This window comes from Panthera pardus, unplaced genomic scaffold (genome assembly GCF_024362965.1).
Source record: "Panthera pardus isolate Hobbes unplaced genomic scaffold, ASM2436296v1 HiC_scaffold_7, whole genome shotgun sequence".
Taxonomy (NCBI): Eukaryota; Metazoa; Chordata; class Mammalia; order Carnivora; family Felidae; genus Panthera; species Panthera pardus.
Genome location: NW_026527002.1, coordinates 40,399,647 through 40,507,648, shown reverse-complemented (window position 1 = coordinate 40,507,648; position 108,002 = coordinate 40,399,647). Strand labels below are relative to the sequence as shown.

At 40.7% G+C, this 108,002-nt stretch overlaps 1 protein-coding gene and 1 pseudogene across 4 annotated transcripts; both read left to right on the top strand.

The window, feature by feature from the left end:
• The first annotated feature begins 22,950 nt into the window (after window positions 1–22,950).
• On the top strand, window positions 22,951–93,042 carry CDH17 (cadherin 17). Of its 4 annotated transcripts, none has more exons than XM_019453477.2 (18): window positions 22,951–23,119; window positions 33,873–33,943; window positions 39,681–39,779; window positions 53,998–54,132; window positions 55,061–55,199; window positions 57,637–57,795; window positions 57,899–58,098; window positions 60,612–60,743; window positions 61,052–61,202; window positions 67,103–67,318; window positions 71,082–71,158; window positions 73,062–73,253; window positions 78,993–79,237; window positions 82,720–82,883; window positions 85,517–85,756; window positions 89,616–89,732; window positions 89,870–89,983; window positions 92,142–93,042. In XM_019453477.2, exons 2-18 carry the CDS (start codon window positions 33,896–33,898, stop codon window positions 92,240–92,242), a joined length of 2,529 nt encoding a protein of 842 aa, XP_019309022.2. In that variant the 5' UTR covers window positions 22,951–23,119; window positions 33,873–33,895; the 3' UTR covers window positions 92,243–93,042. The 4 variants fall into 4 exon arrangements, with proteins under 4 accessions (XP_019309022.2, XP_019309020.2, XP_053752191.1 ...); XM_019453475.2 differs by lacking the exon at window positions 22,951–23,119 and adding an exon at window positions 30,085–30,193; XM_019453476.2 differs by lacking the exon at window positions 22,951–23,119 and adding an exon at window positions 30,091–30,193 and having other exon boundaries at window positions 82,720–82,850.
• Window positions 44,983–45,079, top strand: LOC128775406 (U6 spliceosomal RNA; annotated as a pseudogene).
• Window positions 93,043–108,002: the final 14,960 nt, after the last annotated feature.

Sequence of the window (108,002 nt, the reverse complement as noted above, 5' to 3'; positions counted from 1 at the left end):
GTAATGTAATTATCAGTGTGTTCATTCAGCACCCCAGAGTTTATTAAGCTTAGTTTGCTTTCTTTTGGATCCAGTTTCCAAATCAAATGTGATGACAATGGATAGAGAGAGGTAGCAATAACATAGAGAGCACAGTCGTGTTGGAAGAAGGCAGAAGAGAGATATTTCTATTGCTCGGGGGAACCCTCAGCTCTGGCAGCTCCAGATTATTAACAGCACTAAGAAAATTCTCTGGCAAACTTGGGTATCTTTCTTCTTTTCCAAGTTGACTTTTCTTCAGCCCAAACATTTATTTTAACGGAGGCAGCCTCAAACTTGTGCAATTACTTGAGTAGAGCCTAATTGGCACATTTAGCTCCATTTGGATGTCCTGGAGATAATAGATGTGAGCAGGGATGCAAAGATCTGGCAGGGGCCCGGGCCCTGGGCCAAGTGCCAGCATGGATGTGGCAGTGGACAGACAGCATAATGAGGGGTGTGGGCGGGACAGAGGACACCTTGGAATCACAGAGTCACTGGGACCCTTTGATATCTAGACCCACACGTAAGGAAATAGAATTCTGGAAGAATTAAGCATCTCGAAAGTCACATGAATGGTGACGGGTAGAGCTCAGACCAGGGAGAACCATGGAGATGTTAACTGTCATTGTGTCCCTCCTTGTGCTAGGCTTGTGTTGGGTCTTTATCTTTACTGCTTAGTTATACCTCATAACTCCAAGAAGCGGGGATCATTGGTTCCTTTTTGCAGTTGAGAGAATGAAGGGTTCTAGAAGGTATGATGTCACAGCAACTAACAACCTAGGTCACAGCACAACCCGTGACACCACAAGAACTGTTGAAGGCATTGGAATGACATTAAAAAAACCTCCCATACGAGTTTTATTCGCTTTGAAACAGATTGCTCACCTGTCTCCAGATGCCAAATGAGATTATCTCCATGGTATGGTTTTAGGAAGACCATAAGTGAAAAACAAAAAACAAAAAACACCCCAAATCCTTTCCAAAAAATGAAAATCAGAAAACCCAAATCTCACTTCAGTTTCCTGTCATCGTACTCATGGATATGTGGAAAGAAATTAGAGCTCAGTTTAAGGTTTTAATTTCTGATAAAATAGAATCATTCTTGAAAGAAGCTAAAATTTAATGTGACCCGAAGGAAACCATGAAGTATAGGAGAATGATCTCATATTTTAAATAACGAATTTGGGTTAAAAGTTGGCCCAGCCAGTACAAGTCACATATATAGGAAAGTGCCAGAAGAATGGCATGGACAAAATCTTATTTTGGTGGGAAAAAAGTCCAAATTATGAAATATTTAGGAAATACACAATGTTATTATGGTCTCTTTTATAAACCAATGCATGTGATATTATTGTGAAAAATACGATGTGAGAATTAAAAACTAATAAATCTCAACAGTCCTGATAACCGTCTCATAAGCAGAAAGCAATTACAAAGCTAGAATGTAATTTACCAACTTGGGAGTCAGACCTCCTGGTTTCAAATCCTGATGGGGCCACTTTACCAGTTGTGTTACTTTGTACAAGTTTACTTAACTTTTCTGGGCCCATTTCCTTATCTAGAAGAATAGTCGTAATGCGTATGTAGGTGCCTCATAATGTCATTTTGATATCTGAATGTGTTCATGTGTTATTTTCTTCTCCTTACAGGAATCCTCCCCTATTATTGCCTTGTTACAAGTATATGTCTTTGAATTATGGCAACCACTTTCCTGGCTTCTGGTCATTGTCTTTGCCTAGGACGGTCTGGCAATACTTCTCTTCGACTCTAATTTACTACTTGCACATGGCTGCCCTGGCTTGGACTAACAGCTCTTGCACTGTTTTTCAGATTCGCCGTGATTTTCAGAGCTTTGGCAAATGTGCACGGACTGGCTCACTGCTTGATGCAAGAGTCACCGCGGAAGGGAACGCAGATTCTCCTGGTCGCTCTCACCAGAAGTTGGCCATGGCAGATGTGGCTTGCCCCACACGTGCCTGTTGAGTGGTGCCCCATAGACTGGTGCGTTATTTTCATGTCTGCACCTGGCGGGCATGCCTGTGGCTCTGCTGAGCACTCAGCCTCTTGCCCACTCTCCAGGCCCCTGGTCCTACTTGAGATCAGGCACTGAACTAAAGCGAGAGTAGGGTTATTTGGGGGGGGCGCAGGAAGAAGAAGAGACAGACTGTTTTCCTAGCCCAAATACCAACACAAACTTTAAAAGCAAATAGCACGAAGATTCTACTACAATCTTCTTCTTATGTTTCTCCAACTCAATATTTCCACCCTCGAAACACGAGCCACAAACAAGGGTAGATCTTAGCATAAACTAAAGACATGGTTTCCGGGGGCGGGGGGGGGGGGGGCCCTGGAGCAGGTCACCCGGGGTGCTAGAAGGGTCAGTTAGAGATCAAAGCGCAGCCTTGCCACTGGCTGCCTTCCTTTCAACGGCTCTTTGGAACAGCTTCGCCACAAACTATGAGCCACCGTTAGTCTAAGTTTGGGGTTGGCGGAGATAAGACACCTGGCAGATGGCCTGGTGAGAGCCTTTCCAGGGCCTCCTTAAGAATCTGTGACAAATGATGATTGTCAGGAGGGTGTGACAGATTGGGAGATATGGGCGTGCCCTGCTACCAAGAGCTTCCCTAAATCTCTTTCGAAGAGAGGGTATAGTTTGCAGTCTACTGCCATCTGCATGAGGATTGCTCCCCACAGTTACCCTAATCGCGGTTGAAACAATGATGAAATCATGAAATCATTACATGTTACAGGAAATAGAACATGTAATATTACACACTTACCATCACAAGTTCCTTCTGTTATAGGCATTTTGTCTGGACTTCACATTTTCCTTACTTCTGACACAGCATAAAGAGAAATCACAGGTAATATGGAATTTGAAGACCTGTGTTCATATTTAGATTCTTCCATTAGTTGATCGATGCTAAGGCAAATCACTTAACTGAAAAGAGTTCCTCCATCTGTAAATGAGAATACAACAATATTTAGCTCACGGGTTTTAAAAATAGCATCTTAGATACATAATGCCTATTTTCTCAATCAATGGATTGTTTTTCTCATTAGAGAAGAAGAGATAAAATCATACCTTGGAATCAATGTGGTGATGCTCTCATCAGGCATGTGGCCTCTTGGGAAGGTTCCACAATAACTCCGGTTCCTTCTAGATGCTTCCTTCCTCACTTTGTGATGAAACTTGCTCAAGTGTGTATGTGTATGAGAGAGAAAGAGAGAGAGTGAGGGTTAATTTTATTTGTCAACTTGGCTGGGCATGATGCTCAGATATATGGTTAAACAATATTCTGGATATTTCTGTGGGGATGTTTTTGGGTGAAATGAACATTTAGATTGGTGAACTTAAATAAAGCAGATTGCTTTCCCTAATATGGGTGGGCCTCACTCAATCAGTCAAAGGCCTGGATACAACAAAAGATTGATTCCCTCTTATTCCTCTCTCCCCTTCAGCCAGAGTAAATTCTCTTAGCAGATGGTCTTTGGAACGTCAACGTTGGTTCTTTCTCATTTTCAGCCTGTTGGCCCACCCTGCAGATTTTAGATATGTCAGCCTTCATAATTGCATGAGCCAGTTCTTTAAAATAAACCTCTTTTCTTTTTCCTTTTCTTTTCTTTTCTTTCTTTTCTTCTTTCTTTCTTTCTTTCTTTCTTTCTTTTCTTTCTTTCTTCTTTCTCTTTCATCTGTCTGTCTTTCAATATCTTTCTATATAGATATACATTTTATTGGTTCTGCTTCTCTGGAGAACCCAGACTAACACAGGGGTAGTGAGACAATGAAAGCATCAGTATTCTCTGCTGCTTTGTATCAGCTGAAGGACTTCACTTGAAAACCCAGCTCCTAGCATATTTCACTGAAGATTTTGCATTTTAGGAATAGTCTTTTTGTCTTGTGCCTGCTTTTTATGTATTTGCTTATTTGGGATAAATTAAAAGCAGTACATGAGGAATAGTTTGGTGGTTATTAGATTGCACTATGTTCAAGTGAATCTTAGCTCAAGCTAAGACCAAAGACACACACCCACTCCTCTTCTGAGGACACAAGTCCATTCCTCCCAATGTAGTTCTATTTTTAGGACCTACAAGGCAAGGATTATGATGTTAATAATTATAATATGACAATAATAACAATAGTGGCAACCTAGGATCCCTTACCGATTGTGGGCATATATAGGACTTTACATATATTATTTCCTTAAACATGAGAGCAGATTTGGGAGGTCTCCCCAAATGTACCGAGCAATCATTTTCTACCATATTCTTTCCAACTCGGTTTTAAGGCTCTTTTCTCCAAAATCTTCCAGTGATGGAGTACATATTTTGGCAGAGGTCATATTTATCTAGATCCAATGGCAGAAAACCCAGTGTGGTCAGAGAATGTGCTATTCTGGGTAAGGAAGTATTCTGGTTGTATAGATTTCACATAGCCATATGCAGCTGAACATTTATCAGATAAATTTAATTCAATAAGAGATATTTAGAGCTCTGCCTCTCTGGAGTATAATTGCAGTTTGATGAGTCACAAACCTTTTTAGGATATTTCGCTGCCTCTGGGTATCTTTACGGCCATCAATACTCATTGTATTGTATCACTGCTTTCTAATCAATAGGATGCTAAATAAATGAGCTCTTATTGCATTACTTGCCACAGGGGAAAGGGCCTGGATTTGTCTATAAAAATATCATTCATGATCTATTTAAAAGTGATATAAGGTGATGGGAAAAGGAGATGTGAAATATGCTTCCATTGCCCACCAGCACCTGCCAGGCTTTCTGAAAGCTTTGCTCCTGGATTTGCTGCCAGATAAATGACCAAGGCATGAGTTGTCTTCTGAACTCTCTTGCCTTGTGTAACAAGGTATTCATCCTGTCCATCACAGTGCTGTTGGCCTTCACTTTAAGGATTTGGACTTTCACCCGGGAAATGTTCTGTGAATTACCCCTGCAGTGACAATGACCATCAGTGTCCACAAAGTGCTGCTCTGGGGCCTGCCAGAGTAGACAGTGGAGAAAGGGTTTTGTAGGCAGACTTCCCTAGGTTAGAAGACGAGCTAAGTCACTTACCAGCTCTGTGACCCTGAGAAAATTATTCGACCTCTCTGAACCTCCTCCGATTTCCCTGACCACTGGAAATACAGAACCCCAAGTCATGCTGTGAGAGGCAAAAGACATCCCCACAATGGCTGAAAATTCGTGGGGCTTAGTCACAAGTGGACCATCTGCCCCTTGGCCCCATACATCCTCCTTACTCCCAGGTCACCGGCTCCTGTGTCTGCATGCGCTCTGTTTCACTCTGTGGCCACCTGGCCATGAATCCTAGCTTTACATTTAGATGCTGACACAGGAGAACAGTTTTTGTGTTTCAATACTAATATTTTAGGACTTTGATCTTCAAATTTACTGTCTAATTCAGGAGCTTTCACTTAAATTTTCTGAAAGGCCAGACCGAGAAGGCAAACCAAGAGGATTCAGCACATGGTATTATGGTTGAATAGTCAGGCAGCTTTCCAATTGGAATGTGCTCATGACTGTCTTTAAAAATTTTTTTAAATTTTTTTAATGTTTATTTATTTTTGAGAGACAGAGACAGAGAGAGAGGGAGAGAGGGAGACACACACACACACACACACACACACACACGGAGCATGAGTGGGGGAGGGGCGGAGAGAGAGAGGGAGACACAGAATCTGAAACAGCCTCCAGGCTCTGAGCTGTCAGCACAAAGTCTGACGCGGGCTTGAACTCACAGACAGTGAGATCATGACCTGAGCCGAAGTAGGACTCTTACCCGATTGAGTCACCCAGGCTCATGACTCTTTTTAAAGAAGTAAATGCCCTGATTATTTAAACAAACAAACAAACAAACAACCTCACCACTTAGCCATTATTGACCCAGATCCTTGCTCAAGAACAAGAAGTTAGAGAGAAGATCAGGATGTGTGTGTGTGTGTGTGACCTGATTTTTCTCATCTTAACATTTTCTAATAGAAGAATTCAAATGCAAACAAAAGTAGAGAGAATGACGTAATGAATTCCCATGTACCATCACCCAGCTCCCGCTGTCACCAGCTCACGTCTGATCTTATTTCACCTCTGTTCCCCTGCATCTCACAACCCACCCTCACGGCCCAAATGGGTTCTTCTGAAGCAAGTTCAAGACAGCAAACCACTTAATCCATAACTTTCCATATGTATCTCTACATGGTAAGGACTCTTTAAGAACTGAAACCACATAACTGTTATCACACCTAAAAATGGACAACATTGGAATTTTCCTAGTTGTGTCATTTCCCTACCCCCACACTTTAGAAAGAATTGGTTGTTTCCATCAGGTCCAAAAATTCTCTTAAATTTGTTTTAATCTACAGGTTTCTGCTCCCTCTTCCCTGACCCCTTTCAATTTATATATGGAAGAAACATTTGTCCTGTAGTTTTTCATATTTTGTGTTTTGCAACCTGAGGTGTCATTTCATCCATAACCTGTTCCTCTGACCAGCATTTCCTATAAACTAGCTGTTAGACTCACATTCTAGAATTGGAAATTTGATCTGATGCAGGTACAAATTTTCATCGAGAATTCCTCCTAAGCTGACTTGTATAACATCTCTCAGGAGGCACATAGTGACCAGTTGTCTGTTCTAGTTCATCATCTCTGTGTAGATCCATTATTTCAAGTAGGGGTTGCAAAATGATAATATGCTAATTCTATCATTCCTTCATTTATTAGCTGGAAGACTTTTATAAAGAGAAACTTTTCCTTAAAAATTTATTTTTTATTATTTTATTTTTTATTATTTGATTCCCCTGAAATTCAGCGTGTATAGGAAGGGCAGGTTAAATCCTTGATTCTTGCCCTGGATTTACACCTTTCCAGAATAGTAAATTGGTTCTTTAGCACCCTCCAAAGGTGATCAGCGAGTTCTTGTTGTGCAGTATAATTACTACCACCTGGATCTTACATATTTCATGTGTTTCGTATTGGAGTCATTATTCTTACTGGTTCTCAAAATTTTCCATCTTTTGCCTGTGAGAGCCTCTTTCCTGTTGGCTTCTGAATCTTTGATACAACCCCAGTAGTTTTTGAGAACTTCTTTGCTGTCCAGTATGACAAATGTTCGAGGCACATTCTGTGGATTTCCTACTGCAGACCTGAAATCAGCAATTTCTCCAAGGAGGCTTAGCTCCTTTTGTGAAAAATGATATTTAAAGATCACGAACTGGTTTTAGGCTGCCCATTGCTTACAAGTTGGTCATTGTTTCTAGGTTGTTTTGGCGGACAGAATGACAAAAAAATATTTAGCAGAAAATACATCATGAGTTTCTGCTAATATTTTGAATTTGGATTTAGTAATGCAAGTTTTTTTTTTAATTTAACTTCTTCGATTTTGTATTTGCATATTTTCACTCTTCTGCCTAAAATCCTGGTTCCAAACAATATTAACATAATTACTTTCTGCTTTATGATGTTTCAGAATCATAATATTAATATCATTACTAACAGTATGATATTTGAAAACAGTGTAAGATTCTTTAAAGTTATTTTTGTCCTTAGGATCTATCCCACTAGGGATACACAGTCAAATTACTGTTTTAAAATTACTTGGATTAATTCCTCTCAGTAGACATGTTGCCAACTCCATACATAGTGAAGTTCACTTGTTTTATTTGCTTTCAATTTTTAGGAATTGCTCTCCTTTCATTTTGATTTAAGACTGTTTTATAACTATGTAAAGAATTTATGTGGTTCCAATGTCGAATCTATAACACTAAGTTTTATCAAGAGAAGTTCTAACTTCTCTTCTTCTCTCCACTTTGGTCCCTCTCTTCCCCTACGGTAACAATTAAACAAATGTGGTTTATTCTTCTATTTTCTAAAGTACAGATGGTTCCAGACTTATGGTGGTTCAACTTACTGCTTTTTCAGCTTTACGATGGTGCAAAAGTGATCCACATTCAGTAGACGCCGTATTTCAAAATTTGAATTTGTCTCTTTCCCTGGGCTAACGATACGCCAGACGATCATGTCTCAAGATGCCAGGCAGGGACAGCCACAGCTCCTGGTCAGCCAGGAGTCCATGAGAGTCAATAACTGATATACTCACAACCATTCTGCACCCATACAACCATTCTGGTTTTCATTTTCAGTAAAACATTCAATAAATTACATGAGATATTAACACTGTTATAAAACAGACTTTGTGTGAGATGATTTTGCCCAACTCTAGGCTAATGTAAGCGTTCTGAGCAAGTTTCAGGTCGGCTGGGTTAAGCTCTGATGTTGGGTGGGTTATGTGTATTAAATACATTTTCCACTTACGATGTTTTCAATTTATGATGGGTTTATCATAAATCAAGGACATTCCATAAATCAAGGAATATACGAATAAGCAAACGCCTACAAATGTGTTTTTATATGTGTACATAGTTTTACATACATACAAATATACATATTTGTGTCTTCCCCTTCTTAGATATAACGTAAATGATATACTACATATACTTTTTAAAAATGTTGTTTCTTTCACTTAGTGTATCCTAGAGCTTGCTCCATAATTGTGTATAGAAATTATCCCGATTCCCTTTAACAGCTGAAAAGTGTTTAATAGATATACCACACTGTATTCAACAGAACCTTATTGGTCGACATTTTGATTGCTTTCAGTTTTTACTAGTAACTAATGCTGCAATGAATAACCTTATACATAGATCTTAGGAAATTTTTTCCAGTGTCTCAACGGGATATTTTCCTAGAAATGAGATTTCTAAGACAAAGGGTAAATGTAATTTTGTTAATATTGCCAAATTCCCATCCACAGGGTTGTATCATTATGCATTCCCCATAGCTCTTCAACAGGCCTTGTATTTGGGCTTTTGTTAATATGATAAATAAGTGTTTTTAATTTACATTTTTCTCATTATTAGTGAGGTACAGAATTTTCTTCTTCATATGTTTTAGGGCCATTTGCATTCCTTTCTTATGAACTATTGTTCGTATTGCTTGTCCATTCGTCTACTTTCGTGGGGGATCTTTTTTGCTTCTATTTTTAGCAGCTCTTATACATTCAACATATCAACCCTCTCTCTATTATGCAGTGCATGTATTTTCCATAGTTTATCTTTTCTTTTTACTTTGTTCTTGGTGTTTGTGCCCACGCAGATTGTTTTTAAAAATTAATATGATTGTGTTTATCAATGTTTTCATTGTTTTTTGAGGTTTTGAGTTAGGAAAGTTTTTTCCATTTCCTGGCTGTAGAGGAATTCACCTTCTGGTACTTGTATGGTTTTCTTAACTTTTTTTTTTTTTTTTTAAATTTCTGATCGACTTGAAACATATTCTGGTGTGTGGTGTGAGGAATGGATCCTTCCCACATTCATGCCGGTTTTTGGCCAGAGCTGAGTAGCAGCAGCCAGGCAGACTTAGCTGTTTGGTTAGGGCCTGGAAGGTGGTTGACTGAAAGATAAAGTCTTTTCAACCGCAAAATTCTGTGGTTCAGAGTCAGAACTCATGAACTCCTGTAGTTAAGAGTCAGAACTCACCAATATCTGCAGCTAAGAAAGCAAAAATCCCTCAAAATTGTCTACCACAAACAAAAAAATGTTAAAAGTAATTTGTATGACGTCTCTTCAGAATTGAGCACAAATAGAGTTGGAAAAAGCCTCTAAGAATCCGATCTGTCTGTAAGTAGAAGAGCTTCTGTACTTCAGATACCAGTCAGGCAGAGAGCAAAGCTGACACGATTTTATGAATTGATAAGCCTGGCCTGTATTCCAGGTAAGGGAGGACCATTCTACCCTTATCAGAGTTGACCAGAGGGCTGCTTCCAGAGTAAGATCATCATTTTCTTTTTCTAAGAAGCAATTTGGATGCTCTGGGGTGGGGGATGGTGTGCTTCAAGGGAGGCATAGATGAAACAAGTTTGGACATGAGCTGATAATTGCTGTACATGGGGTTCATTACATTATTCTCTCTACTTCTGTTTATGTTTGAACTTTTCTATCACAAAATGTTAAAATGAGAAAATTCAAGTCACACATACACACACACACACACACACAGCCTGGATGAAACATTTGGTGTGACTATAGACTACAGATACTTCTGTGGGCCTTCTGCCTATCTGTGAATCAAATTAATCACTAGCAGAAAGATTATCCTAGATGGATTTCCTTAATTTAAACCCCTGTAGAAAAGCCTTTATTAAGTTACACTTTAATGATATATCCTTTGCTTTTACCAATGGTGGATGTAAAAAATGTCCTTCTAGAGAATGTTTCTGCATCTTTTATACTCTCAATGCAGAGAGATCTTACACTGTTGGATCTACTCTCTAAAGTTGGAGGTTTGATCTGATTCAGGTACTTTTTTTTTTTTCAACATTAGTCCTGCATACACAGCATTACATGCTTTTATTGGGAGCCATAAGGTGACCGGTTCATCTATTTGTGATGTGGCAGCCATTGCTGGTCTTTGCCTAGACTTATCATTTCAGTAGGGTTTGAAAAATGATAACATTCAAATTCTATCATTCTCACTTCGTTTATTTATTGAAAGACATCTTTAAGAGAAACTTTTCCTTGTGACCCTAGAGTTCTTTTTCATAGAGCATGGCAGACATGACTTCAGCTTGGAAAATGCTAAGGGAAGCAACAACCAATTGCTACCATCTCAGGAAAATCTCAGTGAGCCCAGGAGTCTTCGGAAATGGAGAGCTTGGAATTTGAACACAGCACTCTGGATGAATTTATATAAATATGTCCTGGAGGGAATATAGGAGCACACAAATACATAGGACTGGTTAACATTGCCTACTTAAACATTAGAGAGTTTGCCCAAAGCAGCAATTCTAGTTTTGATATAAATTCTCCAGAGCTGTTTTTGAGATTGTTATAAAACAGAGTTGGCCTTTAAAAACACTTTTTAATTGAGGTATAAACAACATACAACATTGTGTTTGTTTCAGGTGTGCAAAATAAATGATTTGCTGTTTGTGTATATTGCAAAATGATCACCACGATAAATTTTTTTTTTTTAATTTTTTTTTTTTAACACTTATTTATTTTTGAGACAGAGAGAGACAGAGCATGAACGGGGGAGGGGCAGAGAGAGAGAGGGAGACACAGAATCGGAAGCAGGCTCCAGGCTCTGAGCCATCAGCCCAGAGCCCGACGCGGGGCTCGAACTCATGGACCGTGAGATCGTGACCTGAGCTGAAGTCGGACGCTTAACCGACTGAGCCACCCAGGCACTCCAATCACCACGATAAATTTAGTTATCATTTGTCACACACACACACACACACACACACACACACACACACACACACACACAAGTTGGTTATATACTAAGTCCCCTTCTGGTTGGTGGCAGTAAAGCCATGGCAAGGCCAAGTGATAATAGAAAAGGAATGGTCGTGGTGTCCTGAGCAGGAGCTGTAACTAGGACATCCCTATAAACCAGGAGCGGTGTACAGAGTGGCAAAGATCTTGGGTCACTGCATCTGAGTTCAAATCCTCGCTCAGTAATCTACCAGCTAAGTGCCTTTGAGCAAGATAGTTGACTTCCCTGAGCTTCAGTTTCCTCAGTTGTAAATGGGGCTTGGAGGTTGTGATCTGCTTTTCAGACTTGTGCACATTAGAGATAACGTAAGCCAAGCACTTTTCCCAATGCCCAGCACAGAACAAACATTCGCTAAACAGAGAAAATCGAAGTAACTGTTTATTTCTTAGAGTAAACAGTTGAATGAGAATCAGGGCTCATCCTGAAATCCAGTAGACGAACACTTCAGGTGGCAAACTAACTTTTGGAGTAATCAGATGGGTTACATTTGAAAATTGTTCAAAGTTTCTGATGGGGAGTATTGCCGGCTCCACAAAAGATGAACACATTGCTGTAGATGAACACATTGCTGTAGGGCTGTAGAGTCAGGACAACCCCCTAGTCAGCTACCAAGAGAAATCAGAGTCCTCACCATGCTTCCAGAAGCCATTTGGTGAGAAATGCCATGTCCAGATTATGTCCACTACAATGCCTCATGATTCATCTCAAGCTTTCTCACTGATGCTTGCTGTAGTTTGTTTTTTTGTTTGTTTTTTTTAGTTTAGCTTTTAAAATAGAAACTTACATGAGGATTTGAACTTAACTTTCTGTGGCTTCCTTTGTATCTGGTTTGGTGTGGTAAAGACACCAGGTTTTAATTTTAATTTTCTAGCAGCCTTTGTAATATCATGACATAGGGTGACTCTCTTCTTAGTTACTTACTTAGGCTTGTGACAGATAAGGCTGATTGCTGTTGGTTTCTGGTCTGAGTGTGGTTGGGAGGAGCAAATGGGAAAATATGCTTAAGGCAGGTGGAGTAGAGTTGAAAGCTCTTTAGAAAAATAATTAACGGAAAATGTTAGGAATCTCCTCTTTCCACCTTCGATATATATTTAAAATATATTGGTCCCATTTTTAGACGGTGTTCAGAGCTCCCTACAAAAACCCCTAATACACCTTGGGTTTTTACCCCCTTGACTGGGCTATTGAAGTAACGAGCACAGAGTGGAGGGTGCATTATTGAGGGTCTAGTCTAAGATTTCCCAATCCATGCTGGTGATACATATCGAGGTCAAAGAATAGCATTAGAATTGGGATTCAGATCCCAATTTGCTAGTCTCTAAAGTCTGTAGTCTTAAACACTCTGCTTAAAGAATAGTACACTGGAAAAAAAAAAAGAATAGTACACTAATTTGTCATGGAGCTGGATAAAGACAGGGAGAAATAAGTTCCCACTGCCTGTGCCAGGCTCGGGGGAATGTGCCACTGGCACTGTGACCCCCAGACCGGCTCCCTGGTAATTCTCCCCACACTCTTTTGCTTCATGATCAAAAGAAAAGGACCAAAGAATTTTGTATGCCAAAGAGAGAAGAAAATTAATTTTCAAAGTCCAAGGTCCCTGTAGACTAATGTTAAATTCTAGAACAAAGATCCTCAAGTCAGAATTGTTATGTGGGGAGCCACATGATAGCCTAGTAATGGAGAGGATATTCAGTCATTGAGAGCAGGGTACATTTTATTTTATTTGTTATTCTTTATTTAAATTCAAGTTAATTAACATACAGTGTATGTATGTTGAGTGTAGTATTGGTTTCAGAAGTAGAACCAAGTTATTCATCACTTACATACAATCCCCAGGGCTCATCCCAACAAGTGACCTCCTTATTGCCCATCATCTATTTAGCTCATTTCCTGCCCATCTTACTTCCAGCAACCTTCAGTTTGTTTTCTGTATTTAACAGTCCCTTAGGGTGCCTGGGTGGCTCAGTCGTTGAGCGCCGAACTTCGGCTCAGGTCAGGATCTCACAGTTTGTGAGTTCAAGCCCTGCGTCAGGCTCTGTGCTGACAGCTCAGAGCCTGGATCCTGCTTCCAATTCTGTGTCTCCCTCTCTCTGCCCCTTCCCCGCTCATGCTCTGTCTCGCTCTGTCTCGCTCTGTTTCCCTGTCTCTCAAAAATGAATAAACGTTAAAAAAAAAATAAAAAAAGAGTCTCTTATGGTTTGCTCCCTCTCTGTTTTTATCTTTTTTTTTTCTTAATGTTTTTATTTATTTTTGAGAGGGAGAGAGACAGAGTACAAGCAGGGGGAAGGGCAGAGAGAGAGAGGGAGACACAGAATCCACAGAAGGGTTCAGGCTCTGAGCTGTCAACACAGAACCTGACGCGGGGCTCAAACTAGTGAAACTGCGAGATCATGACCTATGCTGAAGTCGGACACTTAACCGACTGAGCCACCCAGGAGCCCCATATCTCTGTTTTTATCTTATTTTTCCTTTCCTTCCTCTATGTTCATCTGTTGTGTTTCTTAAATTCCACATATGAGTGAATGCATATATTTGTCTTTCTCTGACTGACTTATTTTGTTATGGAAACTCGTCTGGATCACCAGGCAGAAGAACCAAGTGGCAATTGAGATCTTGGATGGAAGGAGGTTTATTTTACACCGGTGGGCCCAGAGGAGATCATTCTCCAGAGATCTGAGCCCAGAGCATCAACAGAGGGGACAATTTATAGTCTGTTGCTTCCACATTCCTCATTAGCAGTAATTTGGCGTCTGAGACAAGCAGGGTGGGAACAAGTACCCGGAAGGGAAGTTTTCAGGCAGGAACTGAAATTCCCTTATCAGTCCTGTTGGGCATCATATAACAGATTTTTCCCTAACAATTTCACTTAGCATAACACATTCTAGTTCCATCCATGTTGTTGCAAATGGCAAGATTTCATTCTTTTTGATCAGTGAGTAGCATTCCAGTATATATATATATACACATATATATGTATATATATATTCCAGTATACACACACACACACACACACACACACACATATATATATACCACATCTTCTTTATCCATTCACCAATCAATGGACATTTGGGCTCTTTCCATGATTTGGCTATTGTTGATAGCGCTGCTAAACATTGGGGTGCATATGCCCCTTCAAAACAACATTTTTGTGTCCTTTGGATAAATACCTAGCAGTGTGATTGCTGGATTATAAAGTAGTTCTATTTTTAATTTTTTTGAGGATGCTCCACACAGTTTTCCAGAGTAGCTGTATCAGTTTGCCTTTCTACCAGCCGTGCAAAAGGGTTCCCCTTTCTTTGCATCCTCGCCAACATCTGTTGTTTCCTGAGTTGCTAAGTTTAGCCATTCTGACAGGTGTAAGTTGGTATATCTTTGTGGTTTTGATGTGTATTTTGAGGGGAGGGTACATTTTAGAAAGCCCCCTGAGCCAGGGATAATTCAGTTACTGCTAGGGGCAAGGTGTGCCCAGTGTTTACGTAGAACTCCTTGAGCAATATTGGTCATTAGGCCTGACTTGTCTGAGCTGAGCTACAGCAAAGCTAACCACTTCCTAATTAGCTCTGAGAGAGGGTGACCTTCCTCCAGAGCAATTGAAAGACAGCAACCGAATCTGAAGCGGCCAGGTGATGCTTTTTTGCTCCATGACAAGGGAGGGCAGGAGGAACCCTGGGAGGCTATCAGCAGGAAGAAAATTTGGGTGGGATATGCTCAACGGGATAAAGTGGTTGGTGTTGCTGTTCATGGAGATGGTACCCGGGCAGGTTGCTCAGCTGGGATAGAATTCCCAGGGAAGTAAGTCAGGAAATGTGGCGTGGGAGGGAGAGCTGGTGGGAATGGTATTGGGGTGAAAGTATTGCTCTTTTGGCTGTGGATCTGTGAGCTGATCAAGCTGCTTGGTGAACTGGAGCCACCCTGTTTCCAGGGTGTTCGTGGGTAAGTAGGGCCGGGTGGGAGACAGGGTGGCAGGGTCTGTAGGCTGTAACTTGAGCTCAGCGATGGCAAGCTCTTAAGTGCTTGGATTTTTTTCTCCCCTACTCTTACCTGGATTCAAACCGTGGAGCGTCTATTTTTACCTTTTTTGTCCCTCAAAAAAAATTTTTGTTTTTTTTGTAGAGTAATAATAGTAGCTACCTCACAGGGTTGCTGCAAAGATGAAATGATATCATATAGAGAGCAATTAGAAATGGGCCCGGGCAATTAGAAATGGGCCCAGTTCTTCACCTCAGCTGTGCCTGGGCACCAAGGAGAACTTTAAAAAGGATTGCTGTCAGGTTTCACCAAAGACCAACAGGTCAGAATCCCTGTGATTCAGTGTAGCCATGTTTGAGAACCCCTGCACTAATTATTTGTATTTAGAAAACTCTTTCAGGGGGTTAGAAAAAAGTCGTGGGTTTGGTTAACCTTTTGTCAAGCCCTGTGTTGTTAACTGTTACTGGTTTTCTTTCGTATTAAGTGGTAACTTAGGGAAGGTATTGCCACTTCTGTCTTGTAAATCTGCTTGGAAACAGACCCGGTTTCAGGCAATTCCCTGTGTCTCTTGATTAGGGAGCAGCACTGGGAAGAGGGGCCGCCTCTGTGAGATGCTGGTCAAGCCAATCGGATTTAAACAAGGGGCCGAGGGGCCGGTGGGTAAGCGGGACTCCAGCCATTTAGTTAAGGATGCTCTGCTGGGCCTTCTGCATGCTTTGCTAGAAGGGAGATCTGGTGCCCTGAGCACTTGCTGATGAGGCCAGAGATTCGGTCTCCAGGAGATTCCATCCTCCTCCCTCTGCACTGTGGGCTGCTCCCATGGACTGGGCTTCAGCAGGGGAATTCAGTGAAGATTGATTTCAGTTCCTGTATTTCTCATAGATGTGAGATTTCAGTTCCTGTATTTTCTCATATAGCACCTGGAAAATTCCAGACTTAAGATAACAAGGCTTTTCCAGAAATTCTCCTGGGTTTTTACTGAGGCTAGGCTTAATGTTATCCCGAGCGGGAACACCAAGGAGAAGAAAATTTTCTCCTCTTTATTTCTCAAGTAACTAGGTTTAGGCACCTAGAAAGGCAGGCGGTGAGATCAGAGGTTTATCCAGTGTTGAACTGGCTGAGCTGAAACACTAAGAAACAGACCCAAGGGCTCTGTGGGCACATGGTTGTTTCCTCCTTTCTTCTTTGCTCAGGGCAAAGATAATCTTCAAGTAGGGAAATGCTTTTATTCACATTATAAAAAGGAAAACCTATAAGAAGAGATAAACTAATAAGTAAAACAAATATATTTAAGCAAAAATAAAATGATTAAAACATCCCAAAATACCTGTGATGATAGAACACAAATGATCTGTTTCAAAGGGACTGGATTGAGGTGACTGAAAGTATTTAGCCTAAGTCTTGAATAGGGTGGGATTGGTTGCAGGGAAAACTTCCTTTTTTTGGTAACACATTTATTGAGATAAAATTCATATGCCATAAAATTCAGCATAGAGTTCAACAGTTTTTAGTATATTTATAGAATTGTGAAGCCATCATTGCAATGAATTTTATTTTATTTTATTTTTTTGTTTGTTTATTTATTTATTTTAAATTTCTTTCTTTCTTTTTTTAAAATATAATTTATTGTCAAGTTAGCCAACATACAGTATATACTGTGTGCTCTCGGCTTCGGGAGTAGATTCCCATGATTCATTGCTTACATACAACACGCAGTGCTCATCCCAACAAGTGCCCGCCTCACTTCCCATCACCCATTCCCTGCCCCCCCACCCATCAACCCTCAGTCTGTTCTCTGTATTTAAGAGTCTCTTATGGTTTGCCTCCCTCTCTGTTTGTAACTATTTTTTCCCTTTTCCTTCCCCCATAGTACTCTGTTAAGTTTCTCACATTCCACATATGAGTGAAAGCATATGATTTCTGTCTTTGACTTATTTCACTTAGCATAATACCCTCCAGTTCCATCCACATTGTTGCAAATGGCAAGATTTCATTCTTTCTCATTGCCAAGTAGTATTCCATTGTATATATAAACCACATCTTTATCCATTCATCAGTTAATGGAGATTTGGGCTCTTTCCATAATTTGGCTATTGTCAATAGAGCTTCTATAAACACTGGGATACATGTGCTCCTATGCATCAGCACTCCTGTATCCTTTGGATAAACACCTAGTAGTGCAATTGCTGGGTCATAGGGTAATTTTTAACTATTTTTAACTTCTTAAGGAACTTCCATACTATTTTCCACAGTGGCTGCACCAGTTTGCATTCCCACCAACAGGGCAAGAGGGTTCCTGTTTCTCCACATCCTCGTCAACATCTGCTGTTTCCTGTGTTGTTAATTTTAGCGATTCTGACCGGTGTGGGGTGATATCTTAATGTGGTTTTGATTTGTATTTCCCTCAAGATGAGCAACATTGAGCATGTTTTCGCGTGTCTATTAGCCATCTGGATGTCTTCTTTGGAGAAGCGTCTATTCATGTCTTCTGCCCATTTCTTCACTGGATTATTTGTTTTTCGGGTTTTGAGTTTGGTAAATTCTTTACAGATTTTGGATACTCACCCTTTATCTGATATGTCATTTGCAAATATCTTCTCCCATTCTGTCAGTTGCCTTTTAGTTTTGTTGATTGTTTCCTTTGCTGTGCAGAGCCTTTTATCTCCATGAGGTCTCAATAGTTCATTTTTGCTTTTATTTCCTTTGTCTTTGGAGAGATGTTGAGTAAGAAGTTGCTGCAGCCGAGGTCAGAGAGGTTGTTGCCTATTTTCTCCCCTAGGGTTCTGATGGTTTCCTGTCTCACACTTAGGTCTTTCATGAATTTTGAGTTTATTTTTGTGTATGGTATAAGAAAGTGGTCCAGTTTCATTCTTCTGCATGTTGCTGTCCAGTTCTCCCAGCACCATTTGCTAAAGAGACCATCTTTTTTCCATTGGATACTCTTTCCTGCGTTGTCAAAGATTAATTGGCCATACATTTGTGGGTCAAATTCTGTGTCCTCCATTCTATTCCATTGGTCTATGTGTCTGTTTTTGTGGCAATACCATACTGTCTTGATGATTACAACTTTGTAGTAGAGGGTAAAGTCCAGGATTGTGATGCCTCCAGATTTGGTTTTCTTTTTTAACATTACTTTGGCTATTTGGGATCTTTTGCGGTTCCATACGTATTTTAGGATCGTTTTTTCTAGCTCTGAGAAGAATGCTGGTGCTACATTGCAATGGATTTTAGAACATTTTTATCACCAGTAAAAGAAACCCCGTACCCTTTTGTTATAACTCTCTAGCCTCATGCCCCATGCCCTGGCCCCAGGCAACCATTAATTGTACTTGACCTCAAAGGTCTGGATTCTTTTACATAGCATAATGTTTTCAGTGTTCATCCATGTTATACCACATGTCAGTACTTCATTCCTTTTTAGGGATGAATAATATTCAATTATCTGGATGTACCACACTTTGTTTATCCAGTCATCAGTCAATGGACATTTGGGTTGTTTTCACTTTTGACTATTATGAAAAATACTGCTGTGGACATTCATGTGCTTTTGTCCGCTTTTGTGTGGACATACATTTTCATCTCTCTTGGATAGATACGTAGGAATGAAACTGCTGGGTCGAATGGTAGCTCTATGTTTAACTTTTTGAGAAAATATCCATCATTGTTTTCCAAAGTTGCTGTATCATTTTACATTCCCCCTAGAAGTGGAAGATTCTGACTCCTCTCCCTCCTTTCCAATACTTGTTGCGATCTGCCTTTTTATTGTTTTAAGTTTATTTATTCCAAGAGAGAGAAAGAGAGAGAGAGAGACAAAAGAGAGAGGGAGAGAGAGACTCTCAAGCAGGCTCTTCACTGTCAGCTTGGAGTCTGATGGGGGGCTCAAACTCATGAAACTTGAGGTCATGACCTGAGCCGAAACCAAGAGTCAGATGCTTAACCAACTGAGCCACCTGGGTGCCCCGCCCCTGCCTTTTTTAGTACAGCTGTCCTACTGGGTGCGAAGTAGCATCTTGTGGTTTTGATTTACATTTTGCATATGTGTAATGATGGTGAGCTTCAGTTCATGTTCATGTTGGCTATTTGTGTACCTTCTTTAAAACAATTTCTGTTCAAATCCTTTGTCCACTTTTGATTGAGTTTTGATTGTAAGGTGTTTTTTTTAGTGTATTCTACATACAATTCCCTTCTTAAATATGAGATTTGCAGTATTTTCTCCCATTATGTGAGTTCTTTTCACTTTCTTTTCTTTTTAAAAATTTTGTTTGTTTATTTATTTATTTTTGAGGAAGAGAGACAGAGAGTGAGTGGGGGCAGGGCAGAGAGAGAGTGAGAGAGAGAATCCCAAGCAGGCTCTGCTCTGTGAGCATGAAGCCCAACATGGGGCTCAAACCCACAAAGCATGAGATCATGACCTGAGCCAAAACCGAGTTGGTCATTTAACCGACTGAGCTACCCAGGTGCCCCTCTTTTCACTTTCTTAATACTGTTCTTTGAAGCAAAAATTCTTAATTTTGAAAAAGTCTAATTTGCTTTTTTCTATTGTTACTTGTGTTTTTGATGTCATATCTGAGAAGCCATTGACAAATCCAAGGTCATGAAGATTTACCACTGTTTTCTCCTAAGACTTTTATAATTATAATTTTAGCTCTTACATTTAAATCTTTGATCCAGGGGCGCCTGGGTGGCTCAGTCGGTTGAGCATCCGACTTCGGCTCAGGTCATGATCTTGTAGTCTGTGAGTTCAAGCCCCGCGTCGGGCTCTGTGCTGACAGCTCAGAGCCTGGAGCCTGTTTTGGATTCTGTGTCTCCCTCTCTCTCTGCCCCTCCCCTGCTCATGCTCTATCTCTCTCTGTCTCAGAAATAAATAAAACATTAAAAAAATTAAAAAAAAATCTTTGATCCATTTTGAGTTAATTTTTCTGAGGTAGGGGTCTGACTTCATTCTTCTGCATGTGGGTAACCAGTTGTTTCATTACCATTTGTTGAAAAGACTATTCCTCCCCCCACCACCAGGAAATACTTAAGGACAAAATTTTCAGAGGCAATCCGATGTTTCTAATCTAATCTCATCTAATGAGAGATCCACAAACAGAGAATGGAAACTGATATTTACTGAGCTCCTAGTATCCAGGCTACAGAGTCCTCCTAGGAAAGATTGGTGAATCCCAGGCATATCCATTGCCAGTCTCTTATTTATACCTATGATAGAGATTACTAATCAATCACAGCACTGTCTGGCTGAGACTTGATGACTGCCAGGGCTGACACGAAGGAGTGGTGTCCCAGGAAGATCAGTTTGGGAGGAATTAATATAGTGAGGTTAATTTTGACTGTGTTGAGTTTGTTGTGCATATGGGTGGTAATAGGTGGTTGGATATAAAAGACTGAAGCCCAGGCCAAGGGAGAGGTATGGGCAGAGAGAGACACTTGAGTCTTTGGCATGTAGATGGGAGCAGATCCAATCTCTTAGAGTGAGTGACAAGGCAAGATAAACTGGGAGTCTGATGAGCCTACAAATGGGGTCAGAAGGGACTGGCTTGAGAGGTAGAAGAAAAACCAGGAAAGAGTACTGGCAAGGAAACCATGGAGAAAGGGCGATTTAGGGAAAACATATGATAGCATCAAATGTTGGGAGAAGTTTGGTAAGGTGCAGATTGGAGAGTATCTCTGATTATTATGAAGTTTTTCAATTATTTTTTAAAACTTTATTTGTTTTGAGAGAGAGAGAGAGAGAGAGAGAGAGAGAGAAAGAGAGAATGAATCCCAACCAGGCTCCACACTGTCATCGTGTGGAGCCTGATGTGGGGCTTGAACCCATGAACCATGAGATCATGAACTGAGCCGAAATCAAGAGTTGGACCCTTACCTGACTGAGCCACCCAGGCACCCCTGATTTTTCTGATGGCTGACTTTGGCCTTTTAGAGTTTAGTCAATCTGATTCTCTGACTTGGAAGCTAGAGGCTGGAAGTAGCATAAAATGCACAGGGAAGCCTTGTTTGGGAACTTGGCTATCTTCTATCAGGAATGGTGTCACACAGGGAGCTTTCTTCCTATGGATATTATTATTACTCACATGGAACTAGAAGGAAAATAATTTGACAGATTCTATAGTTGTGGTGAATAGGTTGGGCTTTGAATCAGACCAGGTTTGGAGTCCTAATTCTATAATCAAGCTGTGTGATTTGGCTAAAAGGTAAAACTTTTGTTTTCTACCTATAAAATGGAATCTACTTTGTAGACATGTCGTAAAGATTAAGTGAGAAAACATTTTTTAACTGATAAGCTGATATGCGATGAACATAGTCATATAATATTGCTGAGAAAGAATGACTAAAAGTTATACATATATACTTTTAAAAAAGACTTTATAGATTTAAAAGGACTTTTTACATACATTATTTCAAAATTTCTAAAGAAGCAAACTCCTTTTAGAGCCATGCTGGTGGAATCTTGTCATTGATTTCAGGAAGTAAAACATACAAGCGGGAGCTATTTGATTTTGTAGAACAAGGTCATTTTATTTAACTAATGGGAGGGCAGAGGTGTTAAGAATTTCGCTTAGCCTCACTGACCTCATTGCCTTAAACATAGTTATGTTGGCTGTGAGACAAAGGAGAAGGATTTTTCCTAGACCTGCTGATCCACTGAATATGCTAACCATTGGCATGTGACGAGATGGTTTCACTTTCAAGGTCCTCAAGATAAATAAGGCTTACAGCAACCATGGGCTTCCTAAGGGATCTGAGAAGGAGGAAGTCCATCTAGACAGTGGGTTGTACTGGATGCACACCTAGAGACAAATGGAAAGCATAACACAGCTCAAGAGAAGCCCAGAAATGAATATCAGAAAGTCAACAGAAACCGGATAAAGTGTGACACATTTGACACAAAAGTGACATTGCTTCTCCTCTTCAGTGTGGATTCCCAGAGTGACTGAAGGATGGGAATCAGAAATCAGCCTAAAAGATGACTTGACTTAAGAAATCTGGGGCTATTGGCTTTTATTGTTTAATTGGAAACCTCATTTTGAGTGGAAGAAGTAACCTGATTTTTAGGTAAATCTATTCAATTGTGGAGAAAAAAATAAGGACTTGTTTGTGTTTGGAGGGAAGGCTACTACTGGTTGTTTCATGTCGACTTTGAAGAGGACCCTTGAATTGCAGAAGCAGGTACTGCCAGATTGCATCTTTGGTCACACCTTCTGAGTTATTTCTTAATGTCTCCTGAGGCTGGTTATCCGTGAACTGCGTCATTGCTCAGACGTGGATCCCTGTGGTCTGTCTGTGTTTGCGATGGAATTGACAAAAATTTGTCGATTGAGCCTTCTGTACAGACACTATGCTAGATGTTGGGTGTACAAAATATGGACAAACAGTCTTGATGTCATGGAGCCCACACTCTAGAAGCAGTTGAATACATAGAGTGTTTCCCCTTTTTGGCTTCTGTTTGTCTTCTAATTTACTTCTCTACATTCAAAAGTTCAGATACTTGTTTGGAGATGTATTGAGTATGAATTAACTTCTTTTGGTACAAGCCCACTTCTTTTCTGGAGTGAATACAATGATACCTTTTATGACATCTGATGGCTTCTGCGGTCAATAAAACCTACCTAATAGGATGGTTAATGTTTGACTGAAGTCTGAAGGGAGAGGCTGGGGAAGCAGAACAGTGCGGAGGGAGTGTTCTCCAGGGAGATTCTCAAGCCCCAGCAAGAGTCTCAACAGCTGAATGGAAGAAAATAACTTTTAACGGCCATTTTGTTATTTACTTACAGAAAGGTAAGGGTTGACATGTCTTAACTATGTTGATAATGTACTTCTTCAAGAATGACAAAACAGATGGTGGAGGGAGAGTACTTAAGTTGCTGGACAAATTTATTCCTTGAAGAGTGCTACGTAGCTGGGAAGGGAAGGGAAGCTTATTTCTGGTGTGACAAGTTTTGCTTAGGGAGCATAATTTCTTTCTCAGTTTCTTTTAATTAGTCTCTATTTTATAAATTTAATGAAATATCTTTGGTTGAATCAAGCTTGGCAGTGTAAACAAAGAAAATATGGAGTTTTGGGATGTTTAAATGAGTATTATACCCATTCTTTCTGATTAAAATATAAGAGCGCCTAGACCTAAGATGCTCTGGAGCTCTTGTATTCCAGAAATTAGAATTGGAATCTCATTCTTACAAAGTGTTCTCTCTCAGATGTGGTCTTCAAAAAATGAGCATTCTATCTACTTCTCAGAGACTGAGATTAAACTTAGGATTCTTGGGACTGTCTGGGACACAGTGGGGGAGGGGAAATGCATAGGAGAAAAGAAACGCTTTTCTTAAAAGTATTGGATATAAGAATTGAAAACAACCAAAAAGCAAAACAAAAACAAACAAATAAACAAACAAAGAGTTGGAAACAGACAGACCTGCAAGCAAGTCTTGGGAAAGCAAGACTTATTGTATGTGTTGGTCAGCTTTTGGTGTTTCTTTCCACCTCATTGGTAGATGTACCATCTGCTAACAAGTGATTATTTTGAGATGTCAAGTTGTGTACAGCCTATTGTGTCTTCAAAGGTCCGGTCTCTGCCTCTGTCTTGTTTTTTTCTTTATTATGGGTGACTTCTGCGGGACAGATGCTGTCTCTGATGGGGGATGCTGAACAGGAGATTAGAAGAGCAATACATTCTCTGATATTTTCTTGTTTTTATTTTTCTTCAAAAACTTAGATAGCAAGTGAAAAATCATTTCAAAGAGAAAGAAAGCACATGTTTAGGTGACAAGAAAAATGGATGACATTTAGCTCTCACCAGGAAAAAAAAGAATCACTGAGTAAGGGTTTATCGCAGATTGCAGGGTATATAGTTTATGAGTCTTCAGGGTTGGGCAGATGGGTTAGGCCAGTTTCATCATTTAGCAGCCAGCAGGCATTGAGCAGATTGCTTAAGCTCCCTGGACCTTAATTTTCTCATCTATAAAATGGAGATACTTGCCTAACCAAGCAGTTGTGAGAATAAATTAGATAAGCTTGTAAAGAATTTGGTACATGGCTTGCCATGTGGTAGCTGTTCAATGAGAGTTGGCTCTCCTGTCCATTAAAAAGGTCAAGTAGATGATTCAGGTCAAGCTGAAAAGTTGTTGTTTCATTTCCTAGGGGAAAACAACAGTAATGTTACAGTAATGGCATTTTGGGCAAGAGAGCAACAGATTCTATTCTAAGGACATGAAATCCAAAGATATAACAGAATGATGAAACAATTGGGCTTTGTTTTTTTGTTGGTATGTTTTTATGAGAGGCATTTAAAACCCCCTCTGATGTTTTGTATATAGTTGATGCTTGAACAACATAGGTTTGAACTCTGTGGGTTCTCTTAGGAACAAACATTTTCAATAAATACAGCACAGTCCTATAAATGTATTTTCTCTTCTTTATAATTTTCTTTATATTTTCTTTCCCCAACTTATTTTGCTATAAGAGTACAGTATCTAATAAAACATAGAAAATATGTATTAATTGACTGGTTTTGTTATCATAAGGCTTCCAGTCAACAGTAGGCTATTAGTAGTTAAGGTTTTGGGGAGTCAGAAGTTGTATGCAGATTTTTGACTGCACGGGGGTTTAGTGCCCCTAACCCCTGAGTTGTTTAAGGGTGAACTGTGTAAGTTTTTCAGTGGGTGTGGCATCCTTTGAAACTTGCCTCAGTGACCCCTGGGAAAAGTCATTGTTGTTCAAGATGAAGGTTACCTTTCCTGTGCCTCCTCCCTTCTTTTATGAAAAGCAAAATATATGCTGGCAGGAACTCAACTTAGAAGTCCCTGGAAAGGAGAATGCACCCCCACTTTTCTTCCATGTTAAGAGAGGTGACTCGGAGAAGGAAAGCTGAGCGCGAATCATCCTGCTTCTTTTTCCAAAGGCTCACAAATAAGTTCTTTTATGGATGTTAGTTTACATGGATAAAAATCTATAGATTTAACTGTTGGCATAAAATTGCATTCATTCAGAAATCCTTGGTCTCCAGCCTAGACTGGGGCTCATTCTGTGGTCTACTCAATGATTCAACACGGAAAAAGCACTTCAGTTTGTTACGGGAGTATCTATCTACCTATTTGTTACTTGTGACAATAAATAGCCATGTTTACTGAGGTACAGTAAATATAAATGTCATAAAAACAGATATTTACTTAGTGGTTGAAGTAATAAAAAAAAAAGTTGATTTTTCACTTAAGCTTATACAGCAGCCCAAGCTACGCTCGGTTAGTGTATGTGGCACAAAGAAAACTTAATTTTTCTTAAAAGATTCTCTAAGACTGACATATTGAATTTTCTCATCCATGATATTCTGACTCAATAATTTCTTACCATATTTTAATTATTTTTAAATATTAAGACTTGTGTTCTTGACAAAGAGATAAAGAGAAGTCAAAATGGTAGATTTGTAGTTTTAAAGAATGTTTAAACTAAGGATGAACACCTCTTCTGTTCATCCTAAGGAGGGTTCTGTGCTTGATCTGTGCAGTCAGATTGGTGCCCCTTCCTCAACCTCTCTGAGCTTAGTTTCCTTCCCCATAGGATGACAACAGGACCTACCTTATAGGATTGTTGTGCTATTTATTTTTTAAATTTATTATTACTATTTTTTAATATTTATTTATTTTTGAGAGACAGAGAACAAGTGGGGGAGGGGCAGAGAGAGAGGGAGACCCAGAATCAGAAGCAGTCTCCAGGCTCTGAGCTGTCAGCACAGAGCCTGACGTGGGGCTTGAACCTGTGAACCTGTGAACATCATGAGATCATGACCTGAGCCAAAGTCCAACGCTTAACTGCCCGAGCCACCCAGGTGCCCTGGATTGTTGTGCTATTTAAATGAAATAAGTTATCCAAAGCGTTTGACTTAGTAAATGCTCATAAAATGCTAGCTGATTAGAAAAAAATTTTTTTTCAACTATAAATAAACTAACTCACGAGAGATTTCATAGTGGCATGGTATTCTTTGTTAAGATAGAATTAAATTCATTTTTCTTTTACTCTCTGACTCATCCCAGCCGCCAATTATGATTTAATTCAGGGATTGGAAAGTGAACCTGCTATAGTTGAGCATGTCTGTACATTTTTGTCATGAGAACCCTTGCCTCGGGGCTACTTTATAAATGAGCTAGTATTACAACAAGTGTTTTAGGGATTTTTGTTTTGTTTTTTTTTTTGTTTTAATCTCTGTGTCCAAACCCATTGGGATGAAATCTAATTTAGATTTACCTCACAAGGAATTTCTAAGGCCAGAATGTGTGATTTTATTATACTGGCAAATGCTTGTCTGTGTCCTTTATAATACACAAGTCACTGTTGTATCATGAGAAAGCACTTTGTCAAAAGCAATTCAGCCATCTTTTATGAGAAATAATGATTCCTAGCCTCCTCTTTATGCCAGGGAAGGCCCTTACGATGTTCTGACAGATACAGAGGAAAGCACATCTTTCCCTTGTGGCCTCCCGGGGTTTCTGAGGTGTCAACCTGCACATCGCAGGGAAAGCAACACTGACGTCTTACGGCCAACCTGCCTGACATGTCAGGCAAGCACCATGACTAGGCATCCATCTCTGCCCATTGGGGCCCTCCCTTCCCTTTGACCTCCCCTGACCACCTTCTCATTCAGGGATGGGGCATCCTGTGCGACTCTGAGGAGAGGGCTCCTCACTCCCGCTGCCCTTCCCTTACTCCCTTCCTGGGAGTGTTGGGTGGAATAAAGCTAGGCAGGAATAGGCATAAGCACATGTCTCAAAATGTTTCTTAGAGCTCATTTCTTCTTTAATATGACTGATTCCAGTAGTCATTTGTATTTAAATTGATCACATAAATTGAAAACATTTTAAGTCCTGGGGGAGGCCGTCTATCTTTCGTGAGCTCATTTATCTTAATCCACGAACCCATTGATACAAATAATCACTCTCAGTTTTGCAGACATGTAAATCCAGATTTTCATACACTGAAATATTGGCATATCTACGTTACAAAGCTTAGCGAGAGAACAAAGTGCTTCTATTTGTGTGCCCGGGGGTGGGCGTCCATCCCTCATTTTCTTCTTTCCTTCCTCCTAAATCAGTCTGAAGGATGAGGCAGCGGCCCTGCTTTTATGCCTGCCTGTTTCCTTCTAGCTTATTAATGGCCGCTTTAATTGGGTCCCTAATTTGTCAAGAGTGCAAATTGGTCAGATCTTCCTGTGATTTTTCTAGACCTTTAGAGATGTAATTGGTGCCAGGGATTTGTGAGCAAGACCGACAAGATGGGCATGATTGATCTGAACATCACTTGATGAACAATGGTGTGAGCAGGCTTTTAATCTGATCTTTATTCATATCTGGCCTTGCTTTATAATTTACGGGGCTCTTAGCAATATACAGTGCAGAGATGAAAGAAATGGTACACAGGATATATGGTGCTGTTGGGTTCTGGCAGTATTATGAAGTCCAGTCATATCCTTTCCTGCCCACATCACCTATGAAAACAAATTTTCTAGTCCTTCCCTCCTGCACCTCCTTTGTTCTTTAGAAATGCATAGTTCAACCTTTGAGCAGGGTAAATTATTTGAATTCAAAGCCCTTAATGCTTCTTTTTTTTTTTTTTTTTTTTTTCTGTTAAGGATGAGCGATGACTAACTCTATTTGAGGGTTGCCTTTCTAGCTTTTTGCAAGGGGGAGAAAATCAATGCTTGTGTGTTGAGTTACTTGAAGGTTTGGAGACTTGGGATCTAGAAATTCCACGTCCTTACTCAGATAAAGGGGGAAATGACAAGAGTGTCTAAAAATGCCTCTTGGAGGAATTGGCGCCCAGCAGGAGAATCAATCAAGCTTCGAACGGAGCCCTGAGAGGCCTGCCATGGGCGCTGCATGTATAATAACTGAAGACAGCCCTTTCTGAGGCCACCTCTGTCCTGGAATGGCAGTGCCTTTCTTAGTCAGAATCAGAGTTCCTTGGTATATTAGTTTGGTAGGGCTGCCAAAGCAAAGCACCACGGATGGGGTGGTTAAACAATAGACATTTATTATCTCACAGTTCTGGAGTCTGGACATCCAAAATCAAGGTGTCAGCAGGGGTTGGTTCCTTCAGAGGGCCATGAGGGTCTGTTTTTGGCCCCTCCTTTCTCCTTCTGGATGCTCATCTTCTTCTTATGTCTCTTCACATTGTCTTCCCTCTCTGTGTGTCTGTGTGTCCAAATTTCCCCTTTTTATGAGGACACCAGTCAGATTGGATGAAGGCCTACCCTAATGACCTCATTTTAAGCGCATTACCTCTGTAAAGACCCTATCTCCACATAACATCACATTCTGAGGTCCTTAGGAGATAGGACTCCAACATACGAATTGGGTGTGGGCACTATCCAACACATAACACCTGGCTTGGTTAAAAAATGGGAGACTGCTGGGGCACCGGGTCAGTTAAGTGCCGACTTTGACTCAGGTCATGATCTCGCAGTTTGTGGGTTCAAGCCCGGCGTCAGGGTCTGTGTTGACAGCTCGAAGCCTGCAGCCTGCTTCAGATTGTCTCCCTCTCTCTGCCCCTCCCCTGCTCTTGCTCTGTCTCTCAAAAATAAATGTTAAAAAAATTTTTAAAAAGGAGACTGCTAAGGTGAAGGTCAGCGGGGAAATGAGGAGAGATGGTACCATACATGAATACGTGTTCTGTAGGAACTAGATCTCCTAGGCTAATGTTCCTCTGAGCAGGGGGCATCATATCAGTTTCTGACGAGGAAGAGCAGCAGAGTTTAAAAAAAAAAAAGGAAAAAGAAAAAGTTTTTTGAATTTTTGGGAAGATGTGTAATGGATTAAGTGATACTAGATGTCTCATTATGTTTATGAAAAGAACATGGGTGTAGAATTAGCCAGGCAGTGTGATCTCGGGCACGTCTTTTAACCTCTTTAACCCTCACCTTTAGATTTTTGATCTTTAAGAGGCAGATTTTAACAGTACCTGCTTCAGAGGGTTCTTACGAGAAATCAATAAGGTAACGCATATAGAAGTCTTAGCATGTGCATGGCAAATGGTTTTCAGTAAGTGTTAGCTGCCTTCGTGCTATTCTTCCGGCTGGACACAGATTCAGGACGCAGAGGGATTTGTGTTTTGTGGGCTGTGGTGAATCAAGGCATTGGCCGTAAACAGCAAGGCCAGCAGCCCTGATTCTGTATTTGCCGATGGTCCATGGTTAAAGCAAGTGGTGGTGGCTTTTCAAAATCCCCCTTTCCCACAAAACCTTTGACCTGTGTTGCTAAGGATGTGCTTGGCCTCACAGATAGTTGCCATAGAAACTGTCTGAATTTAGTCTTTGTGCCTGAGGGGAACCCCAACAAATAGCAAAAATTCTAAGCAGATCTTTGGATCAACCATTTCAGGTAGGGCAGCTAAAATGTCACTGAATTATCTAGAAATACACTCCAATCCTTTTCTAAGCAGTGTTTGTGAGGAAATCTATCAAGTGTGTGTGGCGTGGTGGTTTTAGGCAGTTGCGGTTATAAACTATGGTTTCCCTCCAGCAATATTATGATCCAGGATGTGATATTCATTAGTGGAATTACGTCCATGCACAGAGGAAATATAGGCAAGATTTGTTTGAGGGGCTAAAGTCCTCCTCTGGCATAATCCCAGCATTAGTGCCTTTTGCCTTGATGCATTCAGATAAAGGCTTTGTCTCACGGCGTCGCTTGGTTGTGAAGGCTGCTTCTTGAGTATTATGGGGGCCTCCAAACGCCAGGGATGATGAAAGGAGACTTTCTCCAGGACAGTGCTGAAAGCTCTGACTAAGGGAACGAGGTGGCAGAATGAATTTTTATGTGATGAACACTGTTCAAACTATTAACTCATTGAACCCCATAAATCTCAAAGGTAAGTACTATGATCATCCCTGCTTTACAGAGGAATACAGACAGGTTGCTGGAGGAACCAGGATCCACACCAACCTGTCTAAATCTGGGGTCCGTGTTCCCAACAACCGCACTGTGGGGTATATTTGTCTGCAAATAAATCACGGAACCCTAGGCATGGCAGCAGAGAGCAATTACTTCTCTTGCTCACTGGAAACCTTTCTGTGAGGGATAAGACTAGCTGTGACTGACAAAATAAGGGATAAGTGCATTGCTACTTTTACATTTTAGATTCCTTAAAGCATCCCAGATGGTGGCCTGTCTGAGCATCTGACTAAAATAAGGCATTTATTTTATTTTCATTTGCTTTTCTATCATTCAACTTATATGTCTTTGGGAGATTAAAAGCACTAAAGAAATCAGTTCAAGGAAGAGGTGATGTGTATCTGCCAGTCCTTAACCTATTTACTGAGCAGAAATCTGTTAGTGTATTTAAAAGAGAAGCAAACCTTTTCACCAACAATAAAAATGTATTACTTTGCATCAAAACAAATCTTTAAATTCCAAATTAACTTCCTTTAACAATTTATGTTTATTCTGAAAGCTCTTATAGATTGGACAAAATTCATAGGATATCAGTGTTAGACAATTAAAATGTTTTAGAATTTAACAAACATCTGTTGAGGGCTTAATATATGCAAGGCATAGTATGACAAGCTGTGAGAGGTAAAAAAAAAAAAAAAAATTTAATTAGGCCTCATGGCGCCTGGGTGACTCAGTTGGTTGAGTGTCAGACTTCGGCTCAGGTTATGATCTCGCCGCTTGTGGGTTCGAGCCCCGCCTCGGGCTATATGCCAACAGCTCAGAGCCTGGAGCCTGCTTTGGATCTGTGTCTCCCTCTCTCTCTGCCCCTCCCCCGCTTGTGCGCACTTTCTCTCTCTCTCTCTCTCTCAAAATAAATAAACATAATAAAAGAATTTTTTAAATAAAAAAATAAAATTCGGCCTCTGTCTTGAAGGATTGTGCTTCCTAGTAGAGGAAATAACACGGATATATAAATAAATGATTAAAAAACAAAATGCAGGAGGTGTTTCAAGAGGAAGATACATCTGGCTGAAAATCACTGACCATTTCATTAAGGAAGTAGGATTTTGGTTCTAGCTCTGTGAGCTACCCCTTATTTGCATATCCCAGTTCTTAGCATGGTATCTGGCATATGAGAAGCTTTTTATAATAATTCAATGCTTTTGAAATAAATGAACAAGTTGGAACTAGAGGTGAGGTATGACAAGTAGTATGAGTAGAGGTCAGGAAGGACAATCTTAATCCAACTTCCTGATGCAAATATTATCTGTCCCTTTATTGCAGCTGGCCTTGTGCTGGGTGGGGAGGACAGCAATCCCTGAAGCATGGAGACAGGAAATCTCGGGTGCAGAGTCCATCCTGGTAGACAGCTTTACTGAGGGTGGGAAGGGAGTTGGAGATAAGGCTGGAAGAGTAAGTTGGGACCAGTATTTAAAAGCTCTTGAATGCTGTGGAGCTTGAGGTGAATGATCCCCAAGTGTGCCATCATCATGTATATTTTCGCTTCTCTTACAAGTATTTTTTATAATAATTATTATTTTTTGTTACTTTTTTTTGAGAGAGAGAGAGAGAGAGAGAGAGAGCGTGCACGCACAAGTGGGAAAGGAGCAGAGAAAAAGGAAAAGAGAGAGAATCTCAAGCAGGCTCCACACTGTCAGTCTGGAGTGCAACGTGGGGCTTGAACCGACAAACCATGAGATCATGACCTGAGCTGAAACCAAGAGTTGGACACTCAACTGAATGAGTCACCCAGGCACCCCTTCTCTTAAAAACATTGGTGACAGCTGATCATGTGAATTTTTCCAATGTGAAAAAAACAAACCTAGTTAGATTTAATCATTGATTCATTTATATATATATATATTTATATATTTATATATTTAATATTGCAATATACTTCAGCCTGGCATTGTTATTTATTTCCATGTGTTTCCAAACCACATAAGCAGTCTAAAGCAGTAGAAAAATGTCTGTTTGTGTTTAAGATAATGAGCCAATTCTAAAATGATGTTTGAACACAACGACCAAATTAATTCTGTTGCAAAAGCTCATTTCTAAACATTTATAGAATTTATGAATCTGATTTTCCTGAAGGGTTTTGATTCTAGTTCTTCCTTAACATAGCTGTAGAACCTTGGGAATAGTTGCTTCATTGATTTAGCATGTAGAAACAATATATACATTTTGTATATCTCCATACCTCTATTCCTATATCTGTATCTCTGCAGCTCCCACATTATATACAGTACAGTAGAAAGAGTTGAAAGAGGTTTAGGTCTTTGGGATCTGACAGATCTGGCTGAAAGCAATGCAATGTCCCTTTCTAGCTATGTGTTAGGCAAATCACTTAACTTTGAACTTCCATTTCCTCATATATACAACAAGTATAACATTTCCTAACTCATTATGTTTGTGAGAAACTCACAGGCTTTCTGACTCAGAATCCACTGTCTACATCACTGTTACACTGTTTGTAAAGGCTCCTCCCAAATCTACCTCCTAGATGTTGCTTAATAAATGCTTATTTCCATCTTTATCTCCTAAGGCATTTGCGAGGCTAAAATTGTGTAGTACATTTACCTTTTTAAAGTTCAAATATGGGAGCTCCAGTGGCACAATCGGTTAGCGTGTGGTACTTATAAAGTTCAACTATAAGCTATCCAAATGTAAGAAATTTAAAATGTCAGGGACTACATTTTTAGAGTGGTTAGAATTTCAATAACCATATTTTCATGGTGACTATATTAGTGATATAAGTTCATTGGAATTTTGGTGAAATGGGTACATGTTCCATTTTACCAATTTTTTTGGTTTTGTTTTAGCAGTCCAGTATTATGATAGGCAACAACTCTGCTTTATAGTCCATGTGGAAAATTTATATCAGATCTTAAAAATCAGTTCGTCATGATGTGTCTCAGAGTGAAAGTTATAATGTTGAAAAAATGTGAAGCCACAAGAAAGAAAGGAATAATGCTGAACAGAAGAGAGTAAGGACAGAGTTTGGATTCTTATTTGGTTGCTTTTGGAGTATTAAGAAATACACTTAGGCATATTGCCTTAGGCATATATACTTAGGCGTAGGAAATATACTTAGGCATATTCCCTTAGGCATATTGCCTAGTTAGCAACAGTGTTTAGAAGACCGAAGTGTGGCTGGTGAAGTCTTTGAATGAAGGATGATGAACGTTCTTGGGTTCTTTCTGCTCGAGGAAGCTCATGTCTTTGCAACTTTGAATCAGAATCACTAAAATTTTGGTATCTGTTATCCTGGCATTTGCCAAAACATATCTTTCCCATGCATACAATAAAAGTGAAAACTATACTTATTTTCTACCATTTAAGACCCTTAAATGGAGAAGATTATAATAAAGTGAAACAGGTAAAGAAATGGAATAACTATGAGCTTCTTTGGGGATTTTGACTTGTGTGTTGCTATGGATGAGGCATCATAAAGCTTCTGGAAGGCTGGGTGGTTCCAAAACGAGAAGAAGTTGGCCTTTAGAAATCCCATTCTACTAGGTTTATAACTGGATATTGTTCAATGATCCTTTCTGGTTGGAAATATGTGATTTTAACCGACTGGTAACTAATCACTTTTATCTCTGGTTTATTCACAGAAGTTTCAATACAGAAAACCACAATGATGCGAGCCCAACTCCATTGCTTGTGTCTCCTTACACTTTATTTGGTAAGAGAAGAGGATGCTCTTTATTTATTTGCCAGAATATTTTCTGCCATTTTCTACCTCATACCAAGGAAACGATGATTATCATCACCTAAAAAAAAATCTATCAAAATTAAATTGTATACAAAGGAGACGTAGTTTGCCCCACTGTGATATTTTTGATGAAATGGCTACAAGTCAAATGTCTACTCTTCAACCAGGGAGGTGTTTTCTCCTCAGCTCTTAAGAACCAATACCACTTAATGGGCAAGGTTTAAAACAAATCTGTCTATTCATGTTTAGATCTTCATGTATAGCTCAGGGACTCTGGAAAGAAAAGTATACTGTACATATATTAATGTCTATATATACTAAATATATTTATGTGTATGTAGTGTATATATATATACTTTAGTCTATGTCCCTTAATCTTGACTTTTTTTTTTTTACTTTGACCATGAAAAATTACCACGGGAATATTAAGAAAAACATTTTCTCTATTTTCAACCCTGCTCTGTTTTGTACTTTTATCCCCTATATATGGTTTGGAGTTTTCTGGTCAAAGTTGTCTTTAGCCATTTGTTGAGTCAACCCTGTTGACTAACAGGCTTCTAGAAATTAGAGCTGGATGGACTCTGGAGAGACCCAGCCCTCAATCTTGGGTAGATAGTGGGGTGTCATTGTTGTTTTATTCATGAGTCTCATAAAGGTCATACACTTGCCCAACAGTCTGTTGTATTAGGAGGCAAGATTATGGGGAAGCATCTGCTTTCTCTTTAGAAGGAAGTTGCTAGACCCTCACATTTCAAATCTTGTTTTTTTCTTCTGGAACCCAAAAATAGCATCAAATTCTAAGTTCCTGGGAGCCTCCTAGAGTCCTCAAAGTTCAGAATATTGACATAATGAAACAGAGCCAAACTTGTAAACCTACCAGAGCCTTCCTCCTGGGGGAGGGAAGGAAGCTGTGGTTCCAACTTTAGGAGCGATGTGCCTCCTCACAGACTGGGGGCTCAAAGCCAGACACAAGGGCTGCTTGGAGTATGTCAAACATCCCCTCTTAACCTGTCTCCTCTTCTTACCCTATTGAATGCCCTTTGCTATCTGTCTTATCACAGGTGGTAGTGAAGTCAGACCTAGGTACAAAAGTGGCAGTGCCACTTACTAGTGATAGGAGCTTGGGTGAGATAGTTAAGTTCTGAACCTCAGTTTTCTGCCCCATGAAATGGGTCTCAAAAGAGTACTTGCCTTGGGGCGCCTGGGTGGCTCAGTCAGTTAAGCGGTTAAGCGTCGGACTTCGGCTCAGGTCACGATCTCACTGTCCGTGAGTTCGAGCCCCACGTCGGGCTCTGTGCTTACTGCTCAGAACCTGGAGCCTGTTTCAGATTCTGTGTCTCCCTCTCTCTCTGACCCTCCCCCGTTCATGCTCTGTCTCTCCCTGTCTCAAAAATAAATAAAACGTTAAAAAAATTTTTTTTTTTTAAAAAAAAGAGTACTTGCCTTATTGGTTGTTGTGGCCATTAAATGAGCTAGTGCATTTATATAAAGCCCTTTGGTCAGTGACCGGCCCAGTCTAAGTACTAGATAAATATTGCCTATTATTATTACTACAGCATTTTAAATATTCAGTGTCTACATTCATATGGACCTTGACTTCCATGAGGAGAACTATCTTTTAGTCATCTTTGCAGCCTCAGCACGCAGCACTATGCCAGGAACAGGGTAGAAATTAAGTACATAATCATGGACTTCTATTAGGAGACAGCAAGATCTAAGACAAGATTCTATCATGATAATTTGATAATAGTGGGCTTATCTTGTCTGAGAAGGCGATATGCATTTTTTTTTTTTTCCTGGATAAAACGTTGGATATAAGTTTTCCTTCTCTCTACTCTCAGGCCAGTGGGATTTCTACCTAGAGTAAGAAATAGTGCCCAAACCATTGCTGGCAGCAAGAGCCTTGCCCAGGAGATAGCCACATGCACAGCTGTGTCAGGTGAAGGAAGGGAGTTGCTACCATCCACTCCACCACCCCCTGTCATTTAAAAAAATTTTTTTTAATGCTTATTTATTTTATTGAAAGAGAGAGAGAGAGAATGAACAAGTGGGGGAAGAACAGAGAGAGAGAGAAAAAAAAGAGAATCCTAAGCAGGCTTCATGTTCAGCCTGAGGTGGGGCTTGATCTCCCAACTGTGAGATCATGACCTGAGCCAAAATCAAGAATCAGACACTTGACTGACTCAGCCCCCCAGGCGCCCCTCACCCTCAGTCATTTGTTCAGCAAGTGGCTTTCCTGTTCTCTCCTGAGCACTGGTTTCCGTCAGGGGAATGAAACATTGCATGAATATATTGCAAGGGCCCTGAAGAGAAAGCAAGTAAGTGACCAGGGTTTGGGAAGGGGTGCTGAATAGTTAGGTAGGGAAATCAAGGAGAAGCCACCTGTTTTAGAGTTTTGCCTGGGATTGTACTTCTTCTAGAAGTAAGGAGGGTTTGGCATAAATACTATGTAATTACTGCAGAGAACTCTTGATGGGAAGTACAAGGAGGGTGGCTACAAGGTAGGCAGACCTAGCAGTCCCATGTATCCTTTGCTGGTCTGGAAGGGTGTGGCAACGTGGCTCAGAGTTGGGGCTCGGTGGTGCCACAGAGCTGGCTTCATCCCACATTCTCTGTGTCTCCACTGTGGCACTTTTCTGGACATACTTTCCTGATCTTGTTGAGGAGCAGAAGAAATGATACGTGTGGAGGGTCTAGTCCCACAGCTGCTGCACAGGAAACATTTAAAAAATGACAGTTCTATTCTCTTCCCTTCCTTTTACTTCGTGCAGGATGGTAGGTGTTACCTCTCCAACTCCTGCATGAACTCTCTTTTCTTTCTCGTTTCCCCCACACCACCTTTCCCAGTTCGGGCAATGTGGCTTGATGACTCAGAACACGCACACGCATTTTGAAATCTTTATAGCCCAAATAGAAATGTTAATGGGCATGTAGGGAGATTTGCTGCCCTGTTACGAGAATGCAACTTTGAACCTTGCAACTGAGATATACCCTCCTGTCCCGAAAGGTGAGCCAGCTTGTCCTCGCAGGAAGAACACAGCCCTGTTTGTGAGGTTTGCTCGACTAATGGGAGTTTCTTCTGGATGCCATTACTAGTGTGAGCTGCTGAAAGACTGGCCGCTTGCTGATATGAGCAGAAAGTTGATGAAGGCAGTTTGCTGTTAAATCATGATCCCACAGAAACCACTGCTCTTATCTTGTACAAACCATGGTGGTGCCTGGACATCTGCACCCAGTTCTTGTGTCCTGCCCTCCAGAGGATATGTGGAAAAGGAGTGCAGGGGAGAAAGAGCCCCCAGAGGAAGATATTCCTTTAAAGGAATTGATGAGCTAGAAGTCTATAACGTTATTGTGTCAGTTAAGGATGCTTTTAGTGTAGGCAATAGAAAGTTCAACTTTGGAGTGGCTCTAGTAAGTCGAGGTTTATTTCCTCAGATAACGAGAAGCCTGGAGTGGACAGCCCAAGGCAGGTTTTGCATTTCTGTGATATTATCGGAGACTTGGGCATCATCCTCTTCGCTCCACCATTATTTGAGCTGATTTGTTCCCTTGTGGTTTCATGATGGCCACCACAGCCATAGACATGCGGTCCATGGTCTGAGCAAGAACAACGGGGAAGGGGGGTGACAATGCTGGCCACATCTGTCCTTTTTCATTGGAAAATAAAAGCTGGACCAGAAACCCTCCAGTAAGACTTCACCTTTTGTTTCAGGAGCCAGAACTAAGTCACTCAGCTCCCTGCTAGCTGCAGGGGAGTCTGGGAAAGAGACCTCTTGGCTTCCCGAGAGAGAGAGGTTGGTGATGGCTGGGGGCAGCTAGTCCACGGGCCTCCCACAATCTGAGGGAGTGGAGACCAAATTCCAAAACCCTCTGTGTTTTCATCTGACAGACAACCAGTATCAAGTTAATCGAAATTCAGTGAACCAAGGGATATAGTGGAAAGGCCTTCCCCCAAACTCTCATACTGATTGTTCTTGGTTTATTCTCAGCATGTCCATCCCAAGAGTGTACTTGCTCTCCCTGAAGAAGTGGCAAACAGTTCTCTTCCCCCGAGTTCTTCACACTTTCTTTCTTATTTATTTATTTATTTTTTAATTTTTTTTTCCAACGTTTTTTATTTATTTTTGGGACAGAGAGAGACAGAGCATGAACGGGGGAGGGGCAGAGAGAGAGGGAGACACAGAATCAGAAACAGGCTCCAGGCTCCGAGCCATCAGCCCAGAGCCCGACGCGGGGCTCGAACTCACGGACCGCGAGATCGTGACCTGGCTGAAGTCGGACGCTTAACCGACTGCGCCACCCAGGCGCCCCTCTTCACACTTTCTTGACTTTACCTCTCCAGCTCCCTAACCATCAACTCCTCATATTATACTTCTGATCCTAACCTATCCCACCCATGATTTCTACACAAATAGACCTGAAGAACCACAGAAGAAGCATTGGGTACCGGTGCTAAATCCCTCATTCCAGAGGGCGCCCTCTGTGGGTGGGTTGATGGCTGGCTGCCCCCCTGTGTGCCACCTGTCATGCTCTGTCTCACTTTAGAAGGATAGTTGTGGTGGGACATGGAGGGATGGCAGGGGTTGCCGCTGGATGCTCCCCATCCTCCTGGGTTGGGAATGGTGGGAGTCATACCCTCCTGTACATCCTTGATGTCACCTGTTTTCCTGTCAGGTTGTCTTGGTCCTTTTTTGTTCCCTCTGGTAGGTAGTGGGGCATAGCAGCTGAGGGCAGCCATTGCAGAGTTGCAATGGGTTAGAATCCTGCTTCCTGTCAGCACCTGGGCAAACTGCTTACCCTCTCAGCATCTTAGTCTCATTGCCTGTAGAACGGAGCTGGCAGTAATAATTTGTCCCCAGGTGGTTGTCAGGATTAACTGTTTTTAGGACTGAGTTCGGCACATAACTAATTTCTCTTCTTACTGTCCCAGCCACCACATACTGCTATTCCAGCCTGAATTTGGGTGCCTGCAGAGGTTTCTTGCCTGTCAAATTCAAGGTCTTTTGGCTTTAGAAATGTCTTAGTTACTTGAAGTAAACATTTTGTTCTTTTTTTTTTTCCTGTATGAGCATGGATTGCTAATCAAACGTTAAAATAGTAAGCTTTTCTTGAAGTTACAGTTGTACCAAGTAAGCACTGTACTCAACACATCTAAATATTTTTTTCCCTTATAAATTTAGTTGTCCTTGAAGTGACCATGAACTCTAGGGTGCTGGGAATCTTCCATAAACGTCCTTCTAAATGAATAGGAGTGGAGGAAAGGTGTTTTAAGAAGCTGATTTAACACTGTGTTGTATTTAGAAGACAGAGTGGCATTGTGGGCAGATAGAAGCTTTTGTTCAGTTAGATCTTAGTGTGTGTGCCCTGACAACCACTTAAGGCATTTACTCTGGGCAAGTAGCTTCACCTCTGTGAGCCTCATTTGTAACATGGGAGTGTTAATATTCTCTCTACAGGGGGATTGCTTGAATGGTTAAAGGAGAAAAATAGCACAAGACTCATGGCAAGCCATCTTGATATAGTGAAACTCAACAATATCAGATCTCTTTCTATCTGTTTTGACTATACTTTGCATTGTTTTGACTAGGTTAGAATGTTATGTCTTCTATATCAGTCCTAGAAGCCATAATAAAATTAGCAAGTGGCATGTATATATTCATAATGATGGGTATGCTAATTTTCTTTTTTTTATTTCCTTTTTTAACAGACAGCTGGATATGGCCAGGAGAGGAAGTTTAGTGGACCCCTGAAACCCATGACATTTTCTATTTTTGAAGGCCAAGAACCAAGTCAAGTCATATTCCAGGTAATGGCTACTCTTGATCACTGTCACCTTCATTTTACGGGCTCTCACAGTGGACTTTACTCCTTAATCTACTGTACAGCAGGAAATAAAATAGAGGCATGGCAGATCTCGTTATCAAGAATGATTTCAGAAGCTAAGTTAAACAGAGAGATGGGTGGCCTCAGTATTGTAAGGGGTTGTACGTGACATTCTCATTCAGACTTCTTCAACCATGTCTGGGGAAAATGCTCCCATCCCTGGGGGTGCGGAGCTTGGTGCCTATAGGCACTGCCTCTTCCTCAGGGTGGGAAGGGAACAAGTCCCTGGAGTGGGATGGCCATCTGACTATCCATCCAATGAGCATGCTGCTTGAAGCATTTAAAGATGCAGATTCTCTGGAGTAGCACTGGCATGGTGTGCTTTTCCTTACTATCTTCTCTGAACCCATCCCTGGGCCCTGGCCGGTGGGTTGGCCATGCTGGGAGGCGGTCATCTCATGTAGTTAGATAACTGAGAAAAGCATCAGATTGAGGGTGGACTGTAGATGGAAGTAAGAGACTCCAGCTATAAAGGGGACCGAAAAAAGGCAGCAGCATGGACACCTGCCCTGTGCTGCCAGAGGAAAAAGCATGTACCGAGGACTGGCAGTATAGAGTAGGTATTCCGTGAGCATCTATTGAACTTTCTATTGAACAGAATCAGGACCCCAGAGAGGCAATCCCCAACTTACAAACTTCACAGACCTGGAAACTGGCTTGGTAAGATGATTCTAGTCTCTGAGTATCCCAGTCAGTGCAATCATTTCTTGGGTTGCTCCACGTCTTTTTCGGTTCTTTTTCCATTAGCCAGCCACCCTACAAAGCCCATCTCTTCTTGGCCAGAAATGATAGTCCAGTTGTCATGGCTGAATGTTTCTTACTTATGGGTGAGTGTGTTGGAGGAGAGGAGTAGGAGACGAAGGGGATTTCCTTCCTGGGATCTCAGAATCTTTGTGTTAGAAAAGACCTTGGAGACTTTTGGTACCAACCACTTGTTTTACAGATAAGGAAACTGAGGCTTAAATAAGTTATTGGCAGAGTTGAGATTAGAACACAGATCTCCTGATACCTGTTTGGAGATGGAGATACCATACTCTCTCCATCTTTGTATATGGAGAGAATGCAGCAAACCCAGTTATGGTAGGATGTGCTTTGAACTCTTTATTGCAATGGTGCGGAGGTGTTGCACAGATACTTTTATTTGGTACCACTGGAAATATTCTTGCCTGGAGTTTGGGAGACACAAAGCAAGCTCAGTGCCGCACGAGGCTGATCCTTGGGTTGGTAACATATCTTAAAACAAAAAAGAACTAAACAGCCACAGACTTCTTTCACTGAGGATTTTCAACTAGCTCCAGTTCAGTACTCTAGGGGCTTCTAGATCATAAGATAATATAATACAAATCTAAGATAGGTCATTTTTTTCCTTGTAATGAGATTTAGCTTACACACCATAAAGCCTACCATTTAAAATGTGCAAATCATTGATTTTTAATATATCACAGAGATGTGCAACCATCACCACTAATTCCAGAACATTTTCATCAGCCTCAAAATGAACCCTGTACTCATTAGTAGTCCTCATTCTCTTCTCTTCTGAGCTCCTGGCAAACACAAATCTACTTGCAGTCTCTATTTGCCTATGTAGACATTTAATATAAATAGAATCATACATGTGAACTTTTGTGTATGGTTTCTTTTACTTAGCATGTTTTCCAAATTTATCCATACTCTAGCAGATATTAATACTTATTCCCTTTTTATAGCTGATTAATATTCCACTGTATGGATATATACCACGTTTTGAATGTCCATTTTTCAACTGATGGACATTTATGCCTATTATGAATAATGCTATTATGGACAGTCATATACAACTTTTTGTGAGGACATATATTTTCAATTTTCTTGGATATATACCTAGGAGTAGAATTGCTGGATCATAGTTAATTCAATGTTTAACTTCTGAGGAACTGTAAAACTGTTCTCAAACCAACTGAACTATTTTACATTCTTACCAGCATTGCTTATAGGTTCTGATTTCTCCACATCCTTGCCAATGCATGTATTTATCTGTTTTTATTACAGCTATCCTCATGGGGGTGGAATGGTACTTTTTGTGGTGTGGGTTTACATTTCCATAATGACTAATGATGTTGAATATCTTCTCATGTGCTTATTGGCTGTTTGTATATCTTCTTTTTTTTTAAATGTTTTTTTTTTTTTTTTCCTGGGAGAGAGAGAGACAAAGAGAGAGAGAGAGAAACAGAGCACGTGTGGGGGAGGGGCAGAGAGAGAGGGAGACAGAATCCAAAGCAGGCTCTGGGCTCTAAGCTGTCAGCACAGAGCCTGATGCGGGGCTCAAACTTATAAGCCGTGAGATCATGAACTGAGCCAAAGTCGGACGCTTAACTGACTGAGCCACCCAGGCGCCCCTGTATATCTTCCCTGGAGAAATATTTTGCCTATTTTTAAACTGGGTTATCTTGTATTGTTCTAAGAGCTCTTTATATATTCTATATTACAAGTTCCTTATCAGATATATGATTTGCAAATATTTTCTCACATTCTATGGGTTATTGTCTCACTTTTTGATAGTGTCATTTGAAGCACAAAAGCCTTTAATTTGATGGGATGTTTTCCATTTATTCAGATCTTCTTTAATTTCTTTCAACCATGTTTTATAGTTTTCACTTTACCAATATTGTATTTATTTTTTAAATTTATCTTGAAGTATGTTATTCTTTTTGCTCCTATTGTAGATGTAATTATTTTCTTAATATCATTTTCAGACTATGCTTTGCTAGCATGTAGATATACAATTGATTTTTTTATACTGATATTTTATTCGGCAACCTTATTGGACTTGTTTATTAGCTGTATAAGTTTTTCAGATTCCGTATGATTTTTCATATATAAGATCATGCCGTCTTTGATTAGTTTTACTTCTTTCTTTCCAATCTGGATGTTTTTTTATTTCTTTTTCTTGCCTAGACCTTGAATAAAGCCTAAATAGAAGTGGCAAGATTGGGCTTTTTTTTTTTCTTGTTTCTAATCTTTTGGGGAAAGCTTTTAGTCTTTCATCATTAGTTATAAGGTTAGCTGTGGGTTTTTCTTAGATGGCCTTTATCAGGTTGAGGAAATTACCTTCTATTCCTGGTTTGTTGAGTATTTTTTTTTCATGAAAGAATATTGGATTTTGTCAAATGATTTTCTGCCTCTGTTGAGATATTAATTTGGATTTGTCCTTTATTCTATGGACAAATCCATAGAATTTGTCCTTTATTCTATGGGGTATTAAATTAATACCCCCAAATCTATGGGTATGTCCATAGATTTGTCCTTTATTCTATGGGGTGTTAAATTAATTGATTTTCATATATTGAACTAGTCTTATATTCTGGTATAAATTCCACTTGATCATGGTATATAATCATGTCAGGATGATACTATCCTCTTAGAATGAGTTGGGAAGTATTCCTTACTCTACTTTTGGGCTGCATTTGTGAAGATTTGGTTTTATTTTTTCTTTATGGGTTAGGTAGAATTTACCAGTGAAGTCAACTGGTCCTGGGGTTTCCTTTGTGGGAAGTTTTTTGATTACTAATTCAGTCTCTTTACTTGCTATAGTTTTATTCAGATTTCCTGTTTATTTTTTAGTCAGTTTTGATAGTTTTCATCTAAGAATTCATCCATTTCACCAAGGTTGTCTAACTGATGGGTAAATAATTACTTATCATATTCTCATTAATCCTTGTAATCTCTGAAGGTTGGTAGTGATGTCTGCTTTTACATTCCTGATTTCAGTTATTTGAATCTTGTTTTTTTTTTTTTCTTGATAAGCCCAGCTAAAGATTTCCCAATTTTGTTGATCTTTAAAAAAAAACAAATTCCAATTTTGTTGCTTTTTTTTCTCCTTTGCTTTGGTATTCTCCATTTTATTAATTTCCATTCTAAAAAAATTTTTTTTTAATGCTTATTTATTTTTGAGAGAGAGATAGACAGAGGACAAGCAGGGAAGGTGAAGAGAGAGCGGGAGACACAGAATCCAAAGCAGACTCCAGGCTCTGAGCTATCAGCACAGAGCTCAACGCGTGGCTCGAACCCATGAACTGTGAGATCATGACCTGAGCTAAAGTTGGATGCCCAACTGACAGCCACTCAGGTGCCCCTCACTAATTTCCATTCTAATCTTTATTTTCTTCTGCTTGCTTTGGGGTTAGTTTATTTATCTTTTCCTAGTTTCCCTTTATTCATCTGTGTCTAGTTTCTCAAAGTAAAAGATGACTGACTTGAGATCTTTCTTCTTTTATAAACATTTACAGCTAAAGATTTAGCTCGAAGTACTGCTTAATCTGCATCTCATGAGGTTTGGTCTGCTGTGTCTTCATTTTAATTAATCTAAAAGTATTTTATAATTTCCTTAAAAATTTTTTTATGTTTTTATTTTATTTTATTTAGTTTAGTTTATTTTTTAACTTTACATTCAAGTTAGTTATCATATAGTGCAACAATGATTTTAGGAGTAGATTCCTTAATGCCCTTTACCCATTTAACCCATCCCCCCTCCCACAACCCCTCCAGTAACCCTTTGTTTGTTCTCCATATTTAAGAGTCTCTTATGTTTTGTCCCCCTCCCTGTTTTTATATTATTTTTGTTTCCCTTCCCTTATGTTCATCTGTTTTGTATATTAAAGTTCTCATATGAGTGAAGACATATGATATTTGTCTTTCTCTGACTAATTTCGCTTAGCATAATACCCTCTAGTTCCATCCACGTAGTTGCAAATGGCAAGATGTCATTCTCTTTGATTGCCGAGTAATACTCCATTGTATATATATACCACATCTTCTTTATCCATTCATCCATCGATGGACATTTGGGCTCTTTCCATACTTTGGCTATTGTTGATAGTGCTGCTGTAAACATTGGGGGTGCCTCTGTCCCTTCGAAACAGCACACCTGTATCCTTTGGATAAATACGTAGTAGTGCAATGGCTGGGTTGGGGGGTATTTATAATTTCCTTTTTGATTTCCTCTTTGACCTGTTGGTTATAGGGTGTGTTATTTCCACATATTTGTGATTTCCCCAAATTTCCTACTGTTTGGTTTCTAATTTTCTTCTGTTGTGGTCAGAGAATATATTTTGTATGATTTCAGTGTTTAAAAATGTATTGAGATGTGGTTGCTTCAGCAGCACATATACTAAAATTGGAACGATACAGAGAAGATTGGCCCCTGCACAAGATGGCATGCAAATCCACAAAGCGTTCCATACTTAAAAATAAAAAAATAAAAAAATAAAAATGTATTGAGACTTGTTTTATGGCCTAACATATAATCTATCCTGGAGAATTTCCATGTGCATTTGAGAAGAATGTGTATTAGGGTTTTGTTGGATGGAGTGTATTTTGAGTGCATTTTGGGGTCTGTCGGTAGGTGATCTTTGTCTGTAATTGTTATAGTTTCTTGATGGATTGGCCCTTTATAGAATGTCCTCCTTTGTCTCAATTAACAATTTATGTTTTAAAGTCTGTTTTTCTTCTAAAAGCAGTCAGGCTTAATTTCACTCTCATTTTGAAATGTAGTTTTGTTGGATATACAATTTTAATTGGCAGGTTTTTTTCTTTCAGCATAGTCTCCATGAGAAACCAGGTGTTCATTTCATTGAGGATGCCCTTATGTAATGAGTCTTTGCATTTTCAGCATTCTCCCTTTGTCTTTCACATGTTTGATGATGTGTCTAATTTTGAGTCTCTTTGAGTTTGCTATAGTTGGATTTAATCCAACTTCGTGGATGTATCATATTTTTCTTGAACTTGGGAGGCTTTTGGTCATTCTTTCTTCAAATAATCTTTTGGCCTCTTTTGTTCTTTCATTTCCTTTTTTGACTTTCACTACGCATGTGTTTGCTTGATGGTTCTTCATTGGTCTCTAGGATTCTGTTAATATTTCTTCATTCTTTTTTTTCTCTCTGTTCTTCACATTAGATAATCTCAATTGATCGAATATCAAGTTCACTTATTTTTTCTTCTGCTATGTCAGATCTACTGTTGAACTTTCTATGAATTTTTTTATTTTAGTTCTTATACTTGTCAACTCCAGAATTCCTATTTTTAAAAAATAATTTCTATGGGGTGCCTGGGTGGCTCAGTCAGTTAAGCATCTGACTTCAGCTCAGGTCATGATCTCACAGTCCGTGAGTTTGAGTCCCACATTGGGCTCTGTGCTGACAGCTTGGAGCCTGGAGCCTACTTTGGATTCTGTGTCTCCCTCTCTCTGCCCGTCCCCTGCTCATGCTTTGTCTCTCTCTGTCTCAAAAATAAGCAAAACATTAAAAAAAATTTTTAAAAATAATCTCTATATCTTTACTGATATTCTCTCTTTGGTGAGATATCATTTTAATACTTCCCTTCAGTTCTTTAGAAATAGTTTTATTTGGTTTTTGAGCCTATTTAAAATAATTTAAAATCTTTATCTAGTAAATGTAACATCTAGCCTTCCTCAGAGGCTATTTCTACTGACTGCTTCTTTTCCTGTATATGGGCCTTACATTCTTTTTATTAGCATGTCTCATAATCATTTGTTGAAAATTAGACATTTTAAAGAATATGATATGGAAATTCTAGAAATCGTATATCCTCCTCTTTCCAGTGTTTGTTGCTGTTTGTTTGTTTAATGACTTTACTGAATTAATTTTGTAAAGTGAATGTTTTTTGTCATGTGTGGCCATTGATATCACCAAATGATTGAACTGAGATTTCATTTGCCAGGGAGTTCTGTGTGCATGTTGGACACACCTTCAAGAATGTGGTAAACAGTTTACAACTCTGCGTTAGCCTTCACTTTTTGCTTGCACAAAGCCTCAAGGTCAGCCAGAGGTGAGATATTAGGGCCTTCTCTGGTCTTTCTTGAGTAGGTACACAGCCCTACTTGTGAATGTGGCTTTCTACACTCCCAGGAATATATGGAAGATTTTCAATGCCCCCTAGGGTCATCTTATTTCCCAGATTAACCTTTTAAGTATTTTGGTCAGCTTCTTGTTTATATTAACTATTATCACTGCCTCAGGTAGCTGCAAAGTTGAATAATTGCTGATAATTATTTTTGACACATTCCCCAAGAGAAAAATTGTTTGCAGTGAGTGAACTCCCAAATTCCTCACACTATATTTCCAGGAAACTTCCAGATAGGTCAGATAACAGCATTTCTCTGGGAGTGGGGCTTTTGGGAAACTCCAAACCCTTTCTCCCTTCTCCATGGTACTGTGGTTGTGAGGCTGTTGGATTTCAAGACTACTGTATACCTTTTTTTTTAATTTTATTTTTTTAAATTTACATCCAAACTAGTTAGCATATAGTGCAACAATGATTTCAGGAGTAGATTCCTTAGTGCCCCTTACCCATTTAACCCATCCCCCCCCACAACCCCTCCAGTAACCCTCAGTTTGTTCTCCATATTTATGAGTCTCTTCTGTTTTGTCCCCCTCCCTGTTTCTCTTGAATAAGGGACAATGGAATTTGGGCAATTCAATGTAATCACAAAGCTTGGTTCTTATTGACAGTAATTTTCTTAAATAAACGCTCCTTGGATTTTGCAAGTTTTTGGTTAATTTCCAAGGTTCTGATAAAGTTTATATTTATTTATTTGCATTTTATTTCTATATTTATTTACATTTTTTTTTCCAGTTTCTCATTGCTTTCTGGAGGAAAAGTTTTGTTTTTTTTCCAGATCATTACTCTACCTTTCCCATTGACATCTAAGACTTTTCCTTAAAATACAAAATAGTAACACTTTCATTTAGTAGATAAATAACATAATATCAACAAGCAAACACTCACAAAAAAGTATTCACCCACAGTTCTACCCACTTAACACATCAAATATATTTTTTTTCCATTTCTTGCCCACTGACATGAATGCTTTTGGTACTATTACAACCATAGTCTAGATTTACTCTTATATTCTCCTTTTGTTATTTTTCATAAATCCACTTTTTTCTTGTGCTGCTTCATACTTTATAAAATGAACATTTTAATTATTAACATTCTATCAACTTTATTATGTACAGTAGTAATTTTATCATCTTTAGTTTTTGATCATTTAAGAATTTTCAACTTTCCAATATTGTAAATAAGGCTACTTATACTATAAACATGTAGCTTACTGTTTAAAAAATATTTCTTTAGGATAAATTCTGTTTGGTGATGTTTTCTATCAAAGGCTACATTTTATGCCTCAAGTTATTTTCAAAAAGATTGTGCTAACTTAAATTTCCACCAATAATATATATGTTTCTTTACATCCTTTACAACATTGGCCGTTATTAGTTTTTAATGTTAATAAATAATATAAAAATATATTAAAATGATTAATGAGGCTGAGCAAACTTTTATGTTTGCTTCATTTTATGTGAATTTTCTTTTTTTTTAATTTTATTTAAATCCAAGTTAGTTAATATATAGTGTAATAATGGTTTCAGGAGTAGAATTTAGTGATTCATCACTTACATTTAGCACCCTGTGCTCATCCCATCAGGTGCCTTCCTTAATGCCTGTCACCCATTTAGCCCATACCACAACCCAACACCCCTCCAGCAACCCTCAGTTTGTTTTCTGTATTTAAGAGCTCCTTCTCTGTTTTTATCTTATTTTTCCTTTTCTTACACTATGTTCATCTGTTTTGTTTCTTAAATTTTATACAGGAGTGAAATCATAGGATGCATCTTTCTCTGACTTATTTTGCTTAGCGTAAGACATTCTAGTTCGATCCACATTGTTGAAAATGGCAAGATTTCATTCTTTTTGATCCTTGAGTAATATTCCATTGTGTGTGTGTGTGTGTGTGTGTGTGTGTATCTTTATCCATTTATCAGTCAATGGACATTTTGGCTCTTTCCATAATTTGGCTATTGTTGATAGCACTGCTATAAACATTGGGGTGCATGTGCCCCTTTGAATCAGCATTTTTGTATCCTTTGGATAAATACCTAGTAGTGCAATTACTGGGTTGTAGGGTAGCTCTATTTTTAACTTTTCGAGGAACCTCCATACTGTTTTCCAGAGTGGTCGTACCTGTTTGCATTCCCAGCAGCAGTGCAAAAGTGTTCCCTTTTCTCCGCATCCTCACCAATATCTGTTGTTTCCTGTGTTGTTAATTTTAGCCATCTGACAGGTGTGAGGTGGTATCTCAATTGTGGTTTTGATTTGTATTTCCCCGATGATGAATGATGTTGAGCATCTTTTCATGTGTTTGTTGGCCATCTGGATGTCTTCTTTGGAAAACTGTTCATGTCTTCTGCCCATGTTTTCACTGGATTATGTGTTTTTTGGATGTTGAGTTTGATAAGTTCTTTATAGATTTTGGATACTAATCCTTTATCTGATATGTCATTTGCAAATATCTTCTCCCATTCTGTCGGTTGCCTTTTAGTTTTGTTGATTGTTTCCTTCACCTTGCAGAAGCTTTTTATCTTGATGAGGTCTCAGTAGTTCATTTTTGCTTTTGTTTCCCTTGCCTCGGGAGACATGTCTAGTAAGAAGTTGCTGTAAGCAAGGTCAAAGAGCTTGCTGCTGGTTTTCTCCTCCGGGATTTTGATGGCTTCCTATCTTGCATTTAGGTCTTTCATCCATTTTGAGTTTATTTTGTGTATGGTGTAAGAAAGTGGTCCAGGTTCATTTTTCTGTATGTTGCTGTCCAGTTCTCCCAACACCATTTGCTGGAGAGACTGTCTTTATTCCATTGGATATTCTTCCTGCTTTGTCAGAGAAGAGTTGGCTATAGATTTGTGGGTCCTTTTATGGCTTCTGTATTCTATTACTTTGATCTATGTGTCTGTTTTTGTGTCAGTTCCACACTGTCTTGATGATTACAGCTTTGTACTACAGTTTGAAGTCTAGAATTGTGATGCCTCCAGCTTTGGTTTTCTTTTTCAACATTACTTTTGCTATTTGGGGTGTTTTTTGGTTCCATACAAATTTTAGAATGGTTTGTTCTAGCTCTGTTAATAATGTTAGTGTTATTTTGACAGGGATTTCATTGAATGTGTGATTGCTTTGGGTGGTATCAACATTTTAACAATATTTGTTCTTTTGATCCACGAGCATGGAATGTTTTTCTGTTTCTTTGTGTCTTCTTTGTTTCTTTCATAAGCTTTCTATAGTTTTCAGTGTATAGTTCTTTTATCTCTTTGGTTAGGTTTATTCCTGAGTATTTTATGGTTTTAGGTGCAATTGTAAATGGGACGGATTCCTTGATTTCTGTTTCTGCTGCTTCATTATTGGTGTATGGAAATGCAACTGATTTCTGTACATTGATTTTATATCCTGCAGCTTTGCTGAACTCATGGATCAGTTCTAGCAGCTTTGGGCAGAGCCTTTCAGGTTTTCCATGTAGTGTATCATCATATCATCTGTGAAGAGTGAAAGTTTGACTTCTTCCTTGCCAATTTGGATGATGCCTTTTATTTCTCTATGTTGTTTGATTTACTGAGGTACAACGTCCAACACTATGTTGAATAACAGTGGTAATAGTGGACACCCTTTTCATGTTCCTGACCTTAAGGGGAAAGCTCTCAGTTTTCCCCCATTGAGGATAATATTAGCTGTGGGTTTTCATATATGGCCTTTGTGATCATGAGGTGTGTTCCTTCTACCCTGACTTTCTTGAGGGTTTTTATCAAGAAAGGATGCTATATTTTGTCAAATGCTTTTTCTGCATCTATTGAGAGGATCATGTGGTTCTTACCCTTTCTTTTATTAATGTGATGTATCATGTTAATTGATTTGTGGATATTGAACCACCACCACAGCCAAGGAATAAATCCCACTTGATCATGGTGAATAATGCTTTTAATGTGTTGTTGGATTTGGTGGGCTAGTATCACGTTGAGAATTTTTGCATCCATGTTCATCAGGGAAATTGGTCTGTAATTCTTTTTAGTAGGGTCTTTGTCGGGTTTTGGAATACCAAGGTAATGCTGGCCTCATAGAATGAGTTTGGAAGTTTTCCTTCCATTTCTTTTCTTTTTTTTCTTTTTTTTTTTTTTTTTTAGAATAGCTTCAAAAGAATAGGTATTAACTCTTCCTTGAATGTTCGGTAGAATTCCCCTGGGAAGTCATCCAGCCCTGGACTCTTGTTTGTTGGGAGATTTTTAATTACTGATTCAGTTAGTTTACTGATTATGGGTCTGTTCAAATTTTATTTAAAATTTTTTTTAATGTTTATTTATTTTTGAGAGAAAGAGAGATAGAGAGGGAGGCAGAGGATCTGAAGCAGGCTCTGTGCTGACAGCAGACAGCCTGATGCTGGGCTCGAACTCACAAACCATGAGATCATGACATGTGCCAAAGTTAGGTGCTTAACTGACTGAGTCACCTAAGTGCCCCCTCAAATTTTCTACTTCTTCCTGTTTCAGTTTTGGTAGTTTATGTTTCTAAGAATATGTCCATTTCTTCCATATTGACAATTTGTTGGCATATTAATTGCTCATAATGTTCTTTTTTATTGTTTGTATTTCTGCAGTGTTGATTGTAATCTTTCCTCTTTCATTCATTATTTGGGTCCTTTTTCTTTTTGATAAATCTGGCTAGAGGTTTATCAATTCTGTTAATTTTTTCAAGCAAACAGCTCCTAGTTTTGTTGATCTGTTCTATTGTTTTTTCGATTTCCGTATCATTGATTTCTGCTCTAATCTTTATTATTTCCCTTCTTCTGCTGGTTTTGGGCTTCATTTGCTATTGTTTACCCAGATCTTTCAGTTGTGTGGCTAGGTTGTGTTTTTGAGACCTTTCTTCCTTCTTTAGGAAGGCCTGGATTGCTATGTACTTCCTCCTTAGACTGCCTTTGCTGCTTCCAGGGATTTTGGACTATTGTGTTTTCATTTTCATTGGCTTCCATATACTTTTTAATTTCCTTTTTAATTTCTTGGTTAAGTCATTCATTCTTTAGTAGGATGTTCTTTAACCTCCAAGAATTTGTGGTCTTTCCAAATTTTTTCTTGTGATTGATTTCAAGTTTCATAGTTTTGTGGTCTGAAAATATGCATGATATGATATTGGTCTTTCTGTACTTGTTGAGGGCTGATTTGTGACCTAGTATGTGATCTATTCTGATCTATTCTGGAGAGTATTCCATGTGTACTGGGAAGAATGTGAATTCTACTTTAGGATGAAATGTTCTGAATATATCTATTAAGTCCATCAGGTGCAGTGTGTCATTAAAAGCCATTGTTTCCTTGTTGATTTTCTGCTTAGATGATCTGTCCATTGCTATAAGTGGGATGTTAAAGTCCCCTACTGTTATGGTATTATTATCAATGAGTTTCTTTCTGTTTGTGATAATTAATTTATATATTTGGGTGTTCCAAGTTGGGGTCATATATATTTACAATTGTTAGATCTTCTTGGTGGATAGACCCCTTAATTATGACATAATACGCTTCATCTCTTGTTACAGGCTTTGTTTTAATATCTAGTTTGTCTGATGAAATATGGCTACTCTGGCTTTCCTTTGACATCCATTATATTATACGTGAATTTTCAATTTTTTAAAATTTAATTCTGGGGCGCCTGGGTGGCTCAGTCGGTTAAGCGTCCGACTTCAGCTCAGGTCACGATCTCGCCGTCCGTGAGTTCGAGCCCCACGTCGGGCTCTGGGCTGATGGCTCAGAGCCTGGAGCCTGCTTCTGATTCTGTGTCTCCCTCTCTCTCTGCCCCTCCCCCGTTCATGCTCTGTCTCTCTCTGTCTCAAAAATAAATAAAACGTTAAAAAAAATTTATAAAAAAAAATAATAAAATAAAATTTAATTCTTTAAAAAAAATTTATTTATTTATTTTTTTAATGTTTATTTATTTTTGAGACAGAGAGAGACAGAGCATGCGCTGAGCATGGGAGGGGCAGAGAGAGAGGGAGACACAGAATCGGAAGCAGGCTCCGGGCTCTGAGCTGCCAGCACAGTCTGATGTGGGGCTCAAACCCATGAATCATAAGATCATGACCTGAACCAAAGTTGGACTCCTAACTGACTGAGCAACCCAGGGATCCCATGAAATTTCTATTCTTGTGGTCTTAAAAGTGCTATAACTATTCCATGAATAATTACTGATATTTTCTTCACTTCTGAAAAATCAATTAAGATTGTCATATAGAATTTTATCAAGTTGAAGCCACTTTTAAATTGCTTTCTTAACATTAAAATGTCTCTTAACCTTTGTCATAATGTTTAGAAGAACCAAATGACATCTTTTTTTAATCTTAGAAATCACGTTATCCCTTTTAATGTTTCTTTTCTTTTTTTAGTATAATTTATCGCCAAATTGGCTAACATACAGTGTATGCAGTGTGCTCTTGGTTTTGGGGGTAGATTCCCATGGTTCATCGCTTACATACAACACCCAGTGCTCATCCCAACACGTGCTCTCCTCAATGCCCATCACCCGTTTAGAAGCCGATAATGTTAGGGCACCTGGGTGGCTCAGTTGGTTAAGTGTCTGACTTTGGCTCAGGTCATGATCTCACAGTTTGTGGGTTCGAGCCCTGTGTCAGGCTCTGCACTGGTGGTGAAAAGTCTGCTTGGGATTTTCTCTCTCTCCCTCTCTCTGCCCCTTACCCACTTGTGCTCTCTCTCCCTCTCAAAATAAATGAATAAACCTAAAAAAAAAAAAAGAAGCTGGTAATGTTATAGCTTTCAGATATTCTCAGAAAAATCTCATCTAACTACAGCCACAATTTAAAGCATCAATTTACTTTTATCAATGTGTTAAATTATATTATACATTGTTTCTTGAAGAAATGTATTTTAAAAGATAAATAGTTAATATTCAGGCAGATGTTTATTTATTTATTTATTTACTTATTTTAATGTTTGTTTATTTTTGAGAGAGAGAGAGAGAGAAACAGAGTGTAAGCCAGGGAGGCACAGAGAGTGAGGGAGACACAGAATTGGAAGCAGGATCTAGGCTCTGAGCTGTCGGTGCAGAACCTAACACGGGGCTCAAACCCATGAACCACAAGATCATGACCTGATCCCAAGTTTGATGCCTAACCAACTGAGCCACCCAGAGCGAACTTTTCGAATGCACCACATTAAAAGCTCAGGTCTTATTTAGTGATTGTACAAATGAAAACGTCACCTTTTCTACAAATTCTGCAACATTGTTTTTTCCTTACAACCTAATCTGATTTTTGCTTTCTTCCCCAGTTTAAGGCCAGTCCTCCTGCTGTGACTTTCAAACTAACTGGAGAGACAGATGGCATATTTCAGATACAACCGGATGGACTTTTGTATCATAACAAAGCCCTGGATAGAGAAACAAGAGCTGTTCACAAACTCCAGGTGAATTGAAACCAGACACAGGAATCTAACTCCAACCTCTCTGAACATCTTTTATCTTAGAAGAATCACTGGCACCTGCATCTCTTTCACAGAATCCTGTTACGGCTCTCTTGACATTAATGTCATGCTTTGCAAACCTCATTTGACAATTTTTTACCAACTACAAAGGGATACCCCTTTGGGTATGGCAAAGGTACCCCTTTTCTTCAGGCTTTTTAACCAGAGTAACCCAATTTAAATTGCCAAGGCCCTCAGAAAGCATTGCTTGCCCATGCATGGCCATGCTCAAGTACCTGGATCAAAACCAAGCCAACCCTTCTCTGATATTTCGCTGGTATCTTCCTTTGGTTGTTGTGTGGGTTCCGGATCCACAGAGAAGGCAGCATCAGTGCTAGGACAGACCTCCTGTGGGCCTTGCAAGAAGCAGAAGTAACCAGTGGTCAGAGGATCTGACTGAAGATAACTTCTCCCTCTTTGTCCTCCTTAGTTTTTCATGGTTTGTAGCTGAATACATGGGAATGGCAGAGAACTAATTGTAGGAAAAAAAGAACAAGCAAAAGCTTCCTGTCTGGTAACTTCTATTGGCTTTGCAGGTTGACCACTAAAATGCTCTGTAAGAGGACATGGCACTTCCACAGCCTTAAGGGTCAAAGTGTTCTTATCTAACTGACTCCAACTATTTAGAAAAGAAGCACGTCCAGTGTCCAGTATACCCTACTGCTGGAAGAACAAAGTCATGATTAGCCAGATTTAACGGATAGGGTCCCTGTTTTAGTACCTCCCAATATAGGGCTTTTATGGGTGTCTTTCACCCCTATAGTCACAAGGCTATTGGATCTTTGATGTCTAATTTCCTTCAACTGACTTTTGAGTGTGTGATATGAAGTTCAGACTCATCACGGTGGTTTCCTTTTCCTTTCTACATCAGGTCTCCACCCTGGATGCTTATGGAGCCACAGTGGAGGGCCCAGTTCCCATCACCATAGAAGTGAAGGACATCAATGACAATCGACCCACGTTTCTCCAGCCAAACTATGAAGGCTCAGTAAGACAGAATTCTCGTCCAGGTAAAAGGCAGGAGTCTGGAGATATTTATGGAAAGATAGAAGAATAGCAGGCAGGAGGAGCAGATTTGTATGGCTAACAGCTGCGGCTATCACTCATTAAGCACTTCCTGTCATATTTAAATTTCACAACAGTCATCTAGGAGTTAGTTTATTATCTCCATTGCTCTAAGACATGGTTTCTCAGCTTTGGCACTACTGACATCTTGGACCTGATAATTCTCTTTTTGTCAGGGGCTGTTCTGTGCATGTTAGGATGTTTAGCAGCATCCCTGCCATCTACTCACCAGATGCTGTTAGCAACCCCTCTCCCCAAGCTGTGACAATAAAGATGCCTTCAGACATTGCCAAATGTCACCCGGGGGACAAAATCTCTCCAGTTGAGAACTATGATTCTAGAATGAGCTTTAGAACACCTTAGAGCTGGGAGCACCTGGGTGACTCAGTTGGTTGAGCATCTGACTCCTGGTTTTGGCTCGGGTCATGAGTTCATGGTTCGTGGGTTCAAGCCCCATGTTGGGTTCTGCACTGGCAGTGCAGGAGCCTGCTTGGGACTCTCTCTCTGCCCCTTTCTGTCTACCCCTCCTCCACTTGCTTTCTGTCTCTCTCTCTCTCAAAATAAATAAATAAATAAATAAATAAATAAATAAACAAACAAACAAACAAACTATATAAAAAAAGAATACCTTAGAGCTCTAAGACACTCAAGAATACTCTAGGGAAGTGAGCTCAGTCTCTTACATTCTCCCAGAAATCTACACGTTTATGGTCACTGCTGGCTCCCAGTTCTTTTTCTTCTCTTACTTGCAACTCCTGCTTACAGTCCATCCCTTCACTATGCTTCTACCCTTCATTTACATTAAAGCCCCTCATCAAGGCATTATTGAAGATTTGGGGAGATGAAGGAGCATTATATCATAATATGAATATGAAGAAAACAAATGTGAATATTAGACTTCTGAGTTTTCATAAAGACTCTTGGCCATTTCCACCAACTCAATGTCAAGTTTCCCTCTATGTTACTTAATCTTGTATCTCTTTCTTCAGTGCCAATTCTAGTAACTCAGGAAGAACATTTCTTCCACTTTATCATGTGCAGCAATTTCACTTTCTGTCCCTGAGACCACAACCAAAGACTCACTTATGAATTCTGCTAAATAAGAATCTTCTTTTTTTTTAATTAAAAATTTTTTAATGTTTTATTTATTTTTGAGACAGAGAGAGACAGAGCATGAGCAGGGGAGGGACAGAGAGAGAGGGAGACACAGAATCGGAAACAGGCTCCAGGCTCTGAGCTGTCAGCACAGAGCCCGACGCAGGGCTTGAACCCACAAACTGTGAGATCATGACCTGAGCCAAAGCCGGACGCTTAACCAACTGAGCCACCCCGGCACCCCAAGAATCTTCTAAGTCTTACCCTTTCTCTCTTCACCAATAGGGTCTTCTAGATCAGTGGTTCCCAACATTTTTGGTCTCAGGGCTCCTGTGTTCTTTTAAAAATTATTAACAACTCCAAAAATCTTTTGAATATGTGGATTATATCCAGTGATGTGCTGGTAAATGTTTAATAGCTATCTTTCTGAGGGGAGAAGCCCTGATTTGTAACATTTTCCAATTTCTGTGGTATAAATACTCCCAACATGGCTTATTTTAAGCTACCAGTGGTGTTAATGATTGGTTCACAAAGTTTCTGGAAATTCAGCCGTTGGCTTTCAAGAGCTGGCTCTAGGACATCACTGATTATCAATATTTACCATATTAGAAATTTAAAAAATTAACTCATTGTAAGTAATAATAAACATATTTTAATGAAAATAACTATTTTTAAGGACAAAAGGAATTATTAAGAATAGCTTTGTTTTAATCTTTGCACATCTTTTTAATAACTGGATTAATTAACTGAAAGCAGTTGGATTCTTGTGTCCTTTTCTGCCCCCATTCTGTTGCTATAGGCTGTTTTAGTTGAAGCATATGAAGAAAAACTGGCCCCACACAGATATGCAGTTGGAGAAGGGAGGAGTATTGTAATAGCATCCTCAGATAACTGTGGATATTCTTTGATACTACACCAGAACTCAACAAGTGGTGGTTTCTTAAAGGCTGGTGACAATGTGAAATCTGAAACTATACCAAAGCCTTTTTTTTGATACTCCTTTATGCTAAAATCCATCAAATTATCTTGTGCTTGACTGGATCTTTTACATGTGCATGACTCCATCAAACCTAAAATAATCTCAAAGACCCCTACAAGTCCCTGGACCATATTTCAAGAAACCCCATCCTAGGGGAAGGAAGCAGAGTAAAGATTTATTTCCCCACTGGTATAAATTATGGTACCTTCTGCCATCCTATCTCTGCCTCTTAGAAGATAAAAGTGGCTATGGTTGGTTTGGATTTCAATTAACATATTTTTCTTCTCTGGATATGTTTTGTTAAACAGGAAAACCCTTCATGTATGTCAATGCTACAGACCTGGATGACCCAACTACTCCCAATGGTCAGCTTATTTATGAAATTATCATCCAGCTTCCCAAGGTCAATGATGTCATGTACTTTCAGATCAACAACAAAACAGGGGCAATTTCCCTTACCCTAGAAGGTAAGTCAAATGATGCCCTCATAAGACTGAGTCAGGAAGAGGGACATAGATCTGTGTTACCCTTGGAGACATTTCCTTTTCTCTTCTCTCCTACTTCTCATAGGATCTCGGGAATTGGATCCCATTAAGAATCCTTCCTACAGACTGGTGGTCTCAGTGAAGGACATGGGAGGCCAGAATGATCATTCCTTCAGTGACAGCACATCTGTGAACATTATGGTGAAGGAGAATATTTGGAAAGCACCAGAGCCTGTGGAGATTGTAGAAAACTCAACTGATCCTCACCCCATCAAAATCACTCAGGTAGTGCCCAAGGAATGTCTCCAGACTATGAGATAACTTTTTTTTTTTAGTTTATTTATTTATTTTTGAGAGGGAGAGGGAGAGAGGGAGAGAGAGAGAGTGCAAGCAAGGGACACAGACACAGACATGGACACAGAATCTGAAGCAGGCTCCAGGCTCTGAGCTGTCAGCGCAGAGCCTGACACAGGGCTTGAACCCACAAACTGGGAGATCATGACTTGAGCCAAAGTTGGATGCTCAACCACTGAGCCACCCAGGCACCCCTCAAGACAATGAGATAAATGGCCTCACTTTGTAGAGGCCCTCTGTCATGGTCTTCACTGATATATTTATTGGGTACATTTTTACATAGCATAATTATAAAACAAACTAAATAGACAAAGTCTCTGGCCCTGAGTCTCTGGAGTTTATTAGTTTATTATCATGGATAAACCCTGGACTTTACCAACTTGGATTCAGATACACACACATACACACACATACACAAGCTTTAAAAAAGAATTGTACTCACCTTCCCTTCCAAGTAGATACTACTAATATACATGATTTGAATAGGAGTTGCAAATATTTTTGAAAGACTGCTTCTTATTCTTATGAGAAAATCTCTATCCAATAGACTCATCCCATCAGAGACTGAGGGACAGACACAGGACTGGCTAAGAGTAGGAGTCAAGTAGGCAACCTGTACTCTTGGAGACCACCCTCCTGTGACTCCATCTCCTATATGTGCCTCTACTCTTCATTCAAATGTCCCCCTTCTTCCCACTTCTGTGGTTGGTGCTCTTACCCTGGGTCCCTTCCTACCTTAGATCCTGGAAATCCACCTTCAGGTCCACCCAGATCTGATATTTTCTGTAAGATCGGGGGTTCCTTGACGTGAAAACTGTGGGTTAGTGAGAGAGCACTAGATTTTGAAGCAGATAACCAAAACCACATGCCTCCTCCATTATTTTAATGACTGATCATGAATAAGCCATTTAACTCCTCTGAGCCCCAGCTCCTCTTCAATAAAATGGGGATAATAATACCTCTCTTGTTGTTGTGAAGAGTAACTCAGCAACAGTATTTGTGAACATGGATAAAAGGTTTTAATATTATGAGTCTCAGTCTGTAGTTCCCCTAAGATATTTTTCTGAATGATGTTGTTAGGGGTCCTGGATTGGCCCATCCCATCATACCTATTGTCAATCTTAAAAGGATTTTTATTTATTGAAATATTGAATTAATGAACTTCACCTTCGGGGTGAAAAAAAAGAATGAAAGCAAGAGATATTCTGCTTTATCAGCTAAGAAAATGTGTCAGGACTCACAGCCATGCAAATTTCAGACTTGGGGCCTTTACTAAAGTCTTATTTATTATGTAGGTTATCCCCACAAGGACTTAGAAATGCTAAAAAGAGCACACGTGTTTGTTTGTTCTCAGGGCTGTCAATGTAAAGAAATTCGAGGTGCTGCACCTAATACCCAGGCCTGGGGAAAGTGCTTTGGGTGTCTTGAGACCCAGGAAGAAGAGTAGAGGGAACAGTTCAAGAGAAAAGAAGTCAGACTGAATTTTTAGGACACAAGGGAACCAAGAACCAAGAACATGGTCTTTGGCTTGACAGGAGGGTGGTGTTTAAACAGCTAACAAGGGGCAAGGGTGGTTCCTTGATACCCTTCCCAAGCTGGTCTGAGAGAATAGTTTAGTCTGGAAATTTCTCACAGCCATAGAGAAATTTCTGATAGCCATAGACATTGTGCCCTCACTTATAAAATGGGTATAATAGTCTCTACCTCTCCACCTCATGGGGCTCTTTGAAAATTTAATGAAATCGTACATAAGAGTGTTTAGAATTGTGTCTGGCATGTGGCAGATCCTCTGCAGGTGTTATTATAAGTATTAGAATGTCAGAGAGGCCAGGCTGTGTCTCTAGCAAGTTGACTGATCTTACCATTCAGTTTATTTTTTGCCAAGTTGTTTACGAACAACACTAGGAGTTGGCAGTTATTCTTGTCTTTGGAGTCTCTAAGACTAAATATTTAGGGGATGAATGTGCTTTGTTTATGTACTATTTGTCTTACTTAAATAATGGCATGGAGAAGAGTTTAGAGTGTCTCCTACTGCTTTTATCATCGCCATTGTTGAGTTTCAGAAACTTGTCCTATGTCATGGATTTGTTCTCAGATAGTACCAGCTGCAAAGTACATTTTGTTTCTTGAACTAATGTTTCATGGATATGAAGTCTCCATGGTCAGACCTCCAAAGGAGCAACCCACAAATTCTTTAAAGATTCACAAAGACCTGCTTTAGAGAAGAAAAACACCCCTGTGTGCTTTTTTTGAGCAATGTAACTTGGTAAAACAAGAAAACAAAAGGCTTAATTTTGGTTGAGTATCAAGTAGTTCTAGGAAAACACAGACATAAAAACAAGATCGTCAGAAATTTCAAATTGAAAACCGGAAAATTGTTTATTCCTTTCCGGTTCTCTTGGTCCTGATATATCTTTTCTCGCAATTCACTCTGGGCCCTGTAGGTGCAGTGGAATGAGCCAGGTGCACAATACTCCTTAGTTGAAAAGGAGAAGCTGTCAACTTTACCGTTTTCAATTGACCAGGAAGGAAGTATTTATGTGACTCAGCCCTTGGACCGTGAAGAAAAGGATTCGGTGAGTAAGTCTGGGAGGAGTTTCACAGATAGCAAGACGGAGTCCAGTGCCTACGGACAACTAAACGCAGAATCGATTTTACATAAAAACAACAACGACAACCAGAGCCCCAAACCGTGTTCTGGACCCCAGTATATTATTTCTCTCAAAGACATGAGAGCACACCCACAGATCCAACTCATTTCATTTTTTCTCGTCTTCCAGCTCTAAGTAAATTGAAAATAAAGGGGTAAATCCAAGCTGTTTCCTCTGCCTTTTAAAGGGGATGATGGAGGAGTCCTGTCTTAACACTGATCTTCCTGTTGTAGTATGTTTTTTATGCCGTGGCAAAGGATGAGATGGGAAAACCGCTTGCCTTCCCACTGCAAATTCGTGTAAAAGTGAAAGACATTAATGATAATCCACCTACATGTCCCTCTGCGGTGACCGTATTTGAGGTCCAGGAGAATGAAGATATAGGTAAGAAAAGAGAGCTGTTCGAAGCTGTGTAACTCTTCACCATATATTACCTCTGTAAGCCCTTTCTCCTCTCTACCAGGTGGTGGGTGGGCAGGTAAGCCTGGTCGGGGATCGGTTGTCCATGTCTACACAGCGCAGAGTTTGAATACACTTTGGACTCCCATAGGTACAGTATTTTGGCTCAAACGTATGTGGGTGGTGCTCTGAAACTGGAGCTTTTATGACTACGACCACCACTATATTGCTACTACTACTACCCATTTACTACTACCAACTACCCCTATTATCATAACCATTTATGGATGCCAGGATCCTGTATACATATATAAGGTTATCTCATGTACAAGGTTGTCCCATCAATTCTTATTTGCCCTTCTGACAATCCGATAAAATCTCGTCAAACTTGCTAAATGATTTAAATGATCATTTACATCCAATGTCAGATACCTTACAATAAGTAAGCACTACGAATGCAAGTTGGCTTTTGACCCTTGAGTCTCCCTCTCTAGGAACCAAATAATTGTTCAGGAAGATGGTAGATGAAGCTCAAGTCCTACCTATTTTTGTCCTTTCGTTCTCAATTTGCTTTGTTTCTTTTCACTGTGTTGAATGATAGCTTTGGTTTTGTACAGAGGACAACTGCTAGGAGAACATTATGATGTCTGGGAGGTTTTTTTTAGCTTTATTTATTTTTAGAGAGGAAGAGAAAGAGCACATGCATGGGAGGGGCAGAGAAAGAGGGGGAGAGAATCCCAAGCAGGCTCTGTGCTGTCAGCATGGAACCCAATGCGGAGCTCAAATTCACAAACCACAAGATCATGACCTGAGCTGAAACCAAGAATTGGATGCTTAACTGACTGAGCCAACCCGGTACCCCTGATTTCTGGGAGTTTTAGGACTTCCCTGGATTTGGCACACTGCTTGTCTATTACCCCATGGTAATGAGCCCATTGGTTGAACAGGCTGGCATTTCTTTCTTCTTTCTTTCTTTCTTTGTTTCTTTCTTTCTTCTTTCTTTCTTTCTTTCTTTCTTTCTTTCTTTCTTTCTTTGTTTCTTTTTCTTTTCTTTTCTTTTCTTTTCTTTTCTTTTCTTTTCTTTTTCTTCCTTTCTTTCTTCCTTTCTTTTTAATTTTATTTTTTTAATTTATATCCAAATTAGTTAGCATCTAGTGCAACAATGATTTCAGGAGTAGATTCCTTAATGTCCCTTACCCATTTAGCCCATCCCCCCCTCCCCCAACCCATCCAGTAACCCTCAGTTTGTTCTCCATATTTAAGAGTCTCTTATGTTTTGTCCCCCTCCCTGTTTTTATATTATTTTTGCTCCCCTTCCATTATGTTCATCTGTTCTGTGTCTTAAAATCCTCATATGAGTGAAGTTATATGATATTTATCTTTCTCTGACTGACTAATTTCACTTAGCATAATACCCTCTAGTTTCATCCACATAGTTGCAAATGGCAAGATTTCATTCTTTTTGATTGCTGAGTAATACTCCATTGCATATATGTACCACATCTTCTTTATCCACTCATCCATCAAAGGACATTTGGGCTCTTTCCATACTTTGGTTATTGTTGATAGTGCTGCCATAAACATTGGGGTGCCTGTGTCCCTTCAAAACAGCACACCTGTATCCCTTGGATAAATACCTAGTAGTGCAATTGCTGGGTCATAGGGTAGTTCTATGTTTAATTTTTTGAGGAACCTCCACTGTTTTCCAGAGTGACTGCACCAGTTTGCATTCCCACCAGCAGTGCAAAAGAGATCCTCTTTCTCGGCATCCTTGCCAAAATCTGTTGTTGCCTGAGTTGTTAATGTTAGCCATTCTGACAGATGTAAGGTGGTATCTCATTGTGGTTTTGATTTGTATTTCCCTAAAAGATACTTTCTTTAAATTTTATTTATTGAAATAAAATTGTTGTTGCCTGAGTTGTTAATGTTAGCCATTCTGACAGGTGTAAGGTTGTATCTCATGGTGGTTTTGATTTGTATTTCCCTGATGATGAGTGATGTTGAGCAGTTTTTCATGTGTCGGTTGGCCATCTGGATGTCTTCTTTGGAGAAGTGTCTATTCATGTCTTTTGCCCGTTTCTTCACTAGATTATTTGTTTTTTGGGTGTTGAGTTTGATAAGTTCTGTATAGATTTTGGATACTAACCCTTTATCCGATATGTCGCTTGCAAATACCTTCTCCCATTCCATCAGTTGCCTTTTGATTTTGCTGATTGTTTCCTTTGCTGTGCAGAAGGTTTTTATTTTGATGAAGTCCCAATAGTTCATTTTTGCTTTTGTTTCCCTGCCTCTGGAGAAATGTTGAGTAAGAAGTTGCTGCAGCCGAGGTCAAAGAGGTTTTTGCTTGCTTTCTTCTTGAGGATTTGGATGACTTCCTGTCTTACGTTTAGGTCTTTCATCCATTTTGAGTTTATTTTTGTGTATGGTGTAAGATAGTGGTCCAGGTTCATTTTTCTGCATGTCGCTCTCCAGTTTTCCCAGCACCATTTGCTGAAGAGACCATCTTTATCCCATTGGATATTCTTTCCTGCTTTGTCAAAGATTAGTTGGCCTTACGTTTGTGAGTCCATTTCTTGGTTCTCTATTCTGTTCCATTGATCTGAGTGTCTGTTTTTGTGCCACAGGCTGGCATGTCTTGAAATGTTTTTGTCTGTTGTTTTGTGCAAGATTAGACTGCCACTCCTAGGGCCTTGCTGTCCTTGTAAGCAGACCTTCCTATACCTTGTGGACCTTCTTACCATTTTCTTTTGATTTCTCTACTCTTCTTGCTACACATTTTTGGCATAGTGGGTGCTGTTCTGGCAGCTTGATGAGTACTGCTCCTGTGGCTTATTTGCTCAATACTCATAGTTTTGTTTTTTTTCTTTTCTTGCTGTCAGGAGTCCTATATAGATTACCTATTGTCTGCGTGTTCTGCTCGGGTCCTCTTTTTTTCATTTATTCTAATTCTTGCTGCAGTAGGAAGGGTTAAATGACAGCTTGAAGGATTTTAGTTAATTATAAGGAAGAATCTTCCAACAGTGACAGTTGTGTAAGAATTAAATGTATTACAATAGCCAAGAAATACTTGTGGCATCGCCCTTTTTGAAAACCTCCCAAGTTTCTGGTCTGTGATGCTAAATGAAGGCAGAGGATCTTTGAAGAACTTTCCAGATGATCACTCAAGTTTCTTTGTTTAGGGCCTAACATTTAGTGTATTAGTTGTCTATTGCTACATAACAAATGCCCCCCAAACTTCACAGTTTCAAACAAATGTTTATTATATCAAAGTTTCTGTGAGTCAGGAATCAGAGTGTAGCTCAGTTGGGTACCTTTGATTCAGAGGGGAAGCTTGGGTGTGGGGGGCAGTGAGAGCTCGAAAAATGGTGACCAAGATGAAAGCCAGTATTTTTATAATCTAATCCCTGAGGTGCCATCCATCATTTTACCATATTCCATTCATTAGAAGTGAGTCACTAGGCCCAACCCACATTCAAGAGGTGGGGGTTACACCAGGGCATTAATATGGGAGAGGTCATTGGGAACAATTTTAAAAGCTGCTTACCTTTGGGAAGAGGATAGTACTAGCTTTCTGAGACTGGTGAAGAACTCATTGTTGGTAGAATAAACTGTTCAGGGGCCCAGGGGATATTTGCTTCTCTAAAGGTGAGAATTTATTTTGTAGCTATATTTCACAAGGTGTCAAACGGTGGATGTAATGGGCCAGAAATTCTTATAAATCAGCACAGATCGAGTCTGTTCTCTATATTTAGCGTAAACAAAGATTTAGTATGTTTAGTGTCTTTTATTAGCCAAAATCTCGTAGGACTCATGTCCCCAAGTTTTAGCAATGCCAATATTAATTCTGAAATCCCACTCGTTACCAAGTTCTATGTGCTCATACAGGAAATTTCGTTTCTCGTAAAAGGCCCACCTCCCTGCCCCACCGGCCTCAACTATTTCTGAGTGCCCCAAGAGATGCTGTATATACCTCTGAATCAATTCAGGCCGCCACCTGCTCCTGGCCTTTGTCACTCAGAGACAAGTAAAAGGGCCCTCCTTTTACTTCTGGCCCACCCAAAACGTTCTCTGCTCCCACTAAGTAGCATCCTCTACTGGAATTTCCCCAGTCACTGATGTTGATAGTCCTCATGGTGACTCTGACAACTGGAATTTTCCTGTGGGGCGGGAGAAGAACAGTGTCCTCTGTGTTACACTTACTTGCTGAGAGGAAAGGTCCAAGGCAGGGCTGCTCAGACCACAAAGGATCACAGAATTTAGTAAGATACTCTTTCATTCCAACACACATACTTTTAAGGGCAGATGTATGCCACAAAGGTGACTTGGTTATAATGGACTCAGAAATAGCAGCTACTGCCATATTAGATAAATATTTGCCTATGCCCTGTAGATCATAATGCCCCCTCCCCAGCCCATGAGACACATCTACATGTGTCTGGTTCCATTATAGACAAAACATACATACTTCTCTACCTCTCCTGTCAAAAAAAAAAAAAAATCTCTAAATTTCCATGTAAGTCAGTTGATTCAGATTGATTGGGGAAGGGGTGAAACTTAACTCCACAACTGGGATGTATTCAAATTTTAGCCCCAAGGTGGAACTTTTACTGCATGTTGAGAAACCCACAGTTCTCATTTCACAGAGCAAGATGATCCAGAACCTATTAGAACTCACTCAGAACTAGAGGGAGCAGTGAGTCATAGCCTCTGACTTCTGGAACTCCCTGGACCAAAACACTCACCAGCATAAAATACATGGGGCTATAAACTGCACCAAGGTGGGGGATGTGTGCCTGTTCTTTGCCCTGTGTTATCTTTGGGGTGGGGTCAGTCTCTGCAACCAATGCATAAAGTTGCTTAGAAGCAAGCCACAGTTGACTCAGCCTTGTTTCGTTATACCATTTGTCTTGTCTATTAGTGTCCAAGGGGGGGCCATAACAAATGACCACAAAGTTGGTGCCTTCAAACAACAGAAATGTATTCTCTCACAGTTCTGGAGGCTAGAAGTCTAAAATCAAGGTGCCAGCCATGAGAGAATTCTTTCTTGACTCTTCTAGCTTCTGGTGGTTCCTGGCATTCCTTGACTGCTTAAGGCGTCACTCTAGTCTTTGCCTCCTCCTTCACGTGGCCACCTCCTCTGTGTGTGTCTTGTGTCTTCTCCTAATAAGAACAGCAATCACTGGATTTAGCCTACTCTAAATTCAGGATGATTTCATCTCAAGATCCTTAACTAATTACATCTGCAAAGACTCTATTTCCAAATAAGGTCACATTTGAGGTTTCAGGTGGACATGGATTTTTGTAGGACACTATTTGTTATGGGCTGAATTGTGTCCCCCCTAAAACGCATATGGTGAAATCCTCAGTATGTCAAAGGGGAAATATTATTTAGAACTAGGTTCGTTAAAGAGGTAGTTAAGTTGAAATGCTTCCATTAGTGTGGGTCTTAATCTAATATGAATGGTGTCATTCTAAGAAGAGAAAATCTGGACTCGGACATGTACAGAGGACTGGCCATGTGAAGACATGGGAAGATGGCCATCTGGAAACCAAGGAGAGAAGTCTTAGAACCAACCAACCCTGCTAACATCTTGATCTCAGATCTTTAGCCTTCAGAAACTGTGAGAAAATAAAGTTCTGTTGCTAAATCTATGCAACCTGTGGTACTTTGTTACGCTGGCCCTGTCAGACTAATATACTGCTCGATGTACTACACTATGGAAAGAGTGAGAGGAACCAAATAAATCTAAGAACTTTAGTCTGCTACTCAAAGTTATTTACAGCACTTTCTAGGAAACTGCTTATCCACTAAAACCATTTTTAACAGATTAAATAGATTAAATAGAGCCTGTAATGGATGGATTCCCTTTATTCCTTCTCCACAGGTAGCAATATTGGGACTTTTATTGGCCATGACATGGATGAAGAAAATACTGCCAACAGTGTTTTAGAATACAAAATTGTGGATCAAATTCCCAAACTTCCCAAGGAAGGACTCTTCCTGGTCCAAACCTACTCGGGAGTGGTCCAGTTGGCTGGGCAGTCCTTGAAGAAGCAAGACACTCCGCAGTACAATTTGACAATAGAGGTGTCTGACAAAGGTTAGTATCATGTTCACTGTCAAAAGTGAAATACTGTTTTCCTTCCAGTTGCGATTTGTTAAGCTGCTCTAATGCCTGGGTGTATTATAGAATGCCATTTGAGAGTTCTTCCTTCCTTTATAAAACACACATGGAACATAGAGGGAGTTGGCCCAACATGGTAAAGGCCAGAGTTACAGTTCAGGCATCAGAACCATTAGACCACAATACAAACCTAACCTTGAATGGAGGAGAGAAGGAAAGAAGGCTGGTGGGAGTACCATAGAACATTAAGAGTAAAAAAAAGGAAAAAATGAAAAGTTGGCCAAGCTCATTGAGGAGTCCAAGGTTAGCCATCAAAAGAGTCTATGATCTCCTTGAACATGCCTGCCTTGGCATGCCTGCCTTGCTCGGTCACTGGCTGGGGCAGCCCATGGGAAGTGAGGCCTCAATGCAAACGTGCTGATGGATTTCAAAGCACAGCAGTGGGGCCATTGTCAATTAAGTTCCCTGTTGTTGGAAGTCAGCAAGGCACGTTCTCATGGCTGCTGTGATCACGAACCAGCCTGTTAATTGTATTTTTCTATTCTCCCTTTCAGACTCCAAGGACTCTATTGTATGAAAATGGGGGAGCAATACACTTGGGGGCGTTCTGTTTTCTCTCAGCTTCCAGTTGGCCATGTGACATCACCAGGAGACATTGTTCCTTATTCCCGTACAATTTCAAAGCAAGTGGTTCTTAATCTTTGTCGGTCCCAGGACCCTTTGAAACTCTGATGAAAACGGTGCATTCTCTAAGAAACGCACACATTTTCAGACAAGTGTGCATAGACATACAAAAACACATGTATTCATAGCCAGATTTATTTGAGGGGCACACACACTCCTAGGTTAAGAATCTTTCTTTGAGTTAACTAGCACCGAATGTCACACGACCAATAGTTCAGTAACTGTTGAGCTAGGAGTCATAGATTATATAGGTACAGAGAAGAAGAGAGCATCATTTGACACTACTCTTTACCTTTCCCCCTTTATATGGATATAGATATACTGAAGAGAATTAGGGTTCAATAGGCCTCTACTACAGACTTTTTGGAAGTTAGTAATTTGGCAAATATTGAGGGCCTGATATATGTCTAGCATTATGTTAAGAGGTACAACAGAAGTGAGTATAATAAATCATCCCTTCCTATGATGAATTAACAGTTTCACGCCTTTAGCCATCCGTTCTTTTGGCAAATAGTTATTGAGCGCTTACCTTGCATAAGATACCATTCAAGGTACTGAAGATACATAGATGAATAAGACACAGTGTCTGTCCTCAAGGAGCATTTCATGATAAAGGAGATGGACATGTGAATAAATAAATTACAAGAAACATGCACAAGGTAGCCCATGAAGGAAATGAGTGACTCAGTGGAGGGAGAGGGCAGGTAAGGCTTTCTGGAAGGGGTTTCATTGAACTGAGTTTTGAAGGATGAATATGACAAGTTATAAAATAGTGCAGGGCTTATAGAGGAGAAGAAATTCCATCTGCAAATGCATTGAGACCTGAAGCAATTTGAGGCTGCAAGAGCATAAGGTGGAAATCAGATTACAAATTCTCTGTGTTCGTGAGTACATCTATATAGAAAATGTGGACCAGATCATGAAATATATTTATTCATAAATATATATGTGTGTATGTGTATTGTTGGAATGAAACATCCAATTGTACACTACTCTAGCCTAGAGACTAGGCTTAATTAACATAGTTTTACATAAAATCCTGGCTCACTGTTGGCCCAACTTGAGGTTTGTGCAGAGCGAGGAGCCAGCAAATTCAGGTCCTGAGACCACCCCTCCTCCACCCTCCCTGCACCAGCCCCGCCCCCCACCACAATGTTAGCTATTCTTGTTGTCTGCAAATATTCCAGGGACTGACCCCAGCTTTAATCAGCATCCATCATTATAGTTCGAATGTTATTATTTCACAAGCCTGGCCTCATGTCCGGTGCTTTGAACACCATTTATGCCTGAGTGTGTTTGTCAGGATCCTAGCAGCAAACAGTTCCTCAAAAGGAATAACCAAGAAGAATTTAAAGAAGGGGTTATTTGCAAAGGTTGAAGGCAAGGTTAAGGAAAAGCAATGGGAGGTGTGAAGCATAATAGACGGCCTGCCTTCCACGGAGGCGGAGGCGGGGTGGGAAGGGGCAAGGGAAGGGAACATTCCCGGAAGGAGCAAGACCTGTACTTGTACCTATAGGAGAGGCTGCTGGCAAAGGGGAACTGCCCCCGACTTCTGTCCTCCCACCCCTCCTCCCATCTCCTGTCACTGCTGCCATTGGCAGCACCCAGGGTGTCCGTCATGTAGTTAGTTTCTGAGGTCAGCCTCCCAGGGCACAGAGCAGGGTGAAGGGTGAAGAGCAGACAGAGAGAGCAAAGGGAGCACATGGATTTGAATCCTGGCTCAACCACTAGTTAGTGTGTGACCTCGGTTAGCTTATCTAGCTTTTCTATCCTGTGGTGTCCTCATTCGTGAACTAAATGAGAATGATGATAGTACTTAACGTCATGAAATTAGCCTGAAGATGAAATGAGTAATGCTGGTAAAGCACTGATAACAGTGCTGAAGATTTGTGTTGGGATAAGAACCTCAGTTCTGTTGTTATTGACATTTCATTCATTCATTCATTCATTCATTCATTCATTCATTCATTCATTTATATTTAAGAGAGAGAGTGCTCTCTAGTGCAAGTGGGGGAGAGGGGCAGAGGAAGAGAGAGAATCCCAAGCAGGCTCCGCGCTCAGTGCAGAGCCTGACACGTGGCTCGATCCCATAACCCTGGGATCATGACTTGAGCCAAAATCAAAAGTTGGATGCTCAACCGACTGAGCCACCCAGGTGCCCAGTTATCAACATTTTATAGAAAAACTAACTGAGGCACAGAGTCCTTGAGTGACACACGCCAAGCTCTTACACATCTGGTAAGTGACAGAGTCAGATTTTAACAGTGGGACTCCAGAGCCCTGAGTCTTAGCCATTATACAACATAATATATCATGGCTTAGAACCATGGGGACCCCAGAAAAGAAAGTTGTTCCTCACTCTGGATATTTCCCTGGGCACCCCATTCCCATCTGTATTCTGTGCTCCTCTTGGACCTAGGTTGAACCTGCTCTCTCTGACCAGATATTTGAATAGTCAAACCCACCCTCAAAGCCTGTGTTATTTCCCAAAGGGTTCCATGAGCTACCTCTGACCCCCCTCACCTCCTACAGGCTGGGTAGCCAGGCTTTTTGGAGAGGGCTAACTGTAACACTTCCTCCCTCATTTGGAGGAAAGGGAACAGGCACCCGACTTTCCCACCATAGAGGACAGAGAAGCAGGATGGTAAGTACTGGAAGTGTTCAGAGAAGGAAAGAAAGCTAGCTGGGCTACTCAGGGCAGGCTTTCTGGAAAGATAGTTTTGCACTAGGCTTTGAAGGCTACGGTTGGTTGCTTCACAGGAAAAAAACCCAAACTGTCTTGATCAGGACAAGCCTTACTGAGGAGGGGGCATATGTTCCATGTGCCTGGAACGCCCAGAGGAACTTCTTCCAGGGCTTTCTCCAGCCTCCTTTTGGTGACCTGCTTGTGGGTACAGGTGGGGAGCAGAGAATTCTGTTTCCACAAAAACTGCATGTCAGTAGCAGAATTCTGGCTGTGGCTGTCACTTGCCTTGCCAATGTTTTTCTTGCAGATTTCTAATTTTAACGCATGATTTCTAACGAAAAATTATTGTCATATGACTTTGCCTTTCAGATTTCAAAACCCTCTGTCACGTGGAGATCAATGTTATTGATATCAATGATCAGATCCCCATCTTTGAAAAATCAGATGTGAGTAGTTTTCATCTGTTTTTTCTTTATTTTGTTTATATTACTTGGCCCTTACTTCTGCGATAAAGACACTGTAAGTAGTTAGGAAAAATTCCAGACTTTAAAGGTAGCTTTAGGCAAACTGGTAACAAACCCAGACACCATCCTCAGTGGAAATCTTCAGGGAACAATAGCATTCACTGTTATAGTATATAACAGCGTTTATAAACAGAATTTTATAAACTTCTACCAATGGCTCATTTCTTCCAAGGGCTTGCTTAAAAGCTGCACCCGCAATCTTTGTCAAATGGAATGGAGTTGAATGGCTAATTGCAATTTGTCATTATATATTGTGTGACAATAAATGGTCTCAGACCAGCATTTTTAGTCAAAAATGTGATGTTTGGAATATTGGCACTTTCCACTCCTTTTGCAATAATTGGGTAAGAGAAAGGAGAAGAAAAACTAACCTCTCGGTTAAGCTCAAGAAGGATGTGCTTAAGACATTTGCAAGAATTACGAAAATTGGTCAGAAAAAGCAGGAGAAAAAGGATCAGTAGAGAACGTCAAGAAAAATATTTCACATATTTTGATTTGGGCTTTAAACTTGGGGTGGTTTTACCACTGCTTCCCTTAAAAGGGATGTCTCTCTTTATTCTAGAGCAGAGGGAAGCCCATTTGACTAGATTGTTAGGTCATGTTTGAAGTCAGTTATGGGACGGTCGAGAGCCCTGTGATGATGATCACAAATCAAAATAGGGACAAGGCTGTGACAAAGAAAGGGAATTGATGTATGAGAGGGTTTGGGGCGGCAAGAGGTGTGACTGAATATAACTTGTGTAGCAGGCACTGGGGCTACACAAGCGTGGGGTAAGGAACCCCTTCCTTCTCAGTCTCCAGGAGCCCTTCCTTATGTTGTGGTTTCCTTCTGGTCCATCTGGACAGTGCTTTCACACTGAGGACAAGAACACCCTGCTTTGAGAGTTGGAAATACAAAGTGGGCTCTTGAGAGAGTGAGTGGGCTTCTGTCATTGCCCCAGTCCTCCGCCTGGGCCCTGCCTATTACCATCTTTAAGATCATGATGCCGAGAGAGATGATCGGGGGATTTTCAGTGGACATGGTCTAGGCCAGTGAGTAAGAACACAGGCTTTGGAACTGGACAAGCATGGGCTTGAGTCCCAATTCTGTGACTCACTAGCTGTATGCTCTTGGGTGGGGTTTACCCTTCCAATCTTCTGTTTTTCTGTCAAATGGAAATGATAATATAGCTACTCAATGGAGTGTTTTATTGCTTATCTTTATTGAGTACTTATGTGCCAGGCATGCAGGGGGTTTACATGCTTTATCTCTCTCAATCCCCACAGCAAGCAGGAAGTAGGTCCTACTATTATTTTCATTAGACAGATGATCACCTGAGACGTAAGGAAATTAGATGACTTGCTTCCAGTCACCTGGCTCCTGAGTGGCAAGCCTAGGATTCATCCCCAGGCTGTTTGACTCCAAAGTTCAGGCTCTTACCCTCTATTCCTTGGTGGATTACAGATGAACTAAAATAACGTATGTAAAGTGCCTGCCACAATTTAGGTATTCAACACATAGTAGCTATTTATTTATATGATCACTAGTATAATAATTTCAGTTAGTAAACATATTGGATGTGAGAAGGGGAATCTATTTTAGAGTCCTACCAGTAGCTCTGAGACCTGTTTCTTGGTGCAATGGATATCAGTCTACAAGTATGACTGAAGTCAAAATCAACTGCACCAAATTTATCAGTAGGAAAACATGCTCGGTAAGTATTGATACAAACTATGACGTGTGTTCATTGTGAAACCAAAGAGACAAATTTGCCCTTTGGCAACTGTGCTTGATGAAGAGGACATTCTCATTTTCTTCTCCTATTTTTTTTTTTGTTGTTGTTAGTATGGAAACCTGACTCTTGCTGAAGACACAGCCGTTGGGTCCACCATCTTGACCATCCGGGCCACAGACACTGATGAGCCATTTACTGGGAGTTCTAAAATCCTGTATCGTATTATACAGGGAGACAGTGAGGGGCACCTGGGGATTGACACAGATCCCCAAACCAACGCTGGATATGTCATAATTAAAAAGGTAAATAGCCCCGTTAGTGGAAGTTTTCTTTTTGATAAATCAAGTTACTTAGGACGGTGTAAGGATCTATGAGCAGAGGTAATGGATTAGCAGTGACCTTGCAGGTGTAGTGAGGGACTCCTAGAGCACTCAGTCATTCTCATCCACAGGAAAGACAGAAGGCCAAGATTCTAGTTCTGCGTCTGTCACTAACTCAGCAAGTAACCTTTGTGGAGGGAGGGAGGGTTGCCATAGAAGATATATAAAATATAGGATAAATGATATTTTAGAATAAGGGTATCCCATGCAATATTTGGGACCTATTCATACTAAAAATAATGTTTGTTGTTTACCTGATATTCGAATTTAACTAGGTGTTCTATATGTTTATTTGTTAAATCTTGGGAGTGGGGAGGTTTTGCTTAGGGCTTTACTTTGCAAGTGTGGGATGTTAGACTGGATGAGCCCTATGAGCCCTTTAGGCCGTAGACCCTCTATTCTAATGTGTCATCCATAGATTCTTCTTTAATAATGACTGGAAATTGGTATATCTCCTTCCAAGGTTTAATAGACAAGTTTATCCTTTCCTCCTATCCTTCCTGCCAACCCCCTACTTTCATCTTTTATGATATTGCTGAACTCACTGGCTCTCACTTTATCTTTCCTTCTGTAAGGACTGGGAAGTCTAGAGCCAAAGTCTAATTACCATAGTAGCTACTTCTTTGTACAGGATCTTCCCATCCCTTCTTCATTCTATTCCCATCCCGCAACTGACCTTTTTTCTCTATGGCTGCCTCATCTATGCTTTAGAGCATGTAAATAGTCTACCAGATGACTCAATAGGAAGCAGTACTCAGTGTCATCCAATATATTTGGAAATAAAAGGGATAAGAGTTACAGTGATAGTCTCTGTAGGTGTGGTTGAGTGTTGAAGGTTTGCAGTGCAGTGTGCTAGAGGCTGCAAAAAAAAAAGGTGCTGGAGGAAAGTTTTGGACCAGAATAAAGGAAAGCTGAAGAGGAGGACAGAATAGAATGATGTCACAGAAAATGGATAGAAGCACAGGGAGGAAAGTGCTAGTGTTGAAGGGAGCCCTAGGGCAGAGTGTCAGGATTCTGATCCTATTATTACCATATACTTCACTTCTGACGAAGGGCCTCGTTGGGATCGAGCGGCAAGGTTTGTGTTTGGACCAACTCAAACCATTAGCATCCTGTCTCAGTCTGACATTTGGAAAAGATGATGTTATAACTACCCACCCCCCTCCTTCTTCATGGCTGTCTATGTGGAGAAGAACCACAGAAGGAACAGGCAAATGAAAGGACAGTTTTCAGAGTTGGCAGTGGGTGCTCCAGGAAACATGCTGACAGGGACAAACAGCTCCCAGTTTGTCCAGGACCAGAGCTCTTTGGAGATCTATGAGTAGAGGCCTGTCCATCTCAGTACGAGTAATTTCCACATGTCAGCATTTCTTTGTGGTGGCTTTTGTGAACCAGCTTAAGTTAACTTGACCATTTGTGGCTATTGGGCACCTTTAGGGAGGTGTTGGTGACCCCGAATGATCAGTGGTGGGTGCAAGCTGTGAGTATCCTCCCACACAACCCTGGCGTGAGGAGGTACGTTACAATCACGCAGGCCTCTGACCTAAATCTTTGTCACATCCTTATTGTGTTTGTGGTTGTATTCCAAGTGTCTGGAATATTGCGTGGTGCATTGTAGAGTCTGATAAATATTGGTTGACTGAATAAATAACTGAAGTCTGCACCATATACACAAAAAGAATCATCCAGCTTGTGCTGTAGTCCTGTGAAGTCCCAGCTCTCCGTCCCTCAGGCACTGTGATGCCAGTATTCTCGTGAGAGGATTTGTCTGACTGTCCAAAGAAAGAGGATCCTAGACAGAACAGAACTGGAGTTCTAGAACTCGGAAGGGTATAGGCTGCTAGCCTAGCCAGATGCTCACACTGTTGTTCATGTGATGACTGAGAGATTATACCACATCTTAAACCAGACTACATGTCTTGGAGACCACTAATATCACCCCATCTCTTTGTAAGATCACTCTGCCAATTAACGAACCTTCTAGGGCTGCTTGAGGTAGTTGTGGCTCAAGGCCTGCAGTACCTGCAGCGTGTATCTCTGATTAAGATCTTTTAAATGCTAAGCAACAGCTCACCCTAAGGTGTAGATTCTGGGTTTAGGATATACCAAATGTTAACCAATAGCCCTTAGGATGTATGTATTCACTATAACAGTTGTGTGTATTTATACTGTTCTTAGTGTTTTAAGTAAATTAGACCCTGTAATGTGGTTACTTGTGTGTGTCTTAGGCTTCTAATTCCATATCCATTAAGCTGCTAGGGGAGTACCATTGCTTTTGAACCATCGTGTCAATCATCTTTTAACGTTTAAAACTAGTTGAAAAAACGGGGCACCTGGGTGGCTCCGTCGGTTAAGCGTCCGGCTTCAGCTCAGGTCACGATCTCGCGGTCCGTGAGTTCAAGCCCCGTGTCGGGCTCTGGGCTGATGGCTCAGAGCCGGGAGCCTGCGTCCAATTCTGTGTCTCCCTCTCTCTCTGCCCCTTCCCCTATTCATGCTCTGTTTCTCTCTGTCTCAAAAATAAATAAACTTAAAAAAAAAAAAAGCTGCCGAGGATTCAACTCAGTTAAAAAAAAAACTAGTTGAAAAAATTATGGTCAAAAACACATCGCATAAAATCTATCCTTTAAAATTTTATAGTGCACCTTACCTACATGCACACGGTTGTATAGCATATCTCTAGATCTCTTTCATTGTGCATGAATGGAGCTGTGCATTCCTTGAACAGGAGCTCCCCATTTCCCCAACCCTCCAGCTCCTGGCAACCACCATTCTACTTTCCATTTCTGTAAATTTGACTATTCCAGGTAGCTCCTTTAAGCGAAATCATATAGTATTTATCCTTCTGTGACTGGCTTAGTTCCCTTAGCTTAATGTTCTCAGGGTTCTTCCATGCTGTAGCATATGACAGGATTTTCCTCTTTTTTCAAAAAGCTGCATAATTTTTCATTGTGCACAATGGGTCTCTTGACTTGGCTTTGCAGGCACCTCCCTGTGTTATGAAAGATGATACAGAGGGTTTGATAAGGCTTGTCTCTCTCTGATTAAGTTCTGCTGATTATCGTTTGCTAATTTAGCATCTTTCAGTTCTAATTTTTTCCCTGGAAGACGTGGGTCAGTGTTTTTCCTGGTGTGAAAGTTAAGCACACTGATCAATAGCAGGCTGCTCCTTTCTCATTTGGTCTTCCATTCAGTAAGTGTTTAAGGAGCACTGACGTCCTCTCGTTACCGGTCTCCCTGTTGGGTGTGGGTACCCTCACATGGCTGCTTCTGCAGTTATTTTCCTAAAACACAAATCTGACCTTGTCAGTCTTGTGCGTAATGCTTCTCTTTGCTCCTCAAGGATAAAGTTCCAGCTCTTCAGCTGGACACACAGTCTCCCCTCTCATCTTTTTCTACTCTCAGTCTCACATGTTCTTTTGGGATAACACAGGCTTCTTCCCATTTGCAGACATGGTGTCTCGTGTTTTTATCCCCCACTTCTGGGGGCGGCAGTGATGGGGTGGGAAATCCAGGGAGGCCATGTAGGACCCATTTGGTGAGAGGATAGGATGCCCGTCCTCTGTCTGAGCACATGGAGAGCTGAGCTGCCTGCATGAGCTTGGACTTGGCTGGACCAGCAAGAAACAGAGTACATCCTTTGTCCACATTGTAGGCTTGCTCTGGGGCTGTTCTATCTGCCAGGATTTCTCTGTTTGATGCCCCTGTCTTCATCCCCTGAGATAAGGAATGGGTCCCTGGGAGTCAGAAGCTCTAGCTTGCACCCCACCCTCAGGTGGGGAGCTCTATCAGATCACTTGGAGGTGATCAAAAAATCATTATGGGGCCATGGCCTGCAGATAGGGCGTGCTTATCTCTGTAAACATCCTCTCTTTTACATATTGTCTAGCTTACAAAATTTTATAACCTGTATGTTATATCCTGTCAATTGCTTCTTATTTTCTATCTCAAATGACCTTGAGTCTTCAGACATAATCCTTTCTCTTCCATATGAACAATCTTTCTATCATCCTTTCTATTGCACTAGAAATTGTGTTGTGATGTTGTGTGTGTTTGTGTGTGCATAGAGGAGAGGGGTTTCTGAAGAGTGGGAATTTTCCCCAGAATCTCTTTTCTACTGGGGCTCTCAAGAGCCCAAGAAGGACCAAGTCCTTCTCATCTTTATATTTCTTGACTGATAACACAATGGATACTGCATGCCAAGGAAGAGTGGAGAAACAAAGGTGAATATAATACAATTCCTCCTCTCAGAGAGCTTATGCTCAGTAAAGATCTAAAATAGATAACCAAACAATGAGATTCCTGAGGCAGGTACTGTGAGATTACAGAGGATGTGGAGCCCGTCCATCTGGGGATAGCCGGTGGGGACTGGGAAAGCTGATGTGGAGAGGACAACATTGACATTGAGCCAAGTCCTGACTGAGGGAGAGAACTTTTTCGGATGTTAGGGAAGGGCAAGCCAAGCTAATGCGATGGTGTGTCAAATCCTCCATGAGTTTTTCTCTTCCTTGATCTTAGCCAAAAGGCCAAGAAGTGATGAGTTTTTCTCTTCCTGAATGGATATTACCATTACTGTTTAACTGATGAGCAACTGACATAAACCAAAGTTAAAAGACTGACAGCTCACCAGAGGTCCTGGGTCCTATAGGCCTGGGAGAGTGAACAAAACAGTGTGGTTTCCACAATCCATGATGTACCTTTCGGGCTTTGCTTTGGTTCCTTTGTTTTTGAGGTCCTGGGTGCCACTGAGACTGTGACTGTATCCTCTCCCTGGAAGAAAATTCACATGTACACAAATATAAATATTTCAATTTTGGTTTCTAGGGCTTCACAGCTTCCTAGAAGCCTTTTAATCCCAGATGAGAAGCCCAACTTTAGGGGCTATCACTCTTCAGCAGGCCTTTAAAGTTAGGATTCCTCCCCCACCCCCAGAATCATGGACTCTGTGCCTTGAGAGAGACCTTAAAAGTCACACAGAACCAGTTACTTAAATGATATGTAAGTTCTTTCTAGGCTAGCCTATTATATCTTGTTTAACCCTATTCTTGAAAGCTACCAGAGTTGGGAATTTACTGGTTTTTGAAGCAACTCCTTGTCTTGGGTAGCTCTGTTATGTGCTTCCTCTTATTACACTCAAATTAGTTTCTTGATTCTTGATTCCTGGCTCTGTCCAGCATGGTCTGGAACAAGAGTGGATCCTCTATCTTTTGATTTTCTCTGCTAACCTCTGCCACCCTCTATGAGGTTAAGTCCTTTATTTTGGGGTTTGGATCCCGAGGTCTCTGGGAAATCATTCTCCATACAATGTGAACATCTCAATATGAGCCTTTCCCCATCTGTCTTCTGGGAATTTTCTTGATAGAATTAATAAATTTCTGCTGAATGAATGGAGTATCCCAGGGTTAAGTAAATTTGAGGAATGCTATATTGATTTCCTCTTTTAGGAGAGTCAGAATGCATATAGCATATTAAAAGCTCTGATAAGTCCTTTAGCAAAGTCTTTTTTATGGTTCTGTTATCATTCCGAGAAGTAGGTTTTTGCTGACACCAAATTGGGAACTGCTGCTCTGTAAGAAAGTTTTTAAAGGACTTTTGGGACCGAATCTTTTAAGAGAGCTAATCGTCCTCCAAATTAATTTTTCCTCTTTTTTTCCCCCTACACAGCCTCTTGATTTTGAAACAGTAGCCATTCACAACATCGTGTTCCAAGCGGAGAATCCTGAGCCTCTGGTGTCTGGTGTACATTATAACACCAGCTCTTCTGCGAAGTTCAAGCTTATTGTGACAGATGTGAATGAAGCACCCCAATTTTCCCAGCGCATATACCAAGCAAAAGTCAGGGAAGATGTGGCTGTAGGCACTAAAGTGGGCAACGTGACTGCCAAGGATCCGGAAAATCTGGACATAAGGTAGAGGAGAGCAACGCTGGGCAGGCCTAGCTGTGCTGGGACCATGGCCAGAGGGGAGGAAGAAGGGCTGGGAGGGGCAGAGAAGCTGGCCTGACTCCAGGGCTCTCCCCTAAGAAAGCAGCCAGTGATCTGAAGCTCTATCCTAGGGTCCATGGTGAACTTAATCTTGGTTCCAACAGTCATCAGTACCCTGTGGGCATCAGTGAGAATCCAGGCCCAGGCAAGTGGGAAGCATGTCAGCTTCCATCCCAGCCCACTAACTGCAAGTTGTGGCTGAGAGCTGGTGAGTTCAGCAGATGGGGTCCAGAAGTTGGGCGACCCAAAGCCAGTCTCTGTGTCTGTACCAGCCACGGGGGCCAGGGTTTGGGAGAGAGTTCTAGCCCAGTCCCTAAAATGGACTGAAGCTCTAGACAGAGAGAATGAAGCAAAAGCCCAGTTGGACAGACTCAGTCACCTGATATAAGGGAATCTTCTGGATGCAGAGTGCCTACATTTCTTGGATCTCTGGACAATAGTTCTGGGGTGACAAGACTCATTCCAGAGCCTACCTCTGGAGAGGTCAGTGCCCAGGCTGAGGCGGTTAGAAAAAAAAGATGTAAATCTTTCCATTCTTAGTCATTTTTTCCCAGTGCGACAGGACTTACACAGATTTGCCTTAGAAGTGAACAATGATAATATGCCCAAGATATATATATATGTGTGTGTGTGTGTGTGTGTATCCATATCTGTATCAATATTTATAACTTCTTTAAGATTGTATAGTTAACAAGCACATAGATAGGATTTGAGCCCAAATCTTTTGCTTCTGCGGCATGACAAATACTTTAGCATGCCTTAAACCATTGCATGTGGTTAAGAATGACCTTAAATTCCTTAAATTTCTTGAAACATTTGAGGGGAGTCTTGCCTCCCAGTGAACTGTCATTTAAGTACTTAGGATTACTTCTAAGACCTTTTTCTGATCGTCTGTCAAGGAATAAATTTCCCATCTACAATTTCACTCTCTACATCCTTCTCTGGTTCCATAAAAACAAACATAAGGGGCGCCTGGATGGCTCAGTTGGTTAAGCGTCTGACTTCAGGTCAGGTCATGATCTCACGGGACTGTGCTCTGTGCTGACAGCTCAGAGCCTGGAGCCTGCTTTGGATTCTGTGTCTCTTTCTCTCTCTTCCCCTCCCCTGCTTGTGCTCTGTTTCTCTCTCTCAAAAATAAGTAAACATTTTTTTTTAAAGGCAAACATAAGAAAGAAAGAAGAGTGGGGGCTGTACTGTGTGGTTTAGTGTAGGTACTAATATATACATCAGAGCCACAAATTATGATGGGGCACAAAATATTTGTAATTTACGGCCATTTATTGTTTAACAAATGATTCTGCCTTCTTCATGAGAATGCTATAAAGATTATTAGTCAAAGATAAGTGAAAAAAAAATTTGAGTTTATGAGTAGGGAAAACAAAGTCATTTAAGAACATTTCTTGGATCAAGGAAAAGATATACATGCTATTAAATTGAGATCAGGAAGATGAGGAAGAAGACCGAGAAGGGGAGTGTCCTGTAAGAAGACAAATGAAAAAAGGCATTTCAAGAATGAGGAATAATCAATATTTCTGATGCTAGTAATAGGTCAGTTTAGAATTAAGGATGGCTCCAAAGTTTTTGGCCTGAGTGCATTCTTTTTCTCTCAGCCCCAAAATTTATAATCCATCAGCACCCATTGGGTCCTAATCCGACCCACCAGCAAAAATGAGAGATCCTCTCCTTGAAATATATCCAGAATGCAAATGCTTCTCACCATGTCCACCATGGTCCAGACCACCATCCTCTCTTTCCTGGGTCCATCCCTGCCCACTCCTCCAGCCCACCCTGCGTCCACCTGCCACAATCACAGTGGTCCTTTTAAAAAGTGGATCAGCTCAAAGGACTTCACTGAAAACCTTCCAAAGAGTTCCCATCTTACTCAGAATGAAATCCCAAGTACATAGGATTTCTTCTTCATCAGCTGTACATGCAGCCTAACAGTGCTTGGCATATAGAACATACTAATATTACAAAAAAAAAAATTAATTTGATGAACTAATACACCCTCGCTTTTTAATCATTCTCTTGCTTCTGGGCATATAGGTTGTTTCCAGTATTTTTTTATTATATAAAATATTTTGAATATATGCATGAATAGAATTCTTTTTTAACCTTGATTAAATTGTTTTTTATTTGGGGGAAAATTTCCAGAGGTGGTATTCTTTGGCCTAAAGATATGGATATCCTTATGGCTATGTTGTGTTGCCTCTCAAAAGGCAACACTAATCGGTTTTCCTGTGGTTCTAGTCTTGTCTCAGATTCATCTCTCACACACCTAACAACAAGTTTCATTGAAAACACAAATATGACTAGATCACCTTCCTGCTTAACAGCATTCCACGGCTGCCCATTGCTTCCCATTATCTGGCTCTTTCTACTTCCCTGGTTTCATCTTTTGCCATCCACTGCTTCCCGTTTTTATCCCAACACAGCTGGGATGTCTGACCCTCTCACACCACCAGGCTATTCCTTGGTCTCTTTGCATTAGGTCATGCAATCGCTTCTGCCTGAAGCATCCTGTTTCTTGCCTTAGTTAACATCTCCTGCTTCAGAAAGGCTTCTCTGGGGTGCCACAGGGCCCCTCTCATTGTATTTACCACATTTTATTGGAATTGTCTATTTCTGTGTCTGTCTCCTCCATTGGCCTAAGAGCCTGTTTTTTTTGTTTGTTTTTTTGTTTTTGTTTTTGTTTTTGTTTTTGTTTTTGATAATCTCCTCTCTTGTTCTACAGCCTGATGTTTGCTAAGCACTCAGTAGATGTTTGTAGAAGGAACAATTCACTGTGCCACCAGCAACCTGAGTATCCACCCATTCCCTGGCATCTCTGCCCCTGGGTGTTCAAGTTTTCTTAGAGGGAGTGGTTTGCTAATCAGTTTTAAAAGATGTTTCCAGGGGGCACCTGGGTGGCTCGGTCGGTTAAGCATCTGGCTTCGGCTCAGGTCATGATCTCACCATTTGTGGGGTTGAATCCCACGTCGGGCTCTGTGCTGACAACTCAGAGCCTGGATTCTGTGTCTCCCTCTCTCTCTGCCCCTCCCCCGCTCACACTCTGTCTCTCTCTCTCCCTCAAAAATAAATAAACATTAAAACATTTTTTTAAAGATGTTTCCAGGCTGTCTTAGTTAGAAACCTTTGATTTGCAGAAAAGTTTAACTTCTTTGCTCCAGAATTTGTGACTATACCTTTTCTAATAAAACAAGTATAACTACAAATCTGTAAGGATGAGGACATCCTCCTTTTAAAGATAGATGAGATACAAATAAAGCATTAATAATATTGATTAATTATCCTTTAAATATGTTATAAGTGATATGCAAGGGATAAGGCATAATAATCCATAGACTCTCATCACATTTTCACACAGACTAATGTGGGTTTTCTTTTGCTCTTTTTACTTTATGAAGTTATTCTCTGAGAGACAACACAAGAGGCTGGCTTAAAATTGACCCTGTCACTGGCGAGATCTTTACCACGGCTCCTCTGGACAGGGAAGCTGAAAGTCTGTATCGGGTGCAAGTGATGGCGACCGAAGTAGGTGAGAAAGAAAAAAGGAGCAAATTATTAGGTGGTACGTTAATAGACATGGGAGGGAAGATGGCGTGGGCGGGAAACTTAACTGGGTCAAATTGTCAGCCTATCTTAGAGTGGAAGGTTGATAAGGGTACAAAAGTGGAGTGAAGGGCCCACACCTTCCTGGTTCTGTGCAAGGTGCGGCCCACGGGTGCCCCTGAACTGGGCTCTTTCAGGCAGGGGTGCACCTGCAGGCTGGCTAGGCAGCAAGAGAGCTGCTGCCACTCGCTCTTGTTCCTGGAGGGACTACAGCTTCTGGGCAGGTGTCTGTGTCCCCGCTGAACTCCCTCCCCTTCCTCCAAAGTGCTTGTGGGTTTCTCTTGAGAGCAGGGCCAAACCACTGCTCTGCTGACCTAGACCATTACTTGCTCTTTCAGCCTGCGATTGCAGTGGTTCAGGTCTGATCCTTTCTGAAACAGAAAATATTTTTTTTTAAAAAATTTTTTTAAGTTTATTTACTTATTTTGAGAAAGAGAGAGAGAGCACAAGCAGGGGAGGGGCAGAGAGAAGGAGAGACAGAATTCCAAGCAGGCTCAGTGCCATCGGTGCAGAGCCCGATTGATGTGGGGCTCAAACTCACAAACTGTGAGAGCGTGATCTGAGTGGAGATGAAGAGTTGGACGCTTAACCGACTGCACCACCCAGGTACCCCTGAGACAGAAAGTGTTTTATGCCATGTTGTCAACTTGGATATGTGCCAGAATCACCTGGGAGACTGTTCAATAAGGTAGGAGGAGTTCACCCCTGGAGATTCTGATTCACTAGGTTTGGCTGGCCCTGGGTATCTCTGTTTTGATGAAATCAGGTGACCATTTGAAAGAAAAGACGTATATAGATGAGCCCAGGATGTTTGAATCATCCTGCAGAATCTTTGCATTCCGTTGGATCCCGTTGTGGTGCTATATATCCCCACTGACTTTGAACGTAGAGTTCCAGGGAATTTAAAAAATTAAAATCAACATAAATCCACAGGAATAGCATGCTTACCAGTGATAAGGCTGGTGATTAAAACATGAGGCTTCTTTGCATTTAAATGGAGTTTTCTAACTTAGAGTAGAAATTCTGTTGTTCTTATGCTGGTTGAAGCCTCTAATTAAATAGTAAATATATCTGCCTGGTTTACCAGAAAATGAGAATTGAACAAATTGGGACTAAATAAATACAGTTTTAGACCAAAAAAAATATATAAATAAATAAACTCTCAAAATGTGAGGCCCAGGGTTGGGAGGTGGAATGGGGAACATTCCAGTGGATGGAAATCATAAAAATGGCTCCTGCCTGTGAAAAGATTAAGAAAAACAAAAGCACCACAGTCAGATTAAGCCAATGAGGGTAGAAATGCCGAAGTGTGTGCCAAATTTGGAACGATTGTGTGCAAGCAGACGGGCCTTGCTGAAGTGGGGGCGGGGCGGGGGGGGGGGGGGGACGGTCTTTCTCCCTTGCGTGTTTCCACAGATGCACATTCCATTATCACATTGTATACCTTTAACTCTTGATTTAAAAGCTCCCGAGTAATCAGGAAGTTTCTGGCTGAGCCTTTGTGCCACGCATTCCGCTACAACATACCATGGGGATTAACGCTTGACTTTGGATGTGTCCTAGAGGCCTCTCACATTTTAGAAGTTTCACAAATCAAAATCAGGATTCAATGCTCTGCACCCCTTGTTGGCTCTGAAATGATGCCTGAAACGACCTCAAGAGCACAGTGTCTTTTCCCCCTTTGGTTAAATGTGGTCAGGGCCCTAGAAGACAGTTGAAAAGCAAAGCAGGAAGACAGGGTTCACTGGAATTGAAACGGGATGGGGTCAGAAATTGTGGAACTGGTATCTGTGATTGATGTCAGGGAGAATGAGGAGAGTCAGTGTTTATGTTGCCCTGGCATCCTTGTTTCAAGCACTCAGTGTGACAACTTAATCCTCATACAACACTTTGGGTAAGTACTATTATTGGCCATATTTTATGGACGAGGGAATCAAGGCACTGAGAAGTTAAGTAACTTGCCCACCGTCACACAGCTACCAACCATTAAGGCTACAGGGTCTAAATCTTTCATCACTACACCACAGAAAATAACATTCGCGCAGCCCTTTACTGTTTTCAACAAACACGACACATGGGATCCTCACAAAGTCACATGTTGTACAGCTGAAGAAACGGGGTGTAGAAAACCACAAACATGCCCGAGTCAGTGCTGAGGAGCGGTTATGGGCTCTAGAGTCAGACTTCCTGGGATGGAGGCCTCTCTACTGCTGTGTGACCTTGAGCAAGTCACACGACTTCTCTGAACCTCAGTCTTGTCATCAGTAAATGCACATCGGAGTTGTTTTGAAGTAATACGTATAAAATATTAGTGTGTAAATCTTAGTTATTATTATCATCGCTAAGACTTTTTAACCAGGAAACGAAAGCGGGTCTGATTCTAAAAGCTTGTTATCTTTCTACTACTTCAGCATACCCAACTGCTTTAAGAGTGTGTGTGTGTGTGTGTGTGTGTGTGTGTGTGTGTGTATTTATTTATTTATTTATTTATTTATTTATTTATTTATTTATTTTAAAGAAAAGAAGGTATCTTGTCACGTTATGAGGAAAGTGAGAAAGCTGATACCATGTTTCAATCCCTTACTTCCTTAGGCGGCTCCTCCCAGAGCTCCATAGCCAGTTTCCACCTGACCCTCTTGGATGTCAACGACAACCCCCCTCGGCTAGCCAAGGAGTACACGGGCTTGTTTCTGTGCCATCCCCTCCACCAAGAGGGGACTCTCATTTTTGAGGTGACTGATGATGATCAGCGGTCATTTCCGAGTCCACACTTTTCATATTCCCTCGTCAGTGAAAGCTCACAAAATGACTGGAAAGTTTCGAGAGTCAACGGTGAGTTGAACAAAACACTGACGGATGATAAAATCAGTTTTTGTTTGCCTTGGTGTGCTTGCGGTGGCACTCAACACAGAGTTTTCCCCCATGCTGCACGGAGGAAGCTCATGCTTTGAGAACCTGTAGAGGGGAGCTCTCCAGGGGGAAGAAAGCCCTGGGCTTCGGAGGGAGGAGAGATTAACATACAGCATCCCCCTTAGTGTATAGGGGCAGTTGGACAATCTGAACAGCATTTGCAAAATTTCCAATGGCCACCGAGGGACAGATTTCATAATGGTTTTTAAAAACACCTTCATGGAAAAATAATTGTCACACAATAAACGGCACATATTTAAAGTGCACAATTTTATAGAAATTGATAAATGTAGACCCCATGAAGCCCTCATCACAATAAGGATAAGAATATTTTCACCACCCCCCAAGATTTTTCATGCTCCAGCTCTAGGTGCAGTCCTCATTTCCCACCCCACCCCCACCCCGCCAGTCCTCCACCCCCCATCCCCGGGAATGGCTGCTCTGCTTTTCATCACTATAGATTAGTTTGCATTTTCACGAATTTTATCTAAATAAAATAATACAGTATGTGCTCTTTTTGGCTGGCTGTTTTTGCCTTAGCTTACTTATTCTGGAATTTCTCCATGTCGTTCTGTGTATCAATACTCATTCCTTCCGATTATGGAGTAGCATTCCATGGTAAGACGCTCTCACAGTTTGTTAGCCATTCACTTCTTGACTGTCACTTGGTTTGCTTCCAGTCTTTGCTGTTACAAATGAAGCTGCTATGAGCATTGTGACCAAGAATTCTGTAGGAGCATATGCTTTCATTTTTCTTGGTTAAATACCTAGAAGTGGAATGGCTGGGTCATATGGTAGCTGTATGGTTAAAGTTTTCAGAAAATGGCAAATTGCTTTCCAGTTTGTAACGTTCTACATCGGCAGCAGTCTATGAGGGTTCTGGTTGCTCAACATTCCTCCCAATACTTGCTCTGCTTGGTTTTTTTAAATAGTAGCCATTTTAGTGGGAGTGCAGTAGCATTTCATTATGGTTTTAATGTAAGTTTCCCTAAAGACTAATGGTGTTGAGCATCTTTTCATGTGTTTATTTGCCACCCATATATCTTCACAGGTGGAGGGGCTGGTCAAATTTTGTGCCCATTTGAAAAATTTGGCTGTTGGCCTTCTATTGTTGACTTCTAGCATTCTTTCTATAATCGAGGTATCAGTTCTTTGTCAGATATATGCTTGCAAATATTTTCTCATGGGTTATGACCTGTGTTTGCATTTTGTAACAGTGTCTTTTTTTTTTAGTTGTTTTTTTTTTTTTAACATTTATTTATTATTGAGAGACAGAGAGAGACAGAGCATGAGCAGGGGAGGGGCTGAGAGACAGGGAAACACAGCATCCAAAGCAGGCTCCAGGCTCTGAGCTGTCAGTGCAGAGCCTGACATGGGGCTCACACTCACTAACCATGAGATCATGACCTGAGTTGAAGTTGAGCTTAACTGACTGAGCCACCCAGGCGCCCCTCCAAAGATTTTCTACATGGACAATCATATTGTCTGCAAATAATTGCATTTTAATTTCCTTTCCAAACCAGATGACTTTTATTTCTTTATTTTTTTATTACTGGCTAAAACCATCAGTAGAATGTTGAATCAAAGTAGTGAGAGTAGAAATAAACTGATCTTGGGAGAAAGCACTTAGGCTTTGACCATTAAGTATAAAGTTTGCTATAGTTTTTTTGTATCAGATCAAGGAGTTTATCTTCTGTTCCTAACTTGCACAGAGGTTTTTTGTTTTGTTTTGTTTTTTGTTTTTTGTTTTTTGTTTTTTTTTAACTAGGAATGGATGCTAAAATTTTCATGTACTTCTTTTGCATCTATTGAGATGATTGTATGGTTGATTTTTTTGGTCTATTGATTTGGTGAATTGTGTCAATCAACTTTTGGAATCAACTTCTAGATCTTAAACCAATCTCTTCCTGGTATAATGCTTACTTGGTGGTGAAATATTAGCATTTTTATGTATTGCTGGATTTGATTTGCAAAAATTTTAAGGATTTCTCCATCTGTATTCATGAGGGATATTGGTCTATATCTTTCTTTCCTTGTAATGTCTTTGTCAGGTTTTGATGTCAGAGTAATGCTGCTTCATCGAATGAGTTATGAAATATTCTACTTCTTCAATTATCTGGAAGAGTTTGTGTAGAATTGTTTTTTATTTCTCTCTTAATGTTTGGTAGAATCTACTATGAAGCCATTTGGACCCAGAGTTGTCTTTATAAAAAGTTTTAAGTAAAAATTCAACTTCTTGGGGCACCTGAGTGGCTCAGTCAGTTAAGTGACCAACTCTTGATTTCGGCTCAGGTCATGATCTCATGGTTCCTGAGATCGAGCCCAACGTTGGGTTGAGAGCTGATAGCATGGAGCCTGCTTGGGATTTTCTCTCTCTCTCTTCCTCTCTCTCTGCCGCTTCCCTGCTCATGCTCTCTCTCCCTCAAAATAAATAAGCTTAAAAAATTCAATTTCATTAATAGATACAGGGCTATTTAAATTATAGATTTTTTCGTGGTTGAACTTATTAGTTTGCGTCTTTTAAATGATTTGTCTGTTTCATTTGATTTGTCTAATTTATTGGCACAAAGGTATTTGTCATATGGTTTTATTATTCTCCTAAAATCTACAGACTCTGCAGTGATATCGTCACCTCATTCTGATATTGGAAGGTTGTCTCTTTTTTTTTTCCTGATCGATCTGGCTAGAGGTCATTAATTTTACTGATATTCTCAAAGAACCAGCTTTTGATTTCATAGATTTTTTTTTTCCTGCATTTTTGTTTTGTATTTCAATGCTCAGATTTTTATTATTTCCTTTATTCTTCTTATGTTGAATTTAATTTGTTCTTCTTGTTTTATTTTTATTAAGGTGGAAGCTGAGGCAATTAATTTGGAAAGTTTTTCTTTGTTATTGTGGGCATTTGGTGCAATAATTTTATGTCTTAGTGTCATGTTAGCTGTAGCCCACAAAGTTTGACGTGTTGTGTTTCCATTTTCATTCCATTCCAAATACTTCCTAATTTCCCTTTAGATTTCTTCTGTGACCCATGGCTTACTTAGAAGTGTGTTATATAGTTCCCAAATACATGGGGATTTCCCACATCTTTGATTATGGATTTCTAACTTAATTGCTTAGCAACCAGGGGACAATTGGCTAAAATACTTTTAAATTTATTGAGACTTCTGTCTCTCACTACTTTGAAGATGTTTTTCCCCCGGTGTCCTGGATTGCACCGTTTCTTCTTTGTTCCCTTAAATGTAATTTATCCTTTTTCCTCTGGATGCTTTTAAGATTTTCTTTTTCACACACACACACACACACACACGCACACACAGGATGATCTTTCTCACTAGTTTTAAGCAATTTGATTATTATGTGCCTTAGTGTCACTTTGTTTTTCTTTTTCCTGGGATTTACTAATCTTCTTGGATCTGAGGACTTAGAGTTTTTACCTAATTTGGAAAATCATTTAGCAGTTACGTCTTCAAATATTTTTTCTTTTTCTAATTCAGTGTTTCATTCAGTCTAATGTTATAAAACATAGCTACAGAGCTATGATAGTTAGTAGTATTTATTCTACAGAGCAATCATAAATTGAGAAATTAAAGGGTGCTTTGGCATCCTGTTTGACGTTATGGAAGGCAATGTTGAGTGGTGATACTTTGGGTAATTTAACTCATATCGAATAATTTCCTGGCCAACCGTAGTATTATATTGCAAAGGTGAGCTTTATTCCTGTTGATACATGGGTATGAGGTTGTGTTTTTATGTCATTCATTTTTTCCCCCTATTCTGACAGGAACTCATGCCAAACTTTCTACCAAGCACACTAACTTTGAAGAGGGACTTTACAGTGTCCCAATCCGCATCAGTGATGGTGGCCGGCCACCGTTGGAAGGTGTAGTCTCTTTACCAGGTAGGTACTTTGCCACAGGCAACTTGGGATAATGTCTGTCACCATGGGTAGTTTGAGAGAATTCCTGTCTTTGATATAGGATTTTGCAAACTTTTTGCTTGAAAATATATTTTACCAAATACTGTTTTGCGTTTTAGTTACTTTCTGCACATGTGTGGAAGGACATTGTTTTCAGCCAGCAGGTCACCAGCCTGGGATGCCCACTGTGGGCATGGCAGTTGGTATACTCCTGACCACATTTTTGGTTATTGGTGAGTATAATTTCTCAGATTCAAGGATTCCTGTTCTGGGCCTTAGAAACCTTCACCTCAGGGTCTGTCTTCGGGGCTGGTCTGCTGGCTGCTTACTGACGTTCTAGGCAAACAGCCAGGAATATGCATTACCAGCAAACCATCAGACTCTCCTAGTTGAGATCTGCTGCCTTAATACCACCCATTACCTATCATTGGTTAGTTGGGAAATATCACACAAGAGGCTTTAAAGCATAAATTGTTATGTTTTGTGCCTAGTGTCCAAGCTTTTGTGATACAGGAGAGAGAGATTCAGTAGCTGTGCCCCTGCTATGCGGCAGGCACAGTGCTTGATGTGGGGGATAGGTGATGGGCAAGATATACACGGATCCTACCCTCACAGAGCTTACAGACCAGTCTACCGTTGTTGGAACAGGTAGAATTAGCCTTCCGGTGGAGACGCTTACATACCCAAAATGTTGCAGACCTTCCCTTAGAGTATTTTCATGATGGTAGACTAATTCTTTGTTACCCCAGAACAAGTCGAGCTTATCATGGGCCTTATTCTGCTTTGGCCCTGGCCAGGCTAAACAGCAGGGTCCCCACTTCTAGCCGTCTTCTTTTTTTGTGAAACGCTCAGTGCTCAAAGAGGTCCTCTTTCAATTGTTGTCCTCACCATAAGTTAAATATTAGAAATAGATACTTCACCAAGTCACATCCACTTTACTGAAGGGGTTTATACCATTTCACATCCCTTCTCTTTGAAAAGGAAGGCTGGGATTATTCTAAGAATTCTTACTTGTTCTCTTAGCATTTGGTCTTTTCTGCTGCTGTCCTCTGATTCGCAGCTCTAAAAGGGACCTCATTTCCTTATACCATTCCATCCAGATTCCTCATTATCATGACATGGAAGGGCCTTTGTGACATAGTCACTACTCATCCTAACATATGCATGGGGATCATCTTTTCCCCCTGATCACAGGCTGGTGCATACCCTTTCATACTAATTGAGCTAGACTTTTGAGTTTTCACTCACTTAAGCTTCCTTCTACCTCTATGCCTTTTCTTATTCTCTCCTCCCTCCCATCTTGAAAGGATTTTTTGAGTTTATGCACCAAATAGCAGTTTCTCAGATGACCATGTAAAGCCATAATTTTGCCACAAGTTAGACTGGGTAAGTCTGGGGATATCTGGAGCTAGAAGTAATAGGATCTTACAGTTTCATGCCCTTACTTTTTTAAAAGTAGGGTTGGAATTAGTGCAAGATTCTTTTTTTTTTTATGTTTATTTTTTTCTTTTTGATAGAGAGAGCAAAAGCAGGGGAGGGGCAGAGAGAGAGGGGGACAGGGAATCTAAAGCAGGCCCTGCACTGACAGCTCGATGCAGGGCTTGAAACCGCGAATCATGAGATCATGACCTGAGTATGACCGGATGCTTAACCGAGTGAGCCACCCAGATACCCTGGAATTAGTGCAATATTCTTAATGGGTCTCTGAATATCCAGTCTTTTCTGCCACGATTCCTCCTATAAATTTACTGCAGGTTAATTTCCTTAAAACAACTCCCCTTTTCCATATTGGTCTCTGGTTTATAGTACACATTTACTGCTAAAACACACAATGTAATTTTGTAGGTGTTCAGAGATAGGAGGAACCAGAAAGATTAGGGAGTCTACTCAAGCTGGAGCTATGAGGAAGGCACCAAAGAAAATGTGATAACTGGTGTGGACACACCCGAGCTTTAGGTAGGCGAACAGGTCAGAGAACAGCTTTCTGGTTGTTCTCACTGGACTATTTCCTCTAGAGAAGAGGATGAAGGACTGGAATCAACGTTCACTGAGTAGGTCCAAAGTTCAAGAAGTCTGCCAGATGCTCATGCACTTAGTCAGCCACATACATTAGGTCCTATATTTCTTGGTAAAGACCCAGCAATAGCCACCAGCATAGGTATGATTTGGGAGTTGATACGTACTTACTGAACAAGATAAATGATAAGCTTATGAACCCAAGGAAGCCAATGCCTAGAATCCCTTATTCACCAGGACAACGAAACTTTGTTGACCCACAGAAAGAAATGAAGTTACATGAGTCACTTTTTCCTACCCGGGTATTACTTCATAAACAAATGTGATAGTACAATTTAAGATTCCATCTCTTTGACCTTGAATTTTCTCTTTTAGGTATAATTTTAGCAGTTGTGTTTATCCGAATAAAGAAGAATGAAGGCAAAGATACTGTCGAAAGTGCTCAGGCATCCGAAGCCCAACCTCTGAGAAACTGAATTTGAACAGGAATGTTTGAGTTTATGTACCAAGTGCTATTTCAGTAACACAACCATTTAATCTCATAATTTTACTTTTTGTCCAACATGTGCTCTGTAATTTTTTACAGATATACCCTCTTGCCCTTTAATATTTTATTACTCTTTGATATTTCATGTGCTATAGACATTAGAGACATTTTCCATTTTCCCATGACACTTTCCCCTCTGCAAAAGCCTTCGCTATTTATCCAAAGCCAAAAATGTATGTGTTTTTTCCCTTTAGGGAAAGATGGACTGATGAACTCTTCTGTTCACTTTCTCCTTATCGAGATTTATCAGTCCTCCACCACAGAACTTCCTGGATTCCACTCATACTTTCTCCCACTTCTATCCTATGTCTCCTTCCTCATGTCTCATTTGGTATTGTACTAATTTTAAGACATTTGTTGGAGACCAGGACAAAGGGAAATCTCAGGAAAAAAATAAAATAGGAGCGCCGTCCCTTGGTGTGAACAGACACTCTCTTGTGTTAGTAGCCTTCTTTGGCTCACTGTGGCTCATAGTGCTCTTCGTTTGAGGTTCTTCCACTTGGGAATGGCACAAGCCACACAGGCCCCTTTCATCAATCTTGGTGCAGAAACCAACCACTGACTAGACTTACTTACTACCTACCATGCTTACATGCTGCACGTGTTTTCTTTATGTGTATATTAATAGTTTTGGTTACTGTATATTTAACGGTAAAAGAAAATATGAACGCATGAAAGACGTAGTGACAAAAACCAAGAATAAATGTTGGCTATGGTTTTGTTTCTTGAGCTCTTTGGCTCTACTTGCCGGTTCTTTGCATTTGTTGAGGGAACACCTGGAGAGCCATGGTTACTTACGGTTTATCAGAACTGCCTCCCATGTAGAGTGGGTCCGTAAGGAGGAGTGTCCAATGAAATAAAAATTCACTGCTTTCAGGACCATGGATTGGGTTCAAGACAGATATAGTTGGGATTTAAAAATTTTAAATAAGAGAACCTTAGACATTTGAAAGCATTTTTAGGTCTGATGCTATTGTCTTGCTCAGGCTTTGAGCCTTGAAAGCATTCAATATTACAAAACCTCTCAGAATATCCAAGAATTTTTTGGAAGAGAACTTGTATCTGAAAAGGTGCTCTTAGAATGGCAGCTGAAGCAGGCCATGGAGTTCTGTTTTTCCTAAATAATCCTTTTTGTGGACTTCTATTATATTTTTTATGGGCAAAAAAGTAAAACAAAAGAAAATATCCAAACCCTAAGACCTGATTTTGCTTTCTTATTTAGTATCTTGTACTTCAAACTCTTACCTGTTTTTTTACATGAGGCTCATTGAAAGTCTTGTAATGGGTAAAGTTCTCCCTTGTCTCACTGTACATTAGAAGGCAAAACAAAAATCCAAGAGTGCCAAAAGAAAATTTACTTCACAAATTATACCCCAACCTAAAGAATAGTCTTCCTCAGCAACTGCTGTAGGTATATTGTGTGTTTTGATCAAGAGTGACTATGATGTGACATTTAGGTCACGTAAAATTGCATCATTTCTTGCCCTGCTCATTTTCAAGAAATCCTATTATCATTATTGAAAGACCAAAACCGTCCAAGGCAGTTTTCTGAATTGGGTTCAGGGATCTAACCTGCCTCAATTCAGTGTTGTTCTCTCTGGACCAACTTGTACCACCTAATAATAGACTGATCACACAGAATCTTCTCATCTAAAATCATTGATTAGTATTCATACTTTTCTTGCTGTTCTGTTTGTTTGTTTGTTTACCATGGTGGGCTCTTTCTTTCAACCTTTTCTTCCTTCCATGACCAGATCCTACCCATTTTTTAAGGTCTTTAAGATCGATTTAAATACTGGTCCCTTTGAGAAGCCTTCTCTGATTTCCTCCAGGAGATCAGGCCTATTACCTCATCTAAACTTCCACAGTGTGGTGAGAAGAATTGTTTGGCCAGGTTCCATCCCCTCTTCTGGTTAGGGTAGCTCTATTTCCACTGGGAAACATTTCCTCCACCCCTCACCTAATCTATATAGTTTGGGTAGAGCCAACCCCTGTGTTTCCTCATCCTTCCAGTTTTAGAGATAGGTACTTTATCTCACTAAGACTTCTAGAATTCTAGTTGGCACTCTTAGAAAATAGCTCTCTTCAAGTGGAATTTGCTAATCGTGTAGGAAGTTAGCTTAGAGCATTCTGATCACCACTACAGTGAGCTTGTCCCTGAACAAAGACTATAGAGAGTTAAGAGATAAGAGGAGAAATTCAAAAGATGTTGAGGACGAGCATCCAGCTTTGTTTGAAAGCAAACTTGCCTTGGACTTTTCTATCCTGTGAGCCAGTACATCCTTTTTAACTTAAGCCTTGATGTATTTCTGGCCCTTGCAAGAAAAAGAGTGGTATTTGAACCTTGCTTATGGCCCTTCTCATGTTCTACAATTAGAGCCCATTTAATCTCTGCAACTGGTCAGGGACTTCTCAGAGTCCTTGCAATGCCACTATGACAAGTCTTGGCTCATCGTGGCTCCTCCATAGTTTTTTGAAGTATGCATAAATGAAAGAGCTGATTCATTTTGGCCACTTATGCTATTGTCATTTAAGTGCCATTCATTTGACAAAATTGGAACTAATTCGTTCTTTGTGTTCACTTACCCTATGCTCAAAGACATCTGAAGTCCCACTTTACCGCCCTTCTTTCCCTACATACAAACCCTGATGCTCCATTCAAACATCCTCAGAGCTGGCTGTGGTGGTTCATGAGGCCTATGAATTAAAAAACCCCTGAGAATTTCTGGATGGTTACGAATAGCTGTGAGATGAGGGTCTCGGTGGTGGAGGTGGGAGGAATAGGTGACAACTTTTGTGAGCAGCTCTGTTGGAAGTCTCAAAGGCTTCTGGGGAGCAATACATTTGGAGTGGAGATCTCTGGGTATTGGTCCCTAGTCTAAAGGACCCACAGGCAGGAAGCGGAGATTACCTCTGAGGTATCTAAGGGAAGAAGGAACTGATTTATTTCCAAGATTCGGTGCAACGCTATATGCATCATGGGAGCTTGTTAAACTTGGAACCTTAAAAGTTATCCAAAATGATACAACATCTTGTAATTCAACTGAAAAAAATCAGTTTATCTAGTTTTTAAAATTTATTTTCAGAGAGAGAGAAAGACAATCCCAAGCAGGGTCCTGTGCTATCAGCACAGAGTCCAATGCAGGGCTCGAACTCATGAACAATGCGATCATGACCTGAGCCAAAAGCAAGAGCCAGACATTTAACTGACTGAGCCACCCAGGCACCTCCAGTTTAACTACTTTTAGGTATACAATTCATTTGCATTAAGTGAATACATATGGTTGTGCAACCATCACCAACATCCATCTCCAGAACACTTTAATCTTCCCAAATGAAATTCTACCCATTAAACAGTAATTCCCCATCCCCTTCCTTCCCCAAGCCTCTGAGAACCACTATTCTAACTTTCTGTGTCCGAATTTGATTATTCTTTGTACCTCATATAAATGGAATCCTACCATGTTTGTCCATAATATCAATGTTTTAAAATAGTAGCAGGAAAAAAAATAGAATTCAAAACCTAAAAGTTGTCTCATGAGGAAACTCTCAAGACCAAGGCTATTTTTGGTTTTGCCTGCATCCATATGTATCACACACATTGTATACACTTAAATATACATTTTACACACATGTGAAGATATCCATACAATGGATATGTTTGTTCCCCAGACACCACACATGCTGTCATTGCTCCTAAATTTCTCTTCACAAAAGCCTGTCTCGTTCTGACCGAGACCCAAGAAGTGTGGTCAGGTGGTGGGTGACCAGCTGTTTACTACAGGGGTTCTCGGTGGCTGCATGTTCAAATCACCTGGGGGAGTTTTTCAAAAACACTCATTCCCAGGGCCTCATCTCCAAATGAATTAGCATCTCTGGGCAGAGGGCCGTGCCTTTAGCATTAAAAACAAAATCTCTCCGGCATGAATCTAATGTGTATCCCCAACTGAGAACTCTTCCTCCAGACGATCCCTGGAGGGCATAGTCAGCACCTAGGTGGGGTGGAATGTGATCCTTTTTAGGGTCTGAATCAGCATGCTTCTTCAGAACCTTGGCTCCCCAGTCCTCTCAAATTTCTGGGCACCTTTAATCCTAACCAGCCCTGCCCAGACCCCTTCCAGGTGCAAACACTTCCCTGACCCAGAGCTCAGGGAAGGGGGGTTGGGGTGGGGTGGGTGCTGGCAGGAGAGCCATTCGTTGGCCCACAGAGATCCTTCAACTAAGAGCAGCCTGGTGCGTCCAGGCTCAAGTCACTCTGCCACCGCCTGGGAGCCTGTGAACTCCAACCTAGAAGCTGAGAAGAAAGAAGCCTTTGCAGCTGGAGAGGGAGCGTCAATGCCTAGCTTTTCACCGTAGATAAGTCTCTCAAAAATTACTCTAAAAATGTGCATCTGTGTAAAGTCACCCTCCTGTGTCTGTGCTTGGAGAGTTGGCTATTTATTTATTTATGAAATGCTTTTGTTTATTTTTGAGAGAGGGTGTAAGAGAGAGAGAGAGCACAGGCAGGGGAGGGGCAGAGAGAGAGAGAGAGGGACATACAGAATCCAAAGCAGGCTCCAGGCTCTGAGCCGTCAGTACAGAGCCCGATGCAGGGCTCGAACTCACAAACCATGAGATCATGACCTGAGCCGAAGTCGGATGCTTAAACCGACTGAGCCACCCAGGTGCAAAGAGAGTTGGCTATTTAAAGAAATATTATCAACCATGCAAAACACAAAGAACATTTTTTTAAAAATACAAACAGTTACCTTCCATTTTATTGGTTTTCCATTTTTACATACTAACATGGTACAGGATCCATTTGGCATTTCAAAATGATTTCCTGAGTACGTGTTATGTGTTAGTCATTTGTAAGCTATCTGGGCCTTTCCGGCAGGGAGGCCTCCTGAGATGGTATACTTCTAATGGGTAAAGGGCTGTCCTGGAATTCAGGTCTGGTAATGGTGGTGGCTAAAGCATAAGCCAAACTTGAGGCCTCTATGAGTTGTCTCCAGTAGTCATTGGTTTCTCTGGACAGAAACCAAAGCCTCCTTTTTTCATGTGGTCCTTGTCCTGAGAGAGGCAGTGAGACAGGAAGGCCAGGTGAGGAAGGGGCAGGCCATAGAAACAAGTGCCCATCTGATTGAGAGAAAGCATTATTTTCATTTTTTCCATGGCAACAACTGGGCTGATGTGTAACTCCAGGATTTGAAAGGCTACCCTTTCAAAGCGGAGAAGGGTGTGCACATGGGAGGTGGGAATAAAAATAGCATGTGTGTTGACCTAGCATTTTTAGCTACTCTTGAATTAAGCACAGGATTGGGAGGAAACAGAATCTATTCTTGGTAACAGAGTATAAAACGGGGCTTCTTTGGCTCCTGGCCAAGAAAAGATCCCAATGACAGAATTTCTGGCGGCTCTGCTCAGACACAACCCAAGTGAGGCATGGTCTGGTTGGCAGAGGGCACAAAGAACCGAGGAAATGTTCTCAAGGTTTCCAGGTCCACCACAGGGCAGGAGGGGAGAGACCGTGGCTCAGGTTCCCCGCTTAGTTTTGCCTTTTACAGCGGGGTTTCAGACAGCCTTTCTGGGGCCTCCAAGGGAGAAGGGGTTTTCCTCAGTAAGCAAATATGGCTTTGTGCATGCTTGCTGAAATCCTGACATGGTTGTGCCCAATGGCACTGGGTTTTCAGTGGGTTTGAGCTCTTCCTGGGCTGTTCCACATCCTCTTATCTCTGTTGCTTCTCCGCTGGCAGCATTACGCTTGACAAGGCAGGAGACGCAGAAGCACTGCTTGGGTCCAGGTAGGCATTACTGTGTCCTTCAGGAGGGGCCCTCTGAGAAGCAGAGGCCAAGGTGGAATTAGACAAGGAAGAGACTGAGGGAAGGAAAGGTCTGTGAGGGATTTAGGGGAGGAACAGGAGAAGGCGGGGGGCGGGGAGTGTCCCACACCACATAGAAGTTCGATAGCTGTTGAAGAAGAGAAGGAAGGAAGGAAGATGGATAGGAAGAATCTCAGGCCTCTGTGTGGTCCAGCTCTGAGAGTCTGGGTGGGGTTGATGTTGAGCCCCGAAGCAAAGATTGTCTGTCTGTCGGAGCCCATATTGGACTGAAACCACCTGTCCTTGGAACCCCTATTGTCTGGGTGGCTGACTGGGGGTGTGATGCCGGAGGTGGAGGTGGGAGCAAGCAGCTGGGTGCAGGAGCCTCTCAAAGGAAGAGCGGAGCCTCTGCTCCTATGGCTGTCAAGGTTAGTGAGTTCTTTTGCTCTTTTACTTATTTGTCACGTATTTATTAAGCCCCCAGTCTGGCCAGTTACCACCCTAGCCACCAGGAACACAAAGAACAGTAGCCAATAATTCTACAACGTTAAAGTGTGCCAGGCACTATCCTAAATGCCTTACAATATATTAAGTCAGTGACGCCTTACAACTACTGGCTGAGGGAGATACAATTTTTATGTCTAGTGCACAGATCAGAAACCGCAGTAGAGAGAGGTTAAGTATGTAACTCACTCAAGGTCACGTACCAAATAGGAGACCCCAGCAGTGTGTCTCTGAAGCCGATCCCCAGAGCTATCATATTTATCTAACGTAAGATGCCATCTGTTGTAAGACACGTTATTATTTCATATGATGCTAAGAAAAGAGAACTGTCAGTTGACTGCACCATGCCATTGTTCGTAAGATGCATCCTCGAGTTCAGAGATGTTAAAATGTGAAAAAATGTGAACCTTGATTCGACAGTTATTGCACAAAGTCACTGCCTTTGTTCTCACGGACTCCACAGTCACACAGGGGAGACAGACCATTGCCACGCACCGCGGTGAGTATCAAATGTCACCGAAGCAGAGCACACAGATCACTGCAGTGGCCGAGAGAGGAGTGAGTCAGTGCTTTTCCCCCCCGCGGTGTCTAAGAAGCCATCACAGGGGAAGAGGCATCCAGCTGTGTCCCAGGGTTTCTCCAAATAGAAAAGGGAAGGGTGGAATTGGAAATTTGGGGTATTTTAAGGGCCATGGTTGATAATGCTAATGCTAATCATAAAACACCAATAGCGAATCATTGATTAAGAGCTCATGATGTGCCAGGCTCTGTGTGAAGGGCTTTTCATGCATCATACATTTTAATCCTCACAGAAACCCTAGGCGAAAGCACTCTTAATAGTCCCATTTTACAGGAAAGGAATCTGAGGCTCAGGAGGTGGACTGATTTACCCCACAGTGCACAGCTTGGAGGAGAATGAAACAGGGTAAGAATCTCCAGAAGCCTGGCTCCCAAGTCTCAGACTTTCATTGCACTGCTGGACCACCTCTGAGAAGCAAATTGGTTTGATAACGCTGTATGGTATAATTGAAATTTGCTAAGAGAGAAGAACTGAAATATTCTCACTAAATAAATAAGTAAATAGGTAAATCCATGAGGTGATGGATGTGCTAATTAACTTGATGGGGGAATCCCTTCATAATGCATACTCATATCAAATCATCACATTGTACACTTTAACTATCTTACCATTTTATTTGTCAATTACACCTCAATAAAGCTGAAAGAAAAAGAAAGCCGATCAGCGATGAGATGTACTCACCAAAGTCATTCTCATCCACTGAGCTCCCCATTTCCTGGGAAAAGCATGGATGAGGGCTGGACGTGATCAAACACAAGGATTGAGGAGCAGCTGTCCTGAGTCCTGACTCTGAAGTTGGTCAGATAATGAATGGTGGGTGGGGGGTGCTGGGGGTGGGGGTGGTGCAAGACTGGAGCCTCTCAATCATTTCAGCTGTCTAGTATTTGCTGAAAGTTTACCCTGAGCAAAGGTCTGTGCTGGGCGTTAAGGGGATCACTGAAGGGAGGCATGGACTGGGCACCAAAGTTGAATGAATATAAATGTAACATTGGGGTCCAGCTGCAGCCCTGCTCACCTCCAGCCTCAGCTCCTGCTTCCTCCCACCTTGCTTGCTTTAGTCACGCTGGCCATCTGCACTTCCTTGAGGAGGCCAAAGTCCTTCCACTTTACAGTGCTGTTCCTTTACAGTGCCTCTGCCTGGAATGTCCTTTAACCTCTGCCCTTTTTGTGTGGCTCACCTTTGCTCTTGTTTTAGGTCTCGGTGTCCAGGTTGCCTCCTCTGAGATGTTCTGCCTATTATTTTCTATCATAACACCTGCTAATTCCCTCCCTCACACTTTTCATAGTGTATAATTGTGTCCTTTATTAGTCTGCATCTTTAGGGCAGAGACCTTGTTCACCGTGGTGTCCCAGCACTGGGCATGATGCCTGGCATATAGTAGGTGCTCCAGTTTTGGATGGATGAGTGTCTTAGCTTAGAATATGATTGAGGAGCCAAGATGTATGTCTAGGACACAGAAAAGAGTTAGCTGCTCAACTGCTCAAAGAATGGAAAGATTGATGTGTGCATTGAACAGTATGGGCAGAATTCAGAGACTTAGGGATGGCCAGGGAGGAAAAATCAGTGGAAGGGGGTAGGGGCAAAATCCAGTCTGTGGGAGGACAAAAAATAGTTTTCTCTTTCTGCAGGTTTGAAGCACATTCATTTTCAGTATCTGGAATCATCCTAGCTTTCCTTAACCCCTGGGCTCTCCTTCTACTTGTTGGAACATGGGCTAAGGCCCCAATGGCCAGTTGCCCAAGCTTCTGTCCCTGGAGTGCTTTGTGGGCTCCCTTGGGAGACTGAACACAATATTGGGACTGAATTCTCATGGCTTCTCAGCCTAGGAATGGGCACAATTTGGGGAAAACCATCACGGATGCTATCCTCATTTTTACTATGCATCATGGACCAAATGACTCCCAATGTCCGGAAAGGACCTCAAATGCCCATATTTTAGAATTCCTTTGAGGATTTTAGAAGTAGAGATAGGTCTCATCAATTACAATATCTTTAGTCAGCTATTCCTGGTTGGGTTTTTTTCCCCCCACACAAAGATAAAATAGAGTACATAATTTGCTTCACTCACTGAATTATGTACTTGCAGAGTTTGAATTTCATTGATTTCCATACCATATATTTTGAAGGTCAAGACATGTTGCCCTTTTATGGATTAAAGACCTAAATGTGAGGGGCACCAGGGTGTCTCAGTCAGTTGAGTGTCCAACTCTTGACTTCAGCTCAGATCATGATCTCACAGTTTGTGGGTTCCAGCCCCATGCGGGGCTCTGTGCTGACAGCATGATGCCTGCTTGGGATTCTCTCTCTCCCTGTGTCCCTGCCCTGCTTGTGTGCTCTCTCTGTCTCTCTCTGTCTTTCTCCCTCTTTCAAAATAAAGAAGAAAAGACCTAAATGTGAGCCCTGAAACCGTAAAAATCCTAGAGGAGAACACAGTCAATATGTAACCTCTTTGACATCAGCCATAGCAACTTCTTTCTAGATATGTCTCCTGAGGCAAGGGAAACAAAAGCTAAAATAAACTATTGGGACTTCATCAAAATAAAAAGCTTCTGCGCAGTGAAGAAAACAATCAACAAAGTTAAAAGGCAACCTACAGAATGGAAGAAGACATTTGCAAATGACATATCTGATGAAGGATTAGTATCCAAAGTATATAAAGAATGTATAAAACTCAACACCTCAAAACCAAATAATTCAATTTAAAAAAAGGGCAGAAGACATGCATAGACATTTTTCCAAAGAAGACACCCAGATGGTCAACAAACACATGAAAAGATGCTCAACAGCACTGATCATCAGGGAAACGTGAATCAAAACTACAATGAGGTACCACCTCCCACCTGTCAGAATGGCTAAAATCAACAACGCAAGAAACAACAGGTGTTGGTGAGGATTCAGAGAAAGGGGAACCCTCTTGCACTGTTGGTGGGAATGCAAACTGGTGCAGCCACTCTGGAAAACTGTATGGAGAGTCCTCAAGAAGTTAAAAATAGAACTACCCTGCAATACAGCAATTGCACTACTAGGTATTTACCCAAAGAATACAAAAATACTAATTCGAAGGGGTACATCCACCCTGATGCTTATAGCAGCATTATCTACAATAGCCAAACTATGGAAACAGCTCAAGTGTCCACTGATTGATGAATGGATAAAGAAGATATATATATATATATATATATATATATATATATATATATATATATAATTGAATATTACTCAGGCATAAAAAAAGAATGAAATTTTGCCACCAGCAATGACGTGGATGGAGCTAGAGAGTATTATGCTAAATGAAAAGCAGTCTGAGAAAGACAAATACCATATGATTTCACTCATCTGTGGAATTTAAGAAACAAAACAAATGAGCAAAGGGGCAAAAAAGAGAGAGAGAAAGGAAACCAAGAAACAGATTCTTAACAATAGAAACAAACACTGATGGCTACCAGAGGGGAATTGGAGGGTGGGGTAATGGGTGAAATAGGTGATTGGGGTTAAGGAGTGCACTTGTGATGAGCACAGAGTGATGTATGGAAGTGTTAAGTTACTATATTGTACGCCTGAAACGAATATATATATTGTATTATATTCATATGTACATATGAAACTAATATATATATTAGTAACATACATATGTTACATAACTGGAATTAAAATAAAAACTTAAAAAAGACTGTTTAGGTAGAATTAATAGAAGTTGGAAGGAACAATAGAAAAAGTAAGATAGAAATAAGAATTATTATGATATTATTGTGAAAATAAAGGGAAAAATAAAAAGTATAATTTAAAAAAGGAGACTCACTACCATGTTATACATGTTCTGCCTGATGTTCAACAGACATTTATTTATCTTACTTGTCTAGTGTCAAGTCTTATTCTTATTATTTATTCATGTGTTTGCCTCCCCGGACCCCACCCCCATCAAGCACACACTCTGAGGTCCTTTAGGGCAAGAAATCATGTCTTATTATCATCGTAGTTCTGCTGACAGCAAAGAATCCTCAATAAAACAACTTCTTGGTAAATGTTGAATTAAACTGAAGAGTTCCAAGACCTTCTAGAAGTTCGGTTCTCTGCTCTTTTTAGCAGAGCACATTGCCTCAGTTTACCTGAGTCCAAAGTTGTTGCCTGTTAACTATATAAACCAGAATTTCTGTCCTCCTTGTCAAAGACTATCAAAGAGCAGAAATCTCACTTTAGCCTTAACTGATCTGTGACTTAATTTGGGAAGCCTCTCCTTGCTCAGGATTAGACATTATTGAACAAAGAATACAGAAGAATGAACTAAAAATAACTTTCTGCTATAATGGAACAACAATTTAAAAATTTAAGCAAAACTCTCTGCCACAAACCTCAACCCTTTAAGAAGCTTCTAGCTGTTTGAGAATTTGAAGGGAATATTAATCGCCACATTTCAGCCAAGGACAACACCATGTGATTGAGCTAGGAATGAAATCATTTGGGTATGTATTTTCTGGAACCCAGCCCTGAATAGTTTTCTTCTTGACATATGTCCAGCTCTTTAAAACAGCTTAACGTTAGTAAGGCTCATAGCTTTTGAGATAAAATCCTGTCTAGAATACAAAAGAAGCATAGAGAATGCCCCAAGTGAGGGAGAGAAAAGAAAGGAAGAAAGCATTTGTTGAGGTCGAGAGAGCATTCACCCTGATAGTGCGTGATGAAGACTGCTTTGTTAACGAGAGCCTCACCAAAAGAGTCATCGTGGTGGCTGACGTGATATTTACTCCCAGAATTAGGACACTTTGAATTTAGCTAAGAATCATCTTCAAATTCATGCACTATTCACATAATCCACAAATTACTATGTATTATTTTTTTATTCCTAATAAGCAGGCAGAAAGTAGCGGTAACATCCACTGCAGCCATTATTCTGGCAGCTTCCTTTCCATTAATCTTCTTGCTCAACAGAATCCTGTCGGACTTTCGGAAAGAGTTTTGGATGCTCCCAGACCCCAGGTTCAAGGGTTCTTCCGCCAAATGATTAGTAAGTAATGTTTATAGTAATATCTACCCCCCTAGGAATATTTCTGTCTCCGTTATTTTACCATGATCAGAGCCTGATCCTAAAAACCAAGTGGAAAACATTTTAAGAAAACAAAAGGGATGAAAACCCCTTTGTGAGGCCAGATCTGTGGAATTACAGACAGACTTGGTAAAGGCTCTGCAGCAGCTGGGAACAGTCAGCCAGAGAGTGCTGCAGAATTCATAAACCAAGTTAAGAGTTTTGGTGCCCTGGAAAAAGCTCTAAAATGTTCCAATCATTAAATTACTCGACTGAAATCATTTTCAGATGAGCAAATTCAGGACAAACATTACCAACTTTTTAAACTACATCATATGTTCCAAAAGCAAAATGGAAAACAATAAAGCGGAATGGTCTGTTCTTACCCCACCTGTTTATACAGGTAATGTCAGATTTAATACAGAAGTGGTGTCAAAAGAAATCTCTGATATGTTTGTCCTCAGAGCCAATAATATGACTCTAGAAACCCGGGGTCACTGATTCAAAGGAATTTAATCGGTAAACGATTCTGCCAAGCAGAATGGTTAATGTCAGGACATCTAATACATGGTGGCTACTCAGACAATGTTCATCTCAGGGATACATAAATCCAGGGGAAAGTGACACTTGATGAAGAGAATAAGGTGAAAACTTGAAGTTTGGCAGAGTAACGAGGGCCTGTGGCAGAAGAGAAAAACAACAGCCAAATAAAGGTAAGGCAAACACTTGCAAACTGAGGTGTTGACAAAAAATTAGAGAAGACCATCGTAAAAAGGAATGAGTGGCTGATAAGGTCCAATGTAGTCATACGCCTCGGAAACCGGACGGGTAAGTGCAAAGAACATTTAACAACAAGGTGGTGATCTGGATGATAACAGTTAACAGTTTGCATCCGAGACTCATTCAGTAGGCAGCCTCTACAATTGCCCCCCAACTCCTGGCATCACCTGCTTGTGTGCCCTGACCCTGAGGGTGGGCTGGAGTTAGTGCCACAATCCTGGTGAATGGAATCTGGCAGATGGGATGGATGTCACTTGTGATAGTGGGTAACAGAGAGACTGTGGCTCTTCTCTCAGGCTGTCCTCTGACTTTCTTTCTCTCATTTACTTGTTCTGGAGGAAGCCATCTTGTGAGCCACCCTGAAGGGAGAGTCACCTGACAAAAAAAAAAAAAAACCCTGATGTTTCTGGCCAACAGCCAGTGTAGACCTGAGGCTGGCCGCAGCCATGTGTATCCAAGGGCATTCCTGCAATCATTTACCATGTTAGGAATATGTACTACTAGACATAGATTTCTTCCATTTATCTCAAGAAGTACCATGACATTATTGCTGAAGATCGCTTTGTAGCCATTCTCTCACCTACCAGCAACGAGTGGTGGCCCTAGGGACTTGAGGATGCACACAGAAGACATCTTCCCTAAATCACTGGCTGACTTAGCTCCTTTTCTCAAAGCTTGGAGTCAGCTCACTATTCTAACTGGTTTCTTGTATAAAAAGAAGGACTCTGGCATCATTCAGGTCCACCTCTTACCAGCTGGCTGTGTTAACATTGGGGAAATGAGTTAAACAAGCTTTGCCTCAGTTTCCTCACAAAGAAAATAAAGATGATAATGGCCCCTCCTTAATAATAACAGTGAACATTTATTGGGAGCTTACTGCGTACTAAACACTGTTTAAGCACACTAAGTGTGTCAAACTCATTTAATCTTCGCAACTCTATGACATAGACTTTATTATTATTATTGCATTTTATGATAAAGAAACTGAAGAAAGGGTAAGAAGCTTCCCTGAGGTCACACAGCTGGTAAGGGGGCAGAGATTGGAGAGAGGGTTACTGTCATGATGGACCGCCGTAATGGTTGTATGCGAGGCCCAGCTTGGCACATAGTAGGTATGTGCCGTGACAAATGCTAGGTGTTATTTCTAGGTCACCTTCTGCCCATGATATTGCCTCAGAAACAATCACAGAAATCTGTCGGAGGCCACGAGCGAGGTAAGTAGCACAAGTTAAAGCACTGAATCTTGTTATTAAAACCAAGTTAGTGGGATGGTGACATGCCAGAGAGGCAGTTGTGGGTTTTCTAGGAAGCCGTCAAGTAGAAGCAGCCAGCGGAAGCCAGGCACGGAGCCAGTGTGGATGGACAACTAAAGGCACGCTCCGGAGAGGAACGAATGCTGAGCTCTCACAATGGCTGGAAGAGGTCTAAGAATGGAAAAGGGGCGACTGTGCCACCGACCCCACTCCTTTCTAAGATAATCTCCAGTGGTCTAATCCTTCTGTTTTTCTGTCTCATAACTGCAGAGTCATTGGCTTTCTTTCTTCCCCACAGATAACCCCACTCTATTCATGTGGATTCTTAGAACATTTTTTCCATTCCCCAAGACGCACTTAGGCTAACCCTGCTCTTGATTCCATCTGCAGCCAAGCTGAACTTTATGGATCTTCACTTGTGTTGCCTCCAACCCTGTTTAAAACTTGTCACTGAGTTCCTATTTTCTCAAAGATGTTTCCTGCAATCAAAAAGATTTATTATTTAATTGGACTTCCATGGAAATAATTTTAAGTGTCCCCCCCCCCCTTCTTTACAACTCTTCAGCACAGATTTCTGTTCTGATGTTTTTCAGAAACAGGACTTCTGGGGACTGTGTTGTGATTTGTGATATCCGCCGAGCGACGACTCCTTCCTTTTACAGAGGCTTTCCTTCTCTGACCGAGGTTAACCCCCTACCTATACCCTTGGTGCCATCTCCTTCTTCCTTCCTTGAATCTACACTTTGTCTCTGCCTCACCATCACCCATGTCTCCCTCTCCTATGTCCCCCCCCTCCCCAATTTCACTGGCTTCCTGTCTCTTCCAGTCTTGCTAATCCCTTAGCTCTCTTCCTCTTTCCTTCCTGCGGTGGTCGAGTCTCTCCAACAAGTGGTATCACTTATAATTTCACTTCCTTGGTCCTATTACCCTCTAAAAATACCCTTTCCTCCATGGCCGATGGCCTCCTGATTGTCAACGTCCATAACCATCCCTGATTTTGTCCTCTGTAATCGCTGGGTAGCACTTGGTGTTGTTGACCCACCTCACCCTTTCCTAAATTTCATCTCTTCTGGCTTCTCTTTCTGGAAGTGGTGATTCCTCCAAGCAGCTATCTCTGACTTCCCAAAATAAGATGTGACTTCCTCCTCTCTGCGATTGTATGTGTCTATGTCATATCTTCATATCTGCCCTTATAGCTTATAAATTCCTTGAGAACAGTGACCTTGTTTTTATAACTCTCTCCATGCACATGTATACACATTCCACCTGGAGCTAATACAATGGCCTGCTCAAAGCAAGTATGTAACAAACATTAAGTACAGATACAAACATGGTCCCAAAATTCAGGATGCAGGCTGAATGTGTTCCAAAAATGAATTTAATTTGGCCCACTGAAGTGATTTAAAAAGATTCGAGTTAATGATCAGCATTTAAAAAATGGGATATTTCCAAAAAAGTATTTTAAAAATAAGAATTGGGATAGTTCACATAAAAAACTAGGATGTCTTGCTCATTTGCTTTGGCAAGTCTGACTTAATCTGGTCTGGGTCCCCATTCCTACATGGCAACAGTTAGCAGGATCTGAGTATCCACTGTCACCTTGGGTGGGACACCTGTGTCCCAGGTTTTCACTTCACTCATTGACATTTTCTTTATGGTCCCTCTAGGCACTTTTGTATTATGAACTCTTGATAAATGAACCAAAACAACTGGATTAAGGAAAAACAGACTCTTCAGTTTGTCTGTCAGT

Bases quoted from the DNA above. Each gene is read 5' to 3' on its own strand.
- CDH17 (XM_019453475.2), top strand. From the start codon at position 30,130: ATGAATTTTTATGTGATGAACACTGTTCAAACTATTAACTCATTGAAC. The intron at 54,133-55,060 runs GTGAATTGAAAC...TTTCTACATCAG, and splicing joins GAGCTGTTCACAAACTCCAG to GTCTCCACCCTGGATGCTTA. The intron at 58,099-60,611 runs GTAGTGCCCAAG...TGGGCCCTGTAG, and splicing joins ACCCCATCAAAATCACTCAG to GTGCAGTGGAATGAGCCAGG.